At 39.2% G+C, this 139,801-nt stretch overlaps 3 protein-coding genes across 3 annotated transcripts; all 3 read right to left on the reverse strand.

Annotated features, from left to right (window-relative positions):
- Positions 1-439: 439 nt before the first annotated feature.
- Positions 440-40,382, reverse strand: LOC128362576 (protein diaphanous homolog 1). The gene is made up of 18 exons (XM_053323368.1): positions 39,549-40,382; positions 19,805-19,831; positions 18,854-19,015; positions 18,119-18,220; positions 17,405-17,538; positions 17,155-17,238; positions 17,004-17,067; positions 15,923-16,062; positions 15,601-15,706; positions 15,283-15,393; positions 14,929-15,047; positions 13,296-13,412; positions 10,287-10,402; positions 8,047-8,111; positions 6,148-6,327; positions 3,619-4,161; positions 925-1,039; positions 440-784 (listed from the first exon to the last, which is right to left on the reverse strand). The coding sequence occupies exons 1-18, from the start codon at positions 39,645-39,647 to the stop codon at positions 564-566; spliced, it is 2,505 nt and encodes an 834-aa protein (XP_053179343.1). The 5' UTR covers positions 39,648-40,382; the 3' UTR covers positions 440-563.
- Positions 40,383-42,805: 2,423 nt separating this feature from the next.
- LOC128363300 (small integral membrane protein 32-like) lies at positions 42,806-43,727 on the reverse strand. The gene is made up of 2 exons (XM_053324260.1): positions 43,605-43,727; positions 42,806-43,178 (listed from the first exon to the last, which is right to left on the reverse strand). The coding sequence occupies exon 2, from the start codon at positions 43,142-43,144 to the stop codon at positions 42,806-42,808; it is 339 nt and encodes a 112-aa protein (XP_053180235.1). The 5' UTR covers positions 43,145-43,178; positions 43,605-43,727.
- An 11,755-nt stretch (positions 43,728-55,482) lies between these two features.
- LOC128362917 (short transient receptor potential channel 7-like) lies at positions 55,483-100,779 on the reverse strand. The gene is made up of 12 exons (XM_053323781.1): positions 100,292-100,779; positions 91,783-92,545; positions 86,053-86,235; positions 82,848-83,012; positions 78,745-78,961; positions 77,099-77,332; positions 74,920-75,184; positions 60,352-60,547; positions 58,928-59,149; positions 56,917-56,997; positions 55,919-55,994; positions 55,483-55,622 (listed from the first exon to the last, which is right to left on the reverse strand). Exons 1-12 carry the CDS (start codon positions 100,777-100,779, stop codon positions 55,483-55,485), a joined length of 3,030 nt encoding a protein of 1,009 aa, XP_053179756.1.
- Between the last annotated feature and the right edge of the window lie 39,022 nt (positions 100,780-139,801).

Raw genomic sequence — 139,801 nt, forward strand, 5'->3', positions numbered from 1 at the left:
GTCTTAGCCAATAAAAAGGGGAGGAGTGGGTGTGCAGGCTAAGGGGGTTGGGGGGGGGGGTCAAATTAAGGAGTGACAGGCGGACGTTAGGACTTGCCATACAGGTGAATGTGGATGGGACAGCTGCCAACACTGACATTTAACTGACATCAACAGCTAGCATCAGCCATGTGTGCTTGCACACTTTTGTTTATGTATATGACACGAGCAAGAGTTTGTGTGTGTTTACACACTGAGACTGAATCTGAAGGTCAGATGGAATTATATACACACCCACACACACTGTCTGTGAGTTCCTGGTGTCCTGCTTATGATATGAATATGGAGGAGTTAGAGCAGAAGGCTCAGTGACACTGGGACAAGGTGATAGGAGTGGACAGGTGTGCGTGTGTAATCGTACGTCTGTGTGTCAGCGCTTTGTGCCAGGACAGCAGGTGGCTAGTCAAAGGACATCAGTGACCTTCTCCTTATACCTCCCTCAACACCCCTCCTTTTGTCCATCTTTCCCTCTGTCCCCAAGTCCCAATTCATCTAATCTGGTAGTGAGATCTCTGCACAACAAGTCATGGGCACATTGAGAAGATGAACCCATACGCAGACACAGGTGTGGGTGGTTTATTCATGAACTCGTGTGAGATGCTGTTTTGACACAGTGTTGCTGAATAATGTAAATGTGCGGTGTGCCCTCCAAATGGAGGAAGAGAAGGGTGAGAAAGGCTTGGGAAGACCTGTGAAAAAAGAATTAAATGGATGTGTGCATGTGTGACATTCTTACCTTTACTAGCTGATGGAGGCAGAACAAGAGGGTTGAAAGGGACATGGAGTCAGGGAGGGAGAGGAGAGAAGCCGAGAAAGACATTGTTCATTACTGTGAAACACAAATGATAACAGCACATAGTAAAAATACACAAGCCACACACTCACTCTTTGTCTGTGAGGAGAAGGTCAAGGTGAGTTTGGCAAAGAGCTCATTGTTTTCATATTTGTCCTCTTTTGCCTTGGTCCAGAAACTCTTCTCAGAGAGGTCTTCAGGTCCGATCTAAAAAAGAAAAGTATGTGCAACAAGAGAGAGAGAGAGATAGAGAGAGAGAGAGAGAGAGAGAGAGAGAGAGAGAGACAGAGGGGGAACAAATGAAGAAGAGAAAAGATGTTTTGTATCTTTTAGAGAAACACATCATCAAATCGACTCCACTTTCCAAAAATGGTCATCTATGCACCTGGCAAACAATGAGATGAGCAGATAAAGAAGGGGACAGAACAAAAGAAACAGTGAGGCTGTAAAATGAAGAGGCAAGAGAATGGTAGTATAAGGGGGAGAGGAGGATGAAGGAAGGAAGGAAGGCACAAAGAGGAAGAGGAGGAAACAAGTAATTTTCTCTAATCTTTGCACATTGTCTCTACCACAAAGCAGCCTGGGCTTCAGAGCTTCAAATACACAAATGCAAGACAGAGGGTTCTACTTTATTTCTCCCCCTCTTCTTTCTTCATTTTTACTTGGGTCCCCTTTCTATATCCCTGCCTTTGTCTCAGTGTCTCTATTCTGGTCACAAGTCGCAATTAACTTTGTATTCTTTGCCTTCACTTTCCAAGTGTTCTAATCAAGAGAAAAGAGAAAGAGAAAAAGTGAAACAGAGAGCGAGTGAGAACGCAGTGGTAGTAAATTTACAGATATCAGGCCTTTCATTATGGACAAAGCCTCAGGGAAGGGGCGTAGGGTAGAAAAGACAGAGTGTAGGGAAAGGAAATGTGATATGGGGATGAGCTGAAGGAGCAAGAAAGAAAGAAAGCAAGAGAGCACGCCAAAAGGAGGATGAGACCAAGCCAGAAAAAAAAGTTAATTTAAATTACAAAAGAATACTGTCCTTTCTAGCTGCAATTTAATTATCTTTCAGTGGCGCAGTTAAAAGAAGAAGGCTTATTAAAAAGCAATTTCTGTGACATCCTCGTCAAACACTCTCACCAGCCAGAGAGAGGGAGAGACAGAGTGAGAGTGAGAGTGAGAGTGAGAGTGAGAGTGAGAGAGAGAGAGAGAGAGAGAGAGAGAGAGAGAGAGCTAAACTAAATGCTGATGAAGTCTGCTGAAGCCATTAAACAGTAGCTTTAGGCTAAAGAAAGACAGAGGGCCGTTTTGATGTTTTAACCATCACAGATGAGAGAGGGAGGAGAAGAACATGAATCACATAGTCATGAGATACACGTGTGCATGCGCGTCACTTTAGGTCAGAATCCGACTCAGAGTCCCTTTTGGAAATCAAATTTAATGCTTTTTAAGACCGTTTAAGACCTTGACAGAGAAAATTTGAAATTGCTGAGCTTTACGGTTGAAATCAGCTTGACAATATTAATGGGGATATTTTTGCATCTCCATATAGTCATATGTAAGGTTACGTCAAATAATAAAATCAATGGTAAATGTAATGAACTGTGTGGTCGTTCTCACAGGTTCTCCCCATTGAGACACACGTTAGCTTGCTCAAAAGTTCTCAACTTTTCATTCACTTTAACAGTCCATTAAATCTGTAAACACCAAAAAAACACCAAACTAGGCATTACGGTAAAATTTAAGACATACCCTAATTAAAAATATGACTTTTTATGATATTTTCTGACCTTAAATTTTCTGACCTTATTTAAGACTTTTTAAGGATTGACGGGAAACCTGTCACCGCTAAAGCTCCATCTCACATTTATTTCACACTCCTGCACACACAAAGCACTCCCTAACTCCCTAGCTATTCCTAATTGTATTGTAAAACACAGAAACTTGGAATTACATTGGAATTATTCACTATAAAATCCCTCCCTAATGTGACTCAAGCATTATGCCCCAGGAGCTGAAATACAGTCAGCTGACAATTGCCACATTTTCAACAATATCATAATTTGGGCATCAAGACAGATTCAAAAATCGACACTTGCAGATTAGATCCATTAATGGAAAGGGTTATTACATTGTAGATTATCAGAAAAATAAGAAAACACAGCTTATTTTAATTGATAGTAGTTTTTCATATGCAAGTGTAATGGGAATTCTTATTATTCATCTTCTTCGTAACTATGTCATATGATTAGGTGTCATAATCTGCTGACCTGATTGTACACATATTATGATGTGACTATTGTGTTTACATTGTTCTGATGGTAGAACAAGGTCATCCTTTCACAAAATAATGTATTGTATATAATCTAACAATTTCCTCTGCTCTGGGCTCATTCATGCCATCTTGAGACAGCAAGGATTCCGTCTGCAGATGACTCAATAAATTCTCAGAAAGACAACAAACGGCTTTGTGCTTCTTGATATAAAATACTGCCAGAACACAAGTTAGAACATTTCAAGAGCTGACCTGGGCCTAATAAATGAAATGCCAGTGGCATAAAGTGTAAGATGACCTAATTAGATATAGGCTATTTATCAATAAAGCGAAGAATCTATATGTGTGTTCTTCCAAAAAGGCAAATGGTTAGTTAGGTAAAATTCCAGAAATGAATGAATGTAGGCCATAAATGTGAATAAGCAATGCAGGATTTTTTTTTTTTTTACATCACCAGACATATAACTAATTGAAAGCTCTTTGAATACTGGTAATATATTGGCAGTTTTTTCTCAGGACTAACCTTGCTCCAGTTGGCTCTTTTCAGCTGGACCTCTGGCTTGTATTCTTTCTTAGGCTGGAGGCCAAAAGGCAGCTGAGGTGGTGCAGGTGCACCCCAGCCTCCCATGCCAAATGGTGGAGGTGGAGGCATGCCTGGGCCAGGTGGTGGAGGAGGAATACCAGGGCACCCAGGCAGAGGTGGTGGTGGTGGAGGTCCCATCCCAGGTAAGGGTGGAGGGGGTGGCGGTCCTGGCATGCCAGGTAGGGGCGGAGGCGGTGGAGGTCCTGGCATGCCTGGTAAAGGAGGCGGAGGAGGAGGAGGGGGAATATTGGCCTGTCCCGGTAAAGGAGGAGGCGGCGGGGGTTGGGGCAAGGTCATGCATGCATGGCCTGGTAGGGGTGGAGGTGGGGGTGGAAGGGGCACACCAGCATTCTGGCCAGGAAGAGGAGGAGGAGGAGGTGGTGGTGGTGGTGGTGGAGGGGCCACGCCAGGTGTTGGCACAGGAACAGTAACTGTGATGACTTTGGTCTTGGCTTCTTCCAGATCTTTAGACAGCTTTTCAATCTGCAGGGAAGGGATGGCATGTTATAATAAATACTGCTCCATCTACAACTGGACTGTATATTTTCAAACCATGTGCAGTAATTCACTATATTATCAACGGTATATTGTTTATTCCACAAATTCACATTATTTTTGGCAATTTCCTCCATTTCCAATAAAGAGCATTGCCAACAGAGTGATTAGATTTGAGAGAAAAAAGGCAGAACAAAAGAGGGGGGAAAATGACAGAGAGGGGATTAAAGCTTGGGCAGGATTGAGTTTTGGGAGAGATGGGGAGAGAATGAAGCACAGGGCGCACAGAGAAAAACATAGCAGGGAGAATTAAGTCCACAGAGGAATTAAAAAATAAAAACAAAGTTTTCAAGAGCAGGACAAACTTCTAAATTAGGAGATAGTGTGATATATATTTTTTATTTCAACACTGAAATATTGATTTCACTATTTATATCAGTGAGGCGACAATTCTTGAGAAAATAGACCAAACCATTACATTTTTGTCAGCTAATCCTGGGCTAAGATCGGTGTTTGAATGGGAATATACCATCTTTAAGTTTAAATACATGTAATAGTGAAATTAATTAACTGTATGTGTATAAAGTGCAAATTATCTGCATATTCAGTACGTGTGTAAAAAAGTGTCTGTATGAAGCAAAGCAAATGCGTTGTTTCATCAAACTCTGAAAAGAAGACAGTAACAGGCATAAAGGGCCTCCGAGGCAAGCTTTCTTAGTGCGGCAGCAGATGAAGAGTTGGGCACAGCATCACACAGAGGGACAATGAGAGATCTCTACATGTGAGGAAATCTTCGATGGGCAGTGCCTCAAACACAGAGAAAGTGAGCCATCTAAGTATGAGAAGCCTGTTTGATGCCTGGCTGTTGATACTGTAGATGCTTTGGACAACTGTGTGTGCATATGTGCATGTCAGTGCATTTGAAGTCTGTGTGTATATGTGTGTGTGTATATGTGTTTGTGTGTTTGTGCTTTTGTTTGGTGAGAAGATGACTCTGCTGGCATCAGCCAGTTTGGATAAAGCTCATTTTGGAAATTGTAAGGTTCCCTAACTGACAGACAGACACTCACTCCCTCCCTCCCTTTCTCACAAACACACACACACACGTCTTCATGTGGCTATGAGCACACATACACAGTGGAAGATGGTTCTGGGTCACTTGGTGTGTTTGTGTTTGGGTGTCACTATGAGGCACAGTCCAGCTGGTGTGGCAGCAGGACACTGACAGGTAAACAATCTTAATCTTTGCCTCCCTACTGTATGTGTGTAGACACACTAGCACGCATACACACACACACACGCACAACCTATGTGTGTATCTTGGCCTTAAAAAATGTTTCTGTCCCTTCTGCATCCTTTCCCTTTCTTCTTCTTTCTTCTCCCTTTAGTCACTCTTTATACTCCCGTTCCCCCACTTTCCATGTTTTCATCGAGTTCCTTTATCTCTTAAGGATTTGGCTTCTTTTCACAATCCCCCCCCCCCCCCCCCCCCTCTTTTCATCCCATGCTAGCAGTTGGGTAAATCATTTAAGGCCAGGGGGATTCTGTATTTGTGTGGGTGTTCATAGATGTTGGACAACTTTTGGTGTTTAGACTTGTGCAATATCGAATTTCTCTAAGCCCCAAAACAGTTTACTTCTTGCAGCTTAACAGAAGTTTCTGTTTTGTAAGTGTGTGTTTCCAGGCCATTAAACAAAGCTGACTAAATTATCTGAGTCGATCTTTATTTAATTATGTTCTAATGATTTGGTTCTCTCATATTGACCACAGTATGAAGCAGTGATTGAATAAATGGATTGTTTGAGCTGGTCAACTTGACATAAAGATTTCTGGAAGTGTGATTATGGATTCAACTCATTTTACACACATTAATATACTAAAAAGGTGCAAAAAAATTCTGGTTAAATTTGGAGTTTTCTGAAATAAAACGGCACTGAAGCATACACAGACAGGTGGGTAAGTGTTTGTGTGTACCTGCTGTTGCAGAGTGCTAAGCTGTTGTTGTAGTCCCTGGTTCTCGTTTTCTCGCTCCTGCTTAGAAGAGGCCAGCTGTTCCTTTTCTTGGCTCAGCTCCTGCAGCTTCTGCTCATAGTCACTCTCCAGTTTCTTCAGCTCCACCTGCAACTCATGGCGCGCTGTCAACTCTGAATCCAGCTAATGCATATGTTAAGGGACACAAAGAGGGACAGACATAAGAGTTAGAACATCGTGAAAACTAAAAAGCAGACTTTTTGCTGATGTTTACATTATGTGGTGGTCAAGCTCAAAGGGTCTTATCAAAGAAACCAAATTGTACAGATTCAGCTCCATTGATGTAAGGGTGGTGTTCCAGGTTTTTTCTGTTAAGAATATTGAGCTTATTGATAGGATATACAGAATGAGTTTGCAAATAAAATCTAATTACGTTAAATCAAACAATCCCTGCAGTTATATCACAGTGATGACACATGAAAGACATGTTTATATTTTAGACCCTACAAATAAAATATAAAAAACATGAATTACTGATTAATAATAATCTATCTTATTTTGTGCTTGACAAATGTAATGTGAGACTAAACTAGCAGAAAAAAACATGATCCCCTTTTCAGGATTTTGTAGCAAGAAAGCATTCTTTATATAATAAAGGAAGTGTAAAATGAATCAATTATAGATACAGTTTTGCTGACAACTGCCCAGTTGACAAAAACAACTGGGCAGCAGCACGGGACAGAGACTGATCTCAAAGCCCTCACAGGTCAAATTATTTATAAACAATTCACATACAGAAGGATATTAAGGAGAAGTAAAATAATGTTGAAAACCACAAAGAAAATATCAATCCTAAACCTACAACAACACTAAGACTATCCCATGAAATATGGAAGCAAAGTGTGTGAACAAGCTTTTAGCCTCCCTCTTGAAGCTGCAGCAGTTTTCTATATCACAAAGACCCGTAGAAGCCATTTCATGCCATCTAGTGCTTTCAGTTTCATTGTATAATTTACACTGCAAATTAGTGTCAATTATTGAGTTAGGATGCTTCATTGCACTTGTATGAGCTCACTTCTCACTTTCATTTAAAAGCCTTCATGGCCATAAAAAAAAGAGACAGAGAAACATTTTACCCCCAATTTTTAATTATCTCACTTTCAGACATTTTCAAGGATTTTTCTTTAAGGAAACTTGAGAAACAGGGTAAGAGTATTTTAATAGATGAACACATGAGCACACAGACACACATGGCTGTTTAATTTGCAGACAGCAGATCCCTTACTCTCGCTGTCAACGTCCTGACAGCCTCATCCCTAATTCCTGCCAAAGAGACTGCCTGCAATTACCCCATCATACACAACTAGCACCATGATGTCTGTGTGGTCAACGAAAACGAATCTAAGCGTGTACATGTAATGTGCGCTTGTGTGTATGTGCGTGCCAACCAAGGATATGATCCCACGTGTGAATGTGTGTCCTTATGCGAGTCTGTGTGAAGGCTACTTTCAGCTCCCTCTTTGCAATTATCCTGTCACTGGGACAGAAACATCAGGGTGGCAGAACACTGCAATCAAGGCATTTACCCACTTGTGTGAATGTTTGTGTATTTGGTGTATTTTTTGCTAGCCTTTAAGAGTATTTGTCTCTTGGGTGGCTGTCAGACATATGTACGCTCATTCTCCTAGTCACCCTCTGTTCCTCTTTTTTTCTCATTTGTTATCTCATGTCAGCCAGATACTGGTCACACAGAATTAAAAAAATATATATATCATTTTCTTTTGTGCATATATAATTGTAATTGCTGTATGCTTCTCAGCGGACATGTAACATGCCATGTATGGCATGCTATTGTTGTGGGTGTGCCTTTATAATTTGTGAACACATTTGTGTGTATTTCACCTTCTTCTCCAGCTCAGTGGCCTTGACTTCACTTTTTTGCACCTTGGTCTGGTCCACCATGTTGTCTGGGAATGAAGAGAAAGAGATGGAGGATAAGATAAGGGTTTCAGACAACGCACCTGCACACATCTAGCCATTAAGACATCGCACCCTTCAGTCTGACGCCTGCTGTGCACACGCATACATTTACAAACAGATGCGAACACTGAACCAGTGTCCAATTGTCTCCCTATATTTCCCTTGTCACACCTCTCAAAGTCAAGATCCGTGAGATGATTGTGGAGGCATTTCAATACAATAGAAACTATCTGTTGCATTCTGCTTCTACACATCATTATATTTTAAGTCTCCAGCACATACACCTTTTTGTGACTATGTGTATGTGTGACAGGTGTGGGCACACTGACTTTCCTTTTTCAAGTCTACATTATACACTATTTCAAAAAGACTGCAAAAATAAAAGAAAGACCATATAACAGTCTTAGAGTAATCCATTATCAGTGGTTCTGCTTGGCAGAGGACAGGGTGAGAAGGACACATACTGACCAACAGGGTACTTTTACAACCTAATTGCGCGATCTACAGGTGGTTCAGTGCCCAAGGGCTTACCAAGCATGTGCAGTAAAAGAGCTAATTAGCATGAAGATGAATGCCACAAAGTCACTAGATCAAAGACAGCTAATCATGATGCCCAGGAGGGGGATCAAACAGATAAGAAAGCAGAGAAAGAAGGACTGTGAATAGCTAAAACTGAAAATGAAGATATTACATAAACATATAGAAAGTGAAGCATACAGATCATGAAGAGATAAAGTGTAAGTCTTCAGTTGCAATGAAAATATGGCTATTGGATAAAAGGAGTTGGAATTACGAAAGATTCTGTATATCTAGATAAGCCAGTAAGTAAGGCAGAGCAAAATGAGAAATCTATTTTGTGAGAAGAGAAGGTTTTACCGGATGAAAGAACTTCACAATAATGTGAAAAGCCACATATAATTTCAGAGTGTGCATTTGTGTATGAGTTTACATGGTTATTGGATGTGTAATGGAGGGGAGAGGGGGTTCTTCTGTCATGGTGGTGAGGCAAAATGGGACAAACTTCGAATAGAGAGCACTAAGGGAGACAGAATGTGGGGGAAAAAAACTGTGCTGAATTTCAGAGTTCAAAGAAAAACACTAAATAATGCATGCAGGGCAGAATTGGGCTGCTTTCCACCGATAATAACTCTGGCAGCCTTAAAGGAGGCCAGCCAGCCAGCCTGTGTGTGTGTCAGGACGCATTTAGAAGCAGTGCAATTAGAGCCTCCTGCGGTGAGCAACGGAGACCTGCCATAAGGGAGTATTGAACTCTTGAGACATGGCCTGCACCTTCACTCTGCTCTGGTTTAGTTTACTATAGTCCGCAGGTGTTTTCTAATCAACATTTAGAACTGTCACTCAGGTTCATCAAATCCACATACATATATAGCAGTAGGCACCAAAATGTTACCATTTCATGTGTGTATTCAATAGAGGGACAGGAAATGACATGAGTTAGTGGTTACCACAATACTTTCTTAGCCATAGAAACGTCTGGGTGTTAGTTTGGGTCCGTAACCATCATAAGACATCAGTAAGCATGATCAAGGCACTTCTACACTTGATAGGAATTCTGTGCCCTGCTCGCAGGAACTTGTGTCAGGGATTAAATATTGGGAGGGGACAAATTCATTTCACTTGCTATATTGTGAAAGCAGACTCTGGGATTGCCAACTTTGATAAAGCTTTAATCGCCTTGATAAAGTTCATTTTATAGCATCAACCTATCAGTGTAAAACCTGTAGCACAGCTCAGGCCACACGGATACACACTCCCTCTCTGGCTCCATCCTGTGGTGTTTTTGGGCTGCTGCACACACAGATATACATCCATGACCAAATTAAAATTAAATAGCACAGCACAGGGATATAATCACTGGCAGCAACACACAAATTGTGTCATTGATTGGAGTGAAGAAGGTCAAAAGTGAAATATAGTTGAATTTGAACAGATGCACTGGGCAGCACTGTTTTCTTTCTGTGAATTGTGTGACAATTTGTTCTTTCATGCTTGAGTGTATATGCATGTATATACACTGTAACCCTTACCCTAAATGCCCACCAACCCAAAAAGTCAATTTAATCACTGCAGCATAAACATACAGTGTTTATAGTGAGAGAGATACATGGGAAAACATGTCCCTATGTGTTATTTTCACTCACCTATTAAGCCTTCAATGTTGAAGTTGAGGTTACGGCACTTGAAGTCTGGGTCTGCCCCATTCTTGTGAAGCACGATCTGAGCGATACACTCGTCTATCAACTTGTAGTACTGAGGCCTGTGGGAAGGAGGGAGTGACAGATTTACAGACAGATTCATTACAAGAGTGAGAGAAGAAAATGGAGAGAGATCAGGGGAAGATTATGAGAGAAGGATGGAAGAAGGGTAACAATAAACTCTCTGCAACATACTTTGCATACTGTGTCCACAATGACAATTATCAATTAATTAATGTTTGACAACACTGGCTAGTCTACATTACAAGAAATCTGTGAGCAGAGAATGGGATTGACAGAGAGCAAGGAGCTACATTTGTTCAGACGAATGTGTGAACACACATGCTTTGTCACTTTGTCTTTGTCTGCAACTGAGATTGGCTGTCTGTGTGAGCACGACAGTTTGAGTTTCTTGTCACAAAGATTGATTGTGTGCAACTCGTAAGAGTGTGTTGGTGTATGTCCAGCACCTTGTGTCTGATCAAGCCAATTTCACATAGACACTCAATTTTGGAGGTGTCTTATTCCCTGACCCCATTAGATGCTGCCAGAGTCAAACTCAATACTTTATTTATTCTGTCTCCCCCCTTCCCCTGTCTTTCTTAGTCACTCTGCCTTTGTCTAACACTTATTCCACTCCTTCAGTATGCTTCAAGGTTTTTGTTTTTTTTTCCTAAAGCTTAGATTTATCCGTGGAGCGAGAGAGACATCTAGTGTCATTTTGGAAAACTGAGTTAAAGGGAGATACATTTAAGTATGTCTACAAATTTAATATTACACTTTCCAATACTCTAAAACACAGAATTATGACTTCAGGTAGAGAAAGGAAAGTGGTGTAGGACTATGGCTGTAGACATTCTCAATAAAAAATACATATACAGATACTATATTTTTAAACGTCATCTATTAATCTCTGTACAGTCTATGCAATATTTACACTACTGAGTATTCATATTCACGTTTTGAATGTCGACAGTTAAGTATTCTGGCAAATTACTAGGTCTCCATTTCCATTCGAGATTGAAACGCAGTGAAGGCCAAGAATGAAAAAACAGTGAAGCAGCAGGTACTCTTTCATTCTTTCCCACACAAATGCTAAGCCTCCCATACGCTGTACGCCTCTCCCTCACTCTCTACCTAGCAATTTACCTCAAGTCTCAATTTCTTATTCATTATTGTCTCACCCTCCACCTCCCATTTCTTTTCATCTGTGTAATTACCAAGCTGTATTTTTTGCCACTCTACAAGCTCTCCCTCCTACCCTCACTTCCTGTCTGTCTGTGGAGTCTATTACAGACCTCTATTGTGCTCCACCATCTCACCTGGATGGAGGATAGGAGAGAAGGAAAGATAGAACAGAGGGAGGGGAATGTAAATGTCTTCAGCTGGAGCTATTTGATTGGGCCAGAACTGCCTCTTCCATCCAAACCATTTACTTCACAAACCCAGTGTTAAAAATAACCACAATTTCCTACCTTTCTGATACCATCAAAGAAACACTGGACCAACACATCTAACTTAACCCACACATGTGCATGTATGCACTTTTCTGTGTGTTTTGCTTGCTTTCTGTGATATCAAGTTAAACAAGGCATTCCTCTATTTGTATTGAGTGGGAAATGACATGTGTATGCAAATGTGCATATACATATGCCGGACAACTCTTGCCTTGTCCTCAATATTATGCTACCCGTCTTGTCATTTAATCCTTCTCTCTTCCTTTCTCCGCTGTTTCCACAGCTAAACCCCGAAGAGCTTTGAAAGACACAGGGAGAGACATTAGCATATTGCTGGTGATAAGAGGTGATGGCGCTCATTTCTATTAAAATGGAATTGGACTTCTTTGCATGTATTAATTTCACAGCTTTGGAATAGTGCTCTAGAAAACAAATAGTAAATGGAAAAAAGGACTGAGGGGAGAGAGGTGTGAATGAAAAGAGAGGGGAAACTATTCTTTCTTAAGTTCTCCTTTGGTCTTGGTTATTTTAGCATAATTTATAGGAATGCATAGGCACTGTAAAACAAATTGCTAGTGGTAGTTTCACACATCCTATGTATATGATATGGACATATGACCATCAAATTGACAGTTGATTGACAAAATCAATTTTCATTATTTTTTTGATATTACTCTCATCGATATTGTAACAATATTGAAATGAAATGACTTTTGTTGTGATTTGGTGCTATATAAATAAAGATTGATTGATTGATTAACTACTGGTTCTTGGCAAGAAAAGTGACGCATTTTAGTAGTCATGCAGCCTATTTACTTCTGTAATAAGGATTTCTGCCTCATAATTTCAATTCCATAAAATACTCCACCATCTTAACATTGTTGCAACATGTAGCTTTTCTCTGTTGATTGTCATTATTGTGATTTATTATATGCCTGCCTATATCTTGTGTAAAAAAAAATCACAGACAGCCAGGGTGTGTTGCTAGTTAAGTAAAGTCTGAAGTGATATTATGATCAAACAGAGGCATTCATTGTATTTTTCATTTATTTTAAAACTATGATCTGTCTATTGTACTGTGAAGTTCAACTTAATATCACAGCAGTCTCAGTCAAGTCGACCATTTCACCGCAACATGTAAAATACTAATCCAATTTCATTAACAAGCTCACCACGGAGTATAAAAGATCTTGTTACAGCAGCCGCTTAAACTGCACATGAAATGCAGCCCAATTCTAAAATCAGCCATGGGCGACCAATTAAGAGTTAAAATCTGACTTTATCCATAAAGTGTCTGCCCACTAGAGACAATTGTATGACTCCATCATAATGACAGAACAGTAGTAATAAATAAATACCTGATTATACAATATCTAGTCTCTTATAAACAAGATTATATCAACATTTCAGCTGTAATATACAAATATGTGTCTTCATGTTTGTGGGCTGGAGTATGACTGAGAGAGTGTTGATATGTGTGAGTGTGTATGTGCACTACCTGGCCAAATAATCATTACGAATCAGCAGGAGGTGCTGCATCAGGGACAGAAAGTAGCCTTCAGCCTTGGAGTCCTTGGCTGTGTTGACTAGTATCTCAAACACCTCCTTCACATCATTGAAGGAAAACCAGTTAAGGCACAATTTACGCAATGAAGATAGGTGCTCAAAACTAACTAACCCTAACCCTAAATTCTTATACAATACAATTTTCAATAATCACTGTTTGCTGCATACTTTACAACAGAAGTTTAAAGACAAAAGTCAGGCCTGTAGTACATGTCACAAATGCTGATCAAATATGAGGCCAAAATCAGGTCTATCTGACAAGCATGTTTATGTCTTCAAACTTTCTTACATTTTCTCTGTGCTTTTATTATACAGACGAGTGACAAAGTAAAGGAAAAACATAATGTGTCTCAGTAAGGTGTTGGGCCATCACGTGCTGCCAGAACACCTTCAATGTACCTTTTCCTTTATTCTACAGTATCTGAACTCTACTGGAGGAATGAACACCATGCTTCCTAAAGATATTCCCTCATTTGGTGTTTTGATGATGGTGGCATTGAGCACTGTCTAACATATTAGTCCAAAATCTCCCATAGGTGTTTAATGATGTCTTTCCCATACATCTAAATGCAGATGTCACTTTAGTCACTGTTCTTATTGAAACATCAGCCAGTTGAGTAGTCTTTGTGACTGAAGCTCCCGCAATCCATTCTCCAACAATGAACCCTCTTTCAAAGTCACTTAGCGCTTTCCCTCTTGACATCTTGATACAAAAATCAGGATCAACTGAGCCTGCTCGGCATTGTTATACATTCCTCAGAGCACGATTGGATGTTAATTACTTAACTGTATTTAACTGTACCATGCAGTGCACCTTCATGGAATAATCTGCATTCATTAGGTTTCTCCAATCATTTATTTAGGTTTTTCCCTTAATTTGTCACCCATCTGTATGTGCAGGCAGCAGGTGCTGCATGGTGGAAGTCCAGGAGACACCTGGTGTTGAAAACTGTAACTGCATGTTAAAGCAGCAAGAAAAATGTACAGGTGCTGGTGAAATTCCTCCTGCATAATTTCAAAGGTACATTGTTACAGTTAATGAAATTTAATTATATCAAAAACCTGCCCATCAAGAAACAATGAAACAATGTTCTTGCAGCCTTCGCTTTAAATTTGGACAGTATCTGTGTCTAATTAAAGTCAGCCATTATAGATATACAGGTTCTATTAAGATTGACTATAACTGCATGAAATGTACTCAAGTCAGGTCCAGTTGTCCCAAGGGTTTCACAAGGTGGTCAGATATGCAAGTGTTCAGGCTGATCATACAAGTGTAAATTTCAGACTCATTTTTATAATGCAAAGAATAAGTGAATATAATTCTATATACCATCTGCCTGTCATACACATTTCTTCTTCTGGAAAACACAGAAAGTGAAGGTTTTTTGTATCACTCATCAAACTAGTGAAGCAATTTAACAATGAAAACACATTCTCAAACATTCAAAGTTATGTCATAATCAGATGTATAGATTTTGTCATACTAATCCTCTTTGTATTTTCAAGGTCAAAATATAGACCCTGATTATTTCTACTGAGGGACAAATTGCCAAGTAGAAGGATATTCCATCTCAATGCGAATGTCATCGAGACGTGCTTTGAGGTCCTCAGAGTCGTCTTCGGCCTGCTCATCAAAAACCATGAGTTGCACCCTCAGCTCCTCGTTTTCTATGTTCCGCACCTCCTGCAGGGAGAAGGATGGGGTACAGGCGGAGGAATGAAAATACAAGGGGGAGAATGGCAGAAAGAATGTGACAATCAAAACATTTTTTTAGTTTGTACAGTTGAGATAATTCTTTTTTTTTCAGCATGAATGTGTTAGACAGTCAGCATGATCGAGGCATCAAGAATAAAGCTGTGCAAATGTGTCTTGATGGACAGTCACTTTGACAGAGAGATCAAGAGAGAGTTTTCTGTACCGTCAGCAGCTCTCTGAGTCCAATTCTTAGCAGTTCAGAGCGAATATGGACCCTGAAGTCCAACTCCTCTCCTCGGCTGATTAAGGCATTAATTAGCTGCATGCAGCCACCCTGCCAAAAAAACATCATCAAGTCAGCTTCACAATATAGACTAATTGGTTAGATGACAAATGTAATCTGAGTTAGTCTTTTACACAGCAGAATATATCAAGGAGTGCTGCCTATCGGAAGCAATGAATTTGGGGTCATGTGTCGAACGAAAACACACACACGGGGATTTATAATGTTGAAATTGTATGTGCATCTGTGTGGGTGTACCTTAAGAGCAATATTGTGAGTGTTCATGCCAGACAGAAGAGGCTGAAACCTCTCAATCTCCTTTTTCTCCGCCTCCTCTGTGATGGACTCCAAAACACGCTCATGACTGTGAAACACAGTTATAAAGACAGTTATGTCCTTCATATCACATTTTATTGTATGCAATTACATGAAAATGATTAATGGAGCATTTGTTATGAATAAATAGTATACAGAAATAAAAAGTACATTCTGTTGCTTTATTAACTGTGGGGAAGAGTTGGCTGTCCAAAGCCATAAGTTACATATGTTCAAACAGTGTCAACCTGTCAATAATGCTTACAGGTTCTCTGGGTGTTCCAAAATGCAGATGGCAGAGAGCAGTTTGACAGCATCCACCATCATATGAGGCACCCTTGGGTTGATGGCTCTGACCAGCAGAGGAATCCCGTCTTCAGACTCCAGCATGGATTTTAGACCATACTAAAGGGGAGAGAGAGGAGGAAGGAGGAGGGAAATCAAAATGAGGTAAAGTCTTTTAAAACCCTAGGGCAGGGAATGTCAGGGCTGTTCACCACAAGAACAAGTCTAACTTTGTTCAAATAAAACATACACTCACCAGGGACCATGTTGGAAACAAGAGTTCTCACTTTTACAACCCCTTAGATTCATTATCAAATCAAATCACTGCCTCCTTTTGCCATTATCTATAGTGCACATTAATACTACCGGACAATATACATTAAGGCAAAAGCAGAAGAACTGCTCAGCCATCATTCATTAGGACATCAATACTGAACTGTAACTAATAAACTTAATAGTGACTTCCCTTTACATTCTTCAAATTTACATTTTCAATGTGTGTTGTGTTTTATTCTATTCTATGAGTGAGACAGTATTTGAATTATCTGATAAATGAGCTTTTACCTCTAAAACCTTTAATACCATTTCTTTCACAAATTTATTTTTCTGTACCTGTACCTTGGTAGCTTTTATGATACTGATAGGATGTAGTCTCTGATAAGCACTGTATCATCAACAACAAATTAATGATGAGTACTTCAGACATTTGATATATTTTCAAGGGGTTTATGCTGACTACCAAGGGTTAGACACAACATCAGACTACATATTCAAAGGCTCAATGTGACTGCATTCAATGTACTGAACACAGTGACTTCACTATGCCCTCTAGTGGAGGACTCCACTACAACCACAACAGAAAAGGACCCAATGATTTTCTAATACTGCTTCTATTACTTGGAAATACATTCTATTCTTTTCTGATGAATCTTCTATTAAAGTATATTTATTTTATTTTAAAAACTACAATACCAATGAAACTTAAATATCTCCAGAAAAAGAACTTGTGACTGATGCAGGAAGTAATTGAATGGAAGTAATGAAACACTAAAGGGTCTTACCTTGTTATTCATAAAGGCTTTAAGACAGCGAATGATCTCATGTTGACATTTCACACCCATCATTCTAGTTGGAGGAAGACAGACAACGAAACACATTACAAACACATTGCTCAAATGCACAGCTGCCTATTTTGTTGTTTAACTGTCTTACGGGTACTCGTCTTTCTCCTCTTGTAGTCTTCTAAGCAGGTTCAACAGAAGAGCCAGGCCCTCATCTCCAAAGTTCTGCACCCAACTGGAAGTGATCAAGACCACATTATTGGTGCTTTTCTTTTTTTTTTTTTTTTGCATTTTCACATTTTGATATTGTTATTCTGAAGCCATTCCTGTATTTACGTGTTTGGTTTTACCTTTTCAGTTCATAGGCATTGCATCTGCGTGTAAGTACACGTGTGTATTACCTGACAGGGTTGTTATTGAGAGAGACTCGTAGAGATTCTAGACAGTCCAGCAGCAGCTGTGCGTCTCGGCATTCTGACTTTAAATCCTGGATGTAGCTCATGGCTGACCTGGTGCTCATCTTCTGGTTTTGGCCCTAATGAACAAAAACAAATAGACACAGTGGGCACACAAACACAAATTCAGTTTGCATTCTTCATTTATATTTGTCCTCTCACAGGTTATAATTGGTGTTATTTCCGCAAGAAAGCACTACAGCAGGGGACCAGGGGCAACAGTCAAGCCTAATTTGAAATTCTGAATTGCAGAAATAATGGTACTGTGTGTATTATTTTCTCTAAATGGGTTTGTTTTACAGTTCTATTGACTGTGCTAGCAACCAGCTGTGTTTGGTTATGTAGATATTTTGAGCTACTCACCATCAACTCATTTGATCATATTAGACCTGCTACTTTTGAAATATTCTTGACCTGACTACTACAGAGTTAGATGGAGATAATAATTTATCTACATTTCAACAGTGAATACATTTTTAGAAACACACACAATTGACCTGAGTAACTACACGTAAATACAAAGGATCATGGATAGGATGTCATTATCCAAATAATGTATCCTGTTACAAATCACATGTTAATACCAGGTAGAAATGGGGCCTTGTCTGTAAATTCATTTAAGCAGCACACTGTATTAGCAACATTTATTTTGGTACTAACCGCTTTAGATGTGTGCAGGTACTGGGAGACCATCTCTCGTTTGATCATAATGTCCTTGTCCCTTAGAGGCTGCTGCTTCTGCTCGTTCAGGTTCATATCCACCTAGAGAAAGACGTTGGGGGTGGGGAGTGGTAGGGTTGATGAATAAACAAAGTATTTTGATACAAGGAGACAGCATGATAAAAATTCTGTAGATTTAACAGGAATTACAGTCTAAAATACAATGTCTATTGATATGTTTTAATAACTATATTTAGTCAATAAACTAGCACCTCCTAAATTGGAAGCAAGGAAGATATAACACTAAGTGAAATGCTAATAGACAATTATTACAGATGCTCACTGGTGCTTTTGATGTGTTAAGATAATGAGGGAATTCAATGGATTGAAACTACATTTCTTAGAAGAACTTCCAATATTGGATTTCAAACAATGCAGATTATGTTTCTCAAGAGATTTGTCCTTTATGCTTTAAGGTAGTGGTAGTAGTTTTACACCTTTTTTGCCAGAGCATACCTATTTTAAGTATCAAGATAAGAACACATTTTTCAATTACATTAAATTACACAATCAAAATTAATTGTAAAAAATATTACACATTTAATTATTGAGAGGTTCATTATTTTTGAGTGGAATAAATCACAGATGTCATGGACATTCAGGATAGATAATGAGTAGGTCATTGCCAAAATGTTTCGTCTTTCATACACTCAACATAAACACAAACTCTCTCACCAGCATCTGTTCGAAGAGTTCCAGGACATATTCATCAGAGTGGTCATGCAGCATGGCAGTCTGACCAGTCATTTCATAAGCGGCGGCTGAAGAGTGACGATGACCTGGAATAGGCCCAGGCTTCTCCTTGTCCTTTTTCCTCATGCTGGTGAGACGCTCGAACTGGATTTGCAGGCAACACGACACAAATTAGAGGAAAGAGTTCGGGAAGAAAAGCTGCACAAATTACCATCACTGTAAGGCCACAAAATGAGGTAGCAATCCCTAATCAACTCACACTCTGAGAATGGGCCTACTGTCATAATGCCAATGATAAATAATAAAACAATAATGAAATAGGTAATCATTTCTCTAATTTTTTAGATACTTTACATAACAGTAGAAACCTTTCAACAATGTGAGAAGATGATTAGGGTCAACATGCAGTTAAAACATGGAAGGGCAGAACAAAAGACTAACAAATGGGGGAATATCCTTCCCTCTGGTTTTAGTGACTTTGTGTGTAAATAGCCAATACTTGCACTGAGTGTTTATATAATTTACTTCAAAATGAAAAGCACTGAAGAACATCAGCTTTGGGGGTACATGTAATGTTGGCACATTGAAATAGTGAGTTCCTTCCTCATTATTCATGAATAATAATCTGTCAGTAAGTACCAGTTTTGCATTCTCCTGTCAATGCAGGCACATAAAGGTATCACTAGTTTACATGCCAAGCATTTCATGTTGTCAGTGTGCATCTTCAAAGCATGCACATCCAACGTGAGTGCAGCAGACAACAAAACAGTTACTGAACAATATGTGAGTTATGGTGGATTAGATTTTTGTGACAGTGACAGACGGTGACATGGCACTAAATGGATAATGGTGAGTTAGTTTTGATCAAAGACCGCAATCACAGATGGATGAGTTAAGCAAATAGGTGACAGTGACAAGCAGTAACAAACCTACCTCATCAGGAATCAGCCGTTTGAGTTTCTAAAGAGGATGAAGAGATGAAAAGGAGAAAATTGGCACGAAAGGGTAAGGAGAAAAAAAACGAACAGACGGCAGGAAAAAGCGGTGACAAGAAGGGAGGCAGATGGAGGGAAAGAAAAAGAAAGAATCTATTAGACAGAAATCAATTATGGCAGGTCCAATTACAGGAAACTCAGGAGATTGACAGCAGGATAGAGGGAAACACACTGTAAACAAATATATGTTATAACTCAGGTCAAATCACTCATACACATCTATAAAGTAAGACATCTAGAAGGCAGTAATTACAGGTGTGGCCTATTAGTAACAAATCAGCAGTCATCAGATGTAAAAGGTGAGGCAGAAAAGTATCAATATATTTTCAGAAGAGAAAAATATATTGTGGCACAATTACAGTACACCTGATATGCACTTGTATGTTTTGGCCACTAGGTGTCAGGATATACATAATAATGTATCTATTGCAGACCTATTGTCAGCAGTACCACTGTTTAAGTAAAAGCATGCCTTGGCAACTTCTATGAGGTATATATAATATTACATTTTGATTCAATTATTTTCATCACAAAAGGAGAAGGGATGCATTTCACCTGTCAAGCCATTTTCCATGTATTTGTCAAAGGACTGCAAATGGTACAATGAACAGTGGTTTGCTATGTCAACAGGGACCCAGGAAGGATTACTCTAGAAAAAGAAAACATCCTACCCACTGATATATATCAGATCATTTTTCCATTTAGGGACACACAAACAGACTAAATGCAGTGATATTCACAAATATTTTCCTTCTCTTGTTATTAGAAAAAGCCTGATGAGACATTTATGAGCATCTCTAGGTTTGGCTCAGCTTGTAGAAAAAAATCCAGGCCTGGAATGAAGTCATGTTTAGGGCAATGTAACTTTGGCCTTTGACACATTTATTACAACATCACAGTCAAAATGTAGGGCACCAAGGCCAAAACCTAATAAGTGATAATTACATTGTATGAGGAAGATGGTTGGTAATGTTGCTAGGCTAGCAAGTGTCATAAAGTCTGTTTATAGTAATAATTCATCCACACATTCAATAATTCATGTAGTATTGTGACCAACATCATGATACCTTTTCAAAAGTTAAAGAGACACAATCTGCCCCGCAATATACTTTGTGACTTTGGAATCTACCTTCATATGTTCCATGCTTTTCTCTTCAGTTCTAGTGTAATTCACTTATTTCTGGCTGTGATTATGACCCTGACATTTCTCTTGGTCATCCAAATTTTACTTATAGTCTCTCAGCTCTAAATTAAAATGTTTGCTGGTTTCGCACACTCAGCCGCTGAGAAAGCAACGTTTGCAGGCTTTTGTTCCATTAGTTTTTCTGTTTTATTTCTGTTCTTTTTCCCCCCCAATCACAAGGCCTGCTGCTTTCAAATTGTATTTAATTAGGATTTAAACCAAAATCCACATGATGTTAAGAGCTGGCCCTAAAAAATAAACACCAAATGAAAGGCATTTGGTAGTATTTTTAGAAACCTTTACTGTGAAGATTTTATAACCACCTTGGTAAAGTTATTAAGTCTTTCTGTGCCTCTGGTAAGGAACATTTGTACAACTACAGTAATGGTGGGATGTACCTTTAGTAAAACTGTCACAGGTGGACAAGTTAATTGGATATGCTTGTGTAGCAGGAGAATAAGAGGTAGAGAAGAGGAAGTAAGAAAGATAGAGAGAAATAGGTCCCTGTCATCACAGGGAGCACAGAACACACACACAAATGTGGTGCTATTCGACTTACAAAACGGAAATACACAGCTGACAAGCACAGTGGATTCTGGGTGATCACACGGGAAATTGAGAACAAGTGTCTCAGTAATAAAGCGATAGAGGTAGACGGAGGAGGAAGAGACAAAACCCACTCTTGAATTAAACAAACCGTTTACTTCCGTTTTTTCAACCCACAAGTACAGTTAAGAGTTTGCCAGCATGCATTCAGTACAGTGTAGGAGCCATGACTGTCAACTGAATGGACCCATGAAAGTTATTCAGAAACAACTGAAGAATTAGTAGAATGTATATTGTATATGTATATTGTCGGGTGATATGGCTTCAAAACTACAATATTAAAAAACACAAAGTAAATCATAATATGGCAATGAAAGCAACATTGTGTATGAAATAATGTAATAATTCAGTGCAATGAACGGAAGTATTACATTATTAAGCATTACAACAGAAAACAAAAGCTCCATTGACATATTGTTAGATGTTAGTCATGGCATCTGAATGGTCAAATATTCAGACAGAATAGGCCATTGTGTTACTACTACATTATACAGTGTTATTGTCCGTCTGTTGTTAGTGTCTGTTTTATGTCTCGGGATGCACTCCTCCAACTTTTTCTCTCCTGATACAGAGTTCAAGCCAAACAACAGTATTTTATTTTCCAAAATTATATATCTGTATACTTCACTGCATTTAACTTTGTAGAATCATTTTTGTGAGAGGTAACATGAGACTGAGGATTGTTGAGGCAATAAAAACCCACCCTGACAAAATGAACGTGACTAAAAGCAGAAATACTACATTTTTATGATTCAAAGAAAGAGTTTTTAATGGGTATCGTCACATCACGCCAATAACTATCCTGCTTTATAGGGTCAGCATTGGCTTAATATCACACCAGTGTACTGATGGTTGCATCTCTATTTTCTTTTATTGAGATTTTAGATGTGTTCCTAAGGAGAGATTACTTTATAAACACGATGTCACTATGCAACATTGCTGTTGTTACCCCAGAAACAATATTGTTATATAAAGAAGTTATGATCCTTTTCAAAAAAGACCCATGAGTATCAATAAGAGTAGCAGTATTGATATAATATGTATACTCACCGTAAATGAACACTGATTTAAAAACAGTGGTTTGAGAGAAAATTCAATCAACATTATTTGGATAAAGAAAGAATCCTTCCCATTGGTCCAGATTCTCACATTTGATAATGAACAGTTTATTATGTATTATGTTTTTTTTGTTTGTTTGCTCTATCATAAACTGAGTAGTTTTGGTTTTGGGAGTGTTGGCAATTTGAAGACATCTCCTGGGATTATGATGGGCATTTTTCACTATTTTGGGACATTTCATTGGCCAAATGATCAAATCAAAACTTCAATGATGAGAGCTCCCTCTGGTAGAGCTCCGAAGGTTTCACTCTAATTCTGACCCATAGCTAAACTCATAAAACTCCACAATTACAATTCCGACGGCTCCCCGAACACAGGCTGTTATCTAAACGAGCTGATTCATCTAATCAGCCCATTGTGACTGATTAGACGAAATGGTCCATTTGACAGGCCCGCTTGTTCTATAGTCTGCGTGAACATCAGTCTATCAACATCTTACCGAGGTAAACCACTTTTACCTAGTGCCCATGTTTTAACATAGACATGTACCAAAGAACAAAACTAAAAGGGATATTCACTATGGATTTGCTGCCCTTGTTGAGGCGCTACAGTAGCAGTGTTGATCTCTAGGAACCTGACGATACAACTTCATTTCAGTGGGCTACAATGTGATAATATATTGATTATTGGCGCATCTTGATGTAAAATGAGTACGTTGTTTCATGCTGCAGTGTGTGTTGGTCAGCGAGGAGGTGTTAAGTGTAGAAATTTCACAATATACTTCACGTTTATCTCTCAAAAGGTAACTATTTAGTCAATAAATCAAAAAAAAAGCTTGGGACTGCTGCCTTCTGTGAAGATTAACTCTAGCATGTGCGTGCTGTAGACGGTCCGGTTGTTGCAGTGCCCTCGCATTTAAGTTCCACCTTTTTCTTTCCATCAACATCACGTTATTAAATAACATTTGTAATATACATTTTTTACTTTTGCAAATCGATGCAGAATCGACCATGATGGATCTAAGAATCAATTTTTCCCTGTGTACATTTTTAGGAAAGGGCCGCACTGATGTTTGGCACCTGTGAAATGGAAGAAAAGCGGCTTTGTCAAAAATTGCATATTTGGTCTCATGCAATATGTATTTTAAGGGATTCCTGTTTAGACACACAAAATATGTTAAAAGGGATTGTACATTCATAAAAATACACATTGCAAATGATTTATGACTGCAGACTGACTGTGGCAGAGGAATCTGTGGCACTATTTTATTGGATACACACAAAGGGGGAGAGAGACTAGACGACGGACAGATCAGCAACATAAGAACAGAAATGCAAGTACAGTCACTTATTTTTCACACAGGTCCTTCCTTTTGACCGTAACAATCAGGACAGATAGAAAAAGACTATAAACTGATCAGAGATCTCGGTTTGAATTAACTGTTCACAAGAGGTGAAGCAACAAGAACTGATTGAAAAGTGTGCAGCTTCTACTTCATTCAGCTCGTCCCTATCTGACAGGATAGCTAATGCTAGCAAGCCGGCTATCTGCAGATATGACGTAAATATACTACAATACTTTTTCTTTAAATAAGGTGCACTCAAAAATTCAAACTGCAAAAGGAATTTCACAGTTGCACAAGAGGGCACATTTACAAAAATAAGAAATGAAGATCAATGCAATGATTACTGCTTCACAGTTTTCTGTCCAGGAGAACAAAGTCCCTGCAGTGCCACTATGCCAAGCTCTTTACAATGCTACTGTTACAAAGGGGGCATAATTACACAGCTGTGAAGGCAGCAGCAAAAATAAAGGAGAACAGGCAATGGGCTCTGTTTCTCTGTCTGTATCCACGACCAGAAAGCTGAGGAGAACATAAATCAGTAGATGCATCTGGCTTGTGACAGTGATAATAATAAGCCAATCACATTGTGTTGTTGATGTGTGCGTACCTGTCCTTATCTGTCCTTATCACATATTTAAGTAGGTAGGTCCTGAGAGTGAGAAGAACAAGAATGAAAACTATGTACAGTAAATGCAAACTGGCAGAAAGCAGAGTGGCCACTTTTACATGCAAATGAGTGAAGCATCCACATTTCTGTCAAAACTGAGACACACTAGATTAATAACATTGCTGCACAATATGGAAAAGGCTGATTTTTCTGACAAGGATGTGACATGCCTCACCATTTACCTTAGGGTTACATTTATCAGTTAAGTGAATAACATCCTTCCATTATTGTTTTATGTCAATCTTATATCCTGCTTTATCTTCTATTGTTTTACCATAGGTCTAAATATATTTAGCAGACAGCATCTTTTTATTAATTAAACAAACAGGAGTTTACAATAATAGTATGAAATAACAAAACTGTACTGCAAGCACAGACTGATCTATGGTCTACCATGATATATCAATAATAGGGTTGGGTGCATTCCCATTTATAAAAATCAAACAAGGATTACAGCCACTGGATGGTACACTATCCCCGCAGCACTGAAGCACTATGTTAAAATGAATCGAGTGAATGATTAATGAATATTTGTTTTATTAACATGATTCACTTATCAGTAATCGCCAGGCAGGAATTCATGTCAAGCCTGGTCAATTAGTGTAGTAGATCTGGATGATTTTAACTGTGACTCAGACTTGCCTGTAGGTTCAGTTCACACATAAACATTCATTGTCCAGTACTAAAATATATCACATGTTCCAGCCAGTAATTAGCAAGGGACTTTTGTGGTGTGTTGTGCTGCTATCACCATACATAAAAACTTTTGTCCCACACATTCATTGTATAGACTAGAGCTTGAAACTACTTTGGTCTTATGACTGCATGGAGTATTTATAGAAAGAGAGAGAAAATGGCCTGTCTGCCCAGATGGTTGTGGAGTTACTGCACTCAATTATGTCTGTGTTCTGTTATTTGTAAAGTGTAACCTGTAGCGTTAGAGTTGTAATATTTCTGGATATTAATACTGTGTGGATGGGTCTGGGAAATAGAGTTGGGTGGGGAAGAGGATTATCAGTGAGTGAGAAGGGTGTGTTGGTGACATGAATGTATGCAGAGGACAGTTGAGGTGGAGAAGGTGAAGATGGATCAGGGTGATGAAAGTGTGGGAGAAATGTTCAAAAATACTCAAAAAACACTCACCTCTGAACGTTACTTAGACAAAAAGATGGTTGTGGTGATACAGTGCAGTGTGTGTGTGTGTGTGTGTGTGTGTGTGTGTGTGTGTGCACCCGTATATGTGACTCATCACGTTGACCACACCAAGATAATATTGCTTATTGCTTACAGTGTTTCCATGGCTACAAACTGAGTGTACTGATGTAGCAGAGGGGGAAGCAGCGCTTGTACAGGCACACCCAGACACAAGTGAAAAGTTTTCTATTCATGCAGGCTCAGCAGGAAATTACTAAACAGCCTTAACATATGACACATACAAAAAGGTTTGATAAACGGTTTTCCAAGGAAAAAAAAACTCTCCCTCACATTTAACAGCTAACTTTGCCCTGAGCTGAAGAGCCTTGCTTTACTGACATATTCAAACTCAAATAATTAAGGTTGTGACATCCTCTGACACCCTGAAAAGATAAAACTCTTCATGATCCAAGCAACCTGTGACAAAATCAAACACAAACAAAACGGCAAAAAAAAAGACTCCCAAACTAGCAAACAATTTATTTACCAACGCTGTGAGGACAGACCGTCAGAGATCAGAGTCTTCACTCACTTCCCATGTAAAATTGGACTTCTTCCAATTATTTCACATCTGATCTCTAAGCTATACTTTTTTATAGCAACTACACGCCTCACTGACCAACTGACTCAAGGTGCATTTGAGTACACTGACTGACTGTGTGAGAAGCATTATGATTCTACGTCCGTCCAAGTGGGGCACGTTTTCTGCATGACTGCTCCTTGTCCTTGCTTTACTGTTATTAATGGAGAAAACAAAAGCCAACCAGCCCCCACCCACCTGCATTTAAAAACAAGGGAGGCCACTGTTGCCCTGTCTGTCTCTTTGTACGCCTCCCTGTTGTCTTCTGATTCTGACAGAACAAACCCTGATATTCAATCAATAAAATGTCAATCAGTTAATTAATGTCCCAAACCAGCTGTTGTGTCCTTAGGAGAAATAACAGCTTTCTGATTGAACTAAAAATATCACCTCTCTCAGTTCCACAAATTGTATACAGCGTGCTATAACCATGGTGTGCTGTTGCATGACCCAATTGTATGCATTTCCACTGTGCCCTATAAAAAGGACATTGGGGGCCTTGTTATAATTTATTGATGAATTCAAGTTGAATTAATTCAGTAATTAAAAGCAACTTGAACCAATAATAAAAGAGATTAAATTGTAAAGCAAGCTGAAAGTGAGCAATGTGTGAGGAAATCTCCAAACCCCAAAACCTGAAGCCAGCTATGCAACACCTTTCACAATTTCATTCGTGATCTATGAAAATTTACATTTTACATACACATCACAGCATACCACAAATATTTCCATTGTGGAAAATAATTATAAATCAAACTTAAATAAGTTCTTAATTACATTTACAGAATAATATGTGGAACATATTTGGGTATTAGTTAAAACTGCAATGTGAAAAAGTCAATTTTATACCATATTTCAAATTATTCTGGTGGCATTTTTTTGTAATGGAGTTAGGTTTTTGGTATCATTTAAAAAATTATGATACCAGTACCCTTACAAAATACCACCACTCGTCCCCATCCAATTGATTTTTACACAAATACATTTTGAAAGGGTGCAAATTGTTGAAATATTTATTAAATAATTCTACAAAACTGTACAATTAAGTATTATCATCACAGACTGTATGGGTTGCTGTGATAGTGGGCCAATCACATGTCGCAATAAACTGAACAATGTCTGTGCTACTGGTAAGTCTTCCAAGTCTCACTGGCTTGTGAATTGCACAGTGATGTTTCTGTCATGTAGCCTCCGATCTGAAAAACTACCTCCAAAGCACATCACATCTCATTCGAGGCATTTCAACAGACATTTACATTGTGTGTGGTTCCAGATGAAGCATCACAAAATATGTTGTAGGAAGAAAGATCAAATGTATATTAGGTTTCATTCCTCTGTCTATCATCCATTTTGTTACTAAACAGACCATATTTAATTAGTTCCCTTAACAACCAGTACCATGACAACAGGCAGGATGTAGATTCATTTTCTGTGCAGTGCATGACAACGGGTTCTGAACCTGTCAACTAAGGGCTGAAACTAATTATTTTCTAAAAGTGTCATATCTTACTTCACTCCACCATCAGTGACATACACAACTTGCGGTTAAAAGGTTTTGTACCGTTTTTATGCCAGTGCAAGCCTTGTAATTGGACAAAATGTTGTTTATGAAGAACATGAACAGGACTTTTACTTTAGGGAGCCCTGGATGATCAAACTGTACTTGTGTAACTAATAACTAATAAATTAATATAAACTAAATATAAAGGAATGCTTGGTAGGGAAAAACAAAGCGAGTCAAACAAACAGATAACACACATGCACAAACATAACAACACAGTGACGAAAGCATCACAAACACCAACAACCACACACAGCTGTGAGTAAGAAACAATGGGGAGGGGGCAGATTAAATAACACAAGACTAAGACTAAGCCTATAATTTGGAGAGGAGTGGGATTTGATGAATGGGTTTCACAGAAACAGTAAGTGATATTTAAAGGAAGTAAGTCTGAGTCACCAACACTAATAGAACACAGGTCAATTATACCCTTTGAGGGCGAGAGGAGGAAGAGAAGAGGAGGGTCTATGTTTATACGGGTCAGGAAAAAACTAAAGAAGCACTAAAATATTACAGTGGAACTCATCTCCATCTCCCTGAAATATTACAGTGGAACTCATCTCCATCTCCCTGAAATATTACAGTGGACATTTGTTTTACAAGCAGCTTTGTTACAGCAAAGCTCTGTCAATACTTCCAGTTTGCTTTTCCTCCGCAGTTGTTTGTGGTGTGTTCAGTCCGTGTAGTCAAATTTTGGAACTCTTGCTGCCAAGCGGATGCACCAACCACGAATTGGCCTTTACACATCATCACCAACAACAATGGAACTTAAAATAGGCCATTATCTGTGCCATTCACAAGTGGCATCGAGCCAGGAGTTGATACTGCCAAAACGCAGAACTCATTGATGAAATAACATGACGTTTCATATTCATAAATAATTTTCTATTTGCCATTTATAGATTCAAAGATAACAATGGCAGTCACTTTGCAGGCATTGTCTTGCCATAACTGCAACACCAAACTGTATACATCTCCTGAAATGTCACCACAAAATCTAAAATGTTTGTTATCAAGATTATTAGACTGGGTGCACTTTCTCGTTAAGTCTCTGATTTGTGGCACTTGTGGGATATGTCTCCACCATTTTTATGTTGTCTGCAAGTACAATTTCTGCTTTGCACCGATATATTTTCCTACTGATTCACTGCCAGTGCTGCAACACCTCAAAACAAGCTTACTACTATTGCAGGCTGATTTGTTTCATGACTTCACACTTTATGAGACTCAGTCTACTTTGTCCTTGTGACAGTCATTTTAATAGAGGTTAAAAAAAACCCTCTAGTGTTAGGGTGTAAGGCCTTCAGAGTAATTTTGAATAACGACTGGAGTTCTTAGAAGTGTTAACGCTGCTACAAAGCACATTTAAACTCCTCCATCTACTCATACTGTCTACAGACAGAGTGCAGCATCTATCAGCAAAGTATGTAACCACATTCCTCACACACATACACAAGTTCAATGTATACAAATCTCAAACTTTCACCGCTATCTGACCTCCAATTCGTTCTACCGCCCCCCTTAGATACTAATACTTACTGATATTTAGCTAATTAATATTAAAGTAGCCGTATGTAAGAAATATATTCCAAGTAATCCTAAAATGGCCCTAATATGTCACCAGACATTAAGGAATCATGTTAATTTCAAACACTGATATCACTGACAGCAGTAGTCCAGCCAGAATATTCACATTTGAAAAGCTAAGTGGCAGCCCACAAGTAATGTTTATGCTGTCATTCTGTGTTTTGACCTGAAATGCCACCCACCACCCATCTATCAATCACAAAGTCATTAGCATTTCAACATCCAGGTTGCCAGTTGCCACTGAGCTGCAGCTAGGAACATTGCAGATAATGTCTGATCTTACAAAACCAAAAAAGCCTTGTTATGACTCTCAAATACGTTGTGACAATTTGAGAACCAAAACAAGGGTATGTATAGGAGATGCCTTTGAAACATATGGAGACGGCTGGAGACGGCTACAGCGGCGTAGAGACAACTCTACACTGCTGTCTCTGTAATAAAGCACTCAGCTGCACCTGTTGATACGAAGGAAAGGAGCAGCTCACTGTGTGTGTGTGTGTGTGTGTGTGTGTGTGTGTGTGTGTGTGTGTGTGTGTGTGTGTGTGTGTGTGTGTGTGTGTGTGTGTGTGTGTGTGTGTGTGTGTGTGTGTGACGCTCTCCTCTGCTCTCAGACAGTCTGTTCAATGTGGGGATACTAAACTTTATTCCGCTTCCCTGTTATTTCTAAAAGTTCAAAACACTGACTGGAGGACAGAGTTGCTCCGTCAGAGAGCGGCTACAAGACGATGTTGTGTTAACTGTGGTGGAGTGAGGTAGAGTGGATGAAGAGGGAGGGAGCGGTGACAGTAAGAAGCCGGTGAATCAGATCAATAACACGTTATTTTCTGATTGTTTCACAGCGGTTACGTTCAACAATGAGTAATAATAACATACACATTAGCCAGTCAACTGACACTGTGCAGACATCCCAACACTCCCGGAAGTTCCGGGAGTCTCCCGCATATTGATAGCATCTCCATGACGACCGCAAATGAGACGTATTCTCCCGGAATCTGGAGAGAACGAGTAAGAGCGCGCACTAGAGAGTGACAGCGCCTGACTATAAATGCAGTGCGTGTGAGAGCAAAGCATCCTTATAACTCTGTGTTGCCGCTGATTAGACCGATCACACACGTGGGCCACAGTACCATTTCTAAACGCTTGGTGTCAGAGTTACATACTTCCACTTTAATACAAGCCAATGTTTAAATACGAACCAGTGGTGTGGACTATAAAACAAAGACTGTGTAAAAAAGGGGGGATAAAAACAAAATCACTACGTGGACCCACATTTCAACAACTCATTCCCATTTTCCATGTGATTTCCACTGGCAGAAATCTGTGACTTTGTCTAAACAATGTTTTCATGAATACATTGAAACAGGACATTAACTTTTGTTTAGGCTGAAGCTTTGACTTACAGTACATCATCAGTGCTGCTGACAGGTTCATGTGCCAGTAGCGTTTCCAGCCTCCATTCATACCTCTTACCTAATGTTGATACACGTAAAATCTGTCAAAATGATGGAGGAATGTGCACTAAAATATTAAAATATGTACATGAAAAAAAACTGTACAAAGCTGCACATTTCTGTCAAAAAGAGAAACTGAAACATCACTAAGCTGTATTTGGGATTTGTCCATATTAAATAGTAGATGATACTGCCTGTGGCCTGATGCAGCTCCATGTTTGCTCCACTTGTTTGGAGACTGTGCATGGGTGTTAAAGTCGTTGCTATACATTGGCTGACACAGTAATTATAATTTGAAGTAATGACTTAGTTCACACACTCCTCTCTAAGGCACTGCAGGGTGTGCATGTGTGTCCAGCAGCTAAATTGCCTACACAGCCTTAAGAGTAACGGGCACAGACTGCTGTTCTCCACACACTCGGCTTTGAGAGCAGCAGGTAGGCGCATGCTGTTTACCGTCGTGCTGTTGACATACACAGAGCAGTCTGAGATTAGCTGTAATCTGTCAAAGGGGAGACTGTGGAGAGTCACAGAGGAGCGCTGAGCTGTAATCCTACCAAAACCCCCTACACACAACATAGGTAACACGCACGGTTAAGAGCATTCATATCTTTGAGGATCAGTCTACAGGTCTGTCTATCCAGCTGACTGCTTGTAAGAGAACTGCTCTTAAAAAGGCAGAGTGTAAGTACGCACCACTATTCGTATGTGGAGACAGTCATTAATGTAACTCCATGTCTTTTCAGAACATTATCGGATGTCACACCTACATCTACTTTTAGAAAAATAACTAGCTGTACCTCTATACTTCTTGTAGAAATTTTAACACTGGTAACTTATTTCAACAGAATGGATAGAATAACATTTGATTTTGAGGAGATTTTTGGTGACCTAACTAATCATTAGTGCTCACATAGATTTTACCTTTACCTCTCCTCACAGAAGACCACCACCATAGTTTCTATTTAATCTGATCAGGTTTTGAGGTAGACAGCAGAGCTTTCTGATTTCCACTACCCCCATTAAAATGGAGGTAAATGGAATCTAACTTGGTGATGCTCAAAGTTTTGAAAAATTACATTTGAAAAACCAATAGCAGAAACATTGTCCTGATTACACAGTTTAATACAGTTAGCCTGTGTTAGCCCTCTGCGGTCTCTGGAATGTTTCGAACTTGTCCATTAGGCTGTAATGATAAAACCTTGCTCTATGGTTTAACATCATCCAGGCCTCCAAATTGGAGTGTGTGTGTGTGTGTGTGTGTGTGTGTGTGTGTGTGTGTGTGTGTGTGTGTGTGTGTGTGTGTGTGTGTGTGCATAAACATATTTACTATCCCAATGGTACCTCCCAGCACAATGGATGGAAAGAAGGGAGGGAGAGTGATAAGGCAATAGCAATAATGGGGAAGAATAAGGACGCATCCTGTTCGCTATTTTTGCACAACTTCCTGTCACAGCCCTCAGAATTTGTGAAATAATATAACGTGTGTGTGTGTGTGTGTGTGTGTGTGTGTGTGTGTGTGTGTGTGTGTGTGTGTGTGTGTGTGTGTGTGTGTGTGTGTGTGTGTGTGTGTGTGTGTATGTGTGTATGTGTGTTTGAGTGAGTGTGAGTGTATGTGTGTGTGTGGGCGTGTGTGTGTGTGAGAGAGAGTGTGTGAGTGTGTGTGTGTGTGAGCTTGCATGCATGCACTTGTGCACATTCGCAACGAGAAAAAGCAAGAAGGAGAAGTAAGATTTAACAGTTGACAAATTGAGCTTGTGAAAAATAAGTGAACAGTTATGAGTACAGAGTAGTTTGAAGTACGTATTTTTATACATTTTCCAGAAGAATATACAAACCAAGCCTGTTGACACACTTCAGACCTCGTGAAGGCCTTTGGCATACATCTGTGCTGGTAAAACTGACTGGTGGCAAATATTGAATAGCTCAGAGCAACATCTGCAAACAGGCATTTGTTGCAAGTGCTTCTCATAGTAAGAGGAAATAAGGGTGACAAAGAATGACGTGCAGAGAAACAGAGTGCTCTGTTCCCTTTACAGCCTCTCTGTATCACACTAAACAACACATGCATGGCAGCATGCAAACTCTAAACAAACACAGACGGGACTAAATTATTTTTGCATAAGTAACACTAAAACAGTAAGCTGCACCATCTGACTAGGAACATGGGAGAGGTGTGACCCTGCATTTTTACTGCGAGTTGAAAAGCTGTTGACTGACTCTTCAGCCCTCACACTGATCATGCAGCTACCCAGTGTCAAGCCCTCTGTCTACAAGACTTCACGTCACCATTTGCACAGCAGCCTAAATATAACGTGTCTGATCAGTTAGCTTAATAAGTGACAGTATGGCAGTAGCAAAAATACCTTTGTCTTCAACCATGCAGAATGTTTACACAGTGGTTTGGACAGACAGTCAGGGCAGTTGCTTACAGGAGAATATACTGCAGTGAGTAAGAGTGGGAGAGATCTTACAGTACGTCATTTTACCCTGTTACATATCCATATAAAAGGACCAGTCAAAGGCTGAACTCAGTCAACAGAATAGGAAGGTGTGTCCAAACATTTGACTGGTACTGTATATATTGTAATATATTTGAACGACATGGGAATATTTGGTAGAATTAAATACCTGATATTGTCTAAATGTATAGGGAGGTGTTATTGAGCTCTATATCCATATAATGCATATGAATGCATCCCAACATTCAGCAAAGCTAATAAAATACTCCAGCAGTCTGACTAGGTCTGGTATAAATAAATTCAATACTGGTACTGCTTATTATAATGATACTTAGTATTACTCTTATCAATACACTTCCTTAATTTCATGGAATTCAAATGTATAACTAGGTGCACCAGTGTACCCTTTATCTCTTTAATTTAATGAGGGCTCTAGAGTCACACAATAACACTGGCAGGAGGGAAGTGCACTGACTACAGGACAAGCTGCTTTGCTGTGAAAATCCAAAACACTGCAAATATATGACACTTTGACTTTTAGTTTGTCAGCTTTTTCTCTGTTGAACACAACTGTTCATAGCATAAGTTGTAGGAGAGGTTCGCTTTGTTAAAATGATCCCCTTTTTCAGAGCATTTTTAACCTGCGTACTGTCACAACACTAACTCCAGAGAGAGAGTAAACACAACAACAATGTGGTCATGCAACACTAATGAGTGCATCATCATGTGCAGATGACTTGACACGGAGAAAAGTTAATTTTAACACTAGGCAAACAAAAAAAAGTCAACATAACACAAACAAACGGATGAATGACTTTCAAATTACCCACAGCTGTACTGAATACTGTTTTAAGCGAGTTTTTAGTCTAGCTTTCATTACACTGTTTCTCTTATAACTTTATTTTATTTTAGATTTTTAGTATATATCTTAAAACTATTTATTACATTTTTTTCACATACATTGGTCTTAAATTGTTCTTTGTAATTCTTCTTTTGTTTTTCTTCTTCTTGTTCCTTCTCTTTGACGTTCTTGGTCAACACTGTTTTATTATTAGCTTATAAATCAACTGTGAAGCACTTGAAAAATGCTATATAAATGAAGTTTGACTGATTTATTGATTGATACTGTTGCTATCAGTAACGTAGTTCTGACCCATCGCTAAGTGATATTATTTAAAGTGGTATTTTATTACAGCCTTCCCAGGAATGCTCTGCTCGTGTTCAGAGGTGGAGAGATAATTACTGCTCATATGAAAACCTTTCTTTGCCTGAAGCAACATACTTGAGCGACCACTATTAGACAGTCCCACTGATATCAACTGTACTTGAAGCCATCAGGTATTTTATGCTACATAAAAAGAAACTACATAACAACCAACCCAATGAGACGAGTTTCCATTCTGTGTATGGTATTTCAGTGTAGTGACTCTGCATTCCTCTGTGTGCCTGTCTCAACAAATTGGTCACCGGCACTTTTATTACACAACTCACATCCAGTCAGAACAGGCTTCAGAGCAAATCAAACGCTGCCCTCAGCTGAGCCAACAGCTGCTCCTTTTCCATCTTTACAGTACAGTAAGGACAGACCAATCATACATTAATCATTATGCCCAGTGATGGAGGATTATTCTAACAGTGTTTTAATCCCATCTAATTACTGGTGTCTGAGCAGGACATGAGTCTAACTAGAGGATGAACTAGATGTCTCTTCATGTTAATCTCATTAAGTTAACAGTTTATAGGTTAAATACACGTTGAATCACAAGAGGTGGCGCTATTCATTGTAGGTTGAAATTTTCATTCATGCTGCACTTCCAGCCACATCTCACCAGGAGTTTCTATCTTTGTCAATTCATAAACAACACCTGCCATTAAATTAATTAAATCACAGACTGGGTGTGACCACGGGGTCAACATCCATGAACGTTTCAACCACACAGGGCCATGCTGCAGAGGTTTGCTACTCTCTGTGTGATTGGATACATAATCACCCTTTAACTCCATTTTTACAATCAACTCTGTCATTTAAGCTTTCCGTACCCACTTATAACTTGTCATTTTTGCTGACTGCAACCCCACTCATGCATATTTCCTGCCTTCTTCAATCTCTTCATCTGCATTTCTCTTTTCTGGCTACTTTCCCACTCTTTCTTTTTGCTTTCTATCACACACTCTCTCTCTCTCTCTCGCTCTCTCTCTCTCTTTCATTGCCTCCCCCAGTCCCTGCTCATTGACGGTTCACTTGTTTTCCCTTGCTCAGCCCTGCTCTCTAAAATGCTGTTCACTCCGAGCCAAGAGGCCCCCACCACTAGCAGTCCATTAACCACTCCACTTTCACGCTGGTACTCAGTCATCCCATCCTCTACCTCACAGTATGCTCTTCTTCCCCTGAGATGTAGATAACAGGATACTATGTCTATGATTGTGTGTGTGTTGGAGGAATAGCACAGACAAATGCATAAAAAAAGAAAGAAGGCAAAAGGGACCTACTCTTTAACTACTCGACTTGACTCACACTACTTGAGTCAGACTATGTTGTGACTGGTTTAAATCATGCCGTTATCTTAAATTAAGCATTCGCTGAGGTGGTTCCCCCAGGAAGTCGGTGCGCTGCTGCACAAAGGCACATGCAGCACCAGACTTTACACTTGAGGGAAGGTGCACTTGTCATTGCAATTAATCAGACCTTCAATGATAAAAACACCTGTGTTGAACACTTATCTCAACACACACATATCAGCAGACACAGAGGAAAACAACTGCCCCATAATTTAATAGATTTTTTTTGGTTGTACAAATAATCAATGCGGTCATTTATCACTGTGTAGAGCTGGGAGTCTCTGGGTACTTCACAAAAAGTCAAAGCTTTAATTCAGACTGCTCAAACTGCTCAAACAAGGAACTATTTTTTAAATTTCCAATTTCCATTTTCTTGTTGTATGCCCACATTCACAATATACTAGTTATTTATGTAATAAAAAATGTAAGGTGGCGCTATCAACACAACTACAGCGCACATAGCTATTAACACAACTTGAAGTAATCAAACTAGTAGGTTAAGATTGCATGCATGAGCAAGTCTGAATATTTTCGTACTGGGAATCAAAAGAGAAAATATGCACTGCGAAGACACTTGCTTAAGAGTTTACTGTTTAGCATTTACTTTAGCACTACAGCAGGTTGGTCTTGTTCAAATTCCAGGAAAAAGTGCAGTGTGTTTACATGTTGGTTATGTTGCTTGGAAGCCACAGGTCACATACTGTATGATGATATTAGCATTTCTTTCAATTATCAGGATTACCTACAGTCACTTTGAGTGCATTTTTATGTATTGTAAGCCATCCATTGACACAGTTTCCATGAAAGTGAAAAATTCTGGCTCACAATCTCAACCCATGGGAATATCAAATTGATTGAGATGACAATATGAAATCCCAACAACAAGTAAATAATCGATAAAACTCTGAGAGAAATGCAGGGATGTCCCAGGGGCCCCAGAAGAACATGCTCAAGTTCAGTTTCCTTGATAACCTATATTCCTCATCAGTGCCAGAAAAAGTCAACTTCTGCTAGAAAATACATGAAAAAAAAGATAACCTGCCAAACTCAACAAGCTGTCCTAGCCAGAATCTGTGATCTACAAATTCACCTTGTATCCCCAACAACTGTCCAGGGCAGTGATCCCTGGCTAATCCACACTGAGCCTGGCTGCTGGGTTGAGCCAACCTGTTTATGTCAACAGCAATCGGAGATGCTGATCCTTTGTGTCTCTCTGGGCCTAAAGAAGCCTGCATCAGGGCGAAAAGCTAAAATGACCTGATTTTTGGCTTCAAACTAAATTTTTGGAGCATGCTCATTTACAGGTGTACCTGAAACCACAGCGAGACATGTTAAGCATTCTTGTGAGACATAACTACAGGTTACATGCGAAACACCAGCCAGTGAAAGAACTGACACACTCACAGACTCACAAATACAGACCTACAGAACACAATGCATTATTTTGTGTGATAAAGCTACAACACACATGATGGGACAGAATGTGACAAATACACTAATTCATTTTTATTATTAAAGAACTTGAAAAATGACAAATTCTACATGTTTCAGACAACAACAGTATTTGTCTTAATCCCTAAACCCAGCTGAAGACAGTCAGGGACATTATTCTAACAACATACTGTATAAAAATACTTAATCCATCCAATCATGGATTCATCCAAAAACTGTTCCTGTGTCTAGAAAAAGCAACAATGACTAAAGCTGGATAAGCCACCCACACTGCTTCATTCAGTCGCAGACAACACAATGGATAGACATTCACACAAGAATGATTATGGGTTGGAATACCAAACACCGAGCTGACTGAAGACACCACACACACGTCACTAAGTCATACATATCGAATCAAGTCATTATCACTGGCATGTCTGAATAAAGGCCAGAGACGAGTGATGATGAGATCATGGATAAGCTTATGTCACTGAGGAAGATAAAGATGATGTTACGCTGTAGATTAAGTCTACACCACACATGGTCGTACGTCCCGTAGCCTCTGTCTGAACTTTAACCATGGCTTATGTGTGTGTTGCATAATGAATATTCTGTCAGGGTGGGTTGACGTTTCAGTTAGCGTACACTCAAGTCAAGGACACACCTCACTTTAAAAAGGTGGGCACACACACAGACATGCACTCACACTTTCAGGCAGACTCATGCTCAAGCAAAGACACACACACAGTTATCTCAGGACATTTCACAATTTGTTTCCGTCTATGACTCATATTTACTTATTGCCTTACCACAACCTGTGCCTGTGTGCACATTAACAGTACAGCAGCTGTAACCCATTCATCTCAATTAATGTCTTTATTTCCACCTACTTCTCCATCTAATCTTTGAAAATAAAAATAAGTAAATAAGTGTATACATTTAAGGTAAAGTATGGACAGTGTATGCTAGTATGGACTAACTGTCTATACTAATGCACCAGCTCTTCTATAAAAACACACCACACCACTAACAAAAACTAAATTCGGCTTCCAGTCCTACTGCCTGGCAAACTTGCTTTTGGGTGCGAGCCCAGGTGGCACTATTTACATGAGAAAGTTCTCAACAAAAAGCTTGAACAAACTGTTCTAGTCTAAAAAGTTGCTGAAAGTTACATTTGATTGATTGTGTGTGTGTGTGTGTGTGTGTGTGTGTGTGTGTGTGTGTGTGTGTGTGTGTGTGTGTGTGTGTGTGTGTGTGTGTGGTGGACTCGATGACCAGATGTGTTTTCTGTATTATCCTCTATGGTTACCTTGTCTTAGTGTATCCAATATCAGTTTTCACCTGCTACCAGACATGGCCAAGGGGTAAAGTTACGCAACAGTATGCCTTGCCTGATGAAAACATCTCTACTGGTGACTTCTACTGCCCTGCTCCCATCTAAACAACAGGCTGGATGACACATGCTGACCCAGCTATGTTGACACCTCATGATGTCATCATAATCAAGTAGGCTTGAGAAAAGTCAATGGGCCATAGCCACCTCTAAATGAGAATAACACTATCATAAACTTGGTCTAGGAGGTAAAAGTTATACTGAATGTATAGCTTTTCATATGATTTACAAAGAATGAGACCTCTGATTCATGTATTGAAGTGTTGCAATTTGTAGAAAAAATAGCTTAAAGTGTATTGCATAGTACAAGTCCTCAGAGTTGGAGTTACTTCCCTTTATAATGACACTTCTCTTGACCTGAATCAAGAATCCTGCAGGGCAACAACTCAGGCTCAGCTGACAGCTGGTGAACAGCTTTACAGGGTGAAAGTAATTACAGGTATGGTGGAGCTTATTTGGTTTATAGCTTCACTTGAAAGATGAGAAGAAATGTAACCATCGGTGAAGTTTGGTGCAACACTTTTGAGTTCACTGCATGTTAACTAAACAGATCTCAACAGTTGACACCAAAAGTGCAGAGAGCTGTACTTGTTATACTCACAAATTTCTTTTTCCCATCTCCATCCTCATAGTTCTTCTTTGATTTTTTGTCCTTCTTGGGGCCAGCAGCTGAGGCAGAATTTCCCGTGTTTGGATCCATATTTATAAGTTATTCCGTTTCCTTTAAGTGAGTGTCAACATAAAACCATGAGGCGGGTGATCTCCCTGAACTCAAACGTGTATCGCAAAGCAAGTGTTTCCTCGTTGACGTTGTTTCTTTACTATAGAAATAGGAAACTATTATTCCACTCTCGGGCCCTGGCTACTGTCCCGGCTAACTAGCCACAACTAGCACAAGGTTGCTAATAATTTGGTAAAAAGCCAACCACACCGTGCGAGCACCTCGCTACGGTTGGTATTACTGAAGGAGGGAAATTCAAAGCAAAGCCACAAGTCTTCGGGGCAACAAGTAGATAAAACAACCTGTTGCTCCTGTAACATATAAATGACGACTTTAATTACCAGTATAGACCAGTATCCACATGTAACACAGACCGAAGCTTTAAACAAGGGAAATGTAACTCCCGAAAGTAGCTAACGTTAGCTTTAGCTAGGCTAGCTTGCCTGGCTTCAGTAGGTAAAGTCTCCGTGGGAACAAAAAAAAACCCTCTCCTCAATTCCACAAGTTGTTTCAGCGGCTACAACACGGACGGCGAGTTGGTGTTAGGGAAAACGTAGCTTGACTGTGTCTCCCAAATTAGTTTCCATGTCTGCTACAAGTTTAGTTAACTTTTTTTTAACCCCTAACTGACAGTCGGGGAAGTGACTGCCGTTTCTAGCTAAGGCGCAGTCTTCCTGTTCTTCTGACAGGCCAGTCAAAGCTGGCTGGGGAGGAGCCTCCTCTCTGCTGCTACACCTGAGAGGATTTAACGGAGAAATATACCCTCACTGCACAGAGCTGAGGGTGCAGTCATGTTCAGAGCACCGTGACAGGGTAACACAGGTCCCTGCGGAAATAAGAGCTAGTTTAACTTCTTACTTATGCTATGGAAATTATCCAAATTCTGGAAAAAGAAAGAATGCTTAAACCAAGAAAGATTAGCCAACCATAGACTGTTTCCATGGCATCGTGATGTGTTTAGAGCAACATGCTGTAAAACCCCATTATGTCAGAATTGTATCATTATAATAATAAATTGAGCACCTAATAAATGAGTAACGTCACAGACTAACTCAAGTGACAGTCGGTGGGCCTCCTATTGTAAGTAGGTTAGTTTTACAGTTCTGCACTCAATCAGTACTTGTTTAGTCTTTTTTAACCCTATTATAATCATCATGTTTATTACACATGACCTATAGCTGTGGTGTGAATGTGTACAGGTTAAGACTGCTCTTCTATTTTTCACCACTGCTGTCTATCTGTTGGCAGTATAACCATATTATAAAAATACAACAAATAGGCTATTTGAATCTCTGGTGTGTTTAAAGTCAGACTAGAAACCCCTTCTCGCAAATATAAGGTTGCACCTATCTAGATGCTGCACAAGCAATCCACTTTAACATATGTGAAATGGAAGATGTAAATAATTAACTATTAGTCGCCACTAGTAGGCTAATCCCCTTAATTGCAATGCAAAGATCCTACTTTAGATCTGTCTTTTTTTTGTGCAGGTGTTTTTGGTTTTAAAAGGTGATATGTCAACATGATTAGCGTGTAATGAGTCTACTTCGTCAGTTTGTTCTGTGAGCATACTGTGAAAACCATCAGACTTAGTGCTCCACCAAGCGGTTAACAATATAAATGACAGACGCTGCGGTGTCACAGGAATTAATGCCTATCAAGCAAAATAAATGTACCAGTGTTTAATAGGGAGCACCTGGAGTGTATCTTACGATGTTTTAAATCTCTACTTCTATGCATTCAAAATAAAATTGGCACTGACAGAGTTGTAGAAAAAATAGGCTACATGAAATTATCTACAAGTCAAATGCAGCAAATGACTGAATCGAGAAAGCCCATACCCTATTGAATGTCATTTAGCTGGTCGATATGGTGTTGTGTTCTTTGATTGCAACGTCTTGTTTTAGTGCCTTTCAAATCCGGTAGACCTACATATTTTAATCACGCTCCACAGACAACAATCACTGCGTTCAGCTGTCAGTGCAGAATGAATGTTCATTGGAATTCAATGACTGCTAGAGATAGTCTCTCTCTCTCTCTCTCTCTCTCTCTCTCTCTCTCTCTCTCTCTCTCTCTTTACAAAGATAGGCTCATCTGTCTGTCTAGGTATGTGAGAGATGTTTTCCAACAACAAGATTGGAGAGGATTTGCGCATCACCGGTGGCACTGAAACCGACAACAGTTTGGTTTATCGCTCACGACTCGTCATATACTTCAGCCTCAAGTCTTCACTCTTTGGGATATTGGTGCTATAAATTGCAGACGAGAGGTTAATTAAAAGTAAAAGTGCGCGATAACGCTGGCAGCCCTATGGCACTCGTAAAAACGCCCCATACGGACGTTGGCCCATCACATCAGCAGCTGCAGCATCATCATTCATAAACAGTTGCATAGATGAAAAGACTTCAGCTTGGGAGTATTTGAATATCTTTATGTGAGGCCTGCAGTCTGTCATTTAATAATCATTTTACAACGGACAAAAGGGTGGAAAATGTGTGCTGATGGCATTATTTCACAAGACAAACAGTTCAGTTACAGTTATACAAAATATCTTATATACAAACTACTGTAGACCCATTCTAAGTTTACTTAGGTCACATTTCCACAGAAAAAAACAAACAGATTCATCTTGTCAAGGCCAGTGTAAAATGAAAACTATGAATCTGGACATAAACTCGCAGGTGCCAGGGCAAATTTCTTAAACAATAGACGCTTTAAGCTCACTGCAAGTAATGAACAATTTGTTTCCAAAGTGCACTGTGGGATTAAGGGAGATGATGGATGTTTTCACATTTCCTTCTTTGATTTCCAGAAAATATGTTAGTCATTAATTTGATCAAGAGTTTCACTTCCTCTGTCATCCTCCCATCTGCAGTAGGCCAACACCATAAAATTGCACCATAATGCTCTGAAGTGCTTGTTTTGGGCTGGAAGTGAAAGAACCTACGTAGGTTACTTTATGCCCTGATCTGCAATGTGAGGTTTCGTTGGGGGTTTTGGGCAATTTAGGCCATCGAATGTGTCCAAGAGACATGTTAAAGGCAACAACTTCATGTATACAGTTCGTGCAGCAGAAGTTTGGGGGGCCAGTAGGTTCCTAACCCCACCAGAGTCTCAATAAATCCCAGCGATCCAGCCTACTTGTACGATGTCCGGGCCTCTCTCAGCGACCTGTCATATGGCATGGAGGCGAAGAAAGAGTTCCGGAGCTGGCAGTTGATGAAGAACACAATGAGCAGCACCAACAGGAAGAGCAGTAGGCACATGACTATGTAGGTGATCAGGTCCGGTTTGTGGAGCTCTCCATCGCGGAGCCCTCCACCCCGCCCCGTGGTGGGTCTCAGGAGTGCGGCCACACTTACCGAGCCGCCGTGGGAGGCGTTTAGGGAGGCGGGGGCGTGCGTGGACGACTGGGCCATGAGTACCAAGTCGAAGTCCGGCGTGTCGGTGGAGTTCAGGAGGATCTGTCTCAGCATGGTGCCCTGCGTGCTCGCCGGCTGCGTAGGTCGACTGGAAAGGTGAAAAGACATGGAGAAGGTTTTGAAGCCGACATATATAGGATATACACGGATATGTGTACTACATCAATATGGATAGGCCTATCATATTTATGCTTCAACAACACTGACAAAAAAGAAATTAGCCATTTCTGTGTGACATTAGAAAAAACGTTTAGGATAGGAATAGGCTAATAAAATCTCAATAATACCTTGTCACTGATAAACTCCATCCAGTAGAATATCTAAACTTTTTGCGCATAGTGTGCCATGTCACAGTTATGCCATATGTGTTAATGAAAAAGTAGGCTGGAGTCACTGTAAGTCCACACAGATTCCTAGAAATATCATGGGACCTTGTGATATTGCTCTTCGTGGAATTTCACAGCAGCGTTAAACAAACCCGAGACACAGGGTTGTAATTACTAGGATCACTTACTTTGGGGTGCTCTGCGAAGAGTTCCGCAGGTGAGCTGGAAGAGACAAAATCCCGGCTCCGCATTCCTCAGTGTCCCCGACTCTGTCCGTTCTAGCCCCACCGAGGACGGGCTGTGGTGAAGCGGCTGGTCGATAGCTTCAAATCTTCGCCCGCAGCCCATATGTCACTAGGTGGGATATCAACCGAATGTCTCTCACCGTCACCACATTAAGACGATCTGACCAAATCCATATACCAGTAGTGATCAGAGCGCCAGTGAATGAACAGAGTGCCAGTTTCCACTTGTTGGTGTTTAATTCCAAGTCATCCTGCCACGCGCGAGGTTAAGCACAGTGAGGGTTTCGTCGGCAACTGTAGCGCTATCCAAATGACTCTATAGTCTGGCATAGGTGGTGGAGTTCAACGGTGATCATTGCGCACACGTCCTCTTGTGAGTGGTGGTGCGCAGCAAAATAAGATCGCCTTTAGCCTACTTGTGCGTACAGAGCGCAGAGGAAGGTCAAGCCGTAACCCCAGTTTTTCCAGTTCTTTGTTGGTTCTTTTATTCAGTAAAAGGTCGATATACCTGTCAGTTAGATGTTACCGACGGCCTGCCCTCACGGGATGATCAATCCAATAAAATATTACATTAATAGAGGACAAAAAATGCTGCACACTGGGAGCACAAACAGCCTTCCATCCTTGCCCTGGGTTGCGTGTGTATGACGGAGCGAATGAAGGAGAAAGAGAGAGAGAGAGAGAGAGGGAGAGAGAGAGAGGGAGAGAGAGTTGCAGATCAGGAGGGAGGAAGGAGGGCGCTGGAGGCACGTCACAAGACAGATATCTGTTTATGAAAGTCACAAGAACAAGCCATATCTATCTATCTATCTATCTATCTATCTATCTATCTATCTATCTATCTATCTATCTATCTCATCTTATCAAATGATGAGAGAATGTTGAGTCTGAGCCATTTCTGGGCCAATGTGGGGAATGTCTCACACTGGGGTGATGAGAGAACAGGAAAGGGTGTGAGATTGGTGAGTGTGTGTAAGATCTTGTATGGGTGATTCAATTTTAGAAAAGGTCAACCAGGTAGTCTAACTGTCTGACTCATTAAAGTTTTGAATACCAGAGCACTATTCTCAGTCCATTTACTTTGGGTAAGACTTCATATTAAAGACCAACAAAACTGATCCTTCCTCTAAATCACATGGCTTGTCCTGTCTGATTGGAACATAACTGTTCTCTGTGATTGCTGCTTGACACTAAAAAGAAGATACTAAACATGGAGACTAGAAGTCAGACTGCTCTTATATGATGCTTCAGACATAAGCGTACATACAAAGGGCCAGACCCTAAAAGCGCTACTGCTCTGTTTCATATTCATCTGCACCTGTTCTGTCACAACAGAATGGCTGGCAGGCAGGCATAGAGCAAGGACAGAGGGGGCGCGCACACACACACACACACACACACACACACACACACACACACACACACACAGACACACAGACACACAGTGCAGCAAAAATACTGTGAACTTTCCCCAGACTGGTTTTTTTAAAGATATATTTTGGAGCATTTTTTGCATTTATTTGTAAGTGCAGTATTGGCATATAGGCCGACAGGAAACAGTTAGAGAGAGGGGATTGACCTGCAGCAAAGGTCCCTTGCTGGATTCAAAGCAGGGGTACTGCAATTATGTGGCATGCGCTTTCACCACTCAACTACCCAAACACTCCTGGGAAATTATTTTGATGCTAAACACGGGCAATAAAAAGTTTGAGGCCAGCTACCTACAAATAAAATATACAACATAAAAGTTATATGTGATCATGAAAGATTATAGTAGGACCAGGGTTTGGGGATATAGGGTCACATAGGGAATGTAAATACAGCCTAAAGCCTTGTTTATCAATGTGGAGGGGTAGCAGTAATTGTGATGGAGATTACTGCTTATTATTGCTTTTTGGATGTGGAACTTTTTCCCTGCATTGCTGCAGGCTAGCTGCTATCTTCATCCCCATCATACATTCACACAAATACACACAAGTACACACATGCAAGACAGTCACAAAGGCAAATCCAAAGACAAACAAAGGAAATCTGATCCATTTTATCAAAATCTGTGTGAAGGCCTGTCAAGTGTTGTCAGAATGTGCAAAACTCCACTGCAAGGTTCGTAACAGATCTAACTCGCCCAACACCATCAGGTGATGTTGGTTAGAAAGGGAGTGAAAACGATTGTGATATACCATGACATATATGTTGACAGACGCTTTGCTGTGACTAATTGTGCCAGTTATCAAGCTTAGCTCATTAGCTGTAAGCCACGACAATGGAATTTTGATTAGGAATAGTAGATTGTAATTCTTCACCGCTACAGCCTTTGTTAAGGCCTCAACCGGGTTGAGGCCTTGACGAAAGCAACACTACTCAACCCATCAAAGCCCACCCCACCCTCCTTGACTCTATCAGGCATCATGTCACACAAAACAATGAGCTTTCTCCTTCTATGTGTTCATTTACGTTTTTCATACACACATAGACAGAAACACATCTTTTGAGTCATCTTTTCGATTCTAATTCTAAAGTCTTTTCCATTTCTGTGCTGTGTGGTCTGTTTCTCTCTTCATGTATTTTCTCTCCATCCCTCCCTCCTTCCCTTTCTCTCTCTCTCTATCTCTTTCTACCGCCCTCACTTCCTCTCTCTCTGTTTCTTAATCCTTCTTATCCATAAAAAAGGGGGTAGAAAAAAGACAACTCATCCATGAAGCACTGAGAGCCCAAAATGGATATAAACAAGAACACGTTTTTGAAATTCTTTTTCTGAGTTTAATAATGTTGTTTTACATGAAGGGAAAAAAGAGACAGAGAAGTACTAAAAAGAAGCTTAAGAAGCTGATGAGATATAACCAAAGCAAATGGTGTACAGTACCATGAAAGTCAACAGGGATTATGTCTGTGTAGCCAACACAAACCAGGCACACTACTCACCCTTTCATTAACACACACACACACACACACACACACACACACACACACACACACACACACACACACACACACACACACACACACACACACACACACACACACACAAACAAAACAGGGAAACATAATGATCCACACTCTTCTGCGCTAACAGCTAATTGGAGAATTGGGTCTTTCATGCTTAGTGAATGTTATTTTATTATTCTTATTTTCCATTTTTTCCTGGAGGGAAATTATCAATGTTTAGAAAATCTTTCCTCCAAGCCTTCTGCCCCTGTTTCACATCATTCATTTTCAGTCGTCTTATATTACGCCATGTCAAATGACGATGAAGTAAAGAGCAGTAACAATAGCGTTGGTAATCTGCACTCACAGCAGTGCCTTACTGAACTGTTACAGTTAATTCCTTTAAGACAAATTTCTTGAGTCTGCTGAGCTGAGTTTTGTTTATTTGTGCTTCATGAAAAAGTGATATTGTTTCTTGCTTTCCAACATTTGCTGCACAGGCAGGAGCTACCCCAAAATAATGTGCAATCTCTGCCTTTCACTGCTTCCACTGGCAGGCTGGCTCATAAAAACAATGTTACCAAAGCTCCAAAATCATAAATGGCCAACATTTCTAAACAATAACTTCATCCCCTCTTGCCTGCTAAGACAGACAGGCACTCACACAGACGCACACATGCAAAAACACACACACCATCTGATAACATTGTTACCCCCAGACAGACTCTCAAGACTAAAACACACAGAAGAGACAGATTATGAGAGCACTGATTAGCATTTTGCACACACACACACACACACACACACACACACACACACACCCCGGACAATATGATCACTAATGGCTACGGAGGCAGCTAGGACTCCATTATCTCTTTTGTCAATACAATCCCACTCTCTGTCTGACTGACTTCCAACAAGAATCTTAAACAAACAAAAAATGTGACAAGCAAATGTCCCCCTTCTTTCACTCTCTTTTCTGTAACTGTGCTCCTTTTCTTCTTACTATTTCCTCTTTAACCTCCAATGAAAAATCAGCCATCAAAATAGGATCTCTCCCTGCCAACACATCCAACGCCCCAATTGGCAGAAATCAGACACTACACAATTAGTCACTTGATACTCTTACCAAAACACTACATACTGTTTTTTTTTAATTTCGAGGAGGAATCAAAAGGGCAGCATTTACTTTTTCACACAGTAAAAAAACACTAATTGATCCTCAAAATGAGGATATGAGCTGTCATACAACTTTTAAAACAAACACATAATATATGATAGCAGATTATACAGCAGTATGTTGACACAGGAAAATAAAAAGAAACAATTTTTACAAAGCCTACTGTGAAATCACAGTAAAACTGACATAATCTAACAAGAAAGAGCAGCAAACAAAGCAGATTCAGACAGTAACAGACCACCTGAGGCATTTCAATGTGTGATCTTGAGGACAGTAAAAAACAAAGGAAAAAAAAAATCAGGAGAGGAGCTGAGAAACTGAGCTTCAGGTATCCTCTCTGTACTGTAGCTATATTATTTGTTTCCTTCCTTCTTCATTTGCATTTCAAATGTGAATAATTTTGGGTAGGTTGTGTTCAAGATCAGTGAATGAGGTTTTAGGAATGAGGGGAGTGGACTGCCCTGGGTAAATGTCTGTGTGTCTTAGTGCAGGGAGGGTCCCTGGTCCAGTAGACATAAATTAGTAGACATAAAGGATGGAGAGGGTGGAAGAAAAGATGGGGAGTGAAGGAGGGAAGGAGGAAAGGAGGAAGAGGGAACGAGAAAGATCAAATGGGAAATAACAGAACGGGGGTGTCCCTTAAAAGCCAACATCTATGGCGCCAGTGTTAGCACGTGTGTGTATTCAGTGTGAAGTTCTGGTGTATTAACTGTAAGATAAGTCAGGGTGAGGAGGGGAAGGTGTGACAGAGAAAAACAGACAGAAACAGGTAATTGCTCATACCCGATAAATCTAATGACAGAAAGAGGAAACAGGCAGATAAACATGACCAAAACAGGAGATTAACATTAATAGGGGTCAGTCATACAGAGAAAATTGACAGAGAAGAAAAAAAAAACACACACTTGAGGGTGAGTGAGTGTGACAGGTTCAAGGTAAAAACAGAACCGAACACAAAGCAGAACAAAGAGAAAGAAAGGCAAAGTGAGTCAGAAGATGAATGTTCTTACAACAGCTATGGCTAGCCCATAAAAGGGAAGCTATGTTGAACGAACATAAATACACTGAGGGGAAATGTTGCTGTATATTACGAGACACAGTACTGGGATTGTTATAAACATAACTTCCTCTCTATGTCTCAGTCATTTTCCTTTCAGATTCACATGCAGCTGTTTTAAAGAGTGAATGGGAAATTTCTTTTTTTTGTCCAGGAAATGCTGTAGAAGTTACTGTACAGAGTCAAAAGTGAAAATGATTTGGCAGTGAGGCAAATGCTGCCCCATTTCAGCTGAATGTACATCTTCTGTGTTTTAAACATGTATTGATTACAAGAAAATTATATTGTTTTCTGTAAAATCCAGAAGTTGTAATAGCAAGAAAAAAAAAGTATATTTTGCACGTCATTAATATTTTGTACCATCATTTTAACTTGACGAAACAAGCTCTCAGTTGGAGTCTGTGGAACAAGACCATTTTTGACAGTATCAGACATAAACTATATGTTTTGCTTATCTGCTGCAGCTAACTATTATTTCTACTATCCATTAATCTGTATGTAAGACGATGGTGAGAACTCTTTATAAGTGTTTGCCAAGACCCCAGGCCAAGTTATTTTGGCCCAATCACCAGTCAGCAATGTAAAGATTTTCAGTCTACTATATAGAAGAATAAATAAACAAGTAAATGTTTCAATTAGAATTTATTCCAAAAGATTAATCAATTATCATTCAATTTATGTCAGGGTCATTGCTGACAGAAAAGCATGCAGCTAAAGAAGTCCTTCATTTAAGAGAATTCAGAATAAGAAAATAAACCTTTAACTCTACAACTCTAGACAAAAAATAACATCTTACTGGAGCATGAAGAAGAGAATTTAATTTAGGTGGTTCAGGCAGGAGTTGGCCTCAATCAGACAGGCCTATTCTCAAGGGATTTAAATAGTTTAATTATCTCTGAGAGTACAGTTATTTCTCAAATTCTGAAACTCAAACATTGACAGTAGATATTTGTTGAAATATATCTATTATTATATCTTGTGTGTGCGTGCAGTTTCTTGAGCTCCAGTTGCAGTTATGAGTGCACTCATGACTGCATCATGGCTGCATCTCTCATACCTCAGTGTGGCAGCTCACGTGCCTCTGGGCCCAGTTGAGCCACCTGGAAGGCTTGTCAGGGAGTTGTCATATAAATCCCTCTATCCATCTTCAACCAGTGCACTCCAGCTGTACAGAATTGGTGAACACTTGACAAGTCTTGCCTTCTTATAGCCCCTTGATAGCCCCTTCTTTCACCACTCAATCAGCATTCTGACTGTTCCATGAATGAGATATTGACATTTCACCAATGATGGAGACCCATAAAAAAGTTTAAACTTTTTTACAGTTTCAGATAAGAAAAAATGGTTAGAATGTTCTTCTGATTGAAATGAAGGTTATATTTAGTGACAAATTGCTGTGATTGTTACATTGTGACCGCTTTATGATCTACAATAGTGCTTTAGTTTGTTCAAGAGGTTTTTCCTGATGAGATCCTCTCTAGAGAGTTTTCTTGATGAGAGACTGAGATGGCTTAAGGAGGTGTTTGATGCAACAGGTAAGGGTTGTACCTATGATGAGTGACACACACTCATCTGTGAGTGTGCATCTGAATGTGTAAAAGTCAGCTTCTCTGTTAATACAATGTTATTATATGAGCATAAACTTGTGTTTGTTTGTGTATGAACATATTAACATTCACTGTATTGTAAGTGTTTATGACAGACACAGTCTTGTGTGTGAGGGTGCATATGTGAGTATTTGTGCCTCACTTACTGTGTAATGTGTGTTTATTTCTGGAAGAGATGGTGTTTTAGCCCACCTACTGTATGTGTGTGTTCAAGCTTCTAATAATATAAGAAGAAGCGTAAGCTTCTGTGTTTGCTTATACAAGCAAGTAGCATATTTTTATATATGTGAGGATGCTGCTATGTTTGTCTCCTGAGGGGGCTTCCAGGCAGTAGGCAAGAGGCACATTGGAGAGGGAGTCTAATCTCTCCTCCAAATCCCTGGAATCCCTGTCTTTTAGAGGCAGGGGGTCATATCGCTCACTGCTCTGCCAGGAGAGACAGAAACAGAGAAAGACAGATGGAGGAGGTGGGATGGAGAAAGAGGGAGGATGAAGAGGAAGCGAAGGAGGGCTGGAAACATTTCCTTGCCTTGGGCCTCTGGGACAAATTACACCAGAGAGGGGATGTCAGTTATACTGTGTTGTTCTAACACACACACGCACACAAGCGCGCACACACACACACGCACACACACACTCACGCTTAAAAGTCCACTATGTAAGCACACAGGCTAAAGTATTCTCACAGGTCACACACAACCGAGCACGAACAAATACACCTAACGCATAAATGTTATCTTGTGATTAAGACAAACACATGTCCAACACAATCAGACACACAAATACACACCCACACTGCCAGACTGTGTATTACTGAGTAACGCCCTAAAGGCTAAGACTCATATCAAAAGATTGATGGAGAGCACGGAAATCAGATAATAGAATTTCTTGTGAACTTCCAAAAGCACATCTCCCTCAGACTGACTTTGTTGCTATGGAGATAGTCCAGTCAGGGTCTTGGCTGCTGTTTATGTGTGCACGCTGCACAGCATTTTGTGGTTTGAATTAAGTCTTCTTTTTTTCCGAGACATTGTTTTGGCATTTCTGCTTTATTTGGTCTGCATAGTGCAGTGGTGAATGATGGGAAGGAAAGGAGTGGAGGGAACAGAGAGAGAGAGAGAGAGAGAGAGAGAGAGAGAGAGAGAGAGAGAGAGAGAGAGAGAGAGAGAGAGAGAGATTGTGACAAAGGCTATAAACCAGACAGGAAAAGGGAAAGGATGCTCAACTGAGTGCACCCAAGCTTGTAATTGTGATTACTGTAGAGTTTTTCCAGCATGTTTAAAGCTTTAAGGCACCATTTTATCTACAAATATATAACACACTTTACAAATTCGCTTACTGTAATCAGATGACTCCAATTTGTGCTGTTTGTACTTTGGTGAATTTTGGCGCATCATATGGTCATTGTTGGGAAATCTGAAATAAAATTTTGAGTGTAGGTTTTTACAGTTAAAAAGTTTGCTTTACATCAATTGCAGGTATTGAAATTCCCCAAATAAAACAAAACAAACAAACAAACAAACAAAAAACACCCTGCCTGTCATGTGGGAACTTGCTTATTATGGTTTCAACACTTAAAATAGTGGAAAGTAGTTTTAAATCAAAATATTTCTGCCCTTGAAATGACACTTCCTGCATAAACCAGTGTTGTCTGAACCAAATAGAGATCTCAGTGAAAACAAGGACACCCAACTCTGTTCAGCCATGTCATATCTAGTATAAAAGATGACCATTTAAGGCAAGTTTTAGTGACGGCTTTACAGGGTTCGTTGGCCTTTGCGCAACGGTAGACTAGACAATAAAAGGAAGTCTTTCAGTGACATCCTGAAACAATGCAGAGAGCATTTGGTGAGAGTGGTGAATTAATGGTATGGAGTAACTATGGTCTGATAAACATCTGGACATATGCTGGAGTGGAGTGTTTACAGTTCTGCTTTAGAGGGCAGCGTTCAGGATGTCTCTGACAAGACAAGTGTGTCAGCGAGGTCAACTAACACAGGTATACGACTGCATGAGCTGCACATACACATGCACAGGAAAACCAACTACTCTATTATAGAGGGACTTTTTTAGCTTTCAAGACCCTTTTAAGTCAGTGGCACTCTAAAGTACAGTATGCCGAGTCTGCACTCACTTTATGTAATGCTTTTACAGTCGTGTGAATTTTGTATTTTGTGTGTTCTAAAGTAATGACTCCTTATCACTCTGGATGCTTGGTGAAGTTGGTTTGGAGCTGTTGCATCAAAAGGATCTCAGTTAATGTTTTGTTTCTTTAACTTCTGTTCCAGACTAAGTTTCATCCTGTCAGCCAGCAGGCAGCAGCCAACTATTAGAGTGGAGTTTGCAGTATTTAACATCACTGATTGGTCACAAGCCTCTTGACTGCTTTTTTGTATTGTATATTGAATATGTATTCAATACAAATATAGTATGTTTTTTCTTAGGCCAGATTATGAGTAATTAAATTTGTTGGGATACAACCTTTGCTGATTGTTAAACATGTATTTAATGTTTTGTTAGTTTTAGTAGATTTTGGACATGAGTTTATAATATGTACTGTAGCAGTTGTTGTCAGCTACTTCTTGGTTAAGATGTTTGTGTGAAGAACTTTTAGATGTTGAGAGAAATGTGAACCTGAAATACAGGATCTCTAAGTATGTACATGAATTCAGCACTGTGTGCTATGGATGTGTGTTTCTGTGTCAGTTTACATTTAGACAATTTTGTACTTCAGGCTGCTGAAATGGTTTGTATTTAGAGCATTTATTCTGAATGAGTGAATTTGTGTGCATGTGCATATTGCTTTCTGTCAGTTTGCAGAGCATGTCTGCTTTCACTTGAGGGCTAGTGGTGGGAATGAACACTGATATTAAGACTCAGTAGATTTAATCACTTATCAGCACAGACATACAAAGTACTGTAATGATGTACCAGCCAGTTTAGAGCTTTCTCTGTTTAATTCAAGGATCAAAAATATGACAATATACAGTACAAGATTTTACTAATCAATATTTCTTGCGTACAAGTTAAAAATACAGTATTTCAGGTAATTTTATCTTTGATGTGGGAATCATCTCTGGATATCATAAGATATTCTCTGGGAGTCTTTTTATTACTGGTGTGGTTCTGCACACAGACAATAGTTAGCTGCTCTTTCATTCTATGACACATACAAATAAATAAAGATGCAAGTTCCAATACTTGTATAAATGAAAACTTGATTTAAACAACATTTGTGCATCTGAAACTAAATTCTGTCTCTAAAGTCAGCCATGTTAACCTTGTTTGAAAGCTAAACAAGACTAGGAGAAAACATAGTATATGGCTGGACCATATATATATACATGCCAGAGGGCTTTTCATTTGAAATGAAGGCTTTTCATTTGAAATGGATACAGGAATGGCGGCATTTAGCCAACCTGTGATGAACCATCATCACTCAGTCAGTCACTTTTGCATTTATAGGCTTGGTCCAGCTGTTGCAGTCCAGCCAAAAATCATCAATTAATAAACTGTATCTGAGCCATGATATGTGGGGCCTTCTACACCTACTGTACTAGTGCATTTTGGCTTTTAATCTCAATGACTCTAAAAACTAACTTTAAGGATTCAAATACAGCTTGATTTTCTATATCAGTCTGGAAAGATGAAATTTCAGTGTGATGATTAATGATGCAATGATTTGGTTTGTTTATCTTATTAACATAAATGATGTGTAATGACAGTGCACCTCAGTACTTCTCATAAACACTGATCGCCTGTATTTTACAGCTGTAAGGAGAACTTCATGAGGACATCTTGCTTTTTGGCTGCTACATATGAAAGCAAGTCACAAAGAGCCACTTGGTGATGCAAAGTATAATATCAGTTATCTAGGTTATATGTCAATACATTTAATGGCTCAAAGATGTTCATATATGCACAAGACCTAAAGTGATAATGGATTATGTGAAATTGTCCTGTCTTTATTATAATGCCCATACATATAACAACCTAGCAGCATGTTGCACATTGTATATTAAATCATTCTGCATGAGGTCTGAAGTAGCCTAATTTTATTGTCACTTTTGCACAGTTCACACGGCGCTGCACTACTACTGTGTTTCATGTAGCTATACAAATATCCTGACCGTGTATGGATGAAAATGTAATGTAATTTCTTTAATGACTTTTAAACAAGTGCATACATCCAACATTGTTTCCAGTTATTCTCTTATTCGCTCTCACTCCTGATCACAAGTTGTGCATTGTGGATGGAAATGCATTAATTAGATTGCCTGTGGTGTAAAGGGTTGTACAGTATCTTGACAGGCATCACTATGCTCGTCATCACAAAGAGAACACACATGGAAAGCAAGTCTCTCTGGTGTGAATGGTGGAAGCTTCTTTCAGATATATTTCTCTCTTGTCCCACCTCTCCTTCCAGCCTTCTCTGTGTCATCTTTTCTCTGGGTTTCCCTCTCCTCCAAGTTGGTGATGCACTGATATCTCTTGGCAGAGGAAGTGGAGGCCCTCAGCGCCCTGTGGTGTTTCTGCCCTGTGGTGCTTCTTCATATCTCGTGATGCTTGTGTTCTCCTCCTCCTATGTCTCCCTCTATCTCACACTTAGCCTGTAAGTCTGAGTCTTCCTCTCCTCTCTCACTCCCTTAAGATGTTACCTTTAATTAGAATTCCACTGTTAACACAAACCATCCGAACTGAGTTGACACCCCCTCTGACCTTTTGACCTCATGCTTTCTTTCACATTCTTTCCTAATTGCTCATTGTGTATACAAAACACTTTTTGCCTTGAGTTGGTACATTTTGCTCTATATCCATTTTCTCTCTCTCTCTGCATAAATATGCCTTTCTTCCATTTTCTAGCTTTTCTATCGTATCAACATCCTGCTTCCCCTCTCCTGCTCTCCTGCTTTCTCTGCGTCTCCCACTATTGACATCTTTAAAATACCTACCCTGCCCCTGGTTTTTGCCCCCACCTCCTCCTGATTTCACCTACTTTCGCACTCCCATCTTCTTCCCTCCTTCCCAATCCTTCCCTTTTTGCATGTCCTGTCAATGTCTGATGGTGTTCTTGCCAAACTTGTCGCTAAGTTGCTGGATGAGCAGAGCCAGCTCACCGGCAGCCTGGGATTTCTCCTCCAAGAGCTCATAACGAAGGCTGGAAATGTCTTGCTTGATCTCCTTCAGCTCGCCTATGAGACAGTCACGCACAAACACAAAAGAGCAACTGACTGAATACACAACAATCAGAACATGTGAGTATGCGTAAATACAGACAGGTATACACGTGAGCATAGATCAACAAGGTCATGAAAGTTTTCTATTCTGAACACGTGTGAGTGTATAAAGATTTATAGTGCAGTTTATCTTTCCAATGACATCCAGTATGATCTTATTTTAGGGAATTTATCTCACACTTATTGCACACATATGCCCTAATAAAATAAGCACACAATGAAAGTGGACCTTCCTGAAGTGGAAATTTTACCTTCATTGACTTCATCGTTTTCTCTATCCACTTGGGCCTTTAGCACATACCGCTTAATCAGGCGCTTCATGATCTTCTACGAGGAGAGAAGAGGATTAAATAGAGAGGAGCTGACAAGTTGATATCACAGTGTTTTTAGCCAGTAAACAAAGTTCTCTCTCCCTCTCTTTCTCTCTCACACACACACACACACAAATCATGCAGACAGCAATAGAGAACAGCAGTGTCTCTGAGGTGGTGTGTCTCAAACGTTGAGAGTATTGATCCTGTAGCTGCAAGCACGGCTCAAGTAGTCAATCCCTGTATGAAGGCACTCTGGATGTGGGTCGATAACTGTCACTGCACACTCAGCACATATACAAATGTCTAATCAAGTGATATCTCAATGCCTGGTTTGTACAAGCTTGTGTGTTTGTGTGCTTGGAGGCGTTGAGATAAATGCACAGTGGACCAGTGAAGAGACTTAGATTTGCCTCAGGGCAAAAGTGAAGGACTGAATGAAGTAAATAGCATCTTTTCCCTCCTCAGTGCTTACTCAACAAGCGCCTGTTTTCCATCTGCCTCAAATTGCTCATTAGAGGCATTTTCATCCTTTTTCTGTTGCTCTCTTTTTCCAATTGCAACTCCACCTCTACCTATTTTAATAACACTCTCACTACACACACACTTTCAAACAATTCATTGCCCTTTCATTGAAACCTTCACTCTTCTTTACCTCTGTCTCTGATATTAGTCTTTCTTTATCCCCGTCCTTGTCTGTCTCAATCTCTCTTCCTGCCATCCTTTATCACACTGCAGCCAACCCCATTCTCTTCTTTTATTCCTCTGCCCTTTTGTTTTCTTTTATATTCCTCAGACTATATGTCTATGTGTCTCCCTGTATCTCATTTCATTTTTCCTTTTGCATCCATCCACTCACTCTCTGGCTCTTCTAGTTTCTCTTCATCTTTGCTCTTTTCATTCTTCGCTCTTTGCTTCTGATTCTGCCTGTGTCTTACCTGGTATCTGGTCGGGTGTTTCCTAGATTTTCTGGGCATGAACTCTTCTCCTGGTCGTGGATAAGACCTAAAGCGTTCATCCTGTTGCAACAGTAAGATTCAGACAACAGTCTGGTGTTAAAGTCACATTTCAGGGTTGAGTGATCTTCCATAATAGAAGTATTTGAAAAGGGTATTAGAGGAGGCAACACACTGCCAAAATGAAACAACAATGAATGGCAAGGCTTAGTGTTTGAATCAGGTGCTCAGACATTTAAAGCTGTGTCCCCATCTTCAAAGAGGGGGCCAAGAGTGTTGACAACATCCTTTGACCAAAGTGAATCTCTATTAACTGACTTTTAGATGCTTTCTACGTCCATGACCTTGCTTTGTAGCTTGTCTGTCTTTTCAACACTGTAGTGTCAAAAGGAGTTTTAACTTAAGTGTGGACACATACAATGAGCTGCTACCTTATACCATATGGACTAAAGGTGAGATGCCCTGGATGGAGCGAAACATAATAACCAAATGATATAAAAGTGAAACAGTAAAAAAGGTTAATAGTAAATATGAAGCAACCTGAAGAGTAACTGATGAAGCTTTAAAGTTTAAACCTGGCAAAACTGGGCATGCAGGTGGTCAAGTGGTTAGAGCACATACCACGTACGCAGTGGACCCTGGTTCCAATCCCGGCTGGAGGACCTTTACTGCATGTCACACCCTCCTGTTTCTCTCATGATCTCCTGTCCATCCACTATCAATAGCCAAATCAAATTCTCTAACCCATATGTGATCCAGTCATTATTATATATTAACTGTAACTGTTATAACACCAACTACTGACATACACAACATAATTAACTTTAATTTAGTGGTTGGATGTCCTATATGAGAGACAGACCAAAAACGTTGAGAGGAAAAAATTACTGACTCACAATGACCATGTTGTCTTCTCTAAATCTTGCTTAAAATTCTTGAGGCTGTACTGTAGTCAAGTGTGAGCTTATTTATTGATCACTTGCTGCACCTGCTTGGCTCTCCAGTTAACTGTCAGGGCTGCATAGAACTTTAGGAAGTCATGGAGGCAGCAGGGTGTAACCCATCTTGTCCCTATCCAAAACTTGCCCAAGCATTTGAGCAGACGCAGGCAGATCCAATGGCCCGACAAATAGCTTAGCCGAGGCGCTGAGGTGAGACATTTGAGCCGAGGAATCAGACAGAGTCAGAGTGGAGCAGACAAGGCTAGCGCTTAGATTGATTCTGTGTTAAATGGCCTATGCTATTTTTTTCACGCAACAATTTCTTTTCATTACACTGATTTTATTTAGATGGACAATCCTTGAGAGGGAGAAAGGGTGAAAATGAATGAAACTGAAGTTGCATCCCAGGCCTGCAATGGGGACTATCATGTATTTCCTGGGTCTTAACCACAAGACCATCTGAGCACATTTGTATATTACATATACTGAAGTAATTGGTACTGGAAGCAGATACTGTAAGCCAGACTGATGCATACAAACAAGTCTGCTGCAGATTGTTTTCGTTGTAATTAGTTAGCTTGTCCTTTGCCCCTTTTCCAAATTCAACAATTACTAGTTAACTAAAGCCACATGGGAATGTAATTTAGTTTGGATGGAGCCTGGAAAACAAAAATATCGAGATAGAAAGTGCAGATTAAAAGTAATTATTTTGTCCATCGCAACATACTTCTTTTATAAAGAAATGAAAAAGGAAAAGCTTCACATAAGCAAATAGAGTGCTAAATCAATCATTGCTGTGCAAAGTTATTCATGCATAACTGTCACTTCATAATATTTTCTGTTGTCTGAGAAAGGGTGGAATGGGAGTTAAGAAAAACAAGTACTATGTTGTCAATAAAGTGTAAAGTGTGAAATTGCTGGCTCATCAAAGCACTTAAAATAGATAACAAAACTGAGATAAAGGGAAACTCAGCCTAAAATGCATCATTTTTCTTGAGTTTGTCATTATAATTTGTTACAAGATTAGGCATGAAGAACTTCTGGACACATACCTTGCCCTGTAAGTTGAGCATGCCCAACTCCAGCTCGTTGTTGTGGCGACGGCTGTTGGCCTTGCACAGACGTATCAGGCAGGACTTGATGCGGAGGACCAGGTAGTAGAAAGACTTTGGGCTGGGAACTAGGTTGAAGGGGGCAGGCAAGGTACGGCCCTCATCAAAGTAAGAAAGCCACAACTTAGCTCGAGCAAACTTCCACTCCACATCGGCATCCTCCTACAGAGGCAAAGAGAAGAAGGGTGCATCTGACATATGAGGGTCTGGTGCTAAATGCTTGCTAGCATGCTAACTTTAGCTAATTACAGTAGCAACTAGAAGAGCACACTGAGTAGAGTGTCTGTGGGCATTTGTAGTCTCAGTTTTCTTTAAGATGCATAGAATAGGGTGATAGCATTGTAACCAAGCATCCTGGGTTTCCAGTGATTATTTATTAGTAACTTCTCAATTTAAACATTGTTATTCATTTAGAACATTTTGTTCTAAATGACATATCTATGGATATCAGTTTTTGGGGTACGACAAAGCAAAGGTCAAAATGTGGCTGGAAGCAGACTTGTTTTTAACCTGGCCAATAGATGGAAAGGCCTTTTTGCTGCAGTTGTTTGCGGCCCTACCAGGCAGTTAAGAAGAGTGAGGAGTCAGCAGTCAATGGAAAATGCATAGAAAACACATTATAAAACAATTGTGAATCACGGCAACCTTGAAAGATCTTTAAGCATACACTCATATTAACAAAGAAATGATGCTGATGGGTCCAGTATGTGAGATTATCTGCAGACACATACACACACACACACACACACACACACACACACACACACACACACACACACACACACACAATTTCCTTCCAGCCTGGCAGAGATGCAGAGATAACAAACACAAAGTGCAGCTGATGGGAATGCATTCGTTTTGAAAGAATCTAGTTATAAACCAAAATTGTACTTGAGGATGACACTGGATGAAAACTAGATTGTTTTAGAGGATAAGTGAGTGGATCATTAGTATAGAGAGAATTATACAAGATGTTGTTTATCTATTTACTATAATTATATACTATTCTCAGCAGTGTTTTTTTTGTCCATGATGTAAAAAAAGTGAGCAATCTCAAATCTATCATGTCTCAAATTGACAGCATAAAAAGAGGAACTCTCAGGTTTCTTAATATGTTTTTAAAAATCAATATAATGAAAATGCTGCTTTTATTGGTTTTATTTCAGCTTTTTGAGGACTTTCCAGTGATTATTTATTAGTTATTAATTATTTTTGCATCATGTATTTTGTTCTGCTGCCACTGTATTGATCTTTGACACATTTATTCATTTTCAATTCACCTAATTGTCCTTCGGGTGCAGAAGTGATCACACACTGAACCTTACTGACAACATTTGTAATGACAGATGATCTTATTTTTATACCTCTATCTCCTGGTATGAGCTGTTGATCATGGCAATGAGCATGTTGAGAAGGACGACCACCATGGTGACATTGTAGACCCCATACAGCACGTAGCCAATGTTCTCTATGAACTTATGGTCATACTTCAGCACCACTGAGATCACTTCAGACAGCCCAAATATCGACCAGAAAAGTGTCTTGAAACTCTCCTCCACACTGCAAAGAGAGAGAAAACAGGGCTGTAAGAAATAACACATACAGACACACACACACACACACACACACACACACAAACAAACACACAAGTCATGTCCAAATTGAACACTTTATCTAATTTTCCTCACACACACAAACACGCACACATACATATGCAAATACACACATATTGCACTGCACATACTGTACAAATATGTAAAAACATGCTTGACTTCTGCAAAACTGAAAAAGTAGAAAATGAATCTATTCCAGCATTTGAGGCATCATCTGGTTTATAGAACTCATTAAGGTTGTAGCACAGTACTCTGTCAACCATTGCACAACAGACAAATACTGGCACATCACTGCAGTCAATCTGAAAAACGCTGCACCTTAAAATGTATGTGTATGTAGTATTTATTGACTGCTATAAAAAAAAAGATGAATTAAGAAACACTTCCAACACTAGGGTTCATGAAATCTCATTAAAAACTTGATGAACTTTTTAAATTGATAATTGATTGTGGTCAAATTTATTTTCTTCAGTTTGATTAGACTATAATCAAGTTTTATAGTCTACTCATTTTAGAAACACCAGAGAGTTGAGGTAGTGGTTGAAATGTGCACACTTCTGGAGCTCAACTTGCCCTTCCTCACCCTGGCATTTAGATATGATTAAATCAAGCCCTGCTAATGTTATTTCAGTTGAAAAAATGTACTGTGCTTTCTGCTGAAGTCCAGAGTTAAAGTCTGTTTAGCCTGAGGGATCAGATTCTCTGACTCTGACCCAGTGTGTGTGTGTGTGCTACAGGATTGACAAAGAAAAAGAGGAGATGAGTTAAAACATTAAAAGGCTGTGAGAGTTGCGAACATTGACATTCAGGTACATGTCTGTCTTTAAATATTCCATGAGTGGCAAGCATGGGCTTGAGATGACTGGGGAGGGTGGCTCAGTAGGGAGGAAAAGGCTGCCTGGTTGGATAGCTGGAGGGGTCTGGAGGTAGGAGGAAGCTTGGTGAGAAAGATCTGTAGACTCCTGGTTTAGAGCTGTGGGTATCTTCCAAACTGATTTCTTTCAAAGACACACAGTTTCATAGGCACACAGAGAGCTAGTTGGAGGCACAGAGAGAAAAACACACTCTCACATGCATAAAAATACTGAGGCACAAACATATATATTGTAGACATAGACTCTTCCCCTTTCTGTTATGCACACGAAAACAGAAAGTACTTCAGCTTTAACCTTTCAGGAAGAAATCAAAACACACTCTTTAACCTTTTCTCTCTAACTCAGCAGAACATGTAAGGATATGCTCTGACTTTGTCAAACACATTATCTTTGTAATATTTACCAACCTGAAAACACACTGAAATAGGTCAGTAAGTCATTTTAGTCTATCTTCAATAACAAGTATTTTAGAAGAAAGCAAGCATCTTTATGTTTTATGAATAAGGGTTAGAAGACTGTTAACATTTTCCTAGAGAAGTCAAATGAAACTAAGCAACATTATTTCAGACATTTCACAAGCCTTGGCACGTTTTCTCAAAGCTGTTCTCTCTTTGTTGTAATCTCTGCCAACCTTTGACCCCTGACCTCTGACCTTGCTGAAGAGCATAAGACACAAAGCAATTACCCAAAGCAAAAATGTATCCCATAATAATAATAATAATGTAATAATAATGTAATAATTGTTGCCAAGAAAAACAAGACTACAGGAAAAAAATTACTATGTGCAGGAAAGCCCAAATTTATTCTACTAATTCAACACAAGTGTTTCATTTGGAGGCTAATTAAAGCATTTGAATTTGCTTCTGACCAGAAAATAATACAGGGACAACTTGTAACCCTGAAGGCATTTATTTCTGAACCAGTGAAATTTGGTTGACATTGCTTTTTTAAATCAGTCAGAGGCTTTTTTTTTTTTTTTTGTCACAAGCTTTTTTGAAGCACCAACACATTACAGTGACATCAAACACTGGAGGCACATGTAAACAGAAACACTATCACAAGCATTAATAGTGCTTCTCAGATGGTATTCTTTGTGTTGCTGTGACAGATAGCTAAGAAATCAGGCAAGCTATTGCTGTGAGCGACTGAAGGGTGTTTTCAACAATAACGTCTTTTCACTCACTATTCACATCACACATAACCCGGCAGCCTATCGTGCAGGAGAGCTGAGGAAGGTGATTTCGGAGGACTTGCCTTGAAAGCCTGTTATTTTGAGCTATCTCTTGTTAAATAATATCTCATCACTTATCTCCAGCTTCTCTTGCAAGATAAAATTCTTTGATACTGCTTTGAAATATGAAACAAATTAAAAAAAAAAAAAAAAAAAAAAAAAAGAGGACAATTGTCTAATCTTGATTATTACCCAATTATCTCTTTTAATCTAATTATTCCATCTTCCAGTTCTCGGTCCCACCCGTGTGAAATGCTCGCTTAATTTAGATTTTATGTTCCCAGTGTACAAAAGCAAACCATGAGTGTAGATAATGATGACGGGCTTTGTTCCAGATAACATTATTGTGCCATTAAATCAGACAGTGTCAGGGAGAAATGCATATACACAACTACTACACTCACCACATGACAGCCTATTATACACCGTTTACCTGTTTACCTCAGAAGATAGTGTTTTTTGTGTAAAGCTTGAAGAGGAAGTGACATCCTTCTTATAACATGTATGAATATACATGGAAACATATATTACATCTCACTACTTCCATCCATTATATACTAATATCGATATAGACATATGCACGAGAGTAGAGTCTTCCAAAATATTTATGCATGGCTGCTTAGTTTGCTTCGATCCCCCTGCTTTTTGTTTATTTAATGCACTGGAATATGGGTGAGATTCCTCTGAAGGAGAAACTACAGTCATACAAAATCTAAAATGTATCCTTGAAGATTAAATAACATTGATAAATTCAAATTTGTCTTTTGCTCATGTCAGCTAGGGTACAGGTCATGTGTGCATTATGCAAGAGCCTGTTACTAAGATGGATGAGAAGCTCGATGCTTCAGAGGATGGAAGATTTTTTTAACAACCTTAGTATGAGATTAGTATGTGTGTGTATGTGTGTGTGTGTGTATGTGTGTTTTATAACAGCATTGTACAACTGGCAGTGACTCAGCAAGGACAGTAGGCATCAGATGGACAGTGTGTTATTATCTCTTATTAAGAGTGGCAGCTCCCAATAGGCTGCACCCAGCATGATGGCCTCTCATGAACACACACACACACACACACACACACACACACACACACACACACACACACACACACACACACACACACACACACACACACACACACACACACACCTTACCTCTAGGACACTTGCACTTGTTACACACTTTCTTTCTACCACATACACACACTCATGATACATACAGCATGGTGTGTGTCTGTGTGGGAGCATAGTGAGTCACATCAGCTCTGTGGGAGAAGTACAAACCCAATCACCAACAGGCCCAAATCAACCTCTTCCCCCAGAGACATGCTCTCAGTCTCACTTGCTCTTCACTTAATGTTCGTCTCCATCGTCGTCTTCGCTCTTAGCTCCTCTCTCGCTCTCTCAGTATCATCTCTGCCTCTATTTCGTTTCCTCTATCTCAGTCACCCATTTTCTCATTATATTCCCATTGCCATTGCTCTAATATCTTTCTCCCAATCACCCTCCCTCCACCTCTAATGCTCCTTCCATCTTTCTTACCAACAGCTTATAGCCATTTATGTCCCTCAATCTGTTCTTTTGATTTATAGTTGTTTTTTTCTTTATTCCCTCTGATATATTCTTGTGTTTGTTTAATCTGCTGCAATATTTAATATCACCAAATGTAAATGTAGACTTTGTTAACGACTGGTCCAGCCTGCTGCTCTCTCTCACTGTTTCTGCCCTTCAGTCATTAGCAAGATATTAAATTTCTCCCCTCTCTCTCTCTCTCTTTCTCTTTCTCACTCTCTCTCTCCTCTCTTTTTCCTCTCCTTATTTTCTCCTCTCTCACACAGTCAAGTAGTCACACAGACAGGCAAATATAGATGAAACATCTTTAAATATTAAATAGAGTTTAACTTTTTATCTGTTGCATGAAATGAGCTGTCACCATGGCAACAGTAGGGGTGGGGGCTTTACCCACCTTTGCTTTAAATGAATTAATGAATGCTGAAAGATGCTCGCCTGCTTTCCTATCTGTGTGTGTTTTTGTGTTTGTTTGTGTGTGTGTGTGTGTGTGTGTGTGCGTGTGTGTGTGTGCGTATGTGTGTGTCTGTGCTTCATAGAGAGACAAAAAGAGGGAGAAGCAAAGGGGATCTGAACAAAAATTGATGTGTGTGTTTTGGGACTGTGTGTGTACTTGTGACAGTGGGATGAAAAAAAATGAGTGAAAAAAGCGCAATGCAAAATGAGTCTATTTTGGTGTGTGTCTTCAGGCAAGCTGTGAGAAAAATCTTATTAAGTGGGGAATACAACACCACAAGACAAACAATTAAGAGTGTTTTGATAGTGAATCAAACATCAACTATTTTTCAATTTTCTTTCTGCTCCCTCACTGTCTGTCTGTTATTCTGTCTCTCTGTTAGTGTGCTTTGTCTTTATATTTCCATGATGTGAGGAACAGACCAATGTGTTGGGACTGATTTTGTCTACTATTATGTGTGCTATCAGCCAGACACAGTTCCTCCAGAAAAACAGCAGGAAATTACTTTTTCTCAGCACTTGTCATTTACCAAATGAACTGTTGTTGAAATGTTGTTAATTATTTTTTCATATAGTGGACTCATATACAGTATAGCATTATTTCTCCAACCACATGATGTGACGTGTTTCTCTGTGTCCTTGAGCTTAACTATAGGAATACATTTCAATACAATGATTTATTGTCAAATGATGGTCTTAGTGTTATTTCAGAGAGACTACATCTTACCAACAGTGAAATGGAATGCTTGATATAATTTGTTATGATAATAGAAACGTTTATTGAAAGACACTGACATTTAAAAGCCACACCGCATGAGTGCATTACTTTACTCACTGTTTTGTCTGCCTTCTTTCCGCCCCTCTCACCTTAATTGTAATTGTGTCTCCGCTCTTCATTTTGACATTCAGATGCGCTTGACTGGTAAAGGCTGAACATGACACCTTTGCCTAGCTTTCAGACCTTATAATTTCTCTCATTTGCTCACCCTGACTCTGCCTTTACCATCTCTTTCAGTCTCAGCTCAGTCACCTTTTATTCTCCTTTCAGATTGCACCTCTGTCTGTCACAACCAACCCTATCTCAGCACCACGTTCATACTTTATCTGTCACTCTATATTCTTTCAAGCTTCCTTTGTTTTTTCCTTTTCATCCCTATACTTCATCTCAGTCTTCACTCCAGCTTCAACTTCATATTCCAGTCTCTGCATTTCATGACATCTTTTATTCAGTCTACTCTGCTCTCTCTCTCTCATTACACCCATCCCCTCCTTTTCTCTATCCCTTTACATTGCATTATATGTTATTGTCCTTGGCTTTAATCTGATAAACCTTGCGTTTTTCTCCTTCTGTCTCAGCACTCATTGTGTGTTTCAGTTTAATTCAAATACATGCAGATTTCACTGGTTTGTAAAGAAGGCCCATGTTGCCAAAGATATTTCATGACAATTATATAACATAGTACATTATGGTATACAAATAGCAGTTAAGTGAACAAATTATAATCATAACCTGCTAGGAGAAAAAACAGCAGACAAAATCTGTGCACTGTGCATACTATACAAGTTATTCTCTGCACCGTTCAAATGGTTAGTGATACAATGTCTGCAATCAATATCTGTGTGCTTCTGACTGTTGCTCAGTCTACTTGACCTTCTCTCTTTCTCTCTCATTCCCTATCCCTTTTTTCCCCTCCTTTGTCTTTGCTTCCTGGCCGGTCTCTCACACTACCTGAACAGCAGCTGAGCCAAAAACACCATCCTATGCATATGCATATCTCCCTGGAGTTAACTTTGTATCCTTCATTCCCTCCATCTCCCTCTGTCAGTATCCTCTTTCCAAGGGACTTTATGTCTTTACTTTCGTTCCACCACCGCTGTTTACTGTCCCTGTGATTGCACTTTATTTATTCACTTTTTTTTTTTTACTTCAACGTCAGTATAATTATCATGATTTTTTGAAGGTCTTTGACATCCACTGTCACTTTCTTTTACTCTGCCCCAAAATATGTACAGCTTCAACCTTTGACTATTCTAAAATTATATCCTTTCATCAGTCTCTCCTTTTTTCTGCCTTCACAGCCACTGTCCTCTCTCTCTTTCTCTCTCTCTCTCTCTCTCTCTCTCTCTCTCTCTCTCTCTCTGTGCAGTGTTGTCATGCATGGCTGACTAGAACATTGTGACAAGTCCACTGTCCACCAGCTCTGTCCAAATCAGAATCCTGATAAGCGTATGTGTGTGAGTTAGACTGTACATACAGATTTGTTTGAACACCTAAGCACCTGTTATACTATGCAAAAATAAACTGTGTGGGAGAGCATGTGCATGTGTATGTTTTTCTGCTTAAGTATATTTGCACATAGAACATAACTGTGTGGGCACTCAACGACAAGAATGTGGTATGTGTGTTTTTTAAAGCGTGTGAGTCAGATAACCGTCTGAATCTTCGTGCCTCTGGGGATTGGGTATGTGTGGCTATTACTGCTCAGTCTTCATTAAGCCCTATCCAGCTGTGCGTTTGTGTGTATATGTGTGTGTGAGTTTTAATCTATGTGAGTGTGAGTATACGAGAGAGTGATATAATCCGACACACTCCTACACCATTTCCCCACCCTCCTTCCCCTTACATTCCTCCCTCCATCCCCCAGCTTGAGTGGCCCTCCTGGGGTATCATTACTACCTCCACCTGGCTCCCTCCTCATCTTCCTGTATCAGGGCTATCAGACCAACCTTTTCTTCTGGTCGCCATCAAACATGTGTTGTCAGATAGCTAAAGTCACACAGCCCACACACATACACACACCTGTGAGCATGAATGCACACACTTCTTTTGTAGGCATATGTTCATTGCTGGGTGAGAGAGAGAAAAAGTAACAGACAGTGGATTGTTCTTTTGAGAATTCAAAAACTCGCCTATGCACACAGCCTATTAAAATCACAGCAAAAAAGCCACAGTCACAGCTAGTAAGTGAATTGAAAGACACACAAAAATGTATCACAGTGCATTGACTGCAAATTCTATGAGATATTTACAGAAGAAATACTGAACAAAAGCACTGATTACACCACAAATAATTAGACACAGTACAAAAATAAATGTCTGACTGTCTTTCTGTATAATTCAGTCCAGGCATTTGCTCTGATAAACACTACAGTGACAGGGTGAGACTTAAAGCCAGACTGACCCCTGGTGGCAAGAGTGACAACAGCAACAGTATTCAAGACGTTCCACCATGCTAAAATCATATCTATGCAACTCCCACTGCAATTGAAAGATTGTCAGAGGAAAATCAGTGCGCCTCATTACGACGCATAAATTCAGAGACATTTTCTTGCCAGTAAAGAATGACAAGAAATCAGAGGTTGTAAAGATGAGCATAAGAGGTTTCTATTTTTAACATGGCTGTGGTAATGCTGATCTCTTAAATCAGCCTTGATGCTGATCTCTAAAGCAGAGACAATGATAAGGAGACAAAGTACAGAGTTGGATACTACACTTGTGATGGAAATGACTGGGTAATGGTGATGAGAGGGCACTTCCATGTGCAGGGCCTGAGGTCTTTTCTGTACTTGTCTATCGATAGTTCAGTCTTCATTTCGTCAGGCTGTGACCACAGTCTTGCTGACTATCCATTTAAAATCTGTAGACTGTTTCTACCTGTCTCAGGTCTGTCTGCTCATCTCATTGCCTGGATCTTTGGCTCCATGTGGTCAGCGAAGCAGAACTCACAGCCTCTCGAGCTGTGGCTCTGCAGAGGCCAATCTATATGCATATCACAGAGATACAGGGTAAGCAGCATGAAAAAGTTGAGTCCTCACACTATAAGTCAAATCACACACCTTTTATTATCATTGATTCTCTCTGGGGTGTATGTTTATTAGGTTTAAGTTTGTAATTGTTCCTAACCCACACATTACCTCTCAGCTAATGGGAATAAATAAGGATAATGGCAGTTGAATCCTCTTGTGCATTTAAGTGAGGCTGCACAAATGTGACATGGAATCAATACAATAAAAGACAGATAATATTTTTTCTGACTGGTATTTGACCCCATCTATAATTATGTAGCTTATCAGTTGTATGCATGTGACAGAGTTGCTATCTGTTTGGTAGCAGTTGCTTGATATCCTCCTGATAACATTCTTCATATATGGTAGAAATCTTTCTAGAATTTTGTCATTCTGATGTTCCATTTGTGGGTTTTTTTGGAGAGTTGTTTTCCTTTTATTTAATGAGGGTACAATAATAGAGGGTTGTACAGTTTGTAAAACACCTTGAGGAAATTTGGAGATTTGCCATATTGGGCAAAAAAAATTTAATTGATTTGACTTCACACCTATACAACTAGGAAATTTCGTGACCTGAAAGGGGTGGCAATGATTTTACAAGTTCCTGACCAAACAAAGAGAAATGCTCCTGTATGAAGTGTACATATAAACCCAAGCGCAGGCAGGGGCTCAGACAGGTGTATAACCAGATAAGAACCAGCAGGCAGACAGATGAATAGGCAAGTACTCTGGTACAGTGGACTGCCAAGAAAACTGAATCACAATCACTGCACAGTTTGCCAAAACAAGTAAAAACAACAAAGTGGTGGCAATGCTCTGAGGTAATTTGACTGTTATTGTGTTTAATCATACAGTTCTGTTCTATTATAGAGATTATTTCTTTCACGAACAGTGATGGTCTCTTTTAGGGCAGGCTATAGCACAGAGTTTTAAACTATGCTCTCTTACACTATTTTACTCCTGTTGGATCTGTCTGCAGATTTTGACATTGTGGATCATAATATTTTAACTGAACGTCTTAAAAATAGGGCGTGCATTTCAGGTTTGATTTTAGATTGGCTCGGTTGTTATCTTTCAGAAAGGTAAAATATGGAGTTCCACAGGATCCATTCTTGGGCCCTCACTATTGACCACTTTTACACCACTTTGTCATATTAATAACACAATATCAGTTACCACTTCAATGCCAATGCTACACAATTATATCTATTCTGTGACACTAATGACACAATTGATTAAACAACCTCCACATGTACACTGTAAATATCAATAACTGAATGGCTAATTTTAGTGCTTACATAGAGATTTGTTATGTTTTATTCCACTCATTACCTAAGCCAGTATAAAAACATAAACAATGCACCACTTGTATGTGTCAATCATTTAATGTGTTGTTGTCAAGGCTGTTGCTAGCCTATGATGCTTGCGGCTCTCTCTGATAGAAGTTATCCGTATTCCAAAAGTTAGCTGTCATGCTAAACAGAGAATCAGTCTTTCTAAAGAGCTCCAGGAGGCTTATATCCTCCGTAAACTACACAGCAATGAGAATGTTGCATTCTGCACACACTGCAAGAGTATATTTATGGTTGTTTAATGTAACTGCTTTGTATGGTGAAAAAAAGGGTAAAAAAACAAAAAGAAAACAACTAACTATTCCTCTATAAACCAAATCAGGGTGTCACAAAAATCTAATCTTTATATTTCTTTCTCCTTTTACTCTAGGAAATGGAGTAGACTTGCAAGCTCTTGAGTTGGTTTATCTGTTATCTGTTATCTTAATTGTTTGCTTAAATTTGAACGAGGAAGAGACTACTCCTGCACCAGTTTCTCCTCTACAAATGTCAAGTAACAAAGATTACTGTATGTCTACCCTCCTGTGCCAACCACAACCTAAGCAATATCAAATATATCTTATTGCGTTAGAAAAAGGTTTATACAGTACATATAGAAGTTCAGTGTTTGCATGTCTGACCTGTTTGGTTTCATTAACACAAAATGATCATGCAGTAAAAATGTTTATCTGCTAAGTAACGTATGTAACGTATGTATATATACTTAATTTGAGATTTTATGAACCTCAGACCACATTTAACTTACAACGTATAAATAATTTTTAGTTTAAAATAGCTTTAGTCTAAAAGCTTTATTTATCTATAAAACAAATAGCAAAAACAAGATACACGAGACGTCACTTTTGTTTCAGAACCATCAACAGTGTTGTTTATTGTGTGTCGGGTGTGTGCGTGTGACATGATGAAAAAAAAAAGCTAGTGCATGGTTAAATCATCAATCATCTGATTTTATGAATAAATATAAATTTCAATGTGTGTGCTTGTGTGTGTTTGTCCATGCATGTGTGTAATTTATGTGGCTGCTGTGCCAGGCTAGGTTCAGGTGTCATTTTTAACATTACTGAGCATGCTGGTGCTAGTGTATCTCTATCTATACACTTGATTAATGATGCTGTTGCATCTGTCAGCTGTGTGTGTGTGTGAATATGTGGCTGCCGTGCCAAGCTATGTGATGCTGTTAAAATTTGTCTTTGTGGTAACATGACCTTTAATCATATAAAAGGCCAGTATGATTAAACTGTTGCACATACCGTACAGGCAAGTGTAGTGGTAATGGCCTATTTTGGTTAACATAACTATGTGTTTCAGGCCCAATTAGTTTTAAATGGGCTGGGCCCACCTGATTTCCTCTGTGCCCACCCACATGGTTTTTTCTCCCTTTTCTCACTTTTAAGGCTTGCAGAGGGTTTAGCTCAAGAATATATAACTGACCTTCTCTGAACCTGAGTGCAACCTGAGATCCTCAGATGCTAAAAAAAACTAAAGGTGACCAGGGCTTTCCTGTTTGTATCCCTAATTTGTGAAATGACCTGTCGGACGAGATCAAGGAAGCTAAGATATTATCTTCTTTTAAGTCACTTATAAAACCTCACTATTTTAGACTTGCTTTTTATTAATTTTACTGTTTGTTTTATTATCTTTAGTTGTAATTTATCATAGTATTTTATTAACTGTGCTTATTGTCTTTTTAGAATTGTAAGTAAATCACTTTGTAACTTATTTTGAAAAATACTATAATGATAATAATACTGATAATAATAGTAATAATAATAATAATAATAATCATTATTGTACTGACATTAAAAACCTGGAAGGTAAATGACGCAACTGAGCATAGCCAAGAATATCATGTTTCCTACAGCTAAATGTACAGATTGGTTTTAAACCTGTCAATTTATATAACAGGGTATGATGACCAGTAACCAAAACTCTGCAAACTGATTAGTTATTTCTGATTCCTTTACAAGTCCAGGCTTGCAACTAGGCAGTGAGGGCCTAAACAAGAGACAAGTAGAGCATGTGACAACGTTATTATGAAACAACTTGTTAGTATGTTTTGCGTCTTCAGATTGAGCAGAAATAGTATATTGTTATCTGTCTTCCTTTGACAAAATAAAGGATGATATGTGACAGAGACAGAGAGAGACTACAGATGGATGGACACGATGGATGATGATAAACAGACTTAATGAAAGATTCTGGCAGCAGCTCAAGATGGATAACTTTCCTATGAACCAGACAATGACAGTGAAAGTCCCTCCGTCACTCAGGGGTAGGCAGATATATGGATGAGCTACATTGAGGGAAGAAGACAGAAGCCTTGGGGTTCAGATTGATGTGTTGCAGGACTGGTTGATTGCTCTTTAAGCAGGTAACTATATACCACAACAATTGTATATGAAGATACTTCATTGAAAGTGACAAACTAAACTTTGCATGATTTGCTGCTGATATGGATAATGTTTAAAAACCATGTGAAAGAAATACTGAAGGAGAACTATTGTAGTTTTTATCTGCTACAGTCGTTTGGTGCGAACTGACTCTTCAGTCTGAAATGTGCACTTGACCATTTGAGACAGATGACCCTGATAATTGAGTTAAACACAGTCTTCTAGCAGGTAAAGTGGATTTAAAATGCAGAGCGTTGTTGTCACCCACTTTGTAATTTCAGTTCAACAGTAGTCTGTCCCTCTTGATTTGGCAAACTCTGACTACTATAACCAGAAAAATTACTCTGGATTTTGCTTCCCATCTTTCTCTGTAGTCGTGCTAGGAAGAGATTGCTTCTTGGCTAGTATGGAGTGGATATCTACCCAATCACCCTGGTCTTTTATTAAATGATTAATCAAAGTCTTGTACCTCCAGAAAACTTAACCAAATAGTTATGGAATGGCATCATGAAATAAATAAAAATTCATATTTATTTAGAATTAAGTTGATAAAAATACAACATCATGCTGATATGTTTGGCTCATAATTAGCCACCTCATGTCAATTTTTTTTATGATTAACAATTTTACTGGTATTTTGAATTAATAGTTCTCTAGTGATAGGTAATGTTAGTGCTTGTACATGAACAATAAAAAAAGCTGACAGTACTTGGCACAGACAAACCAACAGATAAATTATGCCACAAGGTGGCAGCAGCAGCATCATTATAGTGTAATATTAGTGACATTATTAGCACAACAGTAGTGTTTTCCCTGGAGATCTTAAAAGTCCCCGACTATTAAGACTTTTAGGCCTTAGACTAATGTTGAACTATCAACTACTATTACTACTATTACTACTATTTACATAAAAAAAACTCTTGGTGTCTCAATTTTTCATAAAATTGGAAAAAATCCTTTCACTCGTAAGCATTATTGTCTATGTCGCAATGCATTCTGGGTAGTGGTTGCAGCGGTCTTTGGTCCCAGTCTTCCCACTACAGTGAGAAAAAATGTCTTGTCAGCCTTTCCAATTTGAATCCGAGCACAACGTTAGCGAGGAGGACAACACAGAAGAAATTACTGCAATTTTAAATCATCTAGCTAACCAGGAGGAAGAGTGTTTGTTGTATAGAGCTCCACTGTCTGTTAACAGCTTTTTAAGGTAAGCTTTTGGATTGTTGTATAATAAAACGGCATTTGTCTTGCCGGGTCAAAGGTAAAACTGGTGGTTCCTCCATATTTTCATCAGGGTTGTGTCCGATGGTTCACCTTCCATCCACCGTTTACTCTTCCTGTAATATGGAGTGCAATTAGCGAATACTCCATCAATGCTCGGTTGAGTCATTTGTTTGCACATCACCAGCTGCTAGAATCTCTTCCTTGCATGCCTTCATAGCCTGGTTGTACTCAACAGTGTGTTGTTTTTTTTTTGCTTAAAGTGGTGAAACAAGTTTGTTCCATCAGGTTTGCTTCTGGCTAGCACATGGTCAATTTGGAGAAGTTAATATTCAGGAGATGATATGATAGGTTATGTAGGAAAGCTACTTCATCCCGACTCTTGCAGTCTTCTGGGGATCGAACCAAGCATGTTATTTCACCGACCCCTGTTCTCCAAGTCATCCACTTTTTGCTGATTGAATGGCATTGATCTTGCTATTTTGAGTCTAGATGTTTCCTTTAATAGTGCATAGATGCTCGATATGTACTTGACCATCTGGTCAGTGGGGGTGGCTCTGGCTTAGCTGGAGTCGGGTGCCTGAGGTGAGGGCTTGTAATTGTTGTCCAATGTGTTGCTAACATTAGCTTTACCTACCAACCATCTCCACTTCCTGCATCACGTGACTCGATGTAAAGGTTATTTCTTATCAAACACTTGGCGTCAAAATTATTCCAGTACTAATGGATTTTTCTTGAACTTAAGTGAAGCCTTTATCTTGAATAAGAATCTCACCACTGACACACCTAACTGACAATTGACACCTAACTTCCACTTCACTTTTAATTTTAGTCAGAGTGGTCATTGTGTGAGACATGGCAGAGTTCCTTTACTGACAATTTTGTTAATGGTGTGAAATAAAATGGTAGTTTATTTGACCACAATTCTCCACTTTGTTGTTTGTTTTAAATGTTAGCGAGTGAATCATCCCATTCAACATTGTCTTGATTTCATTTTACCAAATAGTCTGTTCATCAGTATTAGCCCTGAGGGGGGATTAAAGTTTGATCTCTGCCACTGATAAAGCTCCATGGATTATGAATCCAGCTAACTGGCTCATTAAGGAGGACATGTGACAGTTTAAAATGCCTTGAGGATTTCCTTGTTCTACAGCATTGCCTAGCAAAAGTACTACCATGGGACTCATATTAGATGCTTTTGACATTAATGCTTTTTAATTTATTTTTTGCAGTCAATTCTAATATAAAATCACCTGTGTAGGGCCAAATATACTATTGCTACACTGTTTGCCATTGTGAGAATGATGCAGACCCATAATGTAGATATAATCACACACATACTTCACACATGTTCAGATATTACCATTCTCTGATCTGTCACAGTCACACACATTTGCCCTATACACAACATACTGTAACAGTCTTGCAGCCAGGGATAACTCACGTGGTGAAGGCTGGATTGTACTTGGCTCCCAGGTAGTAAGAGTACAGGTTGAACATCCCAATCATGAAGGCCACAAACACCATGATGAAGATGACCATGAACTTGAAGATATCTTTGACTGTGCGTCCAAGCGAGATCTGCAGTGGGCCGAAGCTCTCGTTGGCTGGAAGGATGTAGGCGATGCGTGAGAAACTCAGCACCACTGCGATGGCGTACAGCCCCTCTGAGATGATCTGGGGGTCTGACGGGCGCCACTTGTTCCTGGCTGGAGGAAGAGGAGAAAGAAAAAGACAAGTGGCCGAATAAGCTGTTAATGTACTGCAGGGCCACACCAGAGATTGTTGTGTTTAGTCTCTGAAGAAACTGGTTCACATTCGACCTAGGTATCATATTCAGACAGAATAAAATCTGATGCATCAGGTATGCATACATAAAGTAGCTCCAGAATGAATATTGAAATGGAATCTGCTACTTCTGTGGAATTTAAACAACTGGTCCAATGCTGGTTTACTATGGTTTCCACTATGCAATAAATTTATTTTACGGAAACTCATTCATATAGCTTGAAGCTGAACACAGTCGTCAGCCTTACATTACTGCTATTCAAATAACTGCTGAGTATTTATATAGCAAATTTTTGGTCACTGTCTTTGTAAGAAATGTTCCTAATAGGTATAATCTTGTGTTTTAGAATATGTACTTTGATGGGGGAAAAGGTGCAGCAAGAAAATGGATTAAGTGAGCATGGAAAAAGGAAAGTTGGAGAGAAGAGGGAGAGGGAGGATGGAAAGTAGCGAGTATGAGACTGGCAGACAGCATAGAGAAGGGATGAAGGGATAGTGTGTCCAAGGATAAGTAAGGGCAGAGACAAAGGACAACAGGGAGGCACAGTCAGACATTCAGAGGCAAAGGATAATTGAGTGTGATTAAAAAATGAGATACAAGGGAGATCAATAAAGCAAGGACCAAAGACACAGAAGAAAAAGAAAATAAATAAATACAGACTACTTTACTACTTCCATGTTAACTTGTGACTATCTAGGACTAAGAATAACACATATCATACACAGGACGTGTACTTTTAAATGTAGACATGTAGATATATGGAAAGCAGCTTAAAAGGTATAATAACTGACAATGCAGTATTATACAGTACATCTTAATCTATTTAGTGATGTGTCATGACAGAGTGAGACCACCAGATGACAGCACTGATGAAGGTTCTATTAGTAAGCCACTCAGTAGAGTACAGTCCAGCAGCCTGCGGTCTGAAACAAGTTTATCTGTTGTGGGATCTTGATGCTTTTCTGAAATGTATTATATTCTACCTGCATATTTTCAAGGAATTTGGTTTTGAATCTACCATATATTCTCCTCCTGTTATTCTAAGCTTAAATATGTTGTACATTTTTAAGTGTACAAACAACTGTTCACTGTGTTTGTTATGTCTGTGGAGTCTATGCTTGCTTGCATATACTGTGTATCTATGCTTTCTTACTTATCATGTGTATATGGGATTCACTTAAACTGGTGTATGTCCAGATATATATATCTGTGTTTGTGTTTAGGCACAGAATGGGAAGCATAAACAATAAACAAAAGTAATAAACAGGAGGATGTGTGCACAACTATGTACAGTACACTCAATTGAATGAAAAAGTGTGTCTAAACTTTTGACTGGTCCATAAGACAATTACATTTTTATTCTCACGACAGATACTTTTCAGTCTTTTAGTGTCTCAGCTGCTGTTATTTGTTATTTATTCATGACATTTTACATGCATACACAACTGATTTGCTGCTCCAACAGCAGAACAATGACTCAAGCACCTGATGGAATCTTTTATATTTTATCATATGCTGTCAAATTGGCCGCTTCTGGGAAAAACTCTTTGATTGATGAGACATAAGGCAGATTAACATTTCGTGCAGCAGAAGCAATATTTTCCAATTAAACATCAGAATAATGAGATAGTAGAGGGAGAGTAGTAGAACAGTGATATTCACAATAGCTGTAGGAACAAAGAAAACAGTGGCACTTGTCTTTGGAAAAGAAAACACTACAATAATGTGTATACAAAACAAACATGGAACTCCTAGATACACTTTTTATTAAAGGGAATAACACAGTAAAGGTAAAAACAATAGTTGGCTTCATATCTTTGGAGTAAGTGCTTACCGTATGTGAAGTAGGCTACTTCATCAGGCAGCGAGGCACTGCTGAGGTCCTCATCTGGTACGTGCATGTCCACATACTGCTGTGCTTTGGAAGCCTTGAGGAATGCCATGAAGCGTGCTGTGAAGGATGCCGCAAAGATGGACAGCATGCCGAAGTCAAGAACATTCCAGAGGTGCATGATGTACTCTCTGGGCCCATCGCTCCAGATCTCCTTACATTCAGACCATATCATTCCTAAAGGACAACACACACACACACACACAGACACACACGCACGCACACGCACGCACACACACACACACACACACACACACACACACACACACACACACACACACACACACACACACACACACACACACACACACACACACACACACACAGGAAATAATATGAATGGAAATACATAAATAAAGAGGCTCTCAAAGATACAACACACACACACAGACACACACACTCAGTGTAAATCCTAATTCCTCCAACACAATCACTCCGTCATTCTCTATTTGGAGCCAAAATAAGGAGAAAATTGCTTACTGTTACTGAAAAATGTGTCCTGATCAGTATCATCTCTATAACAATTACTGGGCATGCTGCTGGAATGACAATGACCCTATTCCACCTAAACCACCACTCACTGCACACATACACTCATTTATATGGACACACAATCACATGAGCACCTGCTATCAAAAATGATTGTGCATTGAAAAAGAATGGTGCCATTACAAGCAAATAGGCAAAATATAGAGCAATATGTATATAATGTATTATTTGTGTTTGTCTAGAACCTTGATGAAAGGAAGAAAATCAGCAGATGGGAAGCAGCTGAGGTCTGACAGTAAATGCCTTTGGGTATTTATCTGTTGAGTTTGTCTTTCTGTCACCTTCTTCTATCTCCCTGTTCATGCCTGTCTTGTTGTATGCCATATGCTCCACAACTCCTTTTGCTTTCATCCATATCCACCCCCATCTTTCCTGTACTGCTTTCTCTCTGTCCCTCCCTCTAATGTTTCCTCAGCACTACTGCTCAGGTCAACCTCCAAATTTCCCTCCAGCTTATTCTTAGGACTCAGCATGGCCACGGTTAATGCTGCATCCAACTTGTATTTGATCTTTGGAAGATAAAAGAGCATGACTTGTGGTATTGCCATAACCTTAGCCTTCATCCACTTGGTTGGTATGGTCCTGCATTAGTCTTTAATTCTACCTCATATCAAAATTGGTTCACTGAGTCTTGCACTGGTTGAGGGGAAGATCTGTTATGGAAAAACTAAGCATCAAAACGTATAGAAGTGGCATAGAGGTGGCAATGTAAATAAAACACTGCCACCTCTTCCTGCCTGCATGTTATTAATATGCATCCATATTGATTTGAATAAAAAGTTAAAAGAAAATTCATTAGGAAATATTTAACCTTGACTCACTTGCATGCCATCAAGGTTTTTCTTATGATACACTTTTAGGAATTTCAAACATAGCTACTAGACTTAAAATGAAAATGCAATGTAGTGTATCAAATGATGTAAAATCTGCCTTGACAGTGACTATTATACATTTATTTGCATATAAACTGGCTGTGGCTGAGCAGGTTTCCAAACACTGCCACAGTATTTGTGTGCTGTGTGTGAGACAAGTCGACTCACCCAGCACCCATTTCATGATCAACATCTCTGTCCAGGAGAACTGGGTGGTCTTGACCCTGAACACCTGTCGCGGGTGGTCTGTGATGGTCTCATTTGGCAGGTTCTTGACGCCCTCAAAACGGTCGGAGGCATTGACAACCAGCAGACCCAGGAAGATGGTGAAGGAGACAGCGTGAGCCACAAACTTCATGAAAGGGCTTCGCAGGATCTGACCAAGCTACAAGTAGAAGGATTGAAGATATAACAGGAATCTTTGATAATGTAAAAGTGAAAGTGACAAAAAACAAAGGTGAAGCTGCAAGCAAATAAAGCATCTGTTTTTATTTCCTGAGGTAACTCCTGCTTTTTGCAGAGTTTCTGAAATTTAGGTCCTTGGAGAAAAGCACCACTACCCAACCATTGTTGCAGACAAACAGCAGCTGTTGGAATTCATTGGTAAGCTTAGGTAAGATCACTTTCACAGCAACATAATACCAGCCAAACAATCGACAGAGTTTGTAGAAATACACCATATGGGGATAACGTAGTGCAAGGTGGTGCTGCACAAGGAGCTTTAAACATGCCACCACACAGAGGGACACTCACAGAAACAAACACAAACACACACACACACACACACACACACACACACACACACATTCATCCCCATAGAGATATTTGAGATCCCAACATTTGCCACTTTCTAAACCTGCTGAGTTCAATATTAACTACCCACAGGATATCTCTACTCTCTGCATGCACCGTAACACATTAGATCCAATAGCTGTTCCCATGCCACACACACTACTAAATCATGTGGGAAGAGGTTTCTAGTGAATCTTAACCCTGCAAAACCTCCTCTAAACCTCCTCCTGCCATTGGGATGGCTCTGCCTGCCTTCATTTCTCCCAGCAGCTGCGTTGAAAAGGCTGATCCATTTCATCCCACAGCTTAAATGAAATGGTCATCCTAGATCAGACCTACTACTGTGTGAGGACTGCAAACCCCATAGGTTTCTATTTTTTCAGTGTGATGGTGACAAGAGCTGACGTTCTCTCTTCCAACGAAATGGTGGCTGCTGGCAGCTGGTGCATGCAGACAAAATAAAATGGTTTTTGGTGTGAAATGGAAATCACACGAAGCCAGAATAGAGCTGCAGCGTGCTCTGTTATTTTCTAACATTTTTCATCTGGGACAATCAAGTCTGACGTACAATGTGTGCAGAAAGGAATCTCCTGAAAATAAATATGTATCTATTGTAAATATGAGCACATACTTTTGTGATCATTAAACTGTACTCTTTGTACACCATTTAAATTGTTAGATTTTGGGATGACTCTTACAAATGTGTACATTTTAGAGTTTCTGTACACACTTTTCCACTGTTCCACTATTCCATTTGAAGATATAGATGAATTCATCAGCCTCTTATTTGACTATAATTGCAGCAACAACTCTACCCCCATAAAAGCTTTGCTTTTAAGTCTAATATTTTGGAGTGGATAACACTTTTGCAACCATAGTGACAAAGGTTACGGTACCATGGGGCCATTTAATGATGTCCAGTCATTCCATCAATGATAAATGGATTGTGACCCTGCCCAGTGAGTATCGATTGGGCTTTTTTTCATGCAGTGACCTGGGTTTTTATCCCCCAAGAGACAACAGAGTAAATGACAAAAAAAGACGAAGAAAAGGGCAGAGATACAAGAGGAGGATATTCTTGAACAAAACACAAATAGTGATATCAGACCTTGCATGCAAAGTGATATAAGAGCAAATTAAATGGATGACAGACTGCAGGAAAGTAATTAAAGAAAAAAAAAAAGCTAATGTGGGGGTGTGGGAGCAACATGTGGCATTTATAAATGTCGGTGGATCATTGTCAAATTGATTGTGATAGCTGGAGTAATTACCATAAATAAAAGTCCTCTATTATGTGCCAGTAGGGTTGCTGGTGTGTCTCAAAACCACAACATTAAAAAAAATAATTTCTGTATCATGTATTTGGTATTTATATTGGTCTTCCCTCACACATATCATTGTGCATTTAAACACAGGGGGAAAAACAAGTACTATATAAAAGTAATATAGATGCTGGTGAGTGTTATGAGCTGTGAGAGATGAGCAACTGATGAGATGAGCCGAATAAAATTGCATGATTAAGAGCAGGTGTAGGTGGGTACATGACAATCAACCAAAACACATCAAGTTTTCTTATTGCAACTTGCATCCTGGAATCTGTCTTTATGTATATCTTTGACACAAAAATCATCTTTGTCCCTGCATTATTGGTTTATTTTTAATACCCCTCCCTCAGTAGGTCTATTTAACTGGTCTTTAAAACTCACTTGTTATATAATAACAATAAATTACAAGGTGCCTTGCATCCTTTATTCATTTGTTGTTTTTACTCGCTGCTACCTCTTTGCCTGCTCTCTCAGCTGAGTCAGAAAATGGCAGACTGTGACACACAGGCTCATTGGTTGGTTGATTTATAATTAAATGTAATCATAAACACATGTACGTGCAAACATGTGGACACACACAAAAACACACACTCACACATACATTAACCTGCACAGGTGTTTTTTTTCTGTTACACTGTTAAATTAGAGGCAGCTAGTGTCTCATAATTGAGTCCACGTCTCTCTCACATTCGCACTCTTAGCATTACTGCTCTCCATCCTTTCACACACTCTTGACATTTTAGTCGCTCTCTCTTTATACGAATTAACTAATTTATCAGTCACACCTAACATCAACCTCTCAATATGGTATCTGGCACACACACACACACACACACACACACACACACACACACACACACACACACACACACACACACACACACACACACACACACACACACACACACACACACACACACACACACGCACACACACCACTTGATGATGACAACATAGAGGATTATCCAAGTTGATGAGCAGATTTGCATAACCCCTCAGCCACCTCCTGTGTGTGTGTGTGTGTGTGTGTGTGTGTGTGTGTGTGTGTATGTGTGTGTGTTGTGGGGGGGGGTCTGTCATATTGTGTCACTTTACAGATTATAATTTGGTTGATGGAGTAATAACAATTCATGTGACAGAGTGCCTCAAGGCCCTATAATCAAATAATGATTATCTGGAGCTCTTCAGATCTAAAACCTGTGATGTGTTTAGCTGCACAAGTCGTTCGGTCACTTTGTCCCAGTGAGAACAGATGTTTCTGTGATGATCTTGAAGATGCAAAGATGAGGTGAAATCAGGAGTTATTTGTTTAATACACATTTAATGCGGGCCCGGGTCATATGCATGCAAGAGGCAAATGACAATGACTGACCAACAGAGAACAACATACATAGTATTGCTGGCATGGTCAGGTATTTCCCAAGAGGTAACCTAAACAGAATATGATCTAAGCTTCTGGGGCCTTGCCAAGTATTTTTGTCCAGTGTGTAAGCACTTTCCAGTAAGCTCAGAAACCCTGGCGGACAGAGTGTTGGACCATACTTTGTACCAAATAAGGAAGACACATTAAAAAACCTACACACAGAGTCAGTTACTTTGACATCTTGCATGCACTTGACTCTGATGAGGGCACAATAGTGTACTGTTACAGGGCTGGTACTGTTACAGGGCTGTTGATTTGCATGTTTACATCCAATCAAAGCTCAGGTGATCCTACAGTGCAGTTTAGGACTATAACTATAGCTTAGACTCAAAGCCTGAGATATCCTTCTCTTGTGGCAGGGATCTACTCTCCAGTTCTCATCAATCCAACTGATTTTTTCTAATTGTGTAATTGGCATTGGAGAATTAAAGTTGGCTGTTTGTGTGGTTTTAGAAATGTGGTGTTGTTACAACAGTGACATTTAGAGTGTTCTGAAAATAATAAACAGAACAACATTGATGAAAAAAATGAAAACAGATGAGGAAAAAAAACGGTGACGTGATATCACATAGTAATGTCTTTAACATTGTGTATGTGTGTTTTTGTGTTGAGGGCTACACAGGAAAGACACTCAGGTTTTGGTCAAAGGTGATGGCAGAGAGGTTGAAGATAGCAAACAAAGTGGAGTTTGAAAAGAAGCGTGTGTTGTGTGTGCTCTTGTGTGTTCGTACTTTACTACACGGCATGATCCAGTAGGCAATAGCCAAGAAGGGCAGTCCGACAGTGACACCCAGCACTGTCCAGCACTTCACCCCGACGGATTGCTGCCTCAGACCAGGAAGGTTCTCATACCAGATAGTCATCAGCTGCTGCTGACAGTTGGGATGGGCAACAAACTGCAGAGAGGGGAACAAGAGAAATCAGAGAAACAGACAGTAAAGAGAGAAGAGACGAGGAAAGGAAAAAGAAAAAACAAAATAATGAGAAGGGAAGAAAAGAATGAGAGTGAAGCAATTATCAGCAGCCATCAATAAGGCTTTAGTCAACCGAAGACATTCAGAGATATTTCTGCCACCATGAAGTGGTCTCAGCAGCAGAACATTTACCAAACAACATGCCACTATATCTCTAGCAGCAACACTTAAATAGCCCAGTGATCACAAAGGAAAGTGACTTATTTAACAAGCTGACAGCAGAGTCACAGTTTTCTTGGTCAATACTGACCAGATCGAAAAAAATACTTAAAATAAAAATCTGACAAAATGTTATTGTATGCTTTAAACACATTAAATAAACATTTAAATACACTTATGGCATTTCTACTTTCACTAGATTAATAAAAAAAGAGCAGACTGGTATTTATTTCAGTTAAACTGTGTACATTCTCACTTTAGACCTGTGCAATAACAATCTCAACTCAGGTATAATATCACTCAACATCAATATTACTTATTTACTTTTGTACATAATGTTACTATTATTATTTACTACATTTTTAATAACGATTGTTTTTGCTTGTGTACTAAATATGTTTTTTTTTTTTAAATTCTTTTTACTGATGCTTTTTTATTGTCCACTTTGCTGCTTCAATACTGTAAATTTCCCCATTGTCAGACTATATTTTATCTCATCGATTTTATTTTTGTTGGTCTTTTGGTCCAATATCATATATATACATATGGTACTTTCATGTTCTTTATGAATGACTTTAATGCAAGAGTGTAAAATTAATCTGTAGTCTAAGAATATGCTGTATTCAATGTCAAGGGCTCCTGATGCTTCACTTATGCAATATTCAAGGTATTGTTTTCCTAGCTGTGTGCAGGCTGATATTCTATTTAGAGCAGATCTTTTGTGTTATTCACAACACGTCTGTAGTTGTGGCTGTCACTTGACTTAATTTCTAAAGGAAAAATGTCAACAAGCAGGTAAGAAAATCAATGTAATATACAGCATGCAAAAGAGAGCAGGCTGTGCATATGAGCGTGAGTGAATGAGAGTGTTAACGTTCATTACTGAAGCATGTTTGCTTTATGAGACAAGGCTTGCCTGGCATTTCAGCATCTGTTGATGACTTTACTCTAAGAGAGGAAGCGGTAAATGAAAGCTGCTATCGGTCTGGTAAAGCTGCATGGGAGACAAGGGATGAGGTTGGAGACGATGGATGTTTTTGTTCCAGCTGGAGGAAGGATGTGGACAACAGAGCAATCAATGCTCAGTAGGCAATCAACTAGTGTAAGAATCAAACTCTATGAAACTGACCTCTCTTCCTTGGTTTTCTTTAGTGTCTTTGTTTTCTCCCTCCATCAATCATTTCCACCCCTTCACCAATCAACCTCACTCATGACATTCAGGGAGCATTTACCTGAGCGATTGATATCTTCCCATCAATTGACTGAAGCAGACACACAATGTATAAATGCTCACTCTGTCATTTTTACAGTCAGAGGGAAACAACACACAACCATGCACATCCCTTCCACACCCATAAATGTAGTTAACATTGTTCCAACTGGTGTCCAGTGACCAGTCTATCAGGCCACTGACCCATGACATGACCCCTCCCTGCATCCAGCAACGTGTACCAGTCATGCTCTACCTGGTTTCTATGGCAATTTATCCCTCTCTCCCTCTCTGCTTGCCTCCTGTGTAATTAGCTCCCCAAGTATTGGTCACGCTCTCTTCTCCAGGATGCTGGCTCGAACAGGCTGTTTACTGCCCAACACACGCATAAAGACACACGCCCATTAAACTAACAAACCAGCATTTACACGCACACAAACATGCACTGGGGATTTACCTGATTAGCGAAAGCATGCAGTATATGAAGGAGAGAGAGAGAAAGAGAGAGAGAGAAATAGTATGTGATAGGAGTGGCAGGGGGAAAAGGGATTTAGTTTGACATTTAGTAAGAACACTTCTGCTCAGTAGGGATAAGCTCCCTGGCATTTGTTGTTTACATAAGGCCCTCTGAGGCCACACACATGAAAATACATAAACATACACGTGTCACATATAAGCAGCTGGTTCATATAGATTCTGGCTTAATTACAAACAAACAAACAAGTTACTTGTTAAGAAAGTGCTTTTAAACTGTTTCTGTTAATCCTCCTCAAGATATACTATCAAATTAAGGCACATAATATATGCAAATTGGTTTCACAATCTGTGCAGTGAGATTTCAATCCAACATTTAAAAATTTCTGCGGATTATAATAAATCAAAATAACAGAGCAATCATAAACTAAACATGCTGGGGATGGTGATGTGATACATTATTTATTCACTTATGAGGACAGGTTGAATTTAGTTATTTCACAAGCACCAAATCAATATGATTAAAGGAGTAGTTTTATATATTGGGGAAAATGGCTTATTTTCTTTCTAACCTTGAGTTAGATCACAAGATCAATACCAATCTCATGTCTGCCCAGTAAAGATGAACCTATAACCAGGAAGCAATTTGTGTTGGTAGGTGGATTTATAACTTTGAACTGCTGCCATTCTAATGCTGCTAACATAAGCTTATTAACTACTGGCTCTAGTTACACTGTCACTCTCTGCAGGAAAGCAAATCCTTTAAGATATGGTTACATTTAGGAAAGATTGCCGTGTGGGCTGCAGGAGTCTAACACTGACTGCAGGTAGGAGACAGGTAGAACATGAATCCTCTTATCAGGTGTCAGTGTTGAACACTGTGTACACTTATCCTCACCTGTATTCTTTGCTTTACTATAAAAATGTCAAACCACTCCCTGCTTTATGCAGTTTGAACAAACAACTTACCACTGCTGTTTTGTGTTATTGTTATTTACAGTATATTGTTGTATGATGGTCCAAGATTAACAAAATGTCATCCCATAAATATAGATGGTTGGACATTTGAACTCGCCTAATGTGAATAAAATACATCTATTTATTTTTTGTTCGTCTTACCTTCTTGACTTCATACTTGATGGCCAGTATGACACGGCTGAGGCAGGGTCGGTTGTAGGGGCTTGGAGGACACTGATCAACGTCACCATTCAGTATGGCCTCTACTTCCTCTGTGTCCCGACAAAGGTCCAACACACCCACCACAAAGTCCTTACACTGCATGGACAGCTTACGGTAGTCATTCTGCAACGAGGGGAGCAGCATGGAGGAGAAAAGACAAGTTTGAGTTTAAAGAGAATCTAAACTCTGAGTCAGTCATGTCATCAACTGGTTGTAGACAAAGAGCCATTCTTCAGATGTATGAATGCAAGCATCATAAAAGAGATCATTAAATCATGACGGTGCCTTCAACTGCCCCCTTTGCTATCTGCCTTGTGTCTTTTTCTATTAGTTTATAGTTTTATTTTTGTGTTTACTGTTTTAAAGGTCTTACTGGTCCTTCAGATGTCTATTTGTGATGTCATCTCATGTTAACTTCATGGTACTTGTTGCATAGTTCTTGCTGCTTGAATATACTGTGCAAAGCTGTGGATCAATACTTGTCAAGCTCCATACAGCGTAATCAGCCATCTTTAGAGTTTTGTGTCTTTTTTAAAAATTGCCTATAAAATGCTTGAAAATGGTTCCCCTGCCTTTTGTGCCTGCGTGCCATATAGATCCTCACCTGTATCCTTGAGCTCAGACACTTCTTTTAATGACTCGAGAAATGTCAACCTGTCATGAGACATTTATTCCCATTTGCAATTATAATATAGCTTGGGTGTAAAAAGAATTTAAAAGGGTGATAGTGTGATTTGGTTCATGACCTTTCCATCTTAGAAAAATAATATCCGTTAGATGAATATTTTGGCTTTACATTTAAACCAGAGAGCAGGCATGTCTATATAAATGACATTGGAGGAAGTCAACTTGACTTATTTATCTTCATAGGTACAACAAAGACAAACTCGACAACAGCTGAAAGAGGGTATTCACTCTGCCTTTGGTTACACACATTTCAAACACTTATTTTATTTAGTGCATTCCTCTCCCTTAGATTTTATGCAGTTTAATTTTCCACACAAAAACTCAAATAGAAATGCCTGGAATTTTTTTTTTAAAGGTACATTTTTGAAAGATATTTGCTCCACTGGAAAGACCCAAAGCATTAAAAATAAATAAGGGCGTCTAACAAAAACACCACACTTTCTCCTGAGAGGAAGAAGGAGGAAGAGGAGAATGTGGACACAGAATACCAATCCATTCATGCAATAACAATAACCTTCTTGCTTCTGGGAAGAAACCCTATAATGCACATTTAAACTAAAATACACACTCAGAGACAGATGCTCCACATTATCCTGATGGCCTATATGAAGATGTTTTTTTCTCTATGTTGGACTACAGAGGCAATTCCCCGGGTGTACAAGCTAGTGAAAAAGATCCTTGATAATCCTACTAGATCTGGTTCTGCACCCTCTGGTGTCCTGCAGGGTGGGAAGCAAAGATCCAATGGTATACTGTACTATGGTGTACAACTCTAGACTGTAGGGCTTTCCAATCATGAGCAGAGCAGTTCCCATACCAGTTGGTGATGGTCTCTTTTAGGGCAGCACCAGGGAAAAAGATCTTTGTGTGTGGACAATGTCAGATTTGTTCAACACTCATTTCAGCCTTGTTTGGATTGATTTGGATTACCATTAGCTGTAACCATCAATCTTGTATTTTAGAGTTATATTTCTCCATATCGCTGGTAGTGAGTCTAGAGTTGTAAGCAGCAGTGTTTTGTTCAGTTTTTGTGGTTTGAATATGTGTGAACAGTCACTGCAGGGATAATATAATTGACCTACTTTGCTTGTCACTGCTTCCATAAATTTGCTGATGTTTTCAGAGCTGGATTAGAATATATTCCAGTCAACATCGATGTCCTAGATAGTCCAACATCTCACCTCTCTCATCACCATACCATCCTTTTTTATATTCTGGAGGAAGATAATTTGAAATAGTGTTATCCATTTTCTGGAGTCAGAGAGTTTGGAATTTTAAAAACCAAAAACTGAACACTTTATATTTTAGAATTTGCCTGATCAGGCAAAAAATCCCATCACCATCTGCAAAAACAAAAAGGAAATTCTGGACATCAAGCAATGACAGCATATTGGCTCTTTGGGGACATGAAGGAAAAGACAGCATTTGGTTTGTCTTTCCTTTAGATTTATAAGTGAAAAAAATCAATAACAATCTCACATTTGCTTGTACCCTGATATAAAGGCTTCAGGGCAGTATTTGCACAAGACTGCTTTCTTAATCAATGATAATTGCATTGCAAGAAACACATCAGGAACACACAAGCGAGCCCCACCATTACACACACATATATGTGGAATTCCAATCACAATTCAAAGCATGTGGTTTGTGCCTCTGGGGCTGAGATAAAGGAAAGGGAACGATGTTGTGAGATTGAAAATGGAGACAGAGCAGTGTGAAGCAGAGTGAGAATGGTTACAGATGAGTGAACTGAGGGGGGACATGAGGCAAGCATCAAACATGAAGGGAGACAGGGAGATGTAAGATGGAGGGAGAAGGGAAAAAGAGGGATAGAGTTTCTATTACTGCATTTCCATCCACTCAGTCCAGCTCCTTTTCACTTTATCTCTCTGGCTGTTTGTCTCACATTGTATCTGTTGCTATTCTTTCCACTATTAAGAAATTAACTTGAACTAAAACTGCCACCACACAGAACAAAGTCAAATTTAATTAAAAAAACAAACACCACACTCCTTTGCCTTACTTCTCTCTCCCTGCCTCTCCCAAAGATATTTGGAAAGTGTGTTAATGCAGCTGTATGTGTCCAGAGGCTCTTATGAGAAATTGATGGGCTGTCTTGGAGAGCAAGATGTTTGTAGATAAATATTCTGCTTCTCAGGAGGTCCTGATGTGTCTTTAGCAGCCCTTTCAGAAACATTTATCATGCACCACTAGCAGCACTCTCTTCTCTACACTGTGACAGGTTGTGAGCTATTGTGTGAGAGCTGTTGGCACTCAACTGTGTGAACGCATGTATGAATGCTTTATTTACTGTAAGTGCAAGTGGATACATAAACTGTGTCCCACACTATATTCTAATCCTATGCATACAACTGACACATTAACATGGTAACATTAAACATGTAGCCTGTATCGTGTTAGCATTTTAGTATGTACAGTATATATAGCATACAGCTGAGGCAGATTTAATTAATCAATGTGCCTGATAAATGAAAAATTGTGTCCCTTTGGCGGTTAGGGGCTAATCAATATAAAGGGTTTATCTTCTTGGGGGCAGTCAATGTTTGTGTAATTTAATAGCAATCTGTCCAAAGTAGTGGCCAAGATCTCCAAACCAAGATCACCCTGAACCAAACTGAATAATATTTGCCACTATGTCTTGAAGTAGCAGACATGTCAGCTTACATAACCACAGAGAAGCATTTTGGTGGCCTTAAACCAGAATTATGCTTCTCCGAGGATTTACACAAACGTCTCTGCAAACAAACTGTACACAGCAAAAGGTGTAATGGGTAACTGTGGGTTGTAGCAGCTGACACACACCCTATAAATCTTAACAATGTGACATGCGGCCCTGCACATCAAGCAAGTTGATTTAATTCCTGAGCTGGGTCCAAAGAGGAGTCGAAAACAAATACAAATATATTCCATAAGAAAGAGCTATGCTTTTAAAGTGCTTTATAAAGGTGTCATCAATGACATAAAGTAGTGTTTCAATCTTTTGCATGTCACATTTTGTTCTCACTGACATAATGCCTTAATCCAAGCCTTAACTTGTATTTCCCCTGTTTGATTTCCCCATTTACCGCATGGGTGTCTTAATATTATTTGATATTTGAACATAATGAGAATATGACATAGAGGAGGGCTAGGGAGACCATTAAAGAGAGAAGATGGAGGGGTGATAATGAGATGGTAATGAGACAGATGAGCTCCAACACAACAGGGGTCCCTCAGGTGAGCCCTTCTCATTAAGTTTTGAAGAGATGGGGAATTGAATGACAAACATAAAGATGGGCAGAAAGACAGAGGAATGGATGAATAAGGAGAGACAGAAATTAACAGCCACACATGGGCGGACAACGGAAGGCAAATGAGGCATATGACTAACCTAAAAGTGAACAAACACAGTGAAGCTGCCTAGTTAATAAGTCCTTATGTCAATGAGCAAATAACATAAAAGATGATATATAGAAAAGTGTGCTTTTTTCACACCCAAGCCCAACCCTAATCCTTTTAAGATGTTTGCTTGCCACAAAGACAAAGGGAGACTATTTCTGACTTATTTCAGACATGTATTACCACTCCAAGAACATAAAACAAAGTAGCATGGACCGCTGTAGACAAAGTACTTGTGTATCTCTCTAAGATAATGGAAACCCTGAACACAGTGCAAATCCATCCAGTAAGTCTTGGTATATTGGTGTCTTGGTAAGTTGTCTAAATTAGTCATTTTAAGCATGCGGTAACTTAAAATTGGTTATTACAATTTTTTGTTTTAAACTTATAAAGAGGTTGTATGGCATTGTTGCCTTTATTCCATAGTATTACAATATAGAGAGACAGGAAACACAGGGAAAGAGTTATTACAAGGTGTGAATCCTTATTACCAGAACACCCCAGTTTAATTTTTCAACGTTCTTTTGCATACCAACAGAACATATTGTCATAACAGTTTCAACTGTAACAGCTAGCCCTACTGGTCAGTTAGCAACACTGTATCCACATGTTGTTCTCCCTCTTTCTCTGTGTGACTCATTCGTCAAAGAGTGTGGTGGCCTTAATATCCCAAGGCAACGGATTCAGGTCAGGTGTACCAGCTGGCACAATGCAAGGGAATCAAGTCCCTCTCCACCTCCAACCAGCCCTAAAAGCTTGCCCAAACCTGTTGCATAGCATAGTTTAGTGGGAATGCATTACCCTGGCTCCAAGCCAATCAACCTGCCTCAGGACAGATGTCTGCAAACCCAGCTGGCACAGCAGGTTGGATTCAAATTTATGTGGGTATGTGTGGCTGTGTATGGGGCTGCTATGAAACCTTAGATCCAGAAATCTCAAACATCATTCTGTTACACAAGTTTGCAATTACATTTTCTCCAACACACACACACACAATGTATGGCTGCAGTATGCAATCCTTTCTCTCAATAAAAGATCTCTTATATTTTCCATAAAAAAAATAAAGTGTTCTGCTTTATAGTTCTTATTTCATTAAAACCTGAGGACAGATTACATAGGTAATAAAGTAATACGAGTAATAAAAAGCTGGGAGTCCACTGGGAAATAAATTCAAGATGAGAGTCTAGTGATTTAACTGTATCATTGGCAGGAATCGTTTAAAACACTGGCACAGATGGATCTTCAAATTTCCATTCAACAATATAAACTGTACCTATCCTGCCTGCACTGTGAAAAAAAATAATGAGAATGTGACAACAATAATAATATAAAAAGATTAAATACACTCATTTACTCTTATATAATGGCTTTCCTAACCCTAACCCTTAAAAAGATGAACTGTGTGTTTCTCCAGAAGGGGACAATCACTCTTTTTCCCCTCATACTGTATCACCTCTTTGGCAACCCATAGAAAACAGGCTGTTTGTGTGAGCTGGTTTTAAGAAAGTGAGGGGCCAAAAAAAAGAAAATGCCGATAAACAAGCAAAAAGGAAACAATGTCAAGAGAGATACAGATCAACTCACCTTAAATTCTGTCTCGATGTTGGCCAGTCTTGCCAGTTCGTTGCTGAGCTCCAGGGCAGTCAGTACAGGATCTTCACTGCTGAGCGACAAGTAAGCTGCACTAGCCAGGCCCTTATATGCATTCATCCTGGAGCGTGAGTGACTGAAGGAGTCTTTCTTCTGTTTATCCAGGCACTCTGAACACTTACAAAAGTAGTCATGCGGCCTTTCAATGCGGGCTCCCTTGGACAATAGGATGTGGACAATTTCGAACTCCATGCAGTGAGCAGCCAGGATGATGGGTGTGACGTCATGCGAGAAACGTGTTCCATCCTCATCATAAGCAAAGAAGACATCATCACGCATCTCCTGCTCCAGAGAGCTCAAAGCCAGCCGGAGACCCCCGCCAAAAGCAGGATGGCCGAGAATGGCTTCTACGATGCGAACATAACCCTTGGAAATAGCCAAAAGAAGGCCATCTCCAATCCTCGCTAATCCTTCTTTCTTTAACAGCAGCTCAGTCACTTCTAGGTGCTCATTACCCACTGCCAGCTGCAATGCATTCTGGCCCATGTAGTCCACACAATTGAAGTTGAGGGTTTTAGACTCTTCCAGCATTTTCCGGACCACAGGAATGTTTCCGTATTCAGCAGCATCCAGAAAACGCTCCTCCTCTGCAGTGAGGGGAGAGCCACGTTCATTGAACATGTAGGCTGGGCCTCTCACTGCCTGGCGACGCCCCTTCTCCCTCAATGTAGTGTGCCGGCGATGCATGGCCTCCACCCTGTAGACAGCAGAGAGAGGAGGAAATGTTAGGCCATAATGACAAGAATTAATGCAGTATGATGAAGGTGTAGGTAGAAAGGAGAAAAGCTTTGACATTCAGAGGAAAGAATGATGAACAGTTGGAAAGGGAATTGGACAGAAAGAGAGCAAATGATGGAGGCAAGAGAACAAGCCAGTATCATTAGTTAAATCAAACTGACTATGGTGTAACAAGGCAAACAAAGTCATTACTGTCATTCATACTCATGGACAGGGACTGGTCAAACACAATCAGCAGTGCTTAACACAGACTTGTCCTCTGACCTAAGAGAAAACTCCACCAATTCATCTGTAATAGAGCTATCCTCGCCCTGATCAATGAACCACTACTGGGGTCAAAGATCATTACAGGGTCATCTCAGGTCAACAGCTCTGATTGGCAAGAGACATATGAAGCTGTCACTTTAATTGGCTCTTGCATGACAAGCTCATACCATGATTCAGTGGTGGTCACCCAAAATGACTCTTGGGGCCACTGGTGAATCTGTCTTTTTCAACACACTACCCACAGTATGTCTTTATTTATCTATCTTCCTACATAGAACATGATTTCTAGAGGCACAGTGTCACATCCCAGCAGATAAAAATCTTCATCAATAGTTAAAAAAACGTCAAAGGAAAAAGCGTCAGGACGGTCTATATGTTTAGTTGTTATAATGCCCGTTATCTGGTTTTCATTTGTTATTATGTGTTCTTTTCTTCTTTTGTTTCAGTGTCTTGTAAGCCCATTTGGGCTGGGCACTTCTGGTGCAAGACACGTTAATAAAAAAAAATCAATCAATCAATCAAAGTTACCTGTCGAACATAACTAGCAGTAGTTTGCACAGAACCCCTGGTAATCATTCTTTTTAGTGCATAACACATTTCATTTGGATTATTGTACTCCTATTGTATTTTAGAAACACACAGATCTGTCAAAATCCCTACATCTGCTGTGTAGCCCAACACTCTGACCCACACACTGGGAAAACAAAGCCTTGATGTTTCCTAAAGCTACATGAGAGCGAGTTGCAGAGCAAAGCATGAAATATTATTATGATCCCAGAAGAACCCCTAGCGTTTACTTCTGCTTCCCCTTCACTGTGTTCCTAGTGCTCCCCTGTTTGGTATGTGTGTGTTGGCATGGGTGTGGATTCCTTTTTCTCATTCTCCTGGCTCCCTGCTCAGCTCACCTTGAACTCTTTTCTCTTTGGGCTCATCACCTCTCCCAGTCAGCCCACCTGCCTCCTATCAGTTCATCAGCTTGCAGTATATCTACCAAGGCTCTTCACCCACTCTTTGCCAGATCCAGAACTAATGTGTTATGCGGACAGTGCTTTTCTCTATTGCTGCCCCAAAACTGTGGAATTCTCTCAAGAGTCATCTTAAAACATACTTTTACTATAGCTATTAACTGTGCTAGCCGTTTGCTTTGTGTGACCATGTGCTTATACTATAATTGCTTTTATTATTGATATCGTTGTCAGTATTATATTTTATCATCATTCTGATTTCTCTTCTCCTCTACTGTTTATTTTCCTTTTTTTCCCTTAGTGTGTGCAATAGAGCCCTTTAGGTTGTAAAGTGCTATACAAATAAAGTTGAAGTTGAAGATAGTTATTTCAACCACAATGGTAGCTACAATTAAAGGCTTACTTATTTTACATACCTAGTGATTCAGTTTCCTCTCATGTTAACTTGTTTCTCTTGTGTCCCAGGCTCATTACTTGACTGCCTATCCTCCTGCTTATCAACAACTTCCAAACCTTCAAGATATCCCTCCTTGTAAAGCTGCCCCTCATTCAGAGGGACTGCTAACAACAGCCAACACTCCTCCATTTCCTAGATTCATCGCTGCTGGCCATGGATTCCCATTCCCTGCCATTAGTCTCTCATCCAGACCCTCCCCTTCAATAAAAATTGGTGTCCACGCAAAAACCTGCCACAAGTTGGATTTCTCCGCCCCTTACCGGTCAGATCATGAGGTCTGGAAGGATGTCGGTGTCACCTTGCTCTGCTCCACTGACCACAACCAACACAATGCTGACTGGCACCAGGCACCAGCCCCAAATTCCAACTAGGTCAGAAAGTTTGGCTTTCCTTAAGAGGTCTCCCCTTGCAAACTACTTCATTATATTGGTCCATATGAGATTCACTTAATCATTAACTCCACTGTTAGGCTTCCTCCTCGCATCAAGGTTTGCCCCAGATTTCATGTCTCACACAACTTGTCTCCACTAGCCTCCTAGACTCCTCCAGTTGTGGGCCCTCCACCTCCCCACATTATCAACGATCTGGCAGTTAGTCATACTCCTCTAACGTTGGGGCTACCAGTACCTGGTTAACGAGGAGGGCTATGGACTTAAGGAGCACAGTTGAATTCCCCGTTGGAAACATTCTGCAGCAAGCCAGGGCTGGTGCTGTACAGTTATGGTAACAGAGGATTATCTTGTGTATCCCCTTCTCTTTCCTTGTGTCTTTAATGCTAGCTTGTTTCTCTTGTGTCCCATGATCATTACTCGTCTGCCTGTCCTCCTAGTTGTCCATCTGCCCATCAACAACTTCCAAGCCTTCCATGCCTTCCTGCATGCCCACCCAATCCTTCCCACTCATGCCAGCCAGACTCCTCCATTTCAGTCATTCAGCCCTGATATTGCCCCATTCCCTGCTATCACCCTCTCACCCAGATCCTCCCGTGGACAATGAAAGAATAGGTGAAAATGGAAACCTGGTTACAGTGGAAATATTCCCCGGGGGCATAAAAAAGATATAGAACTGAAAAGATCCCACAAGAACATTGTGGGAGTGTGTGTGTGTGAGTGTGTGTGTGTGTGTGTGTGTGTGTGTGTGCATGTGTGTGAGAAAGAGAGCAACAGAGACAAACCATGCTTGTCAGTCTGTGATTAAAGGGTATAAAAGGTCGGTAGCTCTTGATTTTCGATTTAGACAATCAGTGTGTACCTTAGGCTGCCAATCAATGGTAGAGAATAGAATATCTCTCTGTCTTACACACACACACACAAATTAGCAAACATAAGAATATAAATGTGGACACACATGGTGCACGACTGGACAAACACATATATGACAAGATCAGCACCATCAGTATGCATACAGAATAGGGTTGTCACGATACTAACATTTCAAACTCGATAGCGATACCCAAGAAAATATTTGATACTCGATACCATTTTCAATACTGCGGGGTTAAAAAATGACAAATACTTAAAGGCATAAAAAATATTTTTATTAACATGAAAAACTCAAAAAAATCTTTTTCAATCTCAACATGGAACATGCTTTCTCAGCAAAACCGCAGATGCTAGTTAAATAATCAGAAAATGAAAAAAAAAACACAATAAAAAACAAGACAATCACGTTGTTTTCACTTGCACTGTGCAAATAAATGCAAAATAAATATCCCAAATATAACACAATTTAACAATATTTTAAGGTTGTCTGCAAATAATCCAAAAATCTAAAATTAACAATAGCAAAAATATGCAAACAACACTTGTCTGAGGTAGTGCAAAAAGAAGCTGGTTTTCTGAGGTAATGCAAACTGCAAAGAACAAAAATAGCAACAATGAGAACATGTTAGGTTGTCTGAGGTAACACAACACACAATACAACAATTAGAACAATATTTTAACAGTAACAACAACCAGTTAAAATGAACATCACACAATTGAAATGCTGTATTCTCAGCTACACTTAAAAATTGAAAAGTGAACATTTATTAAGGCACACAAGGCTTCAGAAAGTGCACTTTACTCTATGAATGACTGTCTTGGGGTCGTATTTTCGCTGCTTGTCAAACAGAAGTGGCAGAGTTGGCTGTTTTTGCTTCTTCTGTTTAGTTGCAAGTAGAGTTTTCTCTGCTTCACTCTGCAACTGTAAGAGAAAACAACACGTTTGAGTAACGTTAGCTAGTAAAGGCTACTAGCCGCGGCTAATGGCTAATAAAAAAAACAACCAACATTAATTGAGCAGCAAGCTAAATGTGGCTAGCGCGGTCTAGTAATGTGCTAGCCACAGCTAATCACAAAACAATCAACATTAATGCGGGCCACCGGCCACACTAACATCAGTAATAAGTTTAATACATTCAGTTAAATGATGAACGAGAGCTTTACTAACCTGTCCGAACTCATCATGAAGCCCAGGGTGTCAGTCCTTCAGATGTTTGGCCAAGTTAGTTGTGCTGCTCGACTTCGTTGCCAACGCTTTAAAACATTGTTTGCACACAGGCTTTCAGTTTCCCTTCTTCGTTTGCCTCGCATGCAAAATATTTTCAAACAAAGCTTTTGCCATTTTGAAGACTGGCTGGTCTAGCCCTCCAGCAGCCGCACTGGCCATACTATAGAGCAGAAATGTGTCTCTGGCTGTCGGATGCTGTCTTACCTGCTGCACTACCTGTCGAGTGCGCACACGCTGTAGTATCGATACCGTGGCAAATTAGTATCGTATCCGGATACGCCGTTTGAGTATCGATACTTTTCGGAGTATCAATATTTTTGACAACCCTAATACAGAATGTGGACAAAACATAACTCATCTGTAAAATGCAATACAAACCAAACCAATACCATGCAGTGAACATTATTGTTATGACTCTTTTAGGGTCATAGTTTCTGTAGTTGATTACCACAATGCATTATGCTATAAGGTATAATTTCTCATCCAACCCTCCACCTATACAAACACACACACACACACACACACACATAAGCAATAGGAGGATTCCATATAGCTACATGAGGGGATGGTCTACCTACCAGCCAACCTTAGTTAGATAACCCTAACTAGATGGCTATATAACCCTAGCCAGGTAATGAATAACTATTTTCCATCCTTCTCTGTCTTCCTCTCCATCCATCTTTCACTATTTGTGATTCTGATCTGTAATAGAATTTACCTGCATCATTTCTGCATGGAATTACAATCACACAGAGAGGAGGAGGCAGATACAATGGAGATGGATAGATAGAGAGAAAGTGAGTGTGTGTGTGTGTGTAGAAAAGGGAGATAAATGGATGATTGGGAAGAAAATGGCTGAGTGAAGGAGTGATTGTTTATGCATGTCTGCTTACAGTGTGCGATTGTATTCGCACTTCCATCATATAGTGCTCTTCTTAAAGCTGTACAATCCTAAAGTATTTAATGCATTACCATTGTTGCAACCAAGGTCACTTTACTCCCTAAACATATGCAGCACATTTCATCCCATCCCACTAAAAAACATCATTCTGCCTATCTGTTGAATTCAAGGGCAATATTCACCTGCCTTTCTAGCTTGCTACATGTTTTAATGCCTACTTGTTTACTTTCACTCATATTACTCATTATGTATATAATCATCTAGTGTAAAGATGCATGATTTTAACTTTCTGATATGAGAATGTTAATTTTTCAAAAAGCTGCAAAAGGCTGTAGATTTAGGTTTTGATTCTCAGCAGGGTCTGTGGTTTCAGTTTTTCACATTTCATTTGATTAACTGTGTGTACATAGCTCTCGTCCTGATGCTGCATCCAATTCAAAGGCTGCTGCAGAGCCCCTTTCCAAGCAAGCAGCTCCCTCTCCTATTAGCAACAAAACTGTCAGAAAAGGGAGAAACACTGCTACTGGTGATGTCAATTCCAACACACCACTGCAGCTTGCTCTAAATTCTTCCTTTATTTAGCTCTCAAGCCATTGGTCTTTCATATAAAATAAAATAAATTGAATTTGGATTATACCATAGTGGCTTTTAATAAAGTTTATTGTTGATAAGTATCAAAGAAATAAATGAGTTCTACTGTAGTTTACTGTAATGTACATGTTCATTCTGAGTCACAGTGTTGATGTGTTTTCATTGGAGTGAGACCATTTTTGAAACTTCATACTTGGCTGCTACTATACAGTATAAGAGTTATTATCATGTATTTCGGATGTCAAGCCAAGAAGACAATATCTTTGGATGATTAATCATTCTAAAAATAAATGTCATGCTGGGGATGACAGTCAGCAGTAATCTACATGTGACCTTTAGTGGAGTGAAACATGCAAAACTACTGATATGGCCCTTAAAAATGCCACGTTTCATACCAGTCAATGGATATGAACAAGTAGAATTTGCTCATATTCTGTAAAGTATTACTCCAAAGTGTTTGAAATGTAATGGATATGTAAACTAAATAGCAGTAGCAGTAGCTTATACATATACTGAAAACACTGAGGAGCTGTAACTTCTTGTAAGCTTTTCAATGATAAACTGTCATCCATTTTAAACTGATCAAAATCTCTTCTTTTTTAACTTAGCTTTGAGATGTTCATCCAACAAGTTATCTATATTCAGTTAAAGCAATCAACCAGGTTAGGTCACTCAGCTGTGAACTATAGAAAAAGCGAGTATGGGAAGATCAGCTTTGAAATTACACTTTGAGGATAATGGGTAGAAGAAAGAAGTTTCAACTCTTGAGGAATATTTACAAAACTGACTAATGAGTTAGCACTCTATCAGTCCACAGACATGAACAGAATATATGACAAGACCTATACTCTCCCTCTTTCTCTGTCTTTATAAAATACACACACACTAGACACTCTTTCAAGCAGTAAATTGCCAATTTTTGAGATCAAAGGTGAGTTGCTCACCATATTTCCCTGGTAATGAGAAACAGGCATGTTCACCCTCTCTCACCCTCTCTTTCTCTCTCTCACACACACACACACACACACACACACACACACACACACACACACACACACACACACACACACACACACACAGACACAGGCTTCAACATTTAGCCTGGTCAGGCACCAGTGAAAGCATACATGCTTCTTTTCCATTAAAGGCCTTTTATGCTGAACACTGGTGTATCAAAGAGGTAGACCAGAGAACATCAAAGACCAATCACTACAACCTGCCATCCTCAGTATCTGATAGATATAACTCAACTGGCTTTGCTGCACAAAAACCCATTAATTGTCACCCTATATCCCATTTATCCCTGTGGATACTTGCTACATGGATGCACTTGACTAAATACAATAAATGATCCTGTGAGTACTTATCTCATGTGTAGGAAAGTTGAGAGAAATTATACAGCAGAATAAATTTGCAAGATGGCAGAGAGGTTCCCAATCAGGGTTTTATGAGTGTTTGTGCATGTGATCAGTGTCACATACTCTGCTCCAGCTCAGTGTCACATGGTCTTACCCCTATGTCTCTCTCTTACTGAGGCTAACACTCAACACATACACACACACACACACACGTACGCACACAATCCCTGTTGACTGCTCCTTAAGTATTCATGCACCAGAGAACCAATCAAGATGCTAACTTGCAACAGAAGGACAGGTACAGTGGAATGTATGTTCCTCCATTAACAATCTATCACAGTCGAGTCCCGTTTATGAAATCCATAAAGGACTTATAAAGCTGAATTTATTTCATTATAGTTGTCAGTAACCCTGACCCTGACTGCTTTACTCTCTCCAAAACCATCCTTTACTTGTTGACATTTACAGGTGGATTAGTTGCTCTTGATCAAACCACAGAATACGTTCCCCAATTCTAAACCATCGCCCAGTGTCCCCTTTGCATTAGACAACTCCAAAATGCCATAGTTTGTAAATAAGCACATGTAAACTCAAGGCCGCGAAACTGGTCATTTAACTTATTTATCACGTCTCTGGATTGATGAGTAAAAGTTGGGATTGAAAATAAAGGACTCACGCTTGCAGGGATTCTGAGTTGATCTCGGTGTCTGTGGGCTCAACAGAGTAGTGGTTTCCCGAGTCAGAGAGCTCCGGAGCCCGGGGGACTCTCTGTCCGCGGTGCTGAAAACGCTCAGCACTACCTGCGCCTCGTCCTCTCCATTTAGAAAACGGGTAATCGTGGCGGTCGTACACCACATCTAGACGCACATCCTGCCACGAGCGAAACGGAGAACCGGTGTCCCCGGTGCGCTGGCGTAACTTTGGTGTTGTGGAGTGTGGGGAGTCCCCTTGCTCCTGATTTTCTGGAGACGGGTGAAGGCACTCCGGAGAAGCCAGGTAAGGTGGGTCTATATCCCCCAGTAACGGAGAGGCGGAAGAGAAGAGGTCCAGGGGCCGCGGAGAGGAAGTGGATCCTTCGGGATGACAGTCAGACAGAGGCGGGGAGGGAGACTCCGAGAGACGGGCTCTCTCGCCGCTGTCGCTTTCTTCCCCCTCGTCAGACATTGCTAGAGGTCGTTAGCAGCATATACTTTACATTATTTTATTATCTGTCAGACATACATCGACATTTGCCAAAGTTTAAACCGCACAAGTTTCTTCTGAGCTGCGCATCAACGAAGAGCCAAGCTCCACCTTCACATAAGAGTGCGCGCTCTAATTAAGGAGTACCGAGAGTGCGCGCGCGCACAGGGAGCCAGCCCTTTATGAAATGGTAGAAACTGAACTGGCAACATCACAAAGTGGCTTAATTTACACATTGCATTGAACTACAAAATGACCAACAAAATTTCTCCTTCAGTATCGATTTTAAAATAGCCAAAATAGCTTCCATTTTTTGTGTTTGATGTTTGCACTTTTCATTGAGTTGTTCAATAAGCAAGCACCCACAAAACGTTTTCTTTCTGGAGACTCACATAATCGCCTTGTAGCCTACCCACTTTTTTCAAAGAAAGCCTGTAGTGTAAATAAGGCCGTTATGAAGTCATGTTTTGGAAAGCAGGCAGTGAGGGAATAGAGAAGAAGAGAGAATCAAGTTGAAAGAGGTGGAGGTGGCTCGGGGAGTGAAGGGGTTAACATGCCCACCGGTTGTTGGCCAATTACTGGTACGGACATAATCTTGTTATTGCTTCAGAGAACAAACAATTAATACTTAAAGTAACCTACATGTAATCTCAGTGGTATGTTTATCTTCAGGTACATTGAGTCTTTGCTCTTTGGTGGGTTTAGACCCACCTGAACACCAAATCCAGAGCTTAAATATGAAAAAGGAAGAAGATGCAATGTTTGAATGTTTACTTTGTTATATATATTATATATTATATTATTTTGTGTGTGTGTGTGTGTGTGTGTGTGTGTGTGTGTTTGTGTGTGTGTTTGTGTGTGTGTCTGTATGTGTTGTCCTGTAATTAGAGGCAGAGACCTATTAGTCACGATGGAGACTCTGCACCCCCACACAGACAATAACCAGTACTAGCCCACCTCTTTGATCTGTCCATATATTTATGCACTCTGCACATGCACACACGTCATAAAAGATCTAATTAACACAAATGACAAACTGTTGTCACCGGTGTTTACCTCTGGTATAGTGGATCTCAATATTATACTATTGAATTTTGTCAAATTAAACTTCTGAATCACTTATTCTTCTATATATATGAGGTCAATTTGTACCATTTGTTACACCACATAAACTAATGACTGTACCAGTGTACAGTCTACATAATATACTTTTTTTCCCACTACAAGGCACTGACAAGTTAACTTTTTTAACTGTAAAATGTAAGGGAGACTGGGGTTGGTTGTCACATTTTTTACTGTTGCTGATCATCAAAACCTATTTCAATAATCCTTCCTATATTAAATGGAAGCTTAAGTCTTGGCTTGAAATGGATATCCCTTTCACTTTTACACCTTGTTGTAACGAGAAGCAATTAACCATCAAAGACACTCTCACACATTGTGACAACCAACCCCGGTCTCCCCTACATATCTTGGTCAAAAATCATTAAATCATGTATAGACTTTATAGCCTAATCTTTATGATTAAATCTCTAATGTAAAAATATTCCAATTTTTGAATCACAGAGTAAGACAAATATTTTACATTTATATCAGCTGTCCTGTTAGTCACTATAGTCTAGGAAACAGTATTTATGCCTTGGTGACAAGTAATTCCCAGAAAATGTTTTGATATGAGAGCAACCATCTTTCCTAAGAAATTAGGAAACTAGGGGACCTATTAAATATTTTCATGTTTTCATAAGAATATTAAGATTGAATTGAAAAACCAGTGAAGCAGCCACGCAGCATTAATTACAGATATGAAGCTGAATGTTTTAATGATACTGTATGACTGATACAGGCCACTCCTTAAGACTGTGGGTTCACTTCTGGTAAGCTTCCTGTAAACACTGGCTTGTGCTTTTACACTGGATGATCTATATGCTCTGCACAGTTGAACACAGGGACCTTGAATGGAAGAAACATCTAATAGGTAATGCATCATTGCTGCTGAAGGTCATACTTCATCAATTTGAAGTCTGACCCTACAGGCATTACAGAAAAGATTAGGTAGAATTATGGGAATCTGTGCCACTGTACATTTGAAAGTCAAGTGTCAGAAATTGTGTGTGTGTGTGTGTGTGTGTGTGTGTGTGTGTGTGTGTGTGTGTGTGTGTGTGTATAACTAAACGTGCCACTATATACAAGACACTGTTCACAAAAGCCAGTCTGTGTTTTAGTGATTAAGTGAAGAGTTCATTTGCAAAAACAGATAAAAACCATTTTAAAATGAATATAAACAAACACCCGTTTGACACCTGGAGGGCACACAAGAAAACATGATTTAGTAATGGGGTTTTTTGTGTGCGCACGTCAGGAAGTATCAATCAAGCAGGTGCTTGGATTTATTATCCTAAATCATGTTTTTTTTGTGTGTGTGTATGCACTCCAGAGAGTATCAATCAAACAGGTGTTTGTTTTTTCATTTTAAGAATGGCTTTTATCTATTTTTGCAAATGAATCCTTCAAGTGTAACAATTACATAGTCCTCCAGTTCTTGGAACCACACCTTTAATCTTTCTGCTTAAACCACTGCAGTCAGACTTCTTTAGGAACATTAAGATATTAAAAAACTAAATTACTTTTTTATGCACTCAAAATGGTAAATCACTGCTGAATAATGTAGGGTCTCCCTGTGGTTCAAAATTTCCTGTCCTCACCCCAATCACTGGTGTCGCAGTAGGTGTTTTCTGTTGTTTGCCACAGACAGAACTCCAGCTGTGAAATCACTGTTTGCGGGGGATTTTGAAAAGTGACATTCTTGAAAATTTCAACTGACAGTGAAAGGTGCAGCACTTTTCTGTCCTTTATGATCAGTGTAAAATGTCCATTTCAGAACAAAGACAGCAAGCTCTCAATATGGAGATGTTTGTAACATACTGTATCTTACAGTACATCATAAATAGGCCTTTTTCACAGCAGCTGTTTTGATTTCTGATACAAGGAAGAGCACAGGTGTTACTAATAACATTAACAAAGAGCCTGTATGCACAATACCAGGACCCTGAAAGTGAAGCAGCTAAATGGACTTCAGCCAGCATTCATTTGATAATTTACACCTGTGCTTTCCATACTGATAAAATGGCCTATCTGGCCTAACTACCCGTCTGCTCAAAATGTTTGAGATATTCCAAGTTTGTTAAAGACAGGTGCAAAGATTGATCACAATATTTGAATGAATTAACACCTTTCAATAAAACAGTGAAAAGCAAATAGAGTCATATTAAACACCAACCAAAAACAGTTCAAAAACAGACACACTTATTTTACTGTACACATTAAAATGTGTAGCCCAATAAATTATCAAGGAGACAGTACACCTAAAGAAAGAATACATCCATAAATTAGATGTGAAATCTGCAGAGACCATCTCTGATTCCCTTTAGCTTCTCCCTATGGAGCCTTAAGCCTTTCTTCCTATTTCCAGACCCTGCTTTTAGTGGAGGGAACTCGGTGTACTACCCAGTCTGTGGCATCGCCGTTAGCTATGTACAGCATCTGGTAGAATACCCTGTACCTGAATGATAAACCCCTCAGGCAGCTAGGACCATCCTGTCTGTTGACCAAGCTTTTGAAATGATTTCATCTTCTTGTGACAGCAGACAGCAGATGTACCTCTTCAGTATTGCTAGCTCTCTCATACTCTAGAGGAAACTAAATAAAGGTAAAATAAAAATTCCCTTCATGCCCACAGTCCTGGCTCAACATCCTTCACAGGTATTTGCCTCAATTAACCTATGGCATTCAAACAAAAAGTCCATCAAAAAGAGCTATCAACTCTTTTAGTCCTATGCTGATTATGGTGTTGCCTAAAGAGGGAAGCTGCAACCCTGCTGTCCCAGCAGCAGGGTCACCAAGCCCTAACTGTCTTCCTCTCTTTCAGCAATGTGAAGGATAGCAGACCTCTTCCAATGATATTCTGACCACAGTGGTCTGTTCATTTAAAACAAAAAATCATGTCATTTGAACGACCCACTGCTTTAAAGTTGAGTGTCCTGAGTTACATTTTTTGATAGTAGATCTATGTTGGGGTTTAAGTAGATCATAAGAGACAATGAAAAGTGAGAAGTCATAAATTTAAGAGCACAAGGTAAAGCTGTACTGGTTACGTATCCATTTTCTTATGTTGAATATGCTTAAGCACTCACAAGTGTACACAGAGTCCACAGTTAGGGTTAGAAATGTAACTGCTGAAAAAGGCCTAGCAGAAACTTTACTTCCTGAGAATAGTCAGGAAGAACAACATCACACAGAAACTGCTGGTGTCCTTCTACCGAGCCTCCATCAAGAGCATCCTAACATACTGCATCTATGTATGGTACACCAGCTGCACACAGTGGCTCAGAGGAAAGCGCTCCAGAGGGTCATCAACACAGCCCAAAAGATCGTTACAACAAGGACAAACAGATTCAAACACAGCTTTTATCCTACAACTATAACCACACTCAATGCTGCTAATTAATATAGTTGACCACTGAATGTGCAATAGGGCTGTGCAATAACAGGACGTAACCTTGTGTGTGTATGTGGGTATACTTGGGCTGTTTTTATGTATAGTATTTATTGATTATCCTATATTTTAGTAACTAATAGACATTTTTAGTAAATTGAATTTTTAATCTTTATGAATGATGCACTGACTGGTGAGCACTTTAAATGTTGTTGTACTTGTGAAAATGACAATAAAGGATCTATCTATCTATCTATCTATCTATCTATCTATCTATCTATCTATCTATCTATCTATCTATCTAACTTGTTCGTGGAATAGTGCCTGAGATAAGCTCTATGTGCTATTGTATGACAGAGAGACAAATAATAGTTTTATACATTCAAGCTCATGAAATGTTCACACTTTGTTGAACAAGTAATGCCATCAAAATAAGTTGACAGTTACATAATCTACAATTTTTGAAAAAAGAAAAACCACAACAGAACTTTGACTCTGGACAGCTGGTTCCCACACATCAAGCTTACAAAGACACTTGATTAAAGGTTTAGACAAAATTGATTGTGGTTGTAGTAAAATATTGAAATAATAAAGGTGCCCTGTCTTTTTTTTTTGAGTCAGCACTGACTTTTTCAACACTTAACCAAGATCACAATCTTTCCTTAACCTTAACAGAGTGCTTTGAGTTGTGTAAACATCACTAGCCAGGTAATATTTTGCAGATACTGTATGTTCAGTATAGACATCACAATGTTATGCTTGTTCTGAAGATAATCTGTGCTCCATTATGTCTCCTGCAAAATGTATTATGCAAATTAGCTGAATGTGAAAATCGTTTTAGAAGGCAGGGTTGCACACAGTTCAAATGGGAGCGAGACAACAGAGGAGGAGAGGATGAAAAAGAATCAATCATCCAATATCCCAATGTCTTTGGTCAGTTACTTTCATCCTTGCCTCTGCCCCTCTCTTTTTCACACCCTGTCCTCGTTTCATTCTCTGCTGTTAAAAGTTGCCTCACCCACAACTAATTTTGTATAGCTAAAACAGGTATGGAGGCACACATTTTCAAGATGCACAAAACATAGAACCACATTATTGAAGGTTTCATTTCATATTTGCATTTACTATATTTTCATAGCCTGTATGGATAAGAAAAACTGTATATGTCACAGAAAAGAAAAGGTTTTATTATTGGTAAGATGCTTTCAGGATTTTTGGAAAGCCCGAATAGAGCAGTCCCATTGCTTTGAAAACATCACCTACCAAGCATAAGTAATACAGGGCATTTTCAAATGATTTAACAGTAACAAAAACATACCTTTTCAATTTGCTGGCCCATCGGTTTTGACTTCAACACATTAGTCTTAACCAAAATCTGCAGAAGTGGACACATTTCTTGCTGAGAGATATTTTCTGTGGGGCAAAAGTTGAAAAAAAAACAGTGATCAGAATTTGTTGGCCCAAATCAAACCTCACTGGTCAAGATGTCTGAGTTATTAGATGTGACTGAAAGTGGTACAATGGCTCCATCCGTCACGGGTTACATGGCTTCCTGTCCTATTGACTTTTCAACAGGCCAATTGCTGTTAATATGTCAGAGAAGGAAGGGCACGAAAGCCAATCACTCACACCCTCCATCGACCTCATGATAATTTTATTTGTCACTAGATCAATGACGTGTCAGGTCTTCAGCACTTCTCAGAGGACAGCAGATGACCATGATGGTTCCCTATAGATTTGTGCTTTAGTTGTACTCCGTATGTTTACTTCATCCTTTCACTCTCTTGCTCTACTCCAACCAGTAAGAACTTTCACAGCTGAGATTGTCGTAGCAGGCAGATATTGGACTCAATACATACTCTATGCATATTTCATTAGTACAGAGCAACGGGAGAGGTATTGAAGTGTTTAAAACTTTTATTATGTCTGCTTGTTTGATGAATGACTAGTGACAGAACATTTAATGAGGGGTTCTTGCCATCTGGCCTTCATTACAGATGTCGGACATAGTGTCTGAACTGCAGACCCACACCCATGTCATTACTATATGTGCACACACGCACGTATTCAAATACATGCAAATATTACGTGTTATTACTGTACGTGAACATACTCACAGCTACTTCTGCTGCGGTGAGAAACATTTTTAATAGCATGATTTGTTTCAATCCCCAATAGAGAGTACAGTCATTGTCATTTATAATTTACACATAAAAACACTCATATTCACAATTTCCCATAGAGCATATGCTCACTGCAGGAATGTAGTCAATACGCTTCAAGCAGAAACATACATTTATTTAAGAACTAATAAGCATTACTAAAATTACACATTTATGTATTAAAAAAAATTAATTCATGTGCCTTTCTCCTTGGTTTGATGCATTCAATATATTCCCACCTTGACACATGACTAAGAAGTCATTTTGGAAAGTGATAGTGTTTCTGATTCAGCTGAAATGTGTTTTGCACTGTGTGTACAAGAGGAACAATGATTGAATGGATTGATTCATTTAATGTCTAGGTAAAGGGCAAAGGAAGAAACGGTCATCAAGCTTCCTGAAAGACAAACTGGCTGTTGATGCTTGCTGTGAATTTGAATTTTCTTTGTACTGCCCAGTAGATGCTGCCCCCACAGGACCAAAATGACAAGTGATATTATTCCACTGATAAATCAAAATATGCACAGATGTGGTCCATAAAATATTCACAATTGTCTCCATTTGGTTGTATGTCTCCATTCTTTAAGCCACATCATGCATTCCTGACAAACAAAATGTGTTGAATGGAGACATTAAATGGAACAATAAAGATGCATTTCCTTCTTAAGAATTGTTCTATAATTTCAGACTTTTACATCAGTAGGCATTCAAATGATCAATCAAAATCAATGTAATGCTGAAGTGCTGAATCCAAGACAGTTAATATGCATAATGTATCACTTGCTGACAATTAGAGCATGTTCTCACAATGTAACTGATGCAGATTTTTGCACTCTTCAGCTGAGAGTGCTGACAATCTTCAGCTAGTAGGCTACGTGAAGAGGGAAGAGCTGTGCAGCTGTGGTTTCATTCCTTCATGCAGAGCAAATCACTGGAGTAATACCTGCCATCAATTATTCTCACCAGTGGCTTATGCTGGGAGGATCAACACTGCAGGGAAGCTGCTCCCTCAGCCAAACAGCTGGAGCACTGGATGTCCCAGTATTTATGAATATGTGGGAAAAAGATTAAAATCACAGTCATTGAGTGAGAGGCCTCCTACTAAGTAATCATACCACCTGAGTTAAATGTAAGAGCTTATGTACTAATGTCACTGAGTGAAAATGTAATATACAAATCAATACTGATTGCACAACAAGACAGACAGAAAATGCAAAACCTGACTAGTCAATAAGAAAACACAACTGCTCTTAAATTCTAAATTATTATGACAATGCAATTACAACTTTAACTTAAGCTGGCAGAAAATAAAAATAAACTTCCTCAATTAAACTTTAAATATCAAGTCACTATGGAAATTGATACATTGAACTTCACTGATTTGATCACTGTGTTCCACTTACACTAACTAATTTTTCATTAAGTATTTTTATTTTAATCATATGCTATAACAAACATACCCTCTTATGTTCAATCATGTGCTTGTAATGATGTGTTTGATGAAGTGTTTCAATAAAGCCACAGTTTATGAGAAGCGTTGTGGAAAACAGATCCAAAAGGAACCCACCCCTGCCTCCTATATGTATACTGCCCTATGCAATTCATTTGCAGAAGTGATTTACATTAATTGACAACATTTCATTCCAGTAGGAAGTAAGTGGCGAGTAGTGGTCGGGAAGGCAGATGGATTTAAAAAGCATTTCACTTTACTTGGTAAGCACTGACTTTCTCAGTATTTAATCAAGACCATGATTTTTTCCTGTCTTCAACTAAGAGATTTTTTTGCCTAATAATACATAATGGTGCAACTAACATGACTCAAATGTTTCTTCATCCAATTTACACATCAAAGTCTGTTTGCAGGCCTTGGGCAATATAAATGTTACTGCATATTTAAAGGGAAAATTCTGTATTTTTAAACATGGACTCTATTTTCCAATCCTTTTGTGTCTAAGTGACTAATTGGGGCAACAGTTTCTGAAACTGGTCCAGTATTGAGTGAAAGCACTTGATGTAATCCATCAACGTACGTCCCCTAAAAGTTCTTGTTTTTGCGACTGAAAACATGTGTCTGACAACATTATGGAAAGGACCACACAGAGAAATAGCATGTTCTTCTCTTCCCTTTCAAAATAAAAATTCGGACTGTTTGCCATTGTGTCTGACCAGTACTCACTCAGGCAGACATCTTGTTCTGAAATCTCACAAGAGTTGTTGACAAAATGAGCAACATTACTTGGAAATGTTTTAGATAAATCTGTGGTACCTGGTGTATCAAAGTACTCCCTTTACTCTTTTAAATAATTTTTACCACCTAAACACATAAACCCCTAATCATGTTTTTTGATGCTATTCGCTACCATATGGAAAACAAATGAAAAACATGGTGAACATTTTTCAGATACTGTATGTCTATCTGAACATTTTTACAATATGTCTTTTGAAAAAGAGAGATTCTAGGATGTATGGCATTTCCCTTAGTATTTGCAAAATATGAATGTAATTCCTAAGAGAAATGGTTGTTGGGCCTGTCTATTCCCCTGGCTGCCAATGCAGAGTACGGGAAAATAAATGGATCGAGTAATTCATTCAAATCCCACGCGGGGCCCAGACATATGAAGCCTACACACAAATTCATACACACACCACCTTGTCTGTAAAGTTCTTTAAAACGTCTTCTTTCCTTCTTTCCACCAATGTATTCTTCAATGAACTCTACCTGCCTCCAAATGGACTTAACACGACCACCACCTCCTTCAGTTATTTTTTTTGCCATTTGTACATCCCTCATAGTTTGGAGTTTGTATGTATGATTTGGTGCATGCCACTTGTCATCGCTTGAAGTATTTTATAACGAGCAGGTTTGCTGTGCAGTGAAGGGACAAACTAAATTTCAGTCCTGCCAGTGTAGTAATTGATGCTAAACAAATATATTTGGTGTATCACTTTACCACTTCTAAAGGGCCCACAAGGTTTTCTGTGTCTCTGTGACATAAACACTTACAGTGTCATAGGGCTTCTCTCTAAACTGTAAATTACTTTATTAATCTATCTGCCTCTATCCTCATGGTGAACCCACACATGCCTTATCACTGGCTTGTTACACCTAAAGTTTCTTTGCCAGAGCCTTTCATCTGAGTCTCACCCAGCTTTGACAGCTTTGGGAAATCTGAGGCTTAAATTGAAAAAGGTCTAGAGAGAATGAAGTGGCTGGCTAGATTTCCTTTTTGAATTGCTTCACAACGAAATGAAAGTGACACAAAGCTGTGCTGTCTGGAGTGAGTGTTTTTCCATGACAGCTAACAGTTAGAATAGTAGCTATACAACAGGCTATTGAAATTGTTCAATTGAAAATACCGAAAAAACAAGAATATAAGTATACTGTATGATAGAACTCGAACCCTAATTCTTTATGCTTTCTATTCATTTTTCGGTGGTACTATTTGTCCATCTATTCTCTATTTAGCATTTATATGCAGTATATTAACATTTAATAAATGTTTATAACACCCTATAATGTAGTTATTGGCAGATATAAGGGCATTTTAAAGTGTTAATCAATGTACATTATTTGTGCATTGTCTTTCCATTAGTCCTGTGACATGTGTTATACATATTATAAATATGTGTATATGTGTTTTATGATATTGTCATTTATTATCTGTTCATACTCCACTTATGGGTGCCCACTGGAGGAGTTATAGTTGTTGACAAATACAGTACTAGTCAAAAGTTTAGTCATGCTTTCTGGAATGAGAAAATGTGTCCAAACTTTGACGGGTACTGTACATTAATTAACATGATCTGCTTATAACTTTGTCTAAAAGTGTTACTAATTTGTTTTTTGTTTTTGTTTGGCTTTTTGTTTGTTTGTCATATCCATTGTTGGTTCATGTCTCTACATAGGATTAGTTGATAATATAAAGAAACAGAAATAATAACATTATCCTAAAAATACAATCATTGTAATAAGATACAAATCATAAGAAAACATAAGAAAAATCTAGGACACACGAAATTGTAAAAGTGGAGTTGTCTTTGTGTGAAAGATGATTTTTTTCCCTCACACAGAGATAACTGCATGATGATTCCCAGGAAATTGTATAAAATCCACTAAGATTGTGCTGACCAGGGGCTTCTGGATTTTCCATTATGCTGAATTCGTTTGAGGAACCAATAATAGTATAGCTTATGGTGATTTTAAGGTGAAGTAGACATTGTGCTCAAAATTTGGGCTACATTTAGTTGAAGGGGGTTTTTCACAATTAATAAAAGGTCATACTCAGCTTGCCCTGAGGTAAAAAGCCGGTCACTGCTGCATGAAAGCAAGCAGAAACAATGAATCTCAAGTCTGTCACTGCCCTCTGCTCTCTGATATTTACTGTATTCTGGACAACAACTGCTAGCCCATCCAACTAGTATACTGCATATACTGCAGCGTACTGCAAACAAACAGCACACACCTGTTGGGGAACTGCATGAATCATCATTTATGACAGTTTCCAGCTCTCTTGCCAGTTTAGAGGAGTAACATCTTGAGAGCAAAATTCAAGTTTATGAAAAGCAATCATTCAACATAATTAAATAAGTTCCTTCTTAAAATTGAAATGATGAGGTCTTCATTTCATTACCGAATGAAAATGGTTTTATTGCCACAGGTAAGCTTTCATCCACAACTGTATATGTATAGCCTGTATGCTTAGCTGTATGTGACTGCTATACAGGCTGAAACTCACATTCTTATTAATCGTAGCAAGCTAGAAGCAAGAAATTTAAAGCTGTTCAATTAGCATATAAAGCAGGTCCATCCTATTACTATAGTTCTCAATCATGCATGCCAACAATTCTCTTGAGGCATCAGCTGAAAAGTCATACACGGATACACACTCAAATCAAACCTTAATCATTTAATTGTAAAAAGAGGCTTAAAGTGGAAATGAATCAACCACATACCACATTTGATGCAATTACTGCTCATAGCCATACAAATTTAAATACACCAATACAATAATACAAGTCTGCAGGGCCAATATTCTCAGGAGGAGACCCCATAGACATGCCAAATTCAATAATAGCATCACATACACATAAACAGAACTAGTGGCTCAGCTACATCAACCAACGCTCCACTGCCTACCTGCCAGAGTGAGAAACTAAGTTGCAGTGACTGCTGAGATCCAAATGAGACGCCTAGTTTTCTCCAGGCATTTAAATGAGATGAAATATTGGTTGTCAGTATCAGCTAATGATCATGCCAGTAGCCCAACACATTTAAATAAAAGAGAATGAAGGCCTGTGCTTCAACATGAAATAGTACATGAAAACAGTGAGACCATAGAGTATATTGGCTGATTATATTAGAGATCTTTTATCTTTACGCTACACAAGAGCTTCACGCCTTGCTAACATTATCAAGAATTCATTCCTAGAGATTAAATATTATGAAAAGAGAAAGATCACAAATTCTTAAACTACCAGGGGATTGTGGGCACAAAACCCAATCAAAAAACTGCCACTGATCTGCCTTTAAAAATCACCCCTAACATGCCTCACAATGTAACCAATATAACACTGGATGCATTAACTGATTGGTTATCAGTTGCATTTGGTTATCACGTTAGTTGCAGTTGATTATATAGGCTGCAACATTAGCATAAGCTATTAGGTGGTTAGAAACAACCACTAACATTCATACCTTCACACTAGATGGCCTTTAACATCTTTTAAAGTTGACTGTACGTATTATAATATGGCAGCATCCTAACTGCTCAATTTAATGCAAACACCAGTGTCATCAAATCCTTCTTCTTGTATTTTATTTAAACATTTCTGCACTTCTCTGGCCTATGCTATGATTTCACACATATATAAAACTCTTAAATGACGACAGCATCACGCGGCAGTGCAGCAGCTTCTCAGCTCCTAGCAACCATGAAAACTTGAAAACTGAAAAACTTAAAATGAATTTTATTGGATGTTTTTTTTCTGTATGTTTACTAAGTAAATATGATGGAAAAGTTAGAACTCAAAACAGAATCAAGTGTAAATATACATGTACATCGATGTAAAATTATAGTTTGATGCTTGAATTTCAGGTTAAAGAAAACATTTGTGGCTTTAACACAGGGTTTCAAAGTCAGTGTGTATGCAGAAGGACGCAATTGAGTATTTATAGCCACAGGTGGAAAAGCCTGCTGCTGTTTGAAGGAGCGCTCAAAGAATGTGATGAATCAACACTGATATATGAGTCACTGATGGGGAAGCATGAATGAAGCGGCTGATGCCAATCAGCTGACGCAAGCATGATTGCTCAGCCTCAGTGCAATACTCCGCATAGAGAGATTGTAGCTGTAGTATTTAGCTATAGTGTAACAATTTGGTGACATTATCTATTTCTGTTGACATGTAAAAAACCCTGTTTTAGTCGTATATTGAAGAACTGTGATCCTCTGTGAGTGGAAATACTTTAACAATCCTCATTGGACAAACATATCTTTGCAGTTGGTCACATGTTTTCACATACAACATTTTTCTGTTAAAAATATTAGAAATAATTTCTTAGAGATCATTTTAACTTCGAGTCTTTTCAGGTTTCTTATCATGTATATCAAGCAGCAAACAAACACAGATGAATCAATTCTTGGTGTACTTTGATCATGAGCATTTTTAAAACTGTATCTCAGTGGAAGATATGAGGAATGTCATAGCAGGCAGAGGAAAAAAGAAAGAATGATTGGAACATTAAAGCTGCAGGAGGAGTGTTTTATGTTTTGTATTCTTTCTCTGGCAAGATAAAGTGTAGGGTTTAGGGATAAAGGTAGCTGTGCTGTTGCAGAGCATTTGAAAGCTATGACTGACAGAATAAGAGGGAGAATTCAATCTATATACCTGAAGGCATGTATGACGGCCTGTACTGTGTGCACTATATGACCACAGTGTGCGATTTAATGATGAAGACTCCCCTGTCTGAGACAAGGATAACAAAATATCCACACAATGTTCAATGTGTTTTACCAAAGTAAACATCTCCCCTAGAAAACACCAACATCGTTTATCCTGCCAAGTTGATGCTTGGTCTGAGTTCTTGCTCGTTAAACAGGACAGGACTGTGTGTGTGTGTGTGTGTGTGTGTGTGTGTAGTAAGTAAGTGTACATACTGAAAAAGCGATGGCTCGGCGTAATTTCGACCTAGCGTCATATGCACCATGAGGTCTATCTAATCAGCGCCTCAGCCCTTTTTTTTCCATTTGGTCGCAAAATAATGGAGTTAGAGCCATCAGCCGAATGGGTTACAGGCGCTAACGGGACCACCAGTGTATCTCGTAAATTACCCCTGGATTGTTATCAAACTTACAAATAGAGTCTTTACTCATAAATCGATGCATTGGAAAGTACAGCAGGAGTTTATTAAAATAAACACTTACCTGATGGCTTTTACTCTGCTGCTACTGCTATAGCTGTAAACATCTTGCCATCTCTAACCCATTCGGCTGATGGCTCTAACTCCATTATTTTGCGACCAAATGAAAAAAAAGGGCTGAGACGTTGATTAGATAGACCTCATGATGCATATGACGCTAGGTCGAATTTACGCCGAACCATCGCTTTAAGTTCACCAGAGGAGCAAAATAGAGGAAGCTGACACCAGTTATCAAATTGCAGCTGTTAGATGGCAGTCCTGTATCTCAAAAAAGGACATGTTTTCAAAAGAACACCACAAAAAGGCCTTGAAAGTCAGATACAAATTTGAGACCAATTGAAGTTTGAAAGTGTTGCATAATCCTAAAAAGACAGTTATTTCTCAAACATGCAACTTCTTTGACATTAAATACATTAAACTTGGAGACGTGGCTTTTAGCAGACAGTGAGAAACATGTAAATTAGTTGCTCAAAAGATTAAAATGAATTCAGTTTTAATTTCATGGTTATTCCTCAGCACTGTATACCTGTTTGCAGAAAAAGAGAAAGAAAGAGGTGTGAGTGTGTCTTTCGCCTCACAGGCAAACAGGAAACGGTGCTTGTGTAAGTAATTGGACCCAGGTGCTCATCAATATATAGGGGTAAGACTTTCCTCTCCACACTTATATATACACACACAAAGCCAAAAATACTTCCAATCCATTCAACCCTCTTACCTTTGCCCCTTTTTCAATTGCATTCCCCTCTTTCTCTAGCTTCCATTGTGAGGCATGCAGTATGTCCTTTCTCCCTTTCCTCCTGATTCTCCTCAAGACTGAAAGGAGAGAGTTTAGAGGGTGAAAAAGACAGCAGTGGACAAAGGAAGGGCATCATGTACAAAAGGGATAAGAAGGCACTGTGAACCTTTAGACTGTTTAAAGAGGGTTAGGGTTAGTACTTACTGATTTTCAACAATAGTAAGAGAAATAGACAGACATGAGGACAATACTGAAAAACATAATTGACATTAATGTGGCAAATAGCTAAATAAATTAAAACAAGTAAAAAAATGCACAAGGCAAAAGTAAAATAAATAAAGAAAAAAGAAAAAGGTTATTCTCCTCCCTGCTTATACACTTCCTTTTTCCTCAGCTCCTTGTCCTCCAGGCATATCTATATTTTCCTTAGAAAGAATGAATTGTTCCCATATGGAATCAAAGGTCTCCCTTTTAACCTTCAAATATAAATTATTTTCTCCATTGACATGCAGGAAGATATTTCCCCGAGCCACTGACCTAAGTGTGGCCTATTTACATTTTTCCATGATGAAGCGAAAAGGCTCTTAGCATGGAGGAAGCATATGTTGATAAGTGTTTTCTTTTTGTTTCAGAAGATTTGGTCAATTGGATTGGATGCATTGCATAAACAATTTCAGGTGCAGAGTGAAATTTGCATCCAGCATATTCTATCTACTGGAGTTACAGTATATATGTATACATTAACCAATTAAATTGTAATATCCATACCCTTGTATTCACCATTTGAGTCTGGGCCTCTTAGCATACAGCAGCCCACTTTTCCAAGGAGACCTCCTGCAGTATGTTCCCTCTATGCATTTAGTCAGACTACAGAGGATTCATTAAAACTAGAAACCAGCATGTTGTACAAAGAAATGTGCCCTTTTTTATACAACTAATTAGAAATAGCTTCCACAAGGGTACACAGGAGGGCTCCAGTTAACTTCTGATTCTGGGCTGCAGAAATAAACTTTTTTTTTTAAAGTGTTGTTAAGGACATCACATTTTGCTTCAGTTTTTCTTCAAATGTCATCATAATCTCACCATTGTACAAATCATCAACATTATCTGATCCCTAGCCCACAAATGAAATCACACATTAGGGTTAAAGCTGGATAAAAAAACTTCCTATACACTGTACTAGATATTATGTTTAAAACAATGGGATTACTGATTTGTTTCCAAAGCTTTCTAATGTTCGTTGAGTAAATGTACAACCTAAGTGGTAGTTAAGAGGTAAATATAGATTTTATTCCTAGCGGTGTTTTTTTTTAAAAAGAGAATTCCGTTTTCAACCTATTGGTTACTTTGAGGATATCACAGGAACTTTCTTCCTTATTCAGTGCCAGCTTCTTCTGCGATGCCTTCATGGTGTATCATGGTCTTGTTAACTTCTCTCAGTGCCTTCATTCATTGTTTTTGGCACTTTGGAACACATTTCCCTGGTTTCGTTGGCACTGCAAAATCTGGGGGCATAATTTCTGAAAATGTTAAAGTTTTGGATAGAATTATGGTGCTTTTATAAGAATATGTCTAAATATAAGGCAGCAACCTCTCAGCACCCTGCCATAGCTGGAAGTCACTTTCAGACTATTTGAGCCCTGACGCAAGACAGAGGGAGGGCTGGGACTGAGAGAGAAAAGAGGGAGAAAATGACAACCCAAGAATATGAGACTTACGTCCTGCAGACAACACATACTGTGATCTACAGGAGTCTTTTGGCTGAGTCAGAGTCGGGGGAGTAAAAGTAGGGACAAAGAAAGGAGCAGAGGAAAAAGAAAACCAGAGAAATAAGGAAAAGAAGATAGAGCTGCAAGGCCTAATTTAACAAGCAAAACTTCTTCTTTTGTGAAAGACAAGGGAATTAGGATGCAGAAGATATTGAATATTGATATCTTCTAATCTTGTGAATCTCTGTAAATAAACTTTTTGTTCAAAGGTAATTGTAGAGGTGTTTTCCCAGATGGAATCACGTCCCCATTTTTCTTTTCTCAGTTGATCTGCTCATTTCACTCGATCTGATTTTCATCTACAGCAACAGGGGAGGAACAAACTGTGCCAACTCACTAATGGGAGAAAATTACACTGTAATGAACTACAAAAACTCATCTCTTCTCATTTCTTTGGTTTGCCCCTCTATTACCCCACCACCACCTCTACCTTCTTCCCACAATCACATTATGTATCCCCAAGGTTCTCGCCAATGAGATCCCCTCACACATTGTTAGTGATTTGGTTTAGAGCATTTATAGAGGATTCAATGCAAGAAATAAAGCTGATTGGAAATAGCACAAAGGCATGCAGAATTAAATCCAGATACTTCTCCTGTATGTTGAAAGATTCAGTAAATTGGAGTCTAAAAAAAAAAAAGCTGGAGAAGGCGGGAGGATGAGTGGGATGTTCCTGAAAGGTTATGCAGTCCTCACAATCAAGCATAAGAGGAGATGTGAGGAGCTGCCTGAGAATTGCCAGGCTTATCTATCAAGGCACAGAGCAGGCACTTGTCTGTTTCACATTGTCTCACTCTCTGTGTTTCTCTCGGTCTCTTAGTGTGTCTCCCTTATTTCCACTTTATGCATCCTACTGTCTCTTATCACGGTCTTTCAGTGACACTTCACCTCATTTGCAAATGGAACAAGTGAAGAAAGAAGACAGGCAGGTGTGTGTGAGTCCCTGCATATGTGAGATTTGGTTTGAGGGTCTCTAAACAGTTATTGCTCAAACCAATTATTACTTAGCACATTTTTGGACAACATGGCTGCCATTCAACCAGAAATTTTCTCTCACACACACACACACACACACACACACACACACACACACACACACACACACACACACACACACACACACACACACACACACACACACACACACACACACACAAACAAACAAACGCTAAACCAAACAACATCTAAAATATCATTAAGTCCACTGCAAGAAGTGAAAACAATTCAATTAAACGCTTGTGATTATTTTCTCATACAAATAGAAAAACTAATAGGACCAAAACAAAGCCTCCACACTCTAAATTGGCAGGAATATGTTACATTATTCCCATGGACAAGTGACAAATCACACATTTTCAACTCAAACTGACCTTCAGATTACATTTCTCACCTCAGACAGTCAGCACAAGTGACATTCTATCAGAGAGTGGGGATGGAGAGCAAAACTACATAGTTGTGAGTTATAAAACATATCTATCTCAAGACTACCACAGACACACACACACACAATACAGTATGTGATATTTTCAAAGGTTGTATTGATTGACAGAAAAGCATAGCCAAGCAATAACGACTTTAGAGGTTGGCACTGTGGGGCGCCAAACTTCTGACATTTCAAAATAGAAAAGCTTAGTTCTTAGATGTACAATGTGTGAACAAGAACTTACACACATTCAGGCTTTCTTTGTCCAGAGAAGATCATTTAATCCTCCGTGCTACATTATTGAAGACAAACTCCTCCAACCGTAGAAAACCACCAAAGTAAAGCCAGAAAACACTAAAAACATTTTATAGTTTGTGAAAATACATATACAAGTACTGTAAAATATTAATATATCAGTGTTAATCAAAATAACAATGCAGCTAAAGTTTTAGCCTCGTGAAATATCTGCTCAATTATTAAGGACATTTTTTTAAATTTAGGTTGCCGCTAAAAGGTTTGAAAAGGTTCAATTATATGAATAATTGAGACTAGTCATTTCTTTTTTAATATTCAAGTACCAATATTGTACTAATTCAACTCATCTGTCAGTATCTGTGATTTTGCAGACAAATGTATCCTTACAAATAATGTCTCAAAAAAAGTCAGTGGATTTTCTCATTTTGTGAACCAAAAACAAAACAAAAACAATGTTAGTTATCCATCACCACAAAGCTCTAAAGCATGGATGTGAGTTGTTCTTGGTAAAAAGAAAACTTTGACATTTTGAAAAATATGTTTATTTGCTTTGGAAGATTGATACCATGTATGGTAAATGTGATCTGAATATTAAAATAAAGTATATTTCCCAAAATGTCACATTTTCTGATTTAAATCTGTAGGCTTTGCTGTTAACTGTAGGCAATGAACAAGACTCAACAAATGACTCTCTGGATGATAAAATGGACGCCCCCTCCTTCTCGTCCTCCTCCTCACTCTCTATAATGACCTTAATAAATTATTGAAACTGTGTTAAATAAGACCTACAGTTTAATTAACTCAGACTACCCCTGTTGAGTTGGGGAATTAAACTTTACAACTTCCTCTTTTGTCTTCTTTTTGTCAAGGTCATACTGTCACAGTTTTGTTCCACATAGGGACAAGAAAGGGAATTAATACTACAGCTAATCCTCTGCATTGTGCCTCTCCACACAAAAAAGTTATTTATCCAATTCTAATGTTACATAACAGCCCCTGGGGCATATAAGATGTACTGCAATTTGCAAGACTTCCAACAGATGTGTATTACCTTTATAATTTCAGTGCAAGGCTAGAAGGAAGCATCTGTGAAATTTAGACTTCAATCTTATTTGGATACAGGACGAGTGTGTGTGTGTGTGTGTGTGTGTGTGTACCAGGTAATCTCATCTTAATTATGAATTGTCTGTGAATTATGTTTTCTTGTACAATGGGAATTACCCAACCTGCCAATTTAGTTTTAAATACACAGGGCAGCTGGCCAGCAACATGCATCATCCGCGTCTAATTCTTTGTGCAAAGTTTGCAGACTTTATGAGTGTTTACGACAATGTACAGGAAACTGGAAGTGTTTACACAATGGGGCAAAAGCTCAAAAGGCTGATTCAAACTAATATTGTTGAGAGGATATTATGTGCTGCAATTATTTTTAATAATTGTGTGTTATATTAGAAAAGAAAGGAAAACAAGCTCCCATTGCAAATTAAAGGTCCAGTCGTTACCTTTTCCTGGAGATTTCAACTATTACCCCTTTTCCACTGAGCTGGAGCTGGTGCTGGTTTGGAGTCGGAGCCTGACTAAGCACTGGTTCTTTACTTTTCCACCGCCAAAGCTCCAGCCCCGAGCCTCAGAGCAAGCACCAACTCTTTGCTGGTCTAAAGCAAGAACCGATTACGTCAGCGGACTGGAGGCGGGGCTAACGTTTATTAGCCGGCTAGCGGGGTTAACGTTTATTAGCCGGCTAGCGGGGCTAACGTTTATTAGCCGGCTAGCGGGGTTAGCGTTTATTAGCAGACTAGCGGGGTTAACGTTCATTAGCTGACTAGCGTGGCATTTACAGAGGGTTAAAGATTTGTTGATTAAAAGTACTATTTTTATCATTTTTTTGCCAGAGCTGTCGTCTTCTTCTTCTCCGTCTTCGTTTCCGGCAGGCTAGATGCCTTGCGCCACGTTGCTGCCTCTCACTGGTGAATCATGGAAGTGCTTCAAAGGCGCGCGCTGGCTACGTTATACAGTGACGTAATCGCGTGGCTCTTTGCCGGTGGAAAAGCAACAGGTTTGAAGTGCTTGGATTAGCACCAACTGAGCACTGGCTCTTGCACTAGGAGAAGTGGAAAAGGGGTATATGACATTCCCCAGAAACACAGAGAAGATTTTGAACAATGTGAAAGGAGGAAGTGTGGCTCAGAGAGAAAAAAAATGGAGGCATTTGTACAGAGTAATGAAAGGGGTTTCTTCATAGCTAATTAAATTTGGTCTCCAGCCCTGATAAATACAATAACATATTCTGGAGTATTAGGAAACCCTCATCTCTTGCTTGCCTCTACTTTGCCCATTAACTGGTTCTGGACTTCAAACAGAGAGAGAGAGAGGAAGACAGAAATGGAAGGACTTCATGATAATAGGAGGAAGACTGTGAGAGGACAACGACAATGACAAAAGTGGGAGAGGATAAGACAGGCTTTTGCAGTGTCTTGTCTCCCATCCAATCTTATTTTCAGGTGGAATTATTTTTCATTAGCGCTCATCACACACTTACGATTCACTGCCGCTCACAACCTATCCTTTCTTCTTTTCTCTCCTCTTCCTTATTTACAACTTTCTGCAGCCAAATTTAATTAAGTAAAAGTGTACAAACATTCCCATGGGAGAATAAACATAAATAGCCCCTTAGAAAGTGACATGTCAGTCTGTATTTGAGTGGGAGTCCTTCCACTCAAAAACATATTAGGTGAGAATGGACAAGAGACAAATGGCTTCAGTTTCAACATAGCAACATCACTGAGGGGAAGTAGTTGGAAAACCATCTAAATAAGTGAGACAGCCAACATATGGGAGCAAAAGAATCTAATCACAATCTTCCACAGTAACAAATGTGACTGTTTACAAGTCCTGCAGCAGCTATCTGTCACTGATGAGCTCAATCCCTTATACGTTTTCATTAAAAACAATCCCATCTTTCTACTTTTAACACTTTTGGAATTAAGCTGTCAATCTACTGCTGCAATACAATGGCAAAAATATTGGCATGTTTATTGGAAGATAAAAACTATATTTTTATACAAACAAACAAAACAATGCAGATCAACATGGAAAAAATGACTCACTGACAGACAAATGCACACTGAGCAGTGTTCTGCAACATTGGAACTGTGAAAATAAGATCAGCAAGATGTACCTATAATGGCCAGTGAACTACCCCACAAAACTCATGATTAATTGCATGTCACAGACCAGATAACTGCATGTTTACATCCATGTCTGTATACATATTCCCCATTGCAAGGGAAATGGATTGTTAGTAAATGGAAAATGAAACTCGATTTAACAAGAGCACACTCTAAAAGTGTATGGGTAAGCAGGTAAACATGCATTGCATCTAGCCCGGGAGCTCATTAATGTTTGAAAAGCACATCCTAACAAGCTTATGCGAACAATATTAAAAAGAGAATCACCATATAGGGATTACACTTGAACACATCACATCATGAATATATATACCACTGCAACCAATAACTCCCAAAGTGCAAACAGACTCCTGCACCTCCTGCAGCCAAGTATACTTTTTTCGAAATGTGGTTGGATTTTCCAGTATATTAATTAATGCTGTTATCTGTGATGCCCAATTGGCACACACATTTAACATTTACATATGGTTCCTACTCCCACCACTTGTACATGCATATGTATGAGCCAACAAATGACTAACACACAATATAATGTCCTCATGGCATCATTGTGAGCAACAGTCATTTATATCTTCTCATAGGTAGCAGGTACAGCACAGCAGGCCCTGATCGAAGAGACCTTGACATCAGTTGAACCCTAAGAATTCATATGCAAGCTTGTTACCTCAAGCATTTAATTTTAGACAAAGATGAAATGTTGAAACAAACCCACAAGCAAAAACAGCAAATATAATGCTGCAGCTACAGCTATACTGCTGAACAGAGCTAAAACTATCCGCCAGCTACAATTACCTTTATCATTTCAGCATGAAGAGTCAACAAATAGGAATGGGAAATTGGGCAGGGTTGTGCAAACAAAGTAAGACCAGCTCATATTAAAAACATGTTTATAGATAGCAAGGCAGCATGGTGAGCGAGAGACTAACAAGGAGAGAAATCACTATGTACAGTAAAACTGGTGGCCATAGTTACTCTGTGCCTCTATGCCTTATGAGTGTGTTTGCCAGACCATTAAAACACACATCTGCATCAAATTAAATTAGTTTTCCAAATCTCCATGGGTACCCTTTGAGCCTCCAAAGAAACGAGCATCACTCAAACATTGATTAAACTACACTGCCAGACACTATTTCTTTTTCTATCCTCTATTCATTCAAGACAAAATGTTTCATCTGACGCACAAAGGGAGACACAACAAAAACAGAAACTGAGAACTGGTGTACTCATTGTTTTCACAAAGTACAATATGCCACTGAAGGCTTTGCTTAATGCAATTTGCAGTACACGTTCATCATGGCAGTTGAGAAAGAAGGTTAGGTCTCACATCCACATGTCAGATTATGTAAATATAGAATATGTGCAGCATTAATGTTTGGCATCTAGGTTCTGATCTTGTTGAGCAGAGTCCACAGGTGGATGCTGGGGTGGAGGTGCAGCTTTTCCAATGGTGTACTGTAGCAACAGCACAGCTTGTGTGAGCAGTGTGGCAGCAGGCACACAGCAATAGTGTGGCTTAGTACACTACCATGATTGTGAGGGTGTATTTCATATACAGTACAGTATGTTGTAGTGAAGAGAGTAGCTACGTCAGGTGCGTGGAACAGCAACTTGAGCTGAGCTGCCTTAAGTAGCTCACAGGTTTTGAATAATTTCTGTTAGCATTCTTACAAATTTGTACAGATTGTAAAGAACACAATGTTATGCCATCTGCATGATTGAGTGTTGTTAGATAAAAGATATTCACTTTTTCCTTCAGTTTTAAACCTTGTCACTTTCAGTGATCAAGTCAATTTATATAGGCAGCAAAGACGCACCAAAACTTGATAAGAGGGAGGAGCACTAAGTTAAGCAGTACTGACTTTATTCCTTATGACAGTTTTTTATCGCCCCTTATCTCCCCTTTATCAGAAATTACAATTTTGCCTCAAGAAGTTTTACAATTTGTGCACCATACAACATCCTCTATCCTTAGACCTTCAATTTGAATAAAGAACATCTGCAACAAGCTGTGATGTGTAGAATACTCTCAAACTTGACCAGTACACCAATTATTTGAGATAAAAGTAGTGCTGTGGTTCTTTGGATAGGGCCCTTACTGTACAATTGATAGAGCCTGCAAGCACACAGCTCTGCCCAATCTTGTTAATTTGACCACAGTTATGAGCCTAAAATTGTACTGACATACAATAGATGTCTCCCAATCCTCCTGATTACTACCCTGCCAGTAACATTCACTGCTGTCGTGGGTGACAGTGTACATACAGATTTACAACTTGCAGATTTCAGTTTCAGCTGTCTGCAATACATCAAAGCCAGGATAAAACAAAAATGGTTTGCCTGATGATGAATAAGCCAACAGAAGTCCCCCAGTGAAACTCAGAGCCTCAGTCTGCCTGTTCTAATGTCAGCTGGCTTTAATGTGATTTTAGTATTACTTAAGACATGAAACACACAGAACAGATATAGTTTGGCAGAAAAGATGAAAGGGGTTTAACTCCTGAATTGAAAGGGACAGAGTGGAAGACATCAGAGAGCAGAATGAGTATTACTAATAACACCCCCAGGCCTCATTTCCCAATCTCAGCTATAATGAAGATGGATGTGCAGCCTACTGTTGTCTGTGTTTACATGTTTGTGTACATGCACACATTTTATGTTTAATGAGTCTCAGTCTTTGCAAGTGCTCACTCTTCTATGTTATATCTATCATATGTAAAGACAAACATATGACTGTGTCTGTATTTGAATACTGGTTTAATTTTGTCCATATTTTCCTGTCCCCTTAGTCAAATATCTTTGTGTGTATAAATATTTCATCATTCCTTTCATGCTTATGGATACAACTGCTCTACATAACAAAGCAGTGTGCATTGTGAACTACAAGTGGCACTTTCCCTGGTAAGCTACCGTAATGACTTACTATCCCTGAGGGAGAAATATGAAAGCAAACTATTGGTAAGCTATCAACTGATTAGACAACACAAACAACAACATGTCAGCTCAACTCTGTAGTTAGGGGGCTATCCTGTAGCTGCTGCTAGGTTACCTGCTCATTAGTTCTCTGCAGACATAGGAAGCTTTTCTCTGAATTATGACTCAGTGTGTAAAAGTATGTGAAAATCATAAACCCAAGACAAATAATCCAACTACTGTATACTTTTGTAACCATGTCAATTGCTTCCTCTTTCTCCATTTATCAAAATGGATTTGCAGTTCTTTCCACTACCTAATTTTGTTTCCTTTTCTCTTATGGTCTCTCTTAGTGTTTATAATTTCCACTGGTGTGCTGTCAGCCGCTTTCACTATATCATATCGTTAAGGTAGTTTGGAGTTTGGGCATGACAGTGGATTGTTGTGATTGCCACAGTGAGTCATGGGTACAAATAGATACATGACTTTACATTAGCATACTGTACACAACCATACATGAGGGTATGCAGGGTCCACACATAATCAACAGTAACAGAAGAAGGGAAAGACAGATCACCAGTGCAATGAGCACAGTAGATCAGTGGTTCTCAACCTTAAAGGACCCCAACTAATTCACTGAGTATTCAGATGATGCCTGATGAAGTGACATATTTTATAAATATTTCATATTCAAATGCTTAACGACAGCACAGAGCAAGTGCAATAATTGCGGGAAATTAAACAAGCAACATAGTATTACAACAGAGATGAGTTTTCCTGATATTTTAGGAACGTTTTATACAATTCTCTGTTTCATTTATTTTTCATACATACATACTTATGGTTATTTCAGACAAATTCAGTGTTTTCTCCTATCTGTTAATGCTTTGGTTGATTCCACTTTTGTAATGCAGGGTGAGCCTTTTTAGCAGGGAATGAATATAGCTTGCCCACAACCGTATCCTCATTTATATCTTTAACACTTTTTTTCTTCTTATACCATTTAAAAACAAGAAAGCCTTGCAACCCACCACCCATGAAGCTTTGTCAATCCCTAGTGGGTGTTACCACCCCCAGGTTAGAAACCCGTGAACTACATATTGTAGAAAATCTAATATCCAACATTAAATCCTTCCAGCAGACTGATGTGTTGCAATATATTTACTTCTCCAGATGGCTAATCATACATGGATAAATACATTTCCAGCAGTCTGTGGTTGGGTTGATAACCTCATTGCTCACTTGTAGAAAAAACTGTCTGTCAGGAACTACAACAAGGAACTAATTAACAGGATACACATGAAGAAGCTGAAACATCACATAGTATACTGTACCACAATACCAACATACAGGATATTAAGGCTGCAGATAATGTGTACTTAGACTAATTTTCTTTCATCACCACGCATTGTAAAAAAGACATGGGCACATACATACACATACACACATACACACACATACACACACACACACACACAAAACTGTAAATTAATAATCATAAACCCCCTGGTGCAGAATATAATAGCTGATTAACTAGCTATCAGGCCCTATGAAGACCCACTGATAATTTATGACAGCTATTATCACTGCCAGGTAGTTAATACACACTTGCACACATACTACTCTCATTTTTAAAACTCGTCTATACAGTACCATTGCCAAAGTGACCCAAGAGATTTGTTCAAATACCAAAACAATACATTTTTCAGTAACTTGTTTTCCCAAATAGAGAAAGTTAGAAAGTTAGATGAGAAGGTCCAATCTTCCCATCTGCCTTAAGGCAAAAAAGCAAATGAGCACATTTCGTGCAATATTAAATGATAACTTTTAATAATGTCTAAATACGGGCAGCTGCCAAGGGTAAAATTAGCAAAGTAACGCTTTAAATTAGTAGCTATCAGATAAAAGAATAAGTACTCCTCCCACTGTCACAGCAGTGGATATGAACGCCAGCTTTATTGCCGTGCAGTACAGCATGACCGATACCTGATCTACAGAGGATGCAGAGTCTCATCCACAGATGTTGATGTTATTCCCTCTCTTATCCTGAGTTGTTCTAAGAACAAAAAATAAAAGAATCTGACGAGATATTCAATGCTAACTTTCAAATAAGATGTGTTTATCAGAAACATTTCAGTTGAAACAAAAAGAGTATTAAGAGTCCAAACCATTGCAGCTATCATCAAAACATCACTTTGTTGTTTCTGCCACAATGATAATGCATTACATCAGGAGAGATGCTTTTAGGTGTATCTAAATGTTCTTGTACAGTGGTCATACATCTCTGAAACTAGGAGTAGCTCTTTCAAGATGTGAACGCCAACAAAATATCCTCTCTTCTTCTTCATGTCCTTCCTGACCTTCATGTGGATACAAAAACAAACACCCACATCAGAACACACTGAATTGCATCCTTTGGATGGCCGTGTTTTGTGGGGATAAATGAGATATTGTAAAGTGGGTGTTGTCTTGTGTTGGATTGATGAGACCTCCTCTGCCGCAATCCTCCTACTCTGTTAGAAACCTGACAGCGAGAGAAATGAACGTACCACTCTGTTGTGTACCTCGTGGCTCATGACTGACAAGCCTTTCACATCAGCAAGAATAAAGCAATTTAACAGGCACACAGCTGCCTTGCAAGCATTTAATACACACACACGTTTCTATTAAATATACAGTATATGAACTTCTTTAAAAAGTTATTTCCAAAGCAGTTTGAATCTACACAATTAATTTTTTCCTTGAGTGTAATATCAGATGGGAAAAACACAATTCTGTAGATTTGTGGCTTACACTGTCAATCCCCTCAAACTCTCCCTGTAGCTACATGACTGGACCGTGGGATTAGCTGCTACTTGCAGGAAGAATTCTAGTAGTTAATGTCCACAAGTCACACAATGAAAGTGAGATTCAGTGAGAAACATTCAGCAACTTACTCCAACTATTAACCAATTATTAAAATACATGGAAGCTGATTGAAACTCAGTGGAAAACTCCTTTAAGACAGAACTCTGGGCTCTTACAGATGTCCCTTTTGCTATTTTTAAATTGTAGTCCAAAATATATTTTTGGAGCATTTTTTGTCTTTATTTGAAAGTAGAGAGGTAACAGGAAACCGGGGGGCATACCATACTTTATATGGTATGCGTATAAACCACTAGGACATCAGAAGGCCCTTCTTTCCCTTTTTGGTCTCCATTATGGAAACAAAGTGTTTTGGAATGAAAATGCAAAAACAGGATGGGCCTACAGTCGGGAATTATAAATAGGTACTGTTTTTAAGTGACAGTGTGTGTGTAGTTTGTTCATGTTTTAGCTAAAGTATCATTGTTCAACAGGACTTACATATAATATGAACACATTGCCATTCATAACACTGTGACATTCTGCACTGATGGTGACTGATCTTGTTTAGTCTGTTGCAGGCTGCCATTGCAGAGCAGTAGAAAATCGGGCTGATAAAACCACTGTTGATAATATTATTAGCTCAGCAGCCAGCTATCTGCAAGCAACATCACATCATTTTTATGTGGCTTTTGTTTTCTTTTCGTAAGCCTCTAAGCAGGAAATAACTTTCTGTGTATTACAGAGATTACTATGTTGATTTCAGTCACTAGTGACGGGGTCTGAAGTTTCAGTGAGCTTTAGTCAGTTCAGTTTCTGTATTATGTGTACTGGACCATCTTTCCTACCAGACTTAAATGGAAAGAGCAGGGGCAACAGAGAGGAAAGGGTCATGGCAAGGGCACAGATGGGGTCATGACACAAAACATTTCTCCTCTAAGCTAATACAAGTGGGATTTATATTTCCCTTTTGTCATGGCTGACTTATTTAACGAAACTGCTATTGTCGGTGCTGACAAAGTCAATACACATAGAACAATGCCCAGCACCTGCTTTTTGTAGTAGCACTCATTTACTCTCTTCTCTCCCACTATGAGCACTTTATGCCTGATTTATGACATTGACTGTAAACTTTTATCTAGCTAACGCACATAGTTATATTGTTTTGCATCTCCAGTCATTTGTCTCTCTCCCTGCTGCTCACTCAGGCTTCTAATAACATCATTCTACTGGGAGTAGATAAGTGTGGTTGTTGTGATAAGGAGCTGGAAGAGCGAACGATGCAATCTGTCTCCATCTCCTCCCACTGTCACAGCAGTTCTGATTCACAAGTGCATATGAGCGTCAGCTCTATTGATGTGCAGTACAGTATGGCTGATATCTGATCTACAGAGGGAGACTGCAGCATCTCATCCACAGAAGCTGATGTTGTAACATCACTTGTTCTGAATTGTTCTAATAATAAGATGATAGTGTTGGTTAGGATGGTAATGGTGATCCATGCAGCTATTTATGGGTTTAAGTGGTAAAATATATCCATATTTGTAAAGGCTATTTTTATTTTCAGTTAAATGTTCAAATTGATTCAGTTTTAGCTAATTTTGTGTCCTCAGGGTGCACAATACGTAATCAAATTGATTTTATGGTTTTCCCTTTACTTATTATTCCTGTTCAAGCATGCATGTTCAAGATACACTATTTGCATCCAGTGGCAGGGATATGCATTTCCAGACTTAATTAGTTATTGATCTTATTATGCTGATAGATTCAACCACTTTTCAAGTATTGATCCTGTCTATATCAAAGAAATACATTGTTTCATGTGAAACTGATGTATTTTGCAGGCCAAATAAACTACAGCAAAATACTCAATGAAACTATTACAGTACTATTATCATTGCAATAGGTTTCACAACCAATGCATATGCTTGACCTATATTGGCTTAGTTATACCATTATAATACCATAAGCATATTTTAAAAAGCAAAGATCTTTTAATGAAGATACTAAAAATGACAACATTTGTCACATTTCAAATGTGAATAAAAATGAAATGCAGGCATTATATCCAGCCCCTTTACACGCACTATTGGTAGTCAAAAAATAGTTTCAGGAAGAGAGAAACAATAACTATACTGTATGTATTACTGAAGTCCCACCTTACCTCCTAAAAACATGGCAGACAGATAACATAACATATTTGGCATTATGTTATGAGGAACATTATATGCAGGACATACAAAAAGAAGCTGAATTCTTTCAGGAACGTTATGGTTTGGTTTGGTGTAGTCCATCAGTCTATCTCTGGGTATACAAGAGTGGTGACCTCTGGCCTCAGGGCATAGAGAATGTCAGGAAAACATTAACCAGAACCAAAAAAAAAAAATGGGGGGGGTTGAGGCGGGAAGGTTTTGGAATTAATGACTTCGTGTTCTTCCAGATACAAACAACCTGCACCAGTCTGGAGTTCCCCTCACCCCACAGAAGAGCTGATGGGCAATATTTCTAGGGGTCTCTATCTTTCACTTCCTCTCCTTTCTACTCACAATGAGTGCGTCAAATGTATATATGTATGGCTATTTTAAATGAATGTCTAATAAAAAACAGTTTAATAATATCATGAAAAAATAATGAAATTTTTAAATTCATTTACTGGCAGATAAACAGTAGGACAAAACCAGCTAATAACCCAGCGTCCTCAACATTATATTGACTTCAACTGTGAAGATAAGCTAAATAGCACTCTGCTAATAGGTTTACATTCAGATGCTACAACTCATCCACATGGTCATTTTCAGACCACAGATTTTCTCTGGTTGTTAGTTAACAATAGTAAGACTGTTTGTAGACTTACCATCTCCTGCCAATCCATCACAACATATTTCTCAGCATCTTTGTGATTCCCTGGTGCCCTGGTTCCCTGGTTATAGCAAACACAGAGAAACTAACTTAGCAACAGTAAGGTTTCCAGCAACCAAAAATAAAAAATTGGGTTATATTGTTGCAACATGCTTTAAAGCTTATGCACACTTACCACACAGTTGATTTACTTTTGGGTGATTATGCATCTTTTTAGCCATGACGTGTGGGTGTGTAGACTACACTTGATTGACAGCTAACTTAGTCTCCTATTAGTTCAAAAAGACAGAGGCTGTTCAAAACCACATACTACATACTACATACAGTACTTCTATATTACATACTTCTATTCTACACACTACTACTATACCACTTTATCGACATTTCAAACCTTTTTAGGCGAGAAAGTAGCCCTTTAGATCCACAATGTGACGCTAATTTGTCCAAATAACACCTGTTTAGCCACTAAAGTTAGCCGTAGTGAGTAACGAAACTTCTGGTCATTTTCAGAAAAATAAAACACCCATTGCCTTTTATTATTAAGAAACCCATAACGAATTGGTGCTTTTATTTTGAAAAAAGGAAGCGAACATACCCTTGCTGTAGCTAACTTGAAACCACCAAGGTGGTGATCTGTGACGTTTGTATTTTGGGGTTTTTTCAGAAGTTACGTTGCATTTTGGGTAATGTGAGTGTGGTGAGTAGTCAGCTCTTGATGCATACTCCGCATTTCTGGCAAATCTAGTATACCATCCGGGAACTTCTCACATACTCTAAATCACATACTACGCTGTTGAAATACAGTATGTTTCAGTATGTTCCTGAATTAGCATTTTAGGTGTCCTCGCATCACTAAGCCTCTATAACTGCTTATTTTGTGAAGGAGTGTAGATGAACTTGTACTTTCTGGTGTGACTGGGTCTTAAAGTTTCTGACCTCGAACACTGCTGTGGAGCTTTTTTTTAAAAAAAAAAAAATTATTTAGTGGGTCCCTGCTTTGTTTGCCCACCTTAGTTGATTTTCTCATGTGTTTCACCTGTTTCTTGTTTCCTGTTTATAACCACCCCTTGTGTATTTAAGTCTTGTTTTGCTGTTCTGTTGCTGTTGGATCCTCTGTTTGATTTCAGCCTGTTTGGGTTCAGTCTGTTGCCCTGCTTTATCCAAGTCTGGTCCTGTGATCTTGGTTTGCTGCTTTAAAATAAAGTGTTTTTTCAGCTTCTATCAGCCTGCAGTCTCTGCATTTGGGTCTACCTCCTCCACACACTATGACAAGAAATGTGCCAATAAATACAGAAATGTTTCAGCAAAGACGGAGAAGAAAACTGCAACATGGATTTACACAATGTGAGACTTAATACGCTAAAAAGAAAATCAGCTCCGAAAATGTTTTATGAATACGGAAATGCATTCAATATGTTTGTTAGACCTCGACAATACACATATTTCTATTTGGTGAGTAACACTCAATGTAAAGATAACTTTTGTTTGAAGAGCAAAACTCTACAGGGCCTCATTAACTGTAACATCAAACAACTTTGTCTCAATGTCATTTAAAATGCATAAATTGGAAGTTCTGGGCATGTCATACGGAAGTGGTCCGGTATGGTAGCTGGAATGAGTCAATCCAGAGAGCAAATTTGATTCAATTACTGTCAGTGTGTATGCAGCCTTTTAGTCTGTGAATAAAGCATCTGTAATTGATCTACAATCCAAGAGAACATTAGCCATTGTGAATATAAATGTTGAATCCTTGTACATAAAACCAACTAAACCAAACCAAAACCATCTCCTTTTCGAAGATATCTTCTTTCACCACTCTCCTATTAAAATTTGGACAGGTTATAAAATGCTGAGATGATAAAAACTTATCTCAACTACAGTACTCTATATGTTCACTCTTCATTCTCTGGGTTTTTTCATCTTTTTCGTCTTGATTTCTGGCCAGAAAACTTTCTCCCTGCCAGCTTTCCCTCTGGATGACCGGAGGGTACTCTACCATATGCCCTCATTGTTTCTGAAACAGCCCATTTTCATTTATTTGTGTTAGTGGTATTATTTTATTTATTGAGGCCTGAAATTGAAGTGCATTGTCAGATCACAGATTTGATCCCATGAAATGTGCTGGTAAGGGCCAGCAAATCTTGTCACAAATCTGACAACACCTGCCCCAGGGATAATTGCTTTCAAAGAGGCTAATGTCCATCCTTCACTTTTCTTCCCCTCCATACCATGCAGACATCTTTTTTTTACTGCCTCCGTCTTTCTTGCATCCTGGTTCAGTGTCACTCAACCACTTCAGCCAGGACACAAACATATTTTCCAAAAACTTTAAGCATTATGTTCACCCATCTCATCTCTCTCAGGCACTTAGATACATGTTTCCATCTCTACTTCACTTTCTTTCTCCCTCACTGCTTCACTTTCACCCCAAATTTAAAACATGCTTGAGACTCCCTGTTCCAGGCATCCAGTTATTGTGTTCTAATGAAGAAGATAGATAGAGAGATAGATAGATAGATAGATAGATAGATAGATAGATAGATAGATAGATAGGTAGATAGATAGATAGATAGATAGATAGATAGATAGATAGATAGATAGATAGATAGATAGATAGATAGATAGATAGATAGACTATATTGCCAAAAGTATTCACCCACCCATCCAAATAATTGAAATCACGTGCTCCAATCACTTCCATGGCCACAGGTGTGTAAAATCAAGCACCAAGGCTATGCTGTGCTGTTATTCTTATTCCCCCCACGTTAGTGTAAAAACTGAGCTCTGCTATGATAGCACCACCTCCACCCAGCAGGACTCTTCATATGCTCCACAGCAGTGAAACACAACTGCACCTCTGGCAAGAGACTTGAGGAAAACAGTTAAAGTCTCTCGGGAAGTCCCCCACTGATCCCGACATGAGACAGCCCTTTAGAGGTTTTGTGTTTTCTAAGCTCCCTCTGGGTTTTGCTTTCATTCCTCCATGCTCCTTCTCTAACCAACCATCTGCTTTATTTTTAAAGCATTAATATCAATTTTCACAGAAGGAGGTTTGTTCAAAGATTTTATTATGTTGCCAGTGTGAGCATCATTTTCTGTTATTTTCATCCCACAGATGTCAGGGGAGTTTTATTTCCTTAAGGCAGCTATCATAAATTTCATGTATTACTATCTGATTGTATAATTAAAGTATAGGCCCTGTCACCAAACTATAAGCTTAACATAGAATATAATGCTTTTAGTTGGAGGGCAAAATAAACAGAACTACATTTTTCTAGGCTGTCAAATTGTCTAAAGAGCCTGGCTTTGAGATTTTACCTTGGTGTCTTGAGACAGATTGGCAAATCAAGTAGTTATTAAGACAAATCAAGAATCAATCAAAATTATCCTCTAAAACATCAATAATAGCTTTGTTTTGCTCCCCTGTTCACTCATCTTGCCTTCAGACATACTGTATGGTGAATGTGGACACAATCTGTGAGAGTCATACAGTGTCTTCTATTCCAACTACTGTTTCCGAAAGACCAGTAAGTAAAGTAAACTCTAATCCTGGACATCTGAATAGTGAGATATGAACTGTCTTCCACATACTGACTGTGAAACAACTTGTAGTATGTGTCTGATGCAGCCATTGGACCACATAAATAGCCTAAATGTGTTTCACTGTCCAGGGGAAAACATTTCTCTGTTCTAGTCTGAAGAGATGGTGCTGATATGGTGCTTCACAGAAAAGGGATTGAGAATTTTAACCCAAATACAACGGACATCTTGACTTCATTATTGTCCTTTTACCCTCTCTATCAACCTTTGAACCAATATAAACGGTACCTGGTTGGACCTGCGGCTAAGGTCATGCATCATTATAAAAAAGCTCACTCTGGCTTAACAGTCATTTGGCAGCATTGCTAATTTGTGTGAACAAGTGGAGCCATCAGAGACAGTGAGTGTCCTGAGTTGTCCTGTGGACCTTGTGGCTTACCTCAGCTTGTCACATCCTTTCTGTAGCTAGTGTTTGTTTAAATTATATTACTTCATACTCGCATGTCTCACATTAATTACAGTTAGTGAAATGGTAGCATACAATAAGGAAGCCACTGATATTAAATGATGGACTTCAAACATTGTGAACCTGTCTTAAAACACTAGTCACACACACACACACATGCACACACACACACGCACACACACACACACACACACACACACACACAGGCTTAAATGAAATAATTTAAGCCCAACTCAGTGGCAGTTTTTACTTGATTCTAGCAAATTTCACTAAATTCCTAATATTTTGCTTATTTCCACAGGGGCATTTTTTGCTGTGTATTTCTTTGTAATAGGTAAAACCATGACTCAGTCTTAAGTATTTTGCCACTCAAGCCATACCGATTGAACAGTCTTTGTTCTTTTTGTTCTTCATCTTCTTCCTTTTATCTCTCTGGTTGTCAGGTTTCAGTCTGGGAGATGAGAGATGATGGCTGTGCACTTGTGTCTTGATCTAAGGGAACAGGGAATGGTGACTGCACCTTTGTAATACACACGTCACATCAAAGTGGCATATAGAAATGGAAATGCAAGAAAGAACCATCTGGCCAAGGTTGAAAAAAAAAATCTCAGTCAGCAGCTTTTCATTAATAATGCAAACAAAGCATAACTACTATACAGTTGTAGTCAGGCCACAACAGCATGTGTGCTTGTATATTTGTACATTGGATGACATTGAGACAGAGCATGCTGATCTGTAAACTCCAGAGTAATTAATGAGGTAACTGTGCATCACAGGGACGTGAGAGGGAGGAGAGGAAGAAAGAGGGATGAGAAGAAGGAGTGGTGCCGATGAGAAAGCTGTGTTTAATTAGACTCATACAGAGGACTGGCTGTCCTGCGGGACCTGCAAGTCCTTCATAAAGTCTTACACCAATTATGTCTCTGCTGAGAGAGGAACGTACACATGGAGAGAGAGAACAGGAGGACAATGAAGGATGTGAAAGGCAAACTGATGATGCCCCGGTGACTGAGGTGGCAGAGCACCTTTATTCCATTCACATCATCCCAGACTTTATTTTCTGTCATCATCACATTTGCAGATCCATAATGAATAATCTGCTGTGGTTGAAACTTCCATGTCCTCTCAGGCATATTTTATTGCAAGCATTACAAATATCATTTTAACATAGCAATAAGCTAAACAAACAACAGTTTAAAGTGACAATAAAATGTAAAACAGAGAGCCAACTAGCAGGGCCCCAGAGAGGAGGAATATACTCTGCAATGCACACAGTTCCAGGTTGTTAATTCTGAGTTAGGGTCAGTAATGCTCTGATACGGGAAGGGAAGAGCTCAGACTCCATCTGGCAGCCAAGCACTCACAGATGGAGGGTTGTCTCTTAGGCTCTGGGACTGTTACTTCTGGATCAGGATGTCCTGGAGCCTTTTCAAAAGGTCTGACTTTAACCCCAATCTATGTTTCTCTCTCTCTCTCTCTCTCTCTCTCTCTCTCTCTTTCCCTCTCCCTCTCCCTCTCTCTCTCTCTCTCTCTCTCTCTCTCTCTCTCTCTCTCTCTCTCTCTCTCTCTCTCTCTCTCTCTCATATCTACTTTTTGATTGGTGGAAAAGTAAAGAAAAGTAAAAAGGAAGTACACAAGAACGGCAGGGTGATATAAGGAGGATGTAAGGAAAGATGTTAAAGGCCATGAAAACCAGGTGGACTTCACTAGATGTGAAGCAGGAAGATAAAAATGAAGCAGGGAAAAAAAGAAAAGACAAAAACATAGAAGAACAAGAAGGTTAATGGTAACGTTAAGATGAGCATCTCAGGGCGCTTTCACACCACTCGTTTGATTATTTGGTCTGCACCAGGGAGTAAAATTGTGCATACAGGCTGCGGTGTGGTCCATGTTCACACCTGCAAACGAATCAAGATTGGTCCGATTGACATTCCCTCAACTTCCGGTAGGTCGGCATTTGACTTGATTTAGTTTGCACCCGAGTGCGATTGATGCTTTCACACCAACGAAAACTAACCGAACTAAGAGCTTTTGGTCCGAATGGACTGTTTAGTGTGCACCAACTGCTGTTGGTGTGAAAGAGCCCTCAGAGAAGTAGGGGAGCAAAAAGAAACAAAGAAGGAATGAAGGTGGTGGAAGGAAAGAAAGAAGAGAGTTGAGCAAGGTGTCTGGATGGAAAGACACTAAGAAAGAAAGAAAAAATGGAAGAAGGAAGCTAAGGAAACAGAAGGGTTAAGAGAGAACAACTCTTTCTCTTGGTCTTTCCAGTTCAGTACTGACAGATATGTTGTGAGCTGCTGCAACAGATTGGCATCACAGTCCATCACCAGGGGAGACAGTGGCCACTCTGCGTGACTGATAACACAAACACGCTGTTGCTAACACAGACACACACAAATACACACATGGACGCATACAAGCTTGTGGCCTACATGGAGACACACACACATGTGCATGCGAGCGTGCGCACACACACACACACACACACACACACACACACACACACACACACACACACACACACACACATATGTGCAAGAAGTTTGCAAGCACTTGCCCTTTGAAAAGAAAAAGACAAGGAAAATGTAGGAGAGCAAGAGTGCAGCAGAGAGTGGAGAACAGCAGGAAGCAAAGGAGAACGGGAGGTGACAGAGGGCGGTTACCTTGGCAACCAGGCCTCTGGTGACAACTGCCTAATCAGTGGGCGGACAGTCAGATACCCAGGGTGATTCCCCAGAGATGTATGCTCATTTCCCCATGGCATCACTGCAACTATGGTACATTAATGTCCAAAATGTGACTTTTAACACATTTCCTAAAAAAGAAGTTGGATACTGTATAATTTGTTTCACTGAAGCTCCAACAGTGTGTTAATTGGCCATTTACATACAAATTGGACTTTTGGTTTAACATTAGACACATGCACCTACAATTAAGTTTATTCATATAATATAATAAAAAGAGGCTTCACTTCAATTAACTAAGTATTTTCAAGTTGGTCCAAGATTGTTAAGTGGATACTGGAAATGTGTCCATCCATTAAAGGATTCTCATATGGTCAGGGCTTGCAGCCATGGTGAACATTTCCCCTGATAGAAGGTTGGAACAGAGGTCATGACCCTGGGTGACAGGCAATTTGCGATATAAACATCATCAAGATCCCCCACTGGTGGAGTCAATACTGACACCAGATCATGCAATATCCCTCAAGGAAATGCAATTGTAGATGTTATTTATTGTATTTTTACCACAAGATATTTTAAATGAATGTATGAAGGGAGAAACTAAACGTTCATGGTTTTGATCCTAATGGCATCAACGAACTCTCATCTATAAATTGGTTTTCCTTACACTGTTTTAATCAAAATGTTATCTTAGTCCAACGGTCTTGACACAAAGCAACCCACTGGCTATTTCTTTCATCCACCCACAGATAATATCCTCTCCTTTCAGTCTCCCTCCATCTTTCTCTCTCTCCATTTCCATTTCCTTCTGTCTGCAGCCATTGTGTCTCTGGCATACACAGACTGCCATTAGGCCAAGGATATATCTGATCTCACACACACACACACACACACACACACACACACACACAACTTGTGTAGCACTGCACATTGCATCAGCTAGCTCACATAGAGTAAGTGGCTGTCACCTATTAGATGGTGAATTTAAGATGTCAATTTCACTCATCATTCTCTGCTGCTGCTCTCTCTGGTGCTACCTGTTAATGTCATGCCTATTAGTCTCACTTTTATAAAGCGTGCTACAGGGTAACATGGATCCCACCCACCAAACTTTAATTCCAGGAGCCAGGAGATCTATCTCAATTTGTATGGTCTTAGTTATGAACATATGCCACAATACAGCCCTGCACCAATTTATTTTTCTAATGAGATTCTGTGATTACATCATTACTTTTTAAGAAAGAGAGACACTATTATCTAGTCTTCAGTTCCTCAGTTCCTGTTTTTATTGAGTTCTTGCTTTAAATGTCTTATGATTGTATGTGCATACACATGCCTGCCTTTGTAAAGCACTTTGGTGTACAATCTGTTTGTTCTGGTTGTTTTTTAAGTGATGTATAAATAAAATAAACTTGAAACTTGAAACACGTCATTTAGTGTTTGTGCGTGGCTCAGGGTGGTGTGTATGGATTGCATGTGTGTGTGTGTTTCAAGTACTGCCTATTACATTGCATTTGTATGAAAAGTGCAATACAAATAAAATCTGATAAAGTCTGATTTTCCACTCTGCCACTCTGCAGTATTTCTTGAGTTTAGTATAAATTGATTAATTCTTGCTTTGAAGTTGCAACTTGTATATTCACAGATAAACGTAAAGACCCCATCCCACACTGAAAAATCAAGAATCTATGAATATTCAAATTTCAAAGGTTTCACTCTTAAAGGTATAGTAAGCGATGTTGTTGATACTTGACTGAAAACCAAACCCCCCCCCCCCCCCCCCCCTCCGCTCCTTCTCGGGCTCCACCCCCGAAGTTCATGGATGCGCATTGTCATGGTAACGGAGGTAACCACTGCGCAAACTGACCAACATGGTGGAGTCTGCTGCGGGACAGTAAATTAGCTTTAGTTTGATAGCAGCAGCATTTATTTCTCTGATAGTACAGTGGCTAGCCTGGCTAACACCAGACCGCGTCTCAATCTCATGTTAGATTATTGTGATAGTAAACCTGTGTTTATATATCTTCATGACTGTAAACACTTTGAAAGCAGTGAACAAACACCAGATACACAGCGAGCAACTACACAGCAGCTACATTGTAGGTTACGTTAGCACACTACTAACTTTAGCTGCAAAGCTAACGTGCAGCGCATCAAACAGCTGTAGTAACAACTCTGCTACTTTACAGATAACGTCACAACAACAACATATCTGGACTAACTAGACAGTGAGCTGAATGTCAGCAGATAACCTTA

Source organism: Scomber japonicus, chromosome 8 (genome assembly GCF_027409825.1).
Source record: "Scomber japonicus isolate fScoJap1 chromosome 8, fScoJap1.pri, whole genome shotgun sequence".
Lineage (NCBI taxonomy): Eukaryota > Metazoa > Chordata > Actinopteri > Scombriformes > Scombridae > Scomber > Scomber japonicus.

Excerpts from the sequence above, each read along its gene's own strand:
- LOC128362576 (XM_053323368.1), bottom strand. The coding sequence starts at position 39,647 with ATGGATCCAAACACGGGAAATTCTGCCTCAGCTGCTGGCCCCAAGAAG. Across the intron at positions 15,394-15,600 it reads CTCACAATATTGCTCTTAAG|GGTGGCTGCATGCAGCTAAT; the intron begins GTACACCCACAC and ends TTTTTTTGGCAG. Across the intron at positions 10,403-13,295 it reads CGTAATGATTATTTGGCCAG|GCCTCAGTACTACAAGTTGA; the intron begins GTAGTGCACATA and ends TCCTTCCCACAG.
- LOC128363300 (XM_053324260.1), bottom strand. The coding sequence starts at position 43,144 with ATGCTGAGACAGATCCTCCTGAACTCCACCGACACGCCGGACTTCGAC.
- LOC128362917 (XM_053323781.1), bottom strand. The coding sequence starts at position 100,779 with ATGTCTGACGAGGGGGAAGAAAGCGACAGCGGCGAGAGAGCCCGTCTC. Across the intron at positions 60,548-74,919 it reads TACAATCCAGCCTTCACCAC|TGTGGAGGAGAGTTTCAAGA; the intron begins GTGAGTTATCCC and ends CTCTCTTTGCAG. Across the intron at positions 55,623-55,918 it reads AAACGATGAAGTCAATGAAG|GCGAGCTGAAGGAGATCAAG; the intron begins GTAAAATTTCCA and ends ACTGTCTCATAG.